This window comes from Corylus avellana, chromosome ca4, assembly GCF_901000735.1.
Source record: "Corylus avellana chromosome ca4, CavTom2PMs-1.0".
Taxonomy (NCBI): domain Eukaryota; kingdom Viridiplantae; phylum Streptophyta; class Magnoliopsida; order Fagales; family Betulaceae; genus Corylus; species Corylus avellana.
In genome coordinates, this window is record NC_081544.1 from 23,937,126 (window position 1) to 24,075,980 (window position 138,855).

General features: G+C 36.2%; 13 protein-coding genes across 19 annotated transcripts; 7 read left to right on the top strand and 6 right to left on the bottom strand.

Moving 5' to 3' along the window:
• Positions 1–2,999: 2,999 nt before the first annotated feature.
• LOC132178877 (U-box domain-containing protein 44-like) lies at positions 3,000–9,395 on the bottom strand. 2 transcript variants are annotated; one of them, XM_059591452.1, is made up of 4 exons: positions 9,075–9,395; positions 6,745–8,138; positions 5,600–5,918; positions 3,000–4,724 (listed from the first exon to the last, which is right to left on the bottom strand). In XM_059591452.1, exons 2-4 carry the CDS (start codon positions 7,975–7,977, stop codon positions 3,232–3,234), a joined length of 3,045 nt encoding a protein of 1,014 aa, XP_059447435.1. In that variant the 5' UTR covers positions 7,978–8,138; positions 9,075–9,395; the 3' UTR covers positions 3,000–3,231. The 2 variants fall into 2 exon arrangements, with proteins under 2 accessions (XP_059447435.1, XP_059447434.1); XM_059591451.1 differs by having other exon boundaries at positions 6,745–8,146.
• A 1,820-nt stretch (positions 9,396–11,215) lies between these two features.
• LOC132178961 (uncharacterized) lies at positions 11,216–12,466 on the bottom strand. Its single transcript, XM_059591548.1, has 2 exons — positions 12,212–12,466; positions 11,216–11,495 (listed from the first exon to the last, which is right to left on the bottom strand). Exons 1-2 carry the CDS (start codon positions 12,338–12,340, stop codon positions 11,391–11,393), a joined length of 234 nt encoding a protein of 77 aa, XP_059447531.1. The 5' UTR covers positions 12,341–12,466; the 3' UTR covers positions 11,216–11,390.
• A 6,727-nt stretch (positions 12,467–19,193) lies between these two features.
• On the top strand, positions 19,194–20,723 carry LOC132178790 (CBL-interacting serine/threonine-protein kinase 7-like). Its single transcript, XM_059591344.1, has one exon. It carries the CDS (start codon positions 19,255–19,257, stop codon positions 20,581–20,583), a length of 1,329 nt encoding a protein of 442 aa, XP_059447327.1. The 5' UTR covers positions 19,194–19,254; the 3' UTR covers positions 20,584–20,723.
• Positions 20,724–21,423: 700 nt separating this feature from the next.
• Positions 21,424–24,674, bottom strand: LOC132176903 (pentatricopeptide repeat-containing protein At3g23020). Its single transcript, XM_059589065.1, has one exon. The coding sequence runs from the start codon at positions 24,460–24,462 to the stop codon at positions 21,865–21,867; it is 2,598 nt and encodes an 865-aa protein (XP_059445048.1). The 5' UTR covers positions 24,463–24,674; the 3' UTR covers positions 21,424–21,864.
• A 4,601-nt stretch (positions 24,675–29,275) lies between these two features.
• Positions 29,276–42,491, bottom strand: LOC132177648 (acylamino-acid-releasing enzyme). 2 transcript variants are annotated; one of them, XM_059590050.1, is made up of 18 exons: positions 42,332–42,491; positions 40,522–40,691; positions 40,091–40,400; positions 39,614–39,835; positions 39,312–39,530; positions 39,101–39,175; positions 38,106–38,244; positions 37,352–37,503; positions 37,170–37,252; positions 36,955–37,076; positions 36,774–36,852; positions 33,726–33,903; positions 31,122–31,182; positions 30,849–30,971; positions 30,357–30,554; positions 29,797–29,865; positions 29,572–29,648; positions 29,276–29,456 (listed from the first exon to the last, which is right to left on the bottom strand). In XM_059590050.1, the coding sequence occupies exons 1-18, from the start codon at positions 42,463–42,465 to the stop codon at positions 29,393–29,395; spliced, it is 2,475 nt and encodes an 824-aa protein (XP_059446033.1). In that variant the 5' UTR covers positions 42,466–42,491; the 3' UTR covers positions 29,276–29,392. The 2 variants fall into 2 exon arrangements, with proteins under 2 accessions (XP_059446033.1, XP_059446032.1); XM_059590049.1 differs by having other exon boundaries at positions 40,522–40,694.
• A 698-nt stretch (positions 42,492–43,189) lies between these two features.
• On the top strand, positions 43,190–47,400 carry LOC132179760 (photosynthetic NDH subunit of subcomplex B 5, chloroplastic). Of its 2 annotated transcripts, XR_009439963.1 has the most exons (6): positions 43,190–43,503; positions 43,592–43,652; positions 44,757–44,819; positions 44,904–44,962; positions 45,088–45,369; positions 47,020–47,400. XR_009439963.1 is itself a non-coding variant. In XM_059592531.1 (5 exons), the coding sequence occupies exons 1-5, from the start codon at positions 43,255–43,257 to the stop codon at positions 45,316–45,318; spliced, it is 663 nt and encodes a 220-aa protein (XP_059448514.1). In that variant the 5' UTR covers positions 43,190–43,254; the 3' UTR covers positions 45,319–47,400. The 2 variants fall into 2 exon arrangements, 1 of the variants encoding a protein (XP_059448514.1); XM_059592531.1 differs by having other exon boundaries at positions 45,088–47,400.
• A 1,235-nt stretch (positions 47,401–48,635) lies between these two features.
• LOC132178716 (serine/threonine receptor-like kinase NFP) lies at positions 48,636–53,093 on the top strand. Its single transcript, XM_059591234.1, has 2 exons — positions 48,636–49,992; positions 52,172–53,093. The coding sequence occupies exons 1-2, from the start codon at positions 48,832–48,834 to the stop codon at positions 52,904–52,906; spliced, it is 1,896 nt and encodes a 631-aa protein (XP_059447217.1). The 5' UTR covers positions 48,636–48,831; the 3' UTR covers positions 52,907–53,093.
• A 5,090-nt stretch (positions 53,094–58,183) lies between these two features.
• LOC132177317 (putative ion channel POLLUX-like 2) lies at positions 58,184–75,979 on the top strand. 3 transcript variants are annotated; one of them, XM_059589585.1, is made up of 25 exons: positions 58,184–58,518; positions 59,483–59,559; positions 60,854–60,972; positions 63,151–63,437; positions 64,859–64,930; positions 65,058–65,133; positions 65,257–65,355; positions 65,440–65,594; positions 65,688–65,792; positions 66,579–66,665; positions 67,895–67,979; positions 68,072–68,219; positions 68,921–68,997; positions 69,094–69,174; positions 72,195–72,389; positions 72,475–72,588; positions 73,774–73,866; positions 73,984–74,110; positions 74,173–74,249; positions 74,403–74,450; positions 74,544–74,613; positions 74,703–74,776; positions 75,447–75,557; positions 75,626–75,730; positions 75,842–75,979. In XM_059589585.1, the coding sequence occupies exons 1-24, from the start codon at positions 58,433–58,435 to the stop codon at positions 75,725–75,727; spliced, it is 2,565 nt and encodes an 854-aa protein (XP_059445568.1). In that variant the 5' UTR covers positions 58,184–58,432; the 3' UTR covers positions 75,728–75,730; positions 75,842–75,979. The 3 variants fall into 3 exon arrangements, with proteins under 3 accessions (XP_059445568.1, XP_059445569.1, XP_059445567.1); XM_059589586.1 differs by having other exon boundaries at positions 75,845–75,979; XM_059589584.1 differs by having other exon boundaries at positions 58,185–58,518; positions 75,626–75,723.
• Positions 75,980–80,740: 4,761 nt separating this feature from the next.
• LOC132178726 (rRNA-processing protein EFG1) lies at positions 80,741–88,039 on the top strand. 2 transcript variants are annotated; one of them, XM_059591244.1, is made up of 8 exons: positions 80,741–80,993; positions 83,987–84,116; positions 84,231–84,358; positions 84,708–84,846; positions 85,843–85,954; positions 86,357–86,420; positions 86,517–86,804; positions 87,736–88,039. In XM_059591244.1, the coding sequence occupies exons 1-8, from the start codon at positions 80,847–80,849 to the stop codon at positions 87,739–87,741; spliced, it is 1,014 nt and encodes a 337-aa protein (XP_059447227.1). In that variant the 5' UTR covers positions 80,741–80,846; the 3' UTR covers positions 87,742–88,039. The 2 variants fall into 2 exon arrangements, with proteins under 2 accessions (XP_059447227.1, XP_059447228.1); XM_059591245.1 differs by having other exon boundaries at positions 86,523–86,804.
• Positions 88,040–89,043: 1,004 nt separating this feature from the next.
• Positions 89,044–110,431, top strand: LOC132178520 (alpha-mannosidase I MNS4). The gene is made up of 17 exons (XM_059590953.1): positions 89,044–89,229; positions 90,226–90,345; positions 90,431–90,523; positions 91,828–91,914; positions 92,516–92,606; positions 93,342–93,397; positions 93,738–93,810; positions 95,226–95,335; positions 98,680–98,730; positions 105,244–105,332; positions 105,481–105,562; positions 105,666–105,779; positions 106,387–106,466; positions 107,398–107,533; positions 108,240–108,310; positions 108,427–108,673; positions 109,388–110,431. The coding sequence occupies exons 1-17, from the start codon at positions 89,098–89,100 to the stop codon at positions 109,628–109,630; spliced, it is 1,875 nt and encodes a 624-aa protein (XP_059446936.1). The 5' UTR covers positions 89,044–89,097; the 3' UTR covers positions 109,631–110,431.
• A 4,011-nt stretch (positions 110,432–114,442) lies between these two features.
• On the bottom strand, positions 114,443–116,173 carry LOC132177660 (auxin-responsive protein IAA1). Its single transcript, XM_059590077.1, has 4 exons — positions 115,796–116,173; positions 115,500–115,702; positions 115,266–115,365; positions 114,443–114,964 (listed from the first exon to the last, which is right to left on the bottom strand). Exons 1-4 carry the CDS (start codon positions 116,014–116,016, stop codon positions 114,889–114,891), a joined length of 600 nt encoding a protein of 199 aa, XP_059446060.1. The 5' UTR covers positions 116,017–116,173; the 3' UTR covers positions 114,443–114,888.
• Positions 116,174–128,111: 11,938 nt separating this feature from the next.
• Positions 128,112–130,268, top strand: LOC132178617 (auxin-responsive protein IAA14-like). Its single transcript, XM_059591080.1, has 5 exons — positions 128,112–128,494; positions 128,787–129,010; positions 129,447–129,582; positions 129,816–129,877; positions 129,983–130,268. The coding sequence occupies exons 1-5, from the start codon at positions 128,220–128,222 to the stop codon at positions 130,018–130,020; spliced, it is 735 nt and encodes a 244-aa protein (XP_059447063.1). The 5' UTR covers positions 128,112–128,219; the 3' UTR covers positions 130,021–130,268.
• Positions 130,269–132,130: 1,862 nt separating this feature from the next.
• LOC132178252 (uncharacterized) lies at positions 132,131–133,981 on the bottom strand. The gene is made up of 2 exons (XM_059590702.1): positions 133,114–133,981; positions 132,131–132,510 (listed from the first exon to the last, which is right to left on the bottom strand). Exons 1-2 carry the CDS (start codon positions 133,979–133,981, stop codon positions 132,131–132,133), a joined length of 1,248 nt encoding a protein of 415 aa, XP_059446685.1.
• Positions 133,982–138,855: the final 4,874 nt, after the last annotated feature.

A 138,855-nucleotide genomic window follows, 5' to 3' on the forward strand; every position in this document is an offset into this window, starting at 1 on the left:
TAAAACTTGGATGGGTGAAATCCAACCAAGTATCTATGGTATTGTTAGTAAGGAGGTTTCTCTCCCTACTTTGTGATCTTTATAATCTTAAACTTGGATAGTTGGATGGGTGAAATCCAAACAAGTATCTATGGTATTGTTAGAAGGAGGTTTCTCTCCCTACTTTGTGATCTTTATAATCTTTTCACTCTTATCAATGATTATTGAATTTCTTTAAAAATAAAAATAAAAAAAGCTTATTGATTCTATTGAATTGTATTAAGTAATTTTTGATGAATAATATGATTGACATGGATTTGTCGTTCTCTTCCCCCTAAATTTCTCTCTCCCAGAGCGCGCGTCTATCTCTTCCTTTTTCTGGCTTTTCTGCTTCTCTTCTTTCTTCTTCAAGCTCTCTTCTTAACACTTGTTGTCCAGCATCACAATAATGTTCCCCTTAAGCTATCAACAAATTGACAATATCCCAAGGATAAAAATGACCCTAAATATTTTTCAATAACACAAAAATACTTCTCCAAAAAATATATATATAATAATTAATTAATTAATTTTTCTTTAATAAAAAAAAAAAAATTCCACTCCCTAGTTTTTTTTTTTTTTTTAAATCCACTTTGGAAAATAAATTCCAAATATGCTTTAAAACATCAGCTCTATTTCAACCGCCAACCCTTTTTAACCCCAGCCCTCCTTCATCCTCAGGGACACTTTTGCAGGACCCTCAAAACCCCGCCCCACAAAAATCTATTAAACTTTTGCACCAAGGATCTAATGACTTTCTTTGAAAGAATAAAGACATTAGACCAATAGATCTGAATCAATATTCTACTTTTAGAATCATGTACACTTGTATATAATTCCTTTGGCATCTCTTTGTAATGCATCAATGTAATTTTTTTTACTGGAAATACATATTATTTATGGTATCAGAGCCGGCCAATTCAAGGCTAACACCATCTATTCAAATGTTTTCTTCTCCTGCTCTTTCTTTACCAAGCATTACACACTTTAAATCCCTCAAATTGAATGAATTGGTTTTCCCAATTCCTTCCTCTTCTTAATTAAGAGCCACGAGCTCAATGGGCATTATTGACGGCACTGTGCCATGCCCTGAGAAACAGGTATATAACTTTGCATTGTATACTTGTAAACCCTAGAACACTGGTTCTAATTTCAACAAAAACGAAACAGCAACCATTTTGTCAACGTTCAAAAGGTAACTCTTTTCTCCAAAAATACTTCATCTGGTGATTCTAACCATCCAATATTATTGCAAGATCTTCGTGTTAGATTTGAAGGAAATAAGGACATCTAGCTCTTGACTATTTTCAGATGATGAATTTCTCATACCAGATGTCAATGCAGGCGGTTAAAAACCGTCCATCAACCGCTAACCGCCTAACCGCTATAACCGCCTAGCGGTTAGCGGTTATTGGGTTTACTAACCGTAACCGCCTTTTTATATAATATATTTTTATAATTATAATTATAAAAATATTTATACATATAACATAATCACTTGATCCTTAAATCACAACTTTTTAAAAAAATAATTAAATCACAATTTGAGTATTAATATATTATCACTATAATTTATATGATTATATCATATAATCACTTGATCCTTAAATCACAATTTTTTTTTTAAATAATTAAATCACAATTTGAGTATTAATATATTATTACTATAATTTATATGATTATATCACATGATCAATTGATTATTAAATCATTTGATTATATAATAACAAATTATACATATATAATATGACATAACTCATAAGTATACCAATTCATACTAATACAACAATTAAATATCTAGAGACTTATTTTCAATGTATGTTATAAACTTATAAGTCTATATATGTTATAAGTCTATATAAGTCTACATATGCATATGAATAATATAAATGTATAATATCAATACTTAATCATATGATTCAATGACAATTCAAATACTTTATTCAAAACTTCAAGTGAATCATATTATTAATGTACAATGATGATATGATTCGTATAATATCAAATTTAGTAATTGACATTGGATTAAACAATGACCAATGTGTTACTTATAAGCACAATTTAAGTATTAATGTATTATCATTATATGTTGTGACAGTTGTCTGAATTATGAACTTTTTTTTATATATTGTGTTGAATTTTTTTTAAAAAAAAAGTTAACCGATTATGATTTAATATTTAAGGAAATTTTTTTAAAGTATAAGTAAATGTAAATTTTGGGTCAAATATTTTTGATTTTTCAATATGGGCTCTTTTTATAGCAATTGGGCCCAATAAGACACTAAAAATACCCCAAAAAAAAAAAAGGTAAAAAAAAAGGCCCAAAAACGCCCCCCCAAAAAAAAAAAAAAGCCCAATTTTGAAAAAGCGGTTAGCGGGTGGTTATCTATTTCACTAACCGCTAACCGGCGGTTAACCATTAACCGTTACCCACTAGGCGGTTAGCGGTTGCGATTAGTGAAGTCTACTAACCGCTAAGGCGGTTACTGTTAGCGGTTATTGCCAATAACCGCTAACCGTAACCGCCTTGACACCCTTAGACGACACCCTCCTACTCAGCTGGCTGCTATGGTAGCCAAAACAAACTCTCAAATCTAGAATTCTGAATTCCCAAGAGCAACCATGATATGTTGACAATGGTGCCAACAACCACATCACAGCTGCTCTCGGAAATAAGGACACAATTATCATGTTGGTTATATATTTACAAATCTCAATCCTTGTAATGAGTTTGTTATTATATCCAGAAAACATGTACAAATTACATTCGATCTACCTTAGTCTAGTAGTGGTTTGTTAGGTTAGAATAAAATTGTAATCGTATGTTTTTCCCTGCACTTTAGTTTGTTATTTGATGTTAAATTTTATCACAAAATGACCAAATGAGAAGATTGTTAGGTTTTAGAAATTGAAGCTATTGACTGTTCAAACATTTTGTTACTAAATATTTGAGGACAAATTAAGAGCACGAGGACCCATAATTGAACCAAAAGAAAGCAAGTAATATGAGCCATAATGATTTCGGAAAGAGAAATGTTACACATACTCTTAAGTGTTGAATGCAGCAATAAAAATCATCATTAAATACTACATGTACTTTCATTTTTTATTTCATCCAATGATGATTTTCACAGCCACATCAAACGGTGAGGACTTGAGAGCTCCAAAGCCATGGCAGTCATAATTGAAGCAAGCTCCCAATAGCCAAAATTTTCAGCCATGTAGTCCTGGAAGAAGAGATGTCGAGGATCTTGAATAGCGTTCAAGGAGGGCCAAGACTTTGGCAGCCTTCCTCCCAACATGGCCATTCTCATGAACAGCCCTGCCAGTCAGACCAACAAGAAGTAATCTGGCCGCTGATCCATAGTGCTCAACCATTTCTTTTGACACAAAAACTTTCTCCAAGAGTCCCAAAGCCTCCTCCTTCAACGAATCTGTTCCCCACGTCAAAGTCTCTAATATTGGTTTTATGGCATCAGCCTCATGCAAGACATTGGCCCCTCTCTGAGGAGACCCTACCAAAAGAGTGGAAAGTGTCTGAATTGCTTCATAAGCAGTAGCATGAACCTCTCCATGTAAGAGCTTTACCAAGTCAGGCAAAGCATTTGCCTCCAATAGACAGAATGTAGAAGCCACGCTACAGATACCACCGTGTGCTAAGCATAAAGGAGCACGTGACGGCCGGAAGCACCAGCAACTAACCGATTTGGAGACAACAGTGAGCTTCAGGCTGCTCGTTGAAAGATTACCAATGAGTGCTGCTGCTCTCGCCTTTGCTGGTACTGAACCAATCCTGAGAAAGTTTACAAGTAAAGGGTACGCTCCTCCTTCAACCAAAATACGCTGCGACTCGAGATTTGTGGGATCTGAGAACCTGAAGAGTGCACTTAGAGCATTTTCTTTTGCTTCCATGGTCCCATTTCGTAAAATGTTTAAAATTGCATCAATTCCATTCAGTTCAGTCAACTTCATGGTGAGTGCTCTCTCTGATTTTGGTAGGTTGGCTAATAAACCAGCAGCAGCCATCTGTACATCACCCTTTTCATCATTCTCAAGAAACCCCACCAAGGCCTCCAGCCTTCTTGGCTTGAGAAGGTACTCCACAACCCCTTGTGGCTCATGCTGCGAGAATAGGAAGAGCAAACTGATAGCAATCTCCCTGATTTCGGAGTCAGAATCATCAAGAAGCGGAAGCACTAGCGATACACCATTAGCAGTGAGAACCGCCTTCTTAACCAACCATGCTTCAAACCTGCAAAGACCAAGAAGTGCATGCAAGGCAGGCCTCCGGACATTATGGCCTGAGTTAGGTTTCTGTTGCAAAGCTAACAAATTGGTGATGATCGGTTCTAACTCTAGTTGGGCCCCTTCTTCGTCAACAAAGAATTTAATTCCATAATCTTCAGAAGAAAGTTTCTCAAGGATTTCAGAGCATTTCGCAACAGTAAATGAGTGCACTTGGGGAGAGAACATTAGTTTCAGAACAAGTGGAACTCCACCAGCAGCAGCAATGAGCTCTTTATTGGCATGGCAACCTGATAATTTAACCAGAGCTGATAAGGATAAGTCTCTGGAATCAACATTCCCAGATACCATCTCAAGCAAAGGAGGTATAACCCCTTCCTCGCCAAGGAGCTTCAAGTTCAAATCAACTAACTCCATATTAACAATTGTTCTCACCATTGATATCCTTGAAGACTCTGGCCCTGAAAAAATTAAAATCATCAAATTAGATGACTAACCTTGCATTCAAAGGATTACAGTCAATCAGGCAAAGCAGCTTTATTGTGAAGACTGCTGAATAGAACACAGAAAATCTCGTATAGAGAATGACACAATGGTCAAACCATTTATCTATAGATACAAAGAATAAGACAAGAAGTGGCATATCCGGATGTTTCATGATAATGAAATCAATCAACAGTGTCAGGCGTAGGATTTCAAACCAGACATTTTCTATATCATAATTGTGCAGTGCCTTCTTACTCGTATACCAGGACATGGAATGGTGCTTGATGCTATGGGAGTTATGAAACAATGTTGTGAGGATTGATTACCACTAAATGCATTGAGAACGATGAATAATATTGCAAGGATTATGTGGTAATCTGCTGATTCTAATGACACATTCTCTGTTATTTCTTTACACAACTAATTGAATTGTCACAAGAAAGAATCACAAACCCTTTTTTTTTATAGTCAACAACGAATAACTTGACATTACAAAGCTCTTTCTCTTTGATAAAGTAACAAAATGTTAAAATATTAATTATATGATGAAATTTATCAATTCCTATTAGCTTTAGCTTTTGAGATAAGTGGTGACATAACATAGTATCGGAATAAAAGTCTTGAGTTTGAACTTTGTCTTCAAAATTCACTTTCCATTGCAATTAAATATTTCACGTGAGCCCTCACTTATTGAGGGGGAGTTTGAACCCACACGTGAGGATGAGTGTTAGAATATTAATTAAATGATAAATTTACATTTTCCTATTAGTTTAAACTTTTGGGATAAGTAGCGATTTAACACAAACAATGAAATGTTATCTCTAAGCCTAAAGGAAATAGATCCTCTTACCTTGGATTATGCGATCAATAAGTGGTTTATACCAACCAGACTTAGCAGCACGAGAAATGTTCTCCTCATCTATCTCAAATAGCTTCATCATGATTCTTTCTGCAGTCTCAGCTGACTCCATCAGAGGACCCTTTAACAGGGTAACAAGGAAAAGAATTGCACTGCATTGCTGAGAGAGTTTCCTGCAAACAGACACGTTCCAACCAGATCTCTCTTGCAACAACTCATATAGCAATTCAACTGCAGCCTTTGAAGTGCTTGAGTCACGTCCCAAGCAACGGATAATGTGATCCCATCCCTCAGATTCGATCACTCTTTCCTATGAATTTGATCCAATTGTTCAATTTAGAATGAGTTGAAGTATTTTTGTAATTCGCTTTTTCCGTGTCTTGTTTTTAAAATTAAGCAGTATTTCATGACAAGGGTAAAATAACAACAAATTTGACTTGCACAGGATCAAAAATCTATGCAGTACCACATCTGATTTAGTCCAGTTGGTACGAAATTCAAATTTTTTTCACTTGACATATGTAACACAGAATGAGAGTTAATAAAACTCAAAAAGAAGTATATCATAGATCCAAAGCTAGCAAATTCACATTAATATTCATTAACCAAACACTAAGAGTTGTCGGAAATATACTATTAACAGTGCATACAAGCTGTAAAGAAAACTTTACTCACATATAGAGATTCTATCCATAAATGTTGTACAAATTTTTTGCTACGTGAATTAATAGAAGGCATTGGATATAGAACTCATCTAGATTTTTTTTTTTTTAACATGTCTGCACAAGGGAGGAAAAGAGGGGAGCGGAATTCAAACTAATGACTTCTGCTACATGAGGCGTGGTCTCCAGCCAATTGAGCTACTCATTGGGGACATAACTCATCTAGATTTGGAAAACTAGACTGCATGCTCTACTCAATAACAAAAAAATAAAAAAGACAATAAAAAATGAAAGTAATCAAGAGCACTCTTTTCTATTGCCCTAGATGATTGATTGGTCGAACATTGGAAAATTTGAATCTTAACAGTGATTTTTTTTTAAAACCTCTTCTTACCTCTTTGTGCACTATGAAATACTTATTTCCCTTTTTTGTTTGTATGTTTCCTTTTCAATTCACTAGATTTATGAAAGTACCTTATTTCTTGCATGCCCTTCTACAATATCCTTCAATGTAATTAAAATCTTTCTCTTCACATCTTTGTTGCGTGAACGCTCTAGGATAGAGATAATCATATCAGTGAGCCCTCCAATGGAAATCCAGTCCTTGTTAATAGAATTATCTCTCATGAGACCCTGCATTTGGCTCAGGGCCTCTTCCACAGAAGAGTCCACACCTGACAACAACTTTGCATTGGAAGATCGTATATTGAGGCAGTAATTAAGTTCTCGCCACTCCTCTATTGATTGTCTCAGTGGAAGGTTAGACCTTAGAGAAGTATCTTCAAGAACCTCACCTGTTTCAGGGTCAGTTCTGGCCCCACTGTCCAACCAAGCTTCAATGGCAGCTCGCTCACATGTAGTACCAGTGCAAAGGCTGACAGGATCAACCATCACATTTCCGCAGATACGACAAAGAAAAGAATTAAGTGGTTGGATATACTCTTCCTTCTCATCATATCGCTCTATGACCTGAACCCTTTGGAGATATTGCTTCTTGACTTCTTCGTAATCCCTTGCAGCATCAGCTCGAGAGAGCAGCTCAATAATCTGCTCCAAGAAGAGAACTTCAGCCCTTTCTTTCCGGTTGGCAGCTTCTTCTTTTTCCCTTCTGAAGCTCGCTAGCTCTTTGCTTATCTCAGAGGGCTCAACAGGCACCCCAACTGCCCTCGCTATTTCTTCGAGCATGTCATTTGCAAAACCCTGGTCATGTTTCTGGTCCCTAAGACCTTGGTTTAACTTGTCAACAATTTGGAGCCGAGAATTGGAAGCCTCAAATTCCACTCTTTGCATCTCATTATGTAACCTACTCACCTGATCAGATATCCTAGATAGAACTTCTGTATTTGCAAGGGATAATGCAGCCAAAGACCTTCCAATATCCCTTGTGACGTCTTGTACCTCCTTGACAATGTAGCGGCACTTGACCAGCAAGTAGAAGCGGGCTCGGTTTTTATACTTATCAACCAAATTATTAGCCTTTTTAACATCTGCTTCAAGAGATTCCAGAGCAAGCCTCGCAGCTTGAGAATCATTTAATTCTTGAAGCTGCAATTCCTTTAGGACTGGTTCAATGTCAAACAAGTGCTTTGACAGGACCTTGAAACTCTCCTTCTCAATGAGAACATCCTTTGCCGCATGAGCTGTTTTGATGACCTGGTTTGTTAGTACGGCTAAGATGGTGCCTACAGGTATAAGCTCCATAGCCATATTGTAAGTCTATGCCAGATCCTCCATCAAAACTGAAGAATGTAACTTGCGTCCATGGCCTCAAAGTTGAAGATCAGTTCCCACGGTACATATCCTTCCCCTTCAAGTAACTTCCTCCATCTCGTCCCTCCTCCTGAGCATCAGAACTATTCCTTGTTTACCTATTCAACTATAAAAAATAAATAAATAAAAAGACCTAGAAGAAGCCTTGACTCAGAAAAGGGGGAAAGAAATTAAAGGAAAAAGAAGAAGGAAAGAACGAAAACGAATATCAATTTAACAACACCAATAGAGCTAGATGCCATTCTTTGAAAACCAAAATACATAAATTATGTGCAACTTATGAACTGAGAACATTGTCAATCGGTAAGAAAAGTTCCAGTAGTGTTCTCACATATTGGGGCAAAATTCAGGAGGAAATGATGATAGTTTCCAGAAAACCCAATTTTTTTTTAAAAAAAAAAATCAAATTCATGCACCCAGCAAGCTGGACATAAACCTCCACAAACCTATTTCCCTGGAAACTTTAGGGGAAGAGAGTTACCATCAACCCCTTTATAATATTCGCATAACAAGTTACAATAACAAAATTTAAAATTTAAAAACCACACAACTCAAGGAAGGGCTAAGTGAAAAATTAAAAGAAAAAACCCAATGGCCAAATAAAGCACACTGTATTCCCTCCTTTCAAATTAAATATGTACAAAAAAGAACATAGCGAGTCAACTAGATGACATAACTAGACCTTTCAGATTTCAAATAAAACGTAACTATAGGAAAATCATAATGCTCCGTTTGGTTCATGAGAAAGGGTCTAATAGAATTCAGAAGAAATTAAAGTGTTATAAAGTCCATAATCAATCCAACCATTTTGGCTTTTGAACCTTCCATTTCCAAGAAACAAAAACAACACGAGAACTGGATTTTCAATTCTTTCCCTCAGGTTTCTCGGCTGGCAAACAGAGCGTAATCTTCACCAATATTACTTAAAAGAAAAACCCAACAAAGTCCACACTTAACTATCTTCAATTCCTTCCTAGAAAGGAACATGAGAAAGCGAAAAAAAAAAAAGTCAAAACGTGGGTGAGAAAATTTACCTCTTCAAGGCGTTTCAAATCCTCGTTTCTTTGTATCTCTGCCACTTTGGAATTGAAACCATGGCTCCAGAGGTAGCTGCCGACCTTAGTATAATATGGATGTTGTGTTGTGTACGGAGGGAGACGACTTGATCAAGTCAAGGCTCTAACGGGAAACCCCCAGACGAATATATATACATAGAAGAGCCTGTAATTGTGCCTACTATTTTTACGCACGCGGTGTGGAAAAAGAAAATGAGAAGAGTGTGTAGGGATGTTTCTGAGAAATTGTCATGCAGAGGGCCAGCCTATCAGAAAATTCTTCTTTTTTTTTTTCATTCTCAGGTCTTCTCCGGCAAAATGTTTTGCTGGCAGAGACAGTTGATTTGACCGTTAGCTTTTCTCTGTTTCAAGTTTATTTTGGTTTTTTTTTTTTTTTTTTTTTTTTTTCTCGGCTACTGTAAAGCTAGGATTACGGGATCGAAATTACGTAAGCACAGAACAGAAGGATATATATTTATTTCACTCCTTTTTAAATACTCCTTCATTCGTTGTAAAATATTTTGGAGTTCTGTTTTTCATTTTGTCAAATTTAATATCCGAATTTATGAAGGTTTTGAATATAAGACTTCATTTTATTTCTTTCTCGAATAAATAACAAAACTGATATAAAAATATTATTATATCTTTCCCTTTAAACAAATTTATTAAAGGGTAAAGTCCACTTAACTCCTTCAAACTATCACCACAATGACAATCTATCCTCAAATTATCAATTACAACAATTTACTCTTCAAACTACTAAAACAATGACAATATACCCTCAATGCTAGCAAAATGATGAAATTACCCCTATAAAATTTTCAATAAGACAAAAATACCCTTAAAATTTTGAAAAAATAAAAATTTAGTATTTTTATTTTTATTTTAGTAAAGGTAATTTCATCATTTTTTTAAAATTGGGGTCTGGGGGTACATTGTCATTGTTTTAGTAGTTCGAAGGGTAAGTCCCGAAGAGATAACTCAATCGGCTAGGACCACGCCTAATGAAGTGGAGGTTACTAGTTCGAATCCCTCTCATCCCTCTTAATTGATAGTTTGAGGGTAGATTATCATTAGGATGGTAATTTGAGAAGATTAAGTAGACTTTACCCTTTATTTTTCTTTATTAAAAAGAAAAATGTGAAGAGGGTGGGTCGCAATTTGCAACAAGCAATCGCTATCGGGGTGGCTCATAACCACCTGTATGTATTTTCTTTGTTTTGTATTTTTCTTTTTCTTTTTTTCTTTTTTCTTTTTTTCTTTTTTTTTTTGAAGAAAATGGCATAATAATATTTTTATGTCATTTTAGTTATTTATTTGAAGGAAAATTGAGGGAAAAAAAGGGCAAAAGTCTTTAAATTAAAATCTTCATAAATTCGGGTCTTAAATTTGTCAAATTGAGAAGTCGGGTCTAACATTTAAAAATACACACACACAATTTCTGAAATATTTTTCCTGTAAACATAATCCAGCTAGGTGTTTTGTTTGAAACTGGGCAGATACCACTCTCAACAAACAAAATAAAAACAGGCATCGTATTGACCTTTTGTAACATTGAGATTCTTATGGAGTCGCTTCCAATAATTGGGATTTTATCAGCATTTTATTAGGCTTAAGACACTTTAATAGTTACTGTGTCAAATCATAGCATAAAGAGTGATAAATCAAAAAAAGAATACATTAAAGGTGGGATAAAGGATTAGGCTAAATCCACTTGGAGGGTCACCATGTTTCCGAGCTTTAGAAGGGCTAATGATCAATCACAAAGAAAACCAAAAAAAAAATAGTAATTGTATTTTACAGATTGATATAAGATTGTCATACAATTTGATGATATAACGTAAAAATCAGCCTTTAAATCAGCATTTATTGATTCTCACTGTCATATCATCAAAAAACAGTGCTTTATTTTACGTGCACATTTTGGACCAGTAGGTTCCAAACAGGGTATTGTTTAGTTTAGTTTATGCTTCTTCAATATGATGTAACTTTGATAGAAATTCTTCGGAGTGGAACTGTATATAAATATCAGCAAACATCATTGCATTATTGAAGAAGCATTCAACCAACTCCATTAGCTTTACTAATTAAATAGATATGCATCTCCCAAGCCAAAAACAGGACAGAAAACAGATGTATATACATTAGTAAAACCAACCAAGTTATTTGATTTTGGAAATCAATTTGGAGATGTTCACATTCTGCATAATAGATAATACACATCACTTGATTTCTCACAGGCACTGGTAAGTTCAACTGCAAAGCTACAACATTCACTTACAATCCAAAAGAACATCACCGGCTGCTGTTCTTCTTGCGGGCTAGTTCCCGAGCCATCTCCCTCATTTCTTCGGGTGATGGAGGCCTTGGCGCCTCTGGAGGATACACTACATAAGAACGCTTCACACCAAAAGAAAAGGCAACAACGATTCAGAACTTTTGACCTTAGATCAAGACAATGATCCCACCACACCCAAAAGACAAGGTAAAAGCAAAACTCTATAACATAGTAATTTAGCACAAAAAGATTTGCAGCCATACTCACAAGGATCAGATAATGTATTAGGCATAACGAAGAGAAATGGTTCCAAACAACTCCAACACATGAGCCAGCATCTTAAGGGGCAGCTGAGGTACTGCAATATTCTCTACCACCCCAAGATGTTGAAAATTGGTATTCTTTGCAAAGCATAAACAAAAGCTTAGGTGGGGAATTAAAGTAATAGGCTCATTAGCTCAATGAGTATAAGTACCCTATAACCTCTTTCTGAAATGTCACGAAAAGCTATCTTTTTTTTTTTCTAGTAATACTAATCATGAACAAACTCCACAAACTGCAAATAACACAAAATCACAAAAGATGTGCATTACATGGCACTTTGAATCAAATTCTTGCAAAACCCAAAAAAAAAAAAATTGTTAATTTGGAAAACTAAACAGTTCCATCTACCATCAATGCCCTAATAATGTTCCAAATCTAAGACAACATCAATTTCCAAACGCGTGAAAAAATCCCAACAAAATTAAACAAATTCTGATCCATATATCGGAAAAGGGGACTTCCAAAAGCAAACCCATATGCAAAAATGAACACAGAGAGAGAGAGGGGGGGTTACGTTTCCCATGAATCTCTGGAGATTCTTCGTATTGTTAGCGAAGGCGTACATGAGAACGATGGGAACGCTCACATAGAGCCCGAACTTCGCGATCTCCAAGACTCCTTTAGATGTTCCCACAGACGACATTCTTCCTTCCCCAACTCAAATTTTATTATTTCGAAAATTACCCAAAAAAATGTCCTCGAGAGAAAGAGAGAGACCTGCGGGTTTTTGTGGCTCTGAGGATGGAGACGATACCCTTGAAACGTGGGAGCTTCGGATTGTTACGAGTGTAATTATGAAACTGGGCAGCTGAGAAGGCCCAACCAAAGATCTGCCTAGGCTTCAAAATTTGTGGGCTGACTTTTAGGTGGGCTTGCTTAAGAACTCGACCATTCCAAATTTATATTTATTCCCCAAAATTTTAAAATTTAATAGAATATCTTACTTGAAATAACCATAAATTTGTAGAGGTAAGTTCGAACTCAAGATATTTTGTTCTTGGTCTGATCCATGTTCGTGTACCATGTAGTAAACCCCCTTGGGGGCAAGCTTTTTCTAATCATTAAACCGGCTCATACGACCTTAAGCCTTGCCCACTAGCAATAAAGATTACAAGTCAGCCGAATGCCACGACTATATTAGGCCGACCAAGCTTGAGTTAATGTAGGTTGGCCATACTCTTAACTCAATTAGGTCGACTGGTTCAAAGTTGTGATAAATGAGTTAAGTGCATGAGGCATAAAGAGAAACTGCACAATATTCTCACCCTGACTACTTGGATTACTGACATCTATTACTATCAGAAAATGATAAAAGCGTAAGCTAAGAGAGTGGGAGCCACAAAATCAAATTCTATTAGCCTCAAGCCCCTCGATCAATCTACTCTGCACAGAAAATGCTTTATAAAATGAAAGGGTTTGAATCATATGCTCATTTTCCTTCCCAAACGCTTTTACTCTCCTTGCTTTCTTTCTCAAAATCATTTACCGACTCAAGCATCCAAGTAACCCTCCACTAGACCTCATACAAATCACTTTGATCTTTCTCTTCTCCTTACTTTAAAAGTACAATTGACCCATAACTCAGTGTGCGATCAACCGACATCTGCACATGTTAAATTATTAACCTTTAAAGTTGACCTCCACAGATCCATTGGGCTTGGGAACGCAGGGTCCATTTTGATTTTTAACCAGGGCAGGACAAGTGTACTGTGATTAAAGAGGAGGAACAACAAAACGAAAAAAAAAAAAAAATACAACACAAAAACCCAGCCATAAAAGACATCAGCACCTCAAAGCCCAGAAGGAAATCCAAAGAGGTGACAGTCACGTGGGAATGCAGCTTTTGAAGGCCACCGCCTAATATGATAGATAAAACCATCAAAAATACAAAAACCCTTAAAAACTTAGATCTAATTCGGTACCCAAAGAAACTGAACAGACTAAGAGGTGGCAACTTAAATTTAGCCCGATTTCCATGGAAACCGAACAAACTAAGAAGAAAAAGAATAGTGGAAAGGGGATTTCTTACATAGACAAAGAGTTTGAAACTCAAACAATTCGGGTTGAGTTGTACAAACCACAACACCAACAAACAAAAAAATACAACAAAAAAAAAAAACCCAAAAATCAGCAGCTTCATCTTCTAACAAGGCGGAGGAAGGCGGTGAGCAGAACCTGTCTGACATGTTGGACCCACGCATGAGCGCTGGTGCGTGGCTGTGTTGTGATTTGGAGCACAGATTCACAGCATGCGGCGTGCCATGCACGCCGCGTGCTCTTTTGTTTTACCCTATGATTTGTCATTGAATAAAGGGTCAGTTTATGAGGATCGCAGCTTTTGGTTACACGAAAAGCTATCTTTGTTTCAAAAGGTAACATTAAAAAAGCACCTTTGATTATGGTAGAGCTAGCTTCCCTTTCCCTAAAAATCTAAAAATGTCCCATCAAACCACACATGAATCTTGCTAGCTTTGCAGCAAAAGGTTTTGGCTTCAACCTCCATGTCTATGGCTCACATTAGAATATAAAATTCCCACTTGTATTCATATACTATATATATACTATTTCTGATATTTTTATCATAATAATTAAGTTGTCACAAGGTGAACTATAACTTCCAAAAACATCTCTTTCATCTATCAATAAATTATACTTTAATTTACTTCCTTGATCTAGCTAATTGGGCACTAGTGGAAGTGGAATCATTGTTCAACAATTAATTAGAGTATCTAAGCACTTTGTTATATATATATATATATATATATATATATATATATAGTGAATATATTAAAATTTTAAAATTATATATACCATTAAATATAACAAAAATTATAAAAATAAACTCTCTATTTTCCTTGAAATAGGACATGTTCCAACACCTAAAGAACTTGCCAACCGCTTCAACATAGCTTCACCTTGTCAGATTGTTTATATTACATGGTCTTCATGCTATTCACTGCCGATATATTCTTCCTTTCATGTCAAATTATATATATAGTAAATAGTAATCCCCTTTTAATTACGAAAGACGCCAAAAGGAAAGATTTTTTTAGCCATTTACAACGACGAACCATGCACTATCGTTTGCTCATAGAAAAGAAAAAGAAAAAGAAAAAGAAACAGTATCCTTAATTTGTCAAAGGTAGCAATCATTCACTTGGCTCCTTGAGAAGGTTGGAGTTGATTATTTGTTACATAAACATACTTTATTTTCCAAATCAAAGACAGTGATATGATATCGACGTCAAATCTAATTCCCTCCCCAGTTAGTGGCCTAGTGGCCCGAATGGGTCATAAAAAAGACAAGGCCTCATATTTATGGAGAAGAAGACGATAATTCCGTTAATTAGCTTCAAGATTATTATAAGGTGCATAGATTTTGATTCAACTTCACCATGCATGCACCCTCAAGTACTTGAAGGAGAAAATGTTCCATTATCCTCTTGCATATATATATATATATATATATTCGCACATTGTTACTATCAGTGGCGGAGAGAGGGGGCCGGCGGAGGCCCGGCCCCCCTCTAATACCATTGTAGGAATTTTGAAAGAAATAGAATTAATGCAAGTGATTGGAAGGATATTTCGCTGAGGGTGGAAATCTAAGAAGACAAAGAAAAGGAAACTATTCATAAGAAGATGCATGGTTTTTCTTCGTTAACCTCCATGAAAATTTTTATTTTTTATGGAAATGCTTAATTAGGTGTAAGATTGTCACACTTGTTTTTCTTCATAAAAAAGCAGTGGGAGAGAGACTAACTGTAACTATTCTACATGAACGTGGCCATTGTAAAACCTTCATGTTGGGAGCCGCACATGAAAAGCCTAAACAATAAAAATTTTAGACACTTCCTCAAGTCCAATTAAATTGTAACTTAACCCAACCACATCAGGGCATACGTGGGACATAAGGCAGCTACTACTAATAGATTAATTGAGGGATCCCATTTTGAGAGTCGAACTCTCACTCAGCCTATTACATGTCCAACCACTTTAAATAAATTTTTTTTAGGCCACTAAATCACCACCATATAATTATGTGCACATCCCATACATCATCCATTAATCTTGCTATTTTTTATTTGCCCCCAATATATTTTGAGTTGAAGTTCCTATCTTATACTTTGCAGCAAACGGTTTTAGCAATTCAAGAATCCCTTGCTTTATTTTGCTTGTCTTTCTTGTACAAAATTAGCACATATATTTAATCTCACATGCTGTGAAAGTGATATGCAATATAATTCTCGCTTCCTAGTAGTCCAACGAGGCGCATTTTCATCTAATGGTGCTGTTATTGGTCCAAATTGATAATTACGTCCAATCAATCCAACCAAAACGATGAGTTTTATGACTCAAATAATTATAATATAAAATTCCCGCTTGTATTTTACGATAATCAACTGATTTGAGATATTTTTACAGTAATAACATCATTTTCATTAGGTAAACAATAACTTTCTAAAATATATATATATATATATATATATAAATTAGAGTTTAATTTGCTTTCTTGATCTGACTAGTGGAAGAGAAATCATTGGTAGGCAATTAATTAGTCGGAATATCCAAACACCATGCAGGGTATATGCTTCTATAGAACCCTTAACCCTGCTCACCTTTTTCGGCATAGTCCGTACAAGAGGGAGATTCAAACTAGTGGTCTTCGCTTCATTAGGCGTGGTCCTAGTTGATTGAGTTACCTATTAATGTTATTGGTGCTCATAATATATATATATATTATTTGTTACCTAAACATATCCTTTCTTTTTCCTACTCATCTAAAAAGAAAAAAATATATATAAAATGAGTAATTATGGTTACACTGACAGTAAGCTCTCATGGTATAAAAATGATCTGACAAGTCCTTGTGGTAGCTAAAAATAACAAACACGTTCATGTACCCAACTTTCATATAATTTTTTTTTTTTTTTTTTAAAACGAAAACCGTCAAATGTCATGTTAGCACAAATTATATTATAACACATGGCATCCAAAATAAAAATAAATAAATTATAACTATATATTAAAATAAACACTAGGGTGATTGAACGACCCTTTCGGCCAAAATGGTGAATGGCCGAATTAACAACCGAAATCAAAAACAACAATAATGACATCGATGTCAAATCTAATTCCTTCTTGCTAGTGGAATAAATGGCCCATGTACAATTAGGAGCCAATAATTCCGTTAAATCAAGTTTATACAGTTTAGGATTCAACGGGAGGATATATCTTTTTTTCTTTTTTTTTTTTAAGGAATATTTGGAATATTCATTATCTCAAAAAGATTCGTAGCAAGATCACATAAGTAGGAAGGATTGCTCCTTCCGTACAATATCACCTACACTTGGTGAAGGCATCCAATGAGAGGATATAACTAACACAGTAATGCCAATTAACTGGACTGCTATATAATTGTGATTACGTGAAAGTAAAAATCTTAAAAAAGAAAAGAAGTTGGAAAAGGATTCATCAAGACTTGACGAGTCGATTCTAGATCTTTAATACTCATCAATGGCAAAATCTAAATTAACTGACCCATCATTAAATATGGAGCAAAGATTTTGTTTTGTTTTTTGTTTTTTTTTTTTGCTATTTTTAAATGGTTGTTGCGATTAGCCTTAATTAATGGATCATCTACCTCGTCTAAGAAAATCAAGTGACATCCATCAAAATAGGAGGTTTGTGATATTTAGATTTTTAAAAAAATAAAATTCAGGTGAAACTATTTATCCATATTAATACTAAGCATGTCTATTTATATTTTATACCGACATCAAATGCCTTGTTAATAATTTTGTGAAGTACTCTACATTTGTGGAAAATAAAAGTATTTGCAAAATGAATAATATAATTGTTGACTCTCAATGAACGACAATGTGATTGTGTGACATGATCACTTTTATTTAATAATGTGAGATTTATTGTGAAAAAAATCTATAGCATGTGCATACAATCTTTTATCATGAAAATTATTAATCGATTCTTATAAATAGCGCCAACTAAAGAATCAATTGGTCGCATTTGGGCTTTAGGTCGAGATAAGCAGATGATTGCTGACAAGTTAGCATATAATAATTTCAAATATTTAACTCTACATTATGTTCTTAATTTATTAATTTTGAGAGTAAAGTAAATGATGTAATCACTATTATAAATTAATCAAATAAAAATTCAATATTGACCCTAAATTTTATAATTTTCTCCAATAATACAAATTATATAACAAAAAAAAAAAAAAAAGAAAAGAAAAAAGTAAAACAGTTTTCAACCACAACCTCCGAAGTCCGACCTTCCCAGTTCCCACCACCAAATTATTGGTTTTCATACGCGCATATAGCATGCGCGCTTACTCTTTTAGAGTCCACAGAACCGACTACCACGGTAGACCCGGTCCCTAACAAATTTGTAGCTTGTCCAGGTGGCAACTTCCCTGCCGTTAACTCAGTCCAACTGAGACACAACAACCTCTCCTATACAGCACAAACAGGAACCTTATGTAACGCCTTGGAAGTTGCGAACTCCAACATAGCCACGTTGGCAGCGCAAAATTACGTAGCAACCCTCGCTCGAAATGACTGAAAGCACCATTACATTTACGGCTCGAGATCTTTGATCACGCACCAGAGAAAAAGTGTTTCATAAAAGAGGCTGCTGATTAGCCGGATTTGACTGAATGGTGGGGCCAGGTTGCTGGCTACGTTAGTGATAGCCAGTTAATCGTTGATTAGATGCTTTGCAAATTCCACTCATTAACGAAGAAGATTCGTGTGCCTTTTACTTCCTGGAACAGAAAATAAACTTGGCATTACAGTCTTAATTATTTTTTTATTATGTAAATTATAGTCTTAATTCATTGTTAGTGGCAATCTACCTTTCACCAGTTGTCTTTCTCTTCGCTTTGCTTATGTCAATAAAATTATTTCCTTAGTCCTCTTATTGTTTTCTTGGATATATTTCTTTCATTTTTTATTTGATTTTCAAGTAAAGTGGTCGGCGCAATGTGTACTATTTATTTAAAATTGAAAATTCTTAGTAGAGAAAATTACTAGAGTATAATTAAAAACATAAAAAGATTTAGGTGGGTTATATAAATTTTACTTTCAAATAAAGAAAAAGGTTTTGGTTCATTTGAAATGAAAGATAGATTAATATAAACGTTAACCAAGATCATGTTTAAGTTAATGGAGTTAATCATCTACCTAATCACTAATAGGGGTTGACGCTGACATTATATCTATGCGAGAAGGAGGTTTCTTACCAATTATTGAGAAAAATTGATTAGATTTTCTTTCTTGTAAATTTATTAGAGAGAATATTAAGTGTGAATGTGATTTATAAAAAATAAATAAATAAATAAAAATAATAAAAAAGGAAAAGGGGTAATTTCGGAAGTGGGTTAAAACCATCCCACCTGGACAAAAGCAAATCACAGCCGGGTCCTTCTCCAACGACTTTAATATGCTATAAAACCCAAAATCCCAAGTCTTCAAACCCGCTGCCTCGTGTGTCGTGTGGTCTCTCTTCCTCTCCCCCTCACAACCCTCGAGAGCCATGGAAGCAGGGGTCCCGCCGCCGCCACCACCACCACCACCACCCGCCACCACCATCCTCGGGAAGTACCAATTGGGTCGGCTACTGGGCCGGGGCAGCTTCGCCAAGGTCTACCAGGCCCGGTCCATGGTCGACGACACGGCCGTGGCAGTGAAGATCATCGACAAGTCCAAAACTGTCGATGCGGCAATGGAGCCTCGGATAATCCGAGAGGTCATGGCCATGCGCCGCCTCGAGGACCACCCAAACATCCTCAAAATCCACGAAGTCATGGCCACCAAGACGAAGATCCACCTCGTCGTCGAGCTCGCCACGGGGGGCGAGCTCTTCTCCAAGATCTGCCGCCGCGGCAAGCTTCCCGAGCCCTCCGCGCGCCGCTACTTCCAGCAGCTGGTCTCGGCGCTGCGCTTCTGCCACCAAAATGGCGTCGCGCACCGCGACGTCAAGCCCCAGAACCTGCTCTTGGACAAGGACGGTAACCTCAAGGTCTCGGACTTCGGGCTCTCGGCGCTCCCGGAGCAGCTCGAAAACGGCTTGCTACACACGGCGTGCGGGACGCCGGCTTACACGGCGCCCGAGGTCGTCTGCCGGCGCGGCGGATACGACGGCTCCAAAGCCGACGCCTGGTCCTGCGGGGTCATCCTCTACGTGTTTCTCGCGGGGTACCTCCCGTTCGATGATAGCAATCTCGTAGCCATGTACAAGAAGGTTCACCGCCGAGACTATCAGTTTCCGGCTTGGGTCTCCAAGCCGGCGCGTCACGTGATCTTTCAGCTCCTGGATCCGAACCCCAGTACGAGAATGAGCATCGAGGCGCTGATGCAACACGCGTGGTTCAAGAAGTCTCTGCAAGAAAAAGCCGAGAGCGACAAGAGTTTGTTCCGTTCAGCGACTGATTGCAACAAAAACGACATGTTGAAGAGCATGACCGCGTTCGACATAATATCGTTGTCGTCGGGGCTGGACCTGTCGGGGCTGTTCGAAACGACGGCGTGCGAGAGGAAGGAGAAGCGGTTTACGACGAGGGCTTCGGGGGATAGAGTGATGGAGAGAGTGAGGGAGGTGGGAGGGAAATTGGGGTACAGAGTGGAGGAAGGGAAGGGTGGGAAGAATAGCTTAGTGGGGTTGGGGAAAGGGAAGGTGGTTATGTGGGTCGGCGTTTGGGAGATTGCGCAAGGATTGGTGTTGGTGGAGGTTAGGGTGGTGGAGGGCGGGGTGGAGTTTGAGGAGCTCAATCACTGGGGGGATTTCAAGGATGGCCTTCAGGACATTTTGCTTGCTTGCCACGGCAACGATACGGTTACGGTTAGCAATGGTGGAGACGGTTGATTTCTGGACAGGGGTGGTGCGATTCATTTGCAGTTTGCTCTGTAATCTGTATGACGGGATGGAAAAACACGGGGTTTCATCATTGTACATGAAAATCAGGAGTTAGTTTAATTAGAATAATTACAATAGTGATTTTTCCTTGTTCCTTGGCCCTTTACTTTTGTGTTAATATTGTTGAAGCCTTCTGTTTTTTTGATCAATCAAAGAAACGTAAATCCATATGTATGTGCAGCGGCCATGGCCTACAAAATTGCATAATCTGTTCTTGTAATTCTTACTTGCAATCCATTTGAAAGGGGAATGCAAAGCCAAAGATCCTGTGCACAGCAGAGATTATTACTTCTGCTGCACAATTCAGGCTTTACACGTAAAGATGGAATCTGCAGAATCCAGTTTCATAAAGGAAACAATAGTACAAGTGGAGTAAATGCAGCCCCAAAAGCTACCAGGATTTACATATACTTCTTAAAAGGGGTTATCAAACCCCCCACCGCGGAAGCTACAAAGCACAGCTGATTTAGATAAATTACCAATTCCCATTTCAATGGCATAATTAACAGCTTAGAGTAAATCACTGAAATCGTGTTCATATTAGCTACAAAATAATGGGGGAGAAGATCCTAATTAAAGCTTGAAGATGGGCAAAATAGAGATAAATCCCTATTATATAGTGCAAATGGGTTATCCATTTCCAGGCCATTTTCAGAGAAAGTTGGTGACATTCATACAAACTCAGAGAAACTTCTGCACCAAAAATGCATGCAAGGAGAGACAGGTCAAAATGCCATCACTGGCAAAATGATTAAAAGAGAATATTACAACAGTAGAAGACATCATCACTGGCATTCTTAATTATCCCTGTCACGCAGGCTTCTCATACAAGTGAATTTACAAAATGTTCAATTCAACTCGACAAAACCATATTCTAACTACTCGGGTTTGCTATATTATACATACACTGTTCAGGCAATCAACTCTATACGAGGCCATTTGTTCTACAAGCAAAGGGCCCTGTGTTTTTCCTCACATCCTCAACACATGTTCTTGTCGGACTTCTTTCTGGTCCTTCTAATGCCTTCAGGTAAATCTGCACAATATATGTTGAATACAGGATGATGGACATTTTCAACTTCACATTGATTTTTCAGCTTTACAATTGTGAAGAATTACATTCAAGAAGCTCTCAACCAGGTAAGCATGTGAATTTCATCAATGAACTTTATCTTGTAACCTTAAAACAGATATGTCATAGTAAAAACGCTGGTTGCTAAGATAAAATATTTATAAGTCATCATAATCATCCACTCCAACCACAGATGAGAGAGTTGACATCCATGCCTGCAAACCACTCTGAGCATCCTTCTTCATAGTTGCTTCCAGCTTGCCAACAGCTTGCTTTGGAACCCCACACTTCACCAGAACAACTCCAAGTAATTTGAATGTACAATTGTCAGGATGAATAGCAGCCTTTATCATTTCATTGAAGGTTTCCACTGCCTCCTTGAATCTGCCATCCATTGCATACAACCCAAGCACATTATTATAACTCAACAAATCGGTTAGAACTCCCAGTTCTCTCATCTGTTTTGCAATTTCAATGGCTTCCTCAAACCTCCCAATTCTCTTATACATGCACAACATCATTGAATAAGTAAATTCATTTGCATCCCTCTTTCTCTTCAAGCTGTTAAAAATCTCTTCTGCTTGTTTAACCATAGATCGCTCACTATAAAGATGAATCATACAATTCGAAGAATATATAGCCGGACCCTCCTCTAATGATTGAAGCATTTTGTATGTTTCTTCTGCTTCTTTCAAGTAGCCAACTTTTGTATAAAGCTTGATGAGGGAGTTATATATAACCGTATTTCCAGGCAAACCTGCCCTTTCCATTGCATCAACATAACTGATAGCTTCTTTAGCACTTCCAGCATCGGCAAAAGCATTTATCAGTACCCCATAGACAATTACATCGGGCTGCACATTAAATCTGATCATCTCCTGATATAGTTCCTCTGCAATTTCCAATTGACCTAACTTTACAAAGCCTGATATCACAGAACAATATGGGATGCAATCACTTACCAGTCCTGCCTTCTGCATCCTCCTCAGATAGGGTTTTGCTATGTGTGGCATGTCGCCGCTAGCCAAAATTTGTATTAAAGAATTATAGCTGCATTTGTCTGGAACTAAACCATAGCCACCCATACCATCAAACAATTCACATGCTCTATCATAGCACTTCCCTATCCCATAAGCTTTAATCATCACATTGAACAGAAGGACAGTCAGCTTCTTCTGTTCTTGGCAACAAATGAAAACTTTTTCAGCTTCCAAAATATGGCCACGCTCCCCATATGCATCAATATTAGCAGAATAGCACTCAGAACTCATTCTCCCGGAAAGATGAAACCTCGTGAACCATAACCATGACTTCTCTAGCATTCCAGCTTCTATATACATTCTAGTCAGAGCTGATTGGGTGTACTCATCAATCTCAAGACCCCTTCCATCCATCTCTGATATCAGGTCTTCAGCTTGGTCAACCATATGCCTTATGGAGTATGCATACAAGAGGGTGCGGTAACTCACAAGGTCTGGCTCGAGGCAGGCCTCCTTCATCTTTGCAAAGTAGTTTGCTGCCATGTTTATATTATCATGCCTAGCACAGAGGAAAATGAGAATATTATATGTTCTTGTGTCAGGTGGGCATCGGACCTCCTCCATTTTCTGAATCAGCGAGGCCACCTCATCTAGTTGGCCATGGTTGCCACAAATGTGAATAATTGTATTGAAAGTCACTGTGTTTGGAGCTATACCTTCCTTGAGCATCTGTGCAAAAGTTTCAGATGCTTCTTTAAGTTGCCCAGCCTTCCCAAATGTGTCTATCAATGTATTATACGTATGTGAGCTCAAACTAGCACGAGGTTGCAAAGCACTACCCACTTCAGCAGTAGTTGTAGCACTAGCATTCTCATGCCTCAAAGATTCACTAAATGACCACTTCTTGAAAAAGTCCTCGGCTTTTCGAAACTCTCCTGCTTTCTTATACAACTGCATAACAGTCCCCATAGTAACCTCATCGGGTTCCATCCCTTGGTTGCTCATTCTCTCAAGCCAAAGAAGTGCTTGTTCCTTGAGCCCGCCTTTGCTATAAACATCAATTAGAGTTCCGTAGGTAGAATTTATTGGTGCAATTCCTTTAACATTCATCTCATCCCACAAACTCTCAACATGGCTCCACTTTCGTGCTTTCCCAAGAATCCGAAGCATAATGTTGTAGTGAATCACATTCAATTCATAACAACCCTTTCTCTTGAACCACTCAAAAATCTCCAAGGCCCTCACCCAACTCAGCTGCTCCTTTAAAATTATGCTCCTTTCCTTGTTACCAATCGTGTCTTCCCATGGCCTCAAAGCCTCATCCAAATCCTCAACCGTATCCAATGCTTTCAATATAGCCGGTATGCATCCACCGTAATTGACCCATTTCGTCAAACATCTAGAATGCACTTTCTCCAATAATCCATTTCCCCCCCCTGACCTGAGCTCAACCTCAAAATTCCTCCTTTTCACGATTCTACCGCTATCCCAAGTGCTCCCTCTCTGTTTTCTATCTGGGTTTCTCACCACACTCAGTTTCTTCACTCCAGGTTCATGAACAACACCAGTTCTTCTATCATGGGACTGTCTGTGAACTCCACCGACCCTTTTGAATTCTCCATTGGGGCATTCAACTACTATCTGTTCTCTGTGTTTCTTGTTATTGAGCTCAACTTGGTCCAGTGGAAAAACTGAGACTCCTGTACTGGGTGAGTTCCTTGAGGAACCCAATATGTGGAAGCAATTAGCATCTAAATGTTGGAACTTAACAAGCATTTCCACAAAAAGAATGCGCCAATTGTTTGAAAAAAAGAAAAAAAGGTTGAGAATTATCAAAACAACAACAGTTTGGGGAACTGCCGATGAGTTTCACCCTCTTGGAATGGTCTCGCGCTCGTTCAGGCAAGTGTCTCGAAGTATATTGGGCAAGTCCACTTAAATTGTTGACGTTCGAGGAGTTAAAAACTTAAAAGGCGGTGTATTTCGACGTGACACTAGGACTGGGTAGCGCCATTACACGAGGCGTTAGCGGATAATGTTTTTATTTTAGGTTCCGATTGTTTCGGTGTTTCCACCAAAAATGTTTTGTTAAAAAATATTTTCAAGAATTTTAGCTGAAAATATTTTTTAAGGTTTGCATCGTATGTTTTAGATTTGACTTTTTTCAGTCGTAACAAACACCGAAAAATAAGAAAAATGTTTTCCATAAAACATTTTACTCACCCCCCTACAAATAGATGAGAGAAACAAAAAGATAGAGAAAGGGAGAGGGTAAGCTTGAGATGAGGAGAAATATAAGAAAATGACCGAATCAAGAGCTCAACAGAAGTAAAAATCCCTTACACTTATATAGAGGTTCGCCCTCAAAAAGGGGTGGGCACTCACAAAAGGAGAGGGTGAATGGAGGCTACCCTTCACAAAGAGGAGTGGCCACTGATAGAGAGGGGTGAACACCCTTGGTGAGGAGACGTTGCCTTACAAGAAAAGAGTCACCACTCTTCATCCGGTGACCGGTGATGGGTGGCCCCTTTCACCAATTAAGGGTGATTGACTATCTTTATGTGTATCTCTATTTTTTTAATATAATAATAATAATAATAATAATTAATTATTATTATTATTATACTAGCTTATAACTTGTACAATGCGCGAAATTTTTTATTACAATTTAATTATAAAATTTAAAAATATTATAATCGTACTTTTCATAAGTATTATGAAATTTATTGTTCATAATTGCAAGAGGAAAACTTGAATTTTGCTTAATCAGAATATTAATATAAAATTTGAAAGAATCTCTAATATTGTTGGTGTAATACTTATTAGATTTCAACACAAATTATGAACATTCGAAAAGTACTTTGGTTGTAAAAAAAAGTATACACAAGATTTTTTGTTATAGTTTAATTTCAAAATGTAAACTCTAACTTTTCATTATAGGTTGTTGAAAAAAAAAAAAAAAAACACAACAACAACAACTATCACGCCTTTTTAAATAAAAAGGCATATTAAAGGTTATACACCAATATATTACTCAACATAATGACACACAATTATAAACAGAACATTACATAAATATATAAGTCGCATAAAATTTTACTATCATAAGGCATTTAACTTTAATTAGTTTAATCCATATAAATTAAAACACGTTAAAATCTATGTTCCCGTATGTATAGTTTAAAATGAAAAATATAAAGAAAAAAAATAGCAAAAAGAAAACTTGGATTATGATTATCAAAGCATTAATAGAAAGTTAGTAAGAATCTTTTTTTTTTTCTTTTTTTTTCTAATCAAATAAGGGAAACGGGTTACAAAAAATCGTACAACAACAAAATGGTGGTCAACCCAACAACAAAGTCCAAATAAAAAATGCAATACAAATACAGTAAAAATAACAGACAGTAGGCAATGATGAGCCTTAAAAAAGTACATAGCAAAATTATAAAACATCTTTCAATCAACAATGTATTCAAATAATCATCCCACATTATATTAAATCTTAATTATCTCTTAGGTGTTTCAAAGTTTATTTTTTGTATAATAATCAAATAAAATTTTGCCTTCTTTTGCTTTCAAAAGCATAAAACGTACTTTAAAAAAAATCTGAAAATCTGGGTAAATCATACAAATAAACAAAAAATCTCATAGGCGAATAGGTTTCGGGCAAATATCAAATAAGAAGCATGTTATATCGAATAATTAACGATTTTATAAACTGATGGACACTAAGCAAAAATAAGCCCCAAGATGACCGTTGTGATTTTACACTTTGGTTTGGACATCGAATATATAATTGCTCGTAAGATGCTAATCGTGTATATATATATATATAAAGATTATTTTTGCTAATGAAATAAAAAATAAATACCTAATCATTATGTTGAGTAAAAATCCGACAATCTATACAATTAATAATTAATATACAATATATATAAAAACCCAAAAATAATGCAATGAAATTTTTGATTAATAATCTTTATGCCTCTTAAAAAACCAGTTTTTTATTATTTTTTATTAAACGACTGAACCCATGCAACTTAAGTTTTTTTTAAACCGGTATTTTATTATTTTTGATTAATAATGCAATGAAATTTTTTTCTATTTTGTTTCTACATCCTATCATTTAGTTCATCTAATTCAACTAGAACATATAATATTATGTTATATACATAGGCTTAAGTGCGGTAGTCCAAAACTATTGCTCACTGCGGTAGCCCAAAACATGGTCATTTTGGGCATTAAAAGACCACGTTTTGGGCTACAAAAGTGAAATAAAAAGAAAAATAATAAAATAATAAAAGTAATAATATAAAATTCATTAAATATTAAAGTATTCAATAATTAAAAAATAAAATATTAAAAAACTAAAACTATTAAAAAAATAAAAGAAAAATAAAAAGAAAAGGGGTTACTCACACCCTTTGCCAAATAAAGTTAGCCATTTTTGGTCAAAGGGTGGCTCCATGGAAGACTGGGGTGGACAAACCAACCACCATGGCCAGGGGTGTCCGCCCACTCCCAAAAATAAAAGAGAAAAGAAAGAAAAAAAAAAAAAAAAGGCCATTGATGACCGCCTCTTGAGCTCGTCGGATCCTTGCCGGAAAACACAGAACCAATCCTCCAAAATCTCCTCCAGGTAAGTCTCTTCAAATTTCCTTCACAAAGCCACACTCCAAAAACCTAAAATCTTCAAAGCTCAAAAACCCCAATCTAAATTGCTAAAACCTTCCCATCCCATTGGTTTTGCAGTGACCCAAACCACACCCACTAAATCAAACTCTTTACTAATATCACCCATCAAAAATTGTTGCTTTCTTTGATATAACTATGTGGGTCTATGCAAAACCTTCAATTTTTAACATTTCTTTGCTTTCTATTCATTAACACCCAAAACCCATTTCTCAGTAGACCCAAGTTTATTGTGGTATCCGTGAGCTACAAGAGTGGATTGATACTATAGAAAATACCCAGAAAATCACGGAAGCCATGAAGCTTGTCGCGGGTGCAAGGATCTGACGAGCTCAAGAGGCGGTCATCAATGGCCATTTTTTTTTCTTTTTTCTTTTGTCCTTTTGGGGGTGGTCCAACCACCCCCTTGGCCATGGGGTGGTTCGTCCACCCCCAATTCGTCCATGGAGCCACCCCTTTAATTTTTCTTTTTCTTTTTCTTTTATTTTTTTAATAGTTTTAGTTTTTTGATATTTTTATTTTTTAATTGTTGAATAGTTTAATATTTAATGAATTTTATATTATTACTTTTATTATTTTATTATTTTCTTTTTATTTCACTTTTGTAGCCCAAAATGTAGTCGTTTAATACCCAAAATGACCACGTTTTGGGCTACCACAGGGTGCGGTAGTTTTGGACTACCGCACCTAACCCTAATCCACATATTAAAGTAATTAAACATAATAATGCATAATAACTTCATTTGCATTATTTGTTTCCCTATTTGATTTTGACATTAATAATACTTAATTTATTAAATAATTTCTATATGAAAATTCTTCAAATATAATTAAACGCAATTAATTGCGCTAATTTAATGACCGATTTTTTAAGTAAAAACCGGTTCACTCTTAAAAAATGAGTTTACAAATTATGTCTTAAAAAACACGTTTAACATTAAAATAAAAAAGGTTCATGCCACATGTCGCAACATTAAGGTACTTCTATGAGTGATTTGGCTTTTATATATATATATATATGATTTGTAATTTAAAGCAACGACGTCAAGTGACATGTGAAAATATGAACGGGACTTGATGTCACATGCCTACACCCAAACAATAAGAGCACCTAGGAAACCTAGTAAATTAGCAAGTTTTGTGTTGTTTGTCAATGTGGGTGCGGCCTGCGTAGGGCTTAAAAGTTAAAATCAAACAGCTAAAATAGTTAACTTTCTTTATAACCCAACCAAATAACACAATACAATGAGATTAGGAAGAAGAATGATAGTAATAAAACTAGAAGAGGAAGTGGATTTTCTGTTAAATCATAATATTGGAGAAAGTCAAAATGACAAAAATAAAAAAGAAAGGACCCACAACCTGGCAATCAGTTTAGCTAAGTTTTTTTTTTAATATAAGGATATAACTATAGTTTTATGAAATTTATGGGAATATAACAGATATTTTACATCATGTGATGCATTAAATGAAAGGGCTTGGTAAATTGGTAAGGTACCTTACAACTTTTTGAAGTATTGGAAGACTTTGCAAATTGAGTTGAAGAGAGTAGGTATAGTTTCCCCTTATTTTTGTAAAAACCATATATGTATAATTTTACCACAAATATGGATCAGTATCCACAATTAGAGCAAGTATAGGCTCAAATGGAGTATTACCAACATTTGATACCTCAAGAGGTCGCTCAGGAAACCGTACAAAGTCCTTTTCAACATCTCTTAATGGAGAAAAAATTGTACTATGAGAGAAAATAGGTGCCCAAGTCAAACAATTTTTGCCAGGTCAACATTTTGGCTTTCATGTAAGGAATCTATCTACAAACTTCCTAAAAACAATAAAAGAATTTCATGAAGCAAACAATGATAGCTTAAGAAACATACCATTTCTGAACCAAAGATCAAGGCAAAGAATTTGATTATAAGTGGATTCCATACCCTTTTAAGTCATTAAAACATTCAATACTTCACATTTGGACATAAAACCCATAGGTACAACACAGTTGGGCAAGGCCTGCTCATTTACAATACTTCCTGAACCAAACCCCAATATTAAGAAAGCTTTCAAAGTCAGATTGTGGCCTGCAATTCAAGGGGAAAAAAAAAACAGGAGAATTAATACATCAGACTGCAAGATATTGTGCAACATCCTTCGTGAGATTTCCTATATTGACTAGAATGTAAGAGTAATGTTTACCTTTCAATTCCATGAGCATCATTGGGAAACACAATGACTTTAACGACACCACCTTTCTCTTTAAGGGCCCGGGCATACTGCATATTTCAAACATGACCCGGAATTAGCAAGAGTAACAGACCCAGAATTGCAGCTTAAGAGAGTGATTTTCGACCACTAGTGTGAAACTGAATTAAAATATCAACAGTCTAGTTCATCGTTTAAAAGAGAAAAGGAATATCTTACTTGCAATCCATTAGAAACTGGAACACGGAGATCCTGAGCACCTAAAAGAAAAAGGATTGGTGTTTTGACCTGCAGATATCACCATCAAAATAAAGTAAATTGTACCACAATTATTTCAAGTAGCAACCTACTAAATATATAAAATTGAGGAAAGTATAGCTATTCCCTAAAAGGAGACTAGGTGCAAGTTTTACAGTTCCTGACTGAAAAATGTAAACTTGATACTACAAGAAGTTCAACAACATACACTACGGCATGTATGCTACTAGAACCCTTCTCACATTGAGTAAACTGTACAATATCAAGGAGCTTCAGATTTCTCGGAATATATTTGTTTAATAACATTATTTAGTTTCAAATAATGACCACAAAAGCAAAGCTTGCAGGAATTTTTTTTTTCACAATTATTTCATTGTGGGTGGACACAAGCCTTATTGTATTGAGTTTTATTTGGCATTAATCCTTGAGAAGGATTTCTTTTCCATTCTAATTGCTTTTATCAAAAGACCTAAATATGCTTTTGAGTACAGTAGCAAAAATCAAGCCTCCATTAAGCATACCTTTGAGAGGTGTGAAATAGGAGACTTGCTGTGAAAGAGAGTCAGTTGTTCAGCTGGAGGGGCTTCAGTAAAGCTATATTTCCCCTTGATTCCAAAGGCCTCCACATAGCACCAATCAGGAATATCTGTTGTACCAACCATCAATGCAATGTTACAGACAGGATTCCTCACAGCTGCAGCAACAAACTTATCTGGCGCCTGCAGCATTAGAAAACAAATATGATACAAGTAAGTGAGTCCTTGTTCACTTGAGCACTGGTCCATACATCAACAAGCAGCCCACTTATTAAGTTTGACTTGCATAAATCTCTCAACTGTCTAATCCCATGATGGAAGAGATCTCCTTGTGGGAAACCGCCAACTGGTGGTAGATAACTTTAACGATCAAATGCAAGATTCAGAATGAATAACAATTGAAAGGCATAAGAGATAAAACAAAATTATAACAGAGAATATATGCAACAAAAACTACAATTTGTGGAATTACTGCACCTGGCCAATCAAGTGGGTTGTCAGAAAGCCACCATGGGAACCACCAAGTACAGTTATTTTTGATGGACTGGCCAGTCCCTTGTCAATTACATGATCTATTGCTGTGAGTACATCATTGACATCCTGTGCATAACATAACTTATAGATTAGGGGGTTTATATGGGATCCCCAAACTAGTTTTTTCGAACAAGCATAGAAAGAATTCAATTACTCTCTAAGGGGGGAAAAAAACTACCTTAGCAGGTGTGACAAAACTAAATAGATAATAAGTACCTGAGACCCAACTTTCCCTGGAAGAGATTGCAATGCTTCTTCACCAAATCCCAATGAACCTCTGAGATAAATTACCATGTTAGAGAATAGAGAAAATAAAATCAACACCCGACATTTGATGATATAATCTGATATTTAAAATAGTCTGTTCAATCATGTGATGATTAAAATCCTAAAGGACCCAAACAAATATGAATTGTCTGTAATATCAGAATGTAGCACACAAAAAGAAATTCGCAAAGCACTTCCAATTACACCATGTATAAGGGAAAGCAAATAACACTAGACAGATAATTTTCATATGGTAAAAAAAAAAAAAAAAAAAACCCTAATCCATATAACACAAGCTGGGCATCTTAAATCAAGATCTTGGGCATAAGACAAAAGCCTAAGGAGGCCAAGGAAACTATTTGGATTTCAGCAAATTACAAAGAAAACATAGTAAACCACCCACAAATTTTATTCAGTTTTACAAACTTTTAGTCCTTTAATCTCAAGTTTAATGATCAAAGACCTTTTATTCTTCCTTTTGAGCTTGTAGAAATCTGTGTGAATGTAATATCTAGGAAAAATAAAAGCTAAAGGAAAATAGAATTTGGATATAATCATGGACAGGGAAAAGATATAACCCTTGTCGGCCCAAAGAAAATGAATATTTCCTAGAAAATGGCAAGCGGTAACTTAAAATTTGGAGGTAAAAATTGTGGATTTTTGGCCCCAAAATGGTGCTCACTGAGCGTCGCTTGGCCGCCATGACATGCACACCGAAAAGAGCTTTCTGAATTGGCGTCATATGCAAAATTCTGACATTTGTAGCAAAAGTTATGACCAAATTATTGTCACGTGTGCAAACTGCAGCATTTCGTTCGAACAAGATGGATTTTGTTTGAACAAAAAATAGTTTTCCAGGTGTTAGAGTGCCGAAATTTCATTTCTTAATGACAACGTGTCAATGAAAATTCGGCGCCGAATTTCTTGGTGATTAAGAAAAGTTGTCCAACAATTGAGCCTTATAGTTGTATCTTTTGAGGAGATGTGGTTTTGGGGAGAAATGGTGCGATTGGATTGCTCATTGTATTTCTATGGTGTGTTTCTCCGTGTTGATTAATGGAACTCCCTCTAGCTTCTTTAGTAGTTCTCGTAGCTTGAGGCAGGGGACCCTTTATCCCCTATGCTTTTCATCGTTGAGTAGAATGTTGCCTGCCATTGTGGATAGGGGTTTGTTATCATGTTTTTCGGTGGGGGTCCAGGAATAATGACAAGCTTCTAGTGTCCCATTAATTATTTGCAGAAGATACCTTTTTTTTGTTTTTGCAAGGCAAACTTGGAACATCTCTGTAGCTTGTGTTGTCTCTTCTTATGCTTTACAGCTATCTTGGGTCTGAAAATTAGTTTGGCTAAGTCAGAGTTAATTCTTGTGGGTGATGTGGATGATGTTGGAGGATTGGCTAGTATTTTGGGATGCAGGGTGTCCTCTCTTCCCATGAAGTACATTGATCTTCCATTGGGGGCTACGTTTAAAGCAAACTCAATTTGGGATGGAATTCTTCAAGAATTGGAACATCTCCTGTTGGGTTGGAAGAGGCTATATCTGTCTAAGGGTGGTAGGCACTTTGATTAAAAGTTCTCTTTCTAACTTGCCTACGTCCTATTTATCCATCTTCCCCATCCCTGTAGGAGTTACAAATTGTATTGAGAAACTTTTGTGGGATTTCTTGTGGAGTGGAGTCGGAGAGGAGTATCAATTCAATCTAGTCAGTTGGTCCAAGTTTGTACCCCAATTTCCTCAAGCAGTTTGGAGGTTCGAAACCTACTCTTGCTTAACTGAGATCTCTTGGGGAAGTGGTTATGGAGCTATTACACAAAGAGGGAGGCTTTGTCGACATCGGTGGTGGAAACTAAATACGGCAACTTGTGGGGTGGGTGGAGCTCCAATGTGGTTGTGAGTTACTTTGGGGTTGGGGTGTGGAAAAAATTAGGATGAGTTGAGGGGGAGTTCTCCAAATTTGTGAGGTTCGAGGTGGGAGATGGGTCTAGGGTTTGGTTTTGGCACGATATATGGTGTGGAGACCATACCATAAAGGAAGCTTTTCTGATGTTGTTTTCAATTGCTTGCTTTAAGGAGGCCTTGGTGGTGGATCTTGTGCAGCTTTCCAACAACTCTCAACAGTGGAATGTCTCTTTTATTAGGGCAGTGGATGACTGGGAGGTAGAGTTGGTCACTTGGCTTTTTAATCTTTTGTATTCTCAGTTTGGGCAGAGGTGGTAAGAATAGAATGTGTTAAATCCCTTCCAAATACAAAGGTTTAAGGTCAAATTGTTCTCCCTAATTGGGTGTCTCTCATGTATATTTCCTGTGTACTTAGGTTGTGCCCTTCTGTGATTTCCTTCTGTGATTTCTAATAAGAGTAAATTACCTTAACAGAAGAAGAGGTTTTATGAGAGAGAGAGAGAGGGGTCCTCGTGATCAATCAGATTCTGTTGGATTAATGCAGAATGTGATAGCTGAACGCAATGTATGTTGAGCATACAAATCTGTACCGACTCTGGAAAGCAATAACACTACCACTATTACGACTACGAATAATAATAACGATGACATACCTATAGTTTACAATCAATAAGTTGTATCCAATTGAAGAAAGAAATGCCAGGGACTTTGAAAAGCTTGATATCAAGACGGAATGCGGGCCTCCATGAAGAATAACGATTAGTGGATTACAAGCATCACTTTCCTTGGAGTTGGAAGATACAAAAATTGCTTCAAAAGGTTTGCTAGCACCTAAGACAAAGTAAACACATACAGGCTATCAAAATCAATGCTCTTTAACGCACTAATATTATGATTAAGACATCACACAGTTCCTAGTAAAGGCCAAGGAAACTATAATATATATTCACTAAAAAAAACCATCGATTGTTTCAGTCTAACATCCAGCTAAAGGACAACAGTTGTATGAGGAAAGCATAGGATTCATAATACCCTGAAATTCTCATATACCCTGCCATCTCGATTTCTTTCATTAAAAATATACTGTTTCCTTAAATATGGTTCATGAATGTTGCAAAGTTTATCATTCACTCCTTCTGGACAATGTGATGCGGCATTAATCTCAAGTTTGTATACAAGTTGCATCAGCTATAGTTTCTTCATTATCATCTTCTTTCTATGTAATAAATGCTAATGATAACCTCATCCAAAATGCAAGTTTGCATCAGCTGTATTACTTCTTAATTATATTGTTTGGATTTATATTGGACAAGAAAAATGGCTTAAAAGAAAGATAACTCTTTATTCTTCCCAATTTTGTTTTTTTCAAAAGTGCTCCTTCCTTTGATCTATGAAAATTATAGTCCCCTGACCAACAATGTTTTTGTCAGCTGGTGGAAAGACGAGATATATTCAGCTGAAAATCACAAATATCTCCACTGAACTATTAATATTGACCAGTATCTAATTCAACAGCAATTGATACTTACACTGGTCCCAAGTACTAACTAAAATAGCTTATGATAGTTGATTTCCCTTCGGGAGCAACCCAAGAGAGAATTAACTCCATCAGGCATAAAATTTTATTTTTTATTTTTACCAGTAATAACTAGTCTTATTAAAAGCATAAGGCGCCCCAAAGTACACAGGGAATATACCAAAGGAATCACCTAACTAGAAAGGAAAAAGCAAACAAGAAAATCATCATAACTAATCGACAACGAGGACACAAATGCTACAATCCAAAGATACAATGTATGAAAACAAGAGGATAAAATGTCCTCTGAGGACCTTTCCAAGTCCTCAAAGCACCTATTGTTCATTTCCTTCCATAAACACCAAAAGAGGCAAGTAGGCACCATCATCCAGATCGCAACACTCCTCCACCTTCTAGAAGACCACTAACATGCAAATAAATCGAAAACCCGTCTAGGCATAACCCAAGACATCTTAAAACGACTAAAGATGGCACTCCACAAAGCAGAAGCTACCTCACAATGAAGAAGAAGATGGTACACCGTCTCTTCACTTCTCTTATACATGCAACATCTATTCATCACAATAACATGCCGCTTTCTGAGATTATCCAAGGTCAGGATTTTACCCAGAGCCGCCGACCACGCAAAAAAACCAACCTTGGAGGAGCCTGCGTCCGCCACACACTCTTCCATGGAAAGTGCCTACCTTCATTACAAACCAAGGAGTAAAAGAAAGACTTGACCTTGAAAAGGCCTCTTTTGGAGAAAATTCACCACAATCTATCTTCACACCCTCGTCTCACTTGGACTGAATGCAACACCAGGAGAAAGGAGGCAAAGACCTCCAACTCTCAGTCATGTGCCTCTCTAGAAAATCTCACATTCCACTGATTGGATCCACCTAACTCCAGATTAGCCGCAACTGAGGCATCCTTCAAACAAGCAATACCAAATAAAACTGGAAAAGCTACCTTAAGAAGCATATCTCCACACCACAAATCATGCCAAAAGCTAATCCTAGACCCATCCCCCACCTCATGTCTAGTAAAGCCTTTGAGAGTCTCCCACCCTTTCCTGATATTATTCTACAACCCCACCCAAAAGCTCCTCCAGGCTCAAGAGAACACCACCCGCCCCATAAGCTGCCAAACTTCGAGTCTACCACAACTCTCCACCAAGCATCTCTCTTAATCTCATAGCACCACAACCATTTCCCTAAAAGAGCACGGTTAAACAACATTAAATTTCTGATACCCAACCCTCCCTCATTAATTGGAATGCAAACCTTCGACCAATTCACCAAGTGGTACTTGAACTCTTTACCTATCCCACCCCATAAAAAATTGGGTTGTAACTTCTCAATATGCTTAGCAACACTCGCTGGGATATGAAAGAAAGACTAGTATGTGGGCAAATTAGCGAGGGTATTGTTGATAACGGTGACCCTACCACCCTTTGACAGATACAACCTTTTCCAACTGGCCAACCGATGTTCTAGCTTCTCGATAACGACATCCCAAATAAGCTTAGCCTTATAGGAAGTTCCCAACGGAAGACCAAGGTACTTCACTGGCAAAGTGGCAACCCCGCACCCTAAGATACTGCCTAACATTCACACTTGATCCACATTCCCCACCAGAATCAGGCATGAAAATTATTAAAAAATACAAAACATTGAGAAGGCAAATGACTTACATGAAATTGTAAGTTCAGCCCTGCTTTTCTTACAAAAAAATTTCCACGTCCTTAGGCTGATACTCAAAAAATAAAAATAAAAAACAAAATCAATGAAAAAACGGCAGGTAAACATGCACAAAATTAAGAATTAAGGGTAGGAGTGGTTGAAGTAGAAGGTCTTTTTCAAAACTTATAAACTTTTGCAACTATCTTTCTTGTCACCCAAAGTGATGCAGCGTAGGCTTGTGATAGGCAAGAAATAACAGCAAGTAGAAGGGATAAATACTCCTAAGATCGTGAGACTATCAACGAATCAAAGAAATCCTGATCTACATCACAAAGCATAGGCATTTTAAGGTCATTATGAATCATCAGTAAATATTATGATAGCCTCAATTAAATTTTAAGCATTACACCAGTGCAATGATGCCCCAGCATGGCAATTAAGCCAGTGTATTCAACAAGGATGTTTAGGTTTGAGAAAGAAATCAAAATAGCATTTAATACCTTTTGTGAGGCCATCAGAAACATCCTTGACTGGTATCTTCATTATACTGAACTGAAGAGATGAGAGCAAAGATTTAACCTGCAGCAAGAAGACACTCATGCAAAAAATTGCAAGCATTTAGGATAATCTCTATATGCAAAAGCGATCCATATAACATCAATAAAAGAAAATTAAGTAAACCTTCTCAGAGGACTTAAATTTGGAACTTGATACGTCTAACCAACTCCATGCAGCAGCCTTATTTGCTTTCTCAACAATGCAACCATACTTGATTTGAGGAACATCTACTGGACTGCTAGACACTTCAAACAATAAAGCACAATGTAAAAATTGTATTCCAAATTTCTACACTATTACAGGCCAGGCATGTTGGTAAAGATCAGCATTTGATTTACCAGCAACAATATTGTTCCCATCCAGTGTAAGAACATCCCATGAAAAATTCGAATCGGCAGGGCTGATACGTAACACTTCCCCACTGTAATTTAACTGAAGATATCATGAGTTCATCATAGAAACAACGCTATAAAAGTCTGCCAACACAAGAAAAAGATATGTAACCAGCCATTTAAGTTACCTCAACACATTCACAGAAAGTATTACTTGACTGCTGCCCCATATGGAAGATATAATCATAGTGCACCCATCAGGAAGCCATGGATCGCTAAGGACACTTGAAAAGTACAGCCCCGGGAAGCAACCATCATCAGCACACATCACAACAGGAATCTTCAAAGATTATATTGAAGGAAATAGTGATGAGTGAAGCTACAAGAAAATTACAGAAAATAGAACTAATACAGCATGTCCTAATTCTATAGTTACAGTCTAAATAAATCTTTTATTGTATGTAATTATTGAAAATAATAGAAGAAAGATGTATGATATATTTTACACAAGTATCATTCAAAAAATTCTTACACTAAAGTATGGACCAGAAAATTTGCACACAATATTCCAGATAGGAGGGGGGAAAGGGGGTTGCTTCAAAAAACCAATCCAAATTAAGTTTTCAAGCATCAACTCAGTCTTAGCTCATTTGGATCTATCAATTAATTCCGCTCACTTGGAACAATCATATGAGTTACCTCAGTCTTAGTAAATATCGTCATTTAGCACTCATGGTGCATGATAGCAACATAAAATGTCAAGTGTCATATAGAATGCTTCTAGTATAGCAATAGAGCAAAATTTTGTCCAGTCAAAATCAGCAGACACAAACAAAATCACAATTTGAGTTGTGTTAATTCCAGAAGTTGGCCATATATAAGTTTGCATCCTTGAGATGCAAGTTCTTATGCACAAGCTCAACAAGGAATTTAAGAACTCACCACATCAACGATTTTGGCAGACGGCCACAGCTTTACATCGGTTGGCCAATCAATTCTGTGAAGCGACTCTGTAGCGCAATGTGCCCCAGAATCCACAGAACTTCTTGCGCTTAAAAACACCAGGAAATTTCCATCTGGGCTGGAAAAAGAAAGATAATGCACTTTCAATGGTTGAGAAAAATAAATGATGGGCTTATATTATTTTTATCCTACACTAATGTTAACTATTTCTAAGAGAAGTACATTTCAAGATAACGATAAATATAACAAACATATACAAACTGAATTACCACCAAACCTAATAAAAACTTTGTTGATAAGTAGATAAAAACAACATAAGGATAAAATCCTCTAAAACTCCCCCTCAAGTTGGAGATTATCATATAATCAAAACTTGGAACATCCGTGACAAATGGCTTTTAGGGAGTAAGAAAATCTACTTGTTGCAAACAATTTGTCACGAACAAAATCAATGAACTGAACAGGTATTGAAAAACCAATGAATCGGTCGAAAAACCAACTGAACCGGCCTAAAACAAATAGAATCAACCGAAAAAATTATGAATCAGCAGAAACAACACCATACCAGCTCAACAAAACACAGCAAAAACAATGGGAACCAGCTGAAACAACAACTAAACTAGCTGAAACTCCACAAAACTTGATCGAAAACAACCAAAATAGGCCAAAATACAACTAGTCCAGTCGAAAAGGCATTGAACTGGCTGAAACTCATGATACTTTGCTGAAAACCTACACAATTTTTTTTTTTTTATAAGTGATCAAGATATCTTTAAAAGCATAAGACGCCCCACATACGCAGGAAGGAAGTATACATGAGAAAATAGCAAGCTAGAAGGAGACAAAAGAATAAGGGAATCATGACAACTAATCACCAAAGGAGAAATAAAAACAGTTGTTCAGAGATATTAATAAATGAGTCTCCTTCTACGATCCCCGGTGATAAAACCTAGTATGTGTGATAAGTAGCATACCTGAACCGTGGAAAGAAGGCACTGCTTATGTGTTGAGTAAGATTAACAATGGGCATATCTTCATTTGAGCCATCTCTAGACCATTACAAGAAATTCATAAGTATTTTATATATTGAAGTAAAGGCACTCCATCTCCAACATGTAATAATTCACATGAAGAAAGGCGTAATGGTGAAATAAAAAGAAAGATTGTTTTACAAAAGCAACCCACTTGAGTTCAAGTCCACTGGCTTCTGACTTAAAAAGCGGTGCCCTAACTGCATATAATGCACAGGGCCTGTTATAGCAGTACTTTATACCAAGCTTTCTTGTATCCGACGACCACCCAACAAAAACCAAATATTGACACGCGCCTTTAGTTGATGGAGCCCACACAACTTGGCCAACACTCAAAGACTTCTCAATTCCTTTAACAGCCTGTACCTCTCCACTGCACAACACAGGTAATTTCATAGTAACATTTTTCCATCAAAAGAAAAGCTCTTATAAACTTATAAACCAATGATACCCAACCTGTTAATATTGATGACAAAAAGCGCAGGCTGCCTTTTTCCTCCATAGGTTTCTCCCCAGTCCTCCTCCCAATCCCCTTGACCTTTCCAGCTGCCGCAATCCTTATCGGTGGAACCACCTTTCTTGTAGCCAAGGTCATTAAACGTGGGCTTGGAGGGGGACGGTTCCTCAGCAACATATGCAATAAGAGTTTCATCAGAATTCCAAGAAACCCCCTCAAACCTACACCAACAAGAGTCTAGGTCAGCGAGGATGGTATATCATAACAATCACTATCTTTGAACAACAAGAATTACTAGCATGACTACTAGTACACTTGCTGCTGCTACTAGTACAGCTATGAGTGGTATTATTACCAAAAAATGGACAGCTTCTAAAACTAAAGCCATATACAAACAAAGTCAATAGTAAACAAAGTGAACATCGAATATTAAATAAATTTACAATCAGAAAAATGAGATTTGTATTATTAGTTACCATCCATCAGTATATACTGGGCCATGAACAGATTGAGGAATGTGAAACTCCTTTTCCAACTGAGATGAACCCCAAATTTCAAATTTCGAAGGAGACTCATTTTCAGGGTTGCGAAGTACAAGAAGCTTTGAACCTGATGGTGATGGAACAATTGTAGAAACTCCTGTCATCTCAACAGGAAATGGGGCCCATTGAAAGCTTACTGTACCCTTAGTTTCTTGAGATATATGAGCAGATATAATACATTTCCTCCTCTTGTTTGCCAAAAGATTTGCTTGGCTAATTGAAAACATTGCCTGAGAACCTATTCCTGCAGCAAAAGTTTTAAGGGCAAATATTATTGCCAGCAATTCCTGTTGGCTGTTTTGGCTTGGAGGAAAGAAGTACCAGACATTGGAGAACAAAAACGCTATAAACATGAGAAGCCATACCACCATCGGACTTGAAAATCCATGCCTTGTCAATGTTGGAGATACTAGAAAACTCTTGAAGTAGCTTAGATTGTGAAGCATATTCTTCCTCCGTTGCAGCATCTAATCCCAGTGGCATTTCCTTTATTGGGCCAGATTTAGAATCATCCATGGCTAAAGAGGCTGAAAGTCTTCTACATCAAATGGCAAAAAAAATTAATAAGCAGGATAAAAGCAAGAATAATGTGGCAGAAAAGGGGGGAAAACAAAAGCACCCAGAACAGGAGAACAACAAGAAGAAACAGAAAACTAGGAAAACTATAAGAACATGGTAAGCTTCTTAATGTCAACAGAAAGTTATCAAGCCTATAAGTTCCAAGGAGCAGTACAAGAAAGAAACAGTAGCTCAGAACTCAAATAATCTGCAGCACTTGACTAAATCAAAAGTACCCATGATGTTGGTACCACTCATACCCTCTTCCCTTCCCACATGAATCAATAATGTAATTCGTATGTATAAAACTAAGAAGTATAAAAAAAAAAAGGTGGGAAATGGAACAAAGTGATGCAGGGTTTTTGTGTTCAAGAATTGGAAACTGAGAATCTTATAGGAATTGAAACATAGAACAACAGCTGAAAATGACAGTTAAGAACTTTATAAGCTTTTTGATTGAAATGAACTCTATCACACTAGGTCTTTGCTTCAATGGAATATAGCACCCTTTTTTTTTTTGGTTAGGTTTGACAAGAATATAGTGCATGTGAATTGGAACAAAATTTAGCACATTACGCCTTTGTTTCCTCAGAATATTCCAAACTAACAAACCAAATATGTCTCAATTGATAACCTAAAAGTGGCATATTAATATACCCAATAAGTTCAGGATGCAAAGGCAGCGAGGGGTTTGAAAGCTATAAATGAACTCAAGTTAAAAGATAACAGATAACATAAGGTAATCATTTTTAATTCCATAAATTGGATTCTAACTTTTTGGAATCTCACTTCGAAGTAATTATCATTATTTTGGTCGATACATAACAGACAAACAATATTGTCACACTAGAATTTCTTTGTTCAGGTTCTTTCCTTGTCAATCCATCACTCTTTTTTCCAGCTATACTTCTATCTATTCACCTCCAATACTAATTCTCTTTGCTTTCAGTACATTGACTTTTATATACTTTTGAGATTCGCAAAATCACAAGGGGCTTACACCATTGGATTTCAACACTCCCAAAGCCAACCTATACTATATCAGCAGGCTCCAGAGTATATATATTTCAATACTTCACATGAACCAACTTCAATTCAACGGGTTCTTTCCATTAAATTTTATTTTTAAATAATCCTAACTAGTGGGATTTCCTAGAGGCTTACAAAAACAACAACAACAACACATACACACTCAGATATACACACTTTTTCTGGCTTGAACATTAGAACTATTACTCCAATACCAACTCCCAACAATCCCTTTCAGATGCTTGTACTGATCATCTAATTCTAACGATGCTACACACCTCTCTACTAATCGACGAGCAAAAAATGACGGAGCAAATAAAAAACGGAAACACCAATTCACAATCTAAGTTCAATCATTCAAATTAACAAGTAACTATAAAATTCATCCAAAAATAAACAACCAAATTAAATCAAACCCATCGAAAAAATAACAAAAGCATTCAGCCAAGGGTCAAAAAACAAAAGATCATAGATACCCAGAACCGAGTATGTGAAATTGTTCAGCAAATTAAAAACGACTAACAGCTTAGCATCAGTGAAAAAACGGATTCTAACACAAAGCCGGGAAAGAGAGAAGAGAGAACTCACCTTGAGAAGAGAGAAGTTGGTCTTAGAAGAGTGAGACGACGAGATGAGATAGGAAGAGGGAATGGAGGGCGAAACAAGTTTGACTTAACGTTCACGCACCAATATGAGGTACTGATGCATTGCAACCTGGCCATGCCGAGATGGATCGGCTTGCATTTTATCCTTCGGCTTAGGATTCGCTCTTTTAAGCCCCACTTTAATTGCCAAAAGGTCCATATGGCCCGGTTTAAATTAATGGGATAATAACTAGTTAATTATAGTGAAAGAGATTTAACTAATTGAATATTATTTCGGTTCAAATAAAATGAAGGTAGAAATTAATCATTAGATCAGCATCTGTAAAAATAATTAAGGTTAATTATTTTTTAGAACTTAAGTTTTCACTTTTTTATTTGTTGCCACCTAAATTTTAAATCATATATATATAGTACTTAACTTATGGGTAAAGACCAATTTAATACATTTGTCACATTCTGTCAGTCCAAATTAACGGATTGTCACGTGCTGTAACATAAACATACCACACGTCCTAATAAAAATAAAAATAATTAAACAATTAAACCCTAAAAAATAAAAAATAAAAAATTATTGGGTGGTTTGAACGCCCCATTTTTGCCAATAACGGTGGCCGGTTAATGAAAACTTTAATTTACTCATTTTATTAAGTAAACTTTGTTCAAGTAATGGAGCGAAGCGCCAACTTACTCGCACCGGACACTCCAAACCCAAAAGCCTAACCGCGGAGTGCCACTTAAGCACCAATGAAGACAAACACTCTTTTTAGCAACACCTGTCACGATTCAACTAGAAATTCTCTTATCCTACAGAGACTGACCGTTACTTGAACATTATCTTACCGTTGCGAAAACAAGGCGCGCATTTAATCACGAAAAAGAAAAGAAAAGAACAGATAACAACAGAAAATGGCGGTGTGTTCTTCACTCTCAGTTCTCTCTGCCAATTCAGCCCCAAGTCTCATTTCCGATCCCTTAGAAACTAGGGTTAGGTTTTTGAACCTCACCAAAACACTAGCACCTATGCCCTCCAAATTGTGCGGAAACCAGTGCAAGAATCGCAGGCTCACGAAGTTAAACCGTGCTGGACTTACTGAGATCGAGCCCGATCTCAACGAAGACCCAGTTGACCGTTGGGCCACCAACAGTGTTTCATCTGTACGGTCTCTCTCTTTGAGCCGCTTACTATGTTAATATCTCTGTGTGTGTGTGTGTGTGACTTTTGTGGTGCACTTTGGTGTTTCAGGACGATTTCAAGTACGGGGAGTATGATGGGCACCACACGTACCACGAAGGCGAAGAAAAAGGTATTTTGTTCGCTTTTATTTGTTTATAGGGGCTTGGAATTTGAATGTTGAAGTGGTAGTGGTGATAGGGTTTTTTGGGTCATGAAATTTTGGCGTTAGACAAAATTTTGAGGATTTATTTTCATGTTGGTATGGAAGTAAAGCTCCAATTTTTCCCTACTATTACGTTTCTTGGGTTATAGGAAATTGCATGACGATGTAGGGTGTTTGTTAAGGTTAAGAAGCCTACTGTAGATGGTAAATATTAGGGGGTCCGGTTTTGGTCTAGAGAAAAACTAAATTGCAAGAAAAGAAAAAAAAAGTTCTCAATGGTTTGAATGACTAGTAATTGTAGGCTCTCTCTTTTACGCGCATCTGCTAAAAAACATTAACTTACTTTCTTTTTTTGCTGCACCTATCTGCATTACTATATGCACCAATTAACTAATACTTAATTAATGCATTTTCACAAATATTATGAATGTGGGAAGTTTTTTTTTTTTTCTTGATCATTTTTTGTTTCAGTGAATTGTTAGGGTTTTGCAATTAGAACATTGGTTTACTGTCTTTCAGTGTTGCTGAAGCTCAGGTCACATTACTTGTTTTCAGAGTGAGTTTAATTTAATTTTACATGTAATTGGGGGAGTGGGGTAGCAGGCAAAGACAGTGTTCAAGCTCGTTAGAGACTTGAACCTAGAAACAACCAATGGACTTTCATCTTGGTTCCAAATAAAACTACTTCATGTAAGTGTTGCCAAACCATCAATTCATTAAAGTCACTCTAAGCTAGAAGGCCCTTTTTAAAGAGAAGTTGTGACCTCTTTGTTAGTGAGACTAGCTCACAATTTCTCTTTTTGAAGATTAAAATCCTTGTTTTCTGATCGTTCTGAGCAGGGGTGGTAGCCCCCTGCCCTAAATGCTCCAACTGGTCACAGAATCTTTTTGTTTTGTTTTTTTTTTTTTTTTTAATTAAAAAAAAAAAACTATACAAATTCTTTTAAAATGGACTTTTTAACCACCTAAAAGTGGTTTTTTAGTTTTTTTCCCCCACACCTAAAATTCTAGTTATGCCCCTGGTTTTGAAGCTATTTATGCTGATTAGCTTTTACCGGAATCTTCACTCAGGAACTTTTTGGGGACTACTAGCAGAAGAGATTGCAGCTGCAGAACCTCCTACGGGATTTCAGGGTATAAATAAGTACCACTGACCTTTGACAATTTACTAACTAAAATTAAAAATACTAAGATCCTCTGGGTTGATTTTCTTGGCAGGGTTTATTTCATGGCTCTTCCTCCCAGCGATTGCTGCTGGGATGTTCTTCCATGTCCCGGTAGTAAAAAGGCCCATATTTAACATATATAAAATATCAGATCATTAAAGTCAATTTACTGTAAGACCAAAATGGTCTTAGTTAGTGATGATTGCGAAGTCATTCTCTCATTGCTTGTCTTTCAGATGGTGTACTTGTTCATAGGAGCAGGCTTGTTTACGACAATATTTACCATAATTGAGCTGGATAAGCCAGATCAACCTCACAACTTCGAACCTCAAATATACAATATGGAGAGGGGAGCTCGTGACAAGTTGATAGCTGACTACAATACCATGAGCATATGGGACTTCAATGAGAAATATGGGGACCTCTGGGATTTCACTGTGGTAAAGAATGACATAACAAAGAGATAGTTTTCTCCTTAGCATATGATGTCATGAGAATATCCAATATGAGTAAGAAAGGTATTTTCCCCAAGTTTTTTCAGTGACTTTTCTTATACTTTGTATAAATTTCACTTTCTTATGTTTATCCAGCAAATGAATCCATCTCAAGTAATCGTTATTCTAGAAGCAAACATTAACATTTAAATGATGTATGATTGCTGCGAATCTAGCCATTCTAGCCTTGATTTGTTTAATTTTCTAGAAATTATGATGAAAGAAAAGAATAGATTGTAAATTCTTTCCTTAGTTGGTACTAGGCTTTGTTGAGTCAAGCTGGTGAAATCTTCTAGAAATTTCAAACAATGAAATATTCAAGTAATGCTGTACTTTTTGGTGAATTTTGCAATTGCATGGCTAATAATCATGTCATATTGCCTCCCTGAATTTGTTGAGAGGACAAACTATAACTATATTGGATGTCTTTTTGAACTGTGAATTGCTCAAGATATCATGGTAACTAATGCAGTATCAGGATCATATGCATCTTCAAATTGGATGCTTTCTAAGTTTAAGAGGATTATGAGTGTTTTTTTTTTTCCTGTTTATAAAATTTTTTATGCTAAACTGCATCTTGCAGTTTGATGAGATTATACATGATTAAAGGTTTTATTTACAATGTGAAACTGTTGGAAGAGCCTGGCTTCCCCAACCCCTCCCAACAAAAAAGGAAAAATAAAAAAGACAGTTTGGAAACAATCAATTTGAGCTCTTTGTCTTCATAAGCATGTATATGAGGCTTTGAGTACTTGATAAACACTCGTGTCTTTAAAACCAGCTAGCATTTTAAAATTCTTCTTTGAGTTGTTTGCTTGAATCATTCAACACATAATTGTTCGTCAAACTTTCCCCACTTGGTTTTCTTATGTATACTTACTATACATCAGAGCATCTTGTGGCATTGGATTGCTGCCTAGGAGGTTGATAGTTCATTAGTCTCAAGGAGTCCTAGTTTTATAGCAATCACAAGTCCTTAGGGACTATCATAGTCTTCTCCTCCACCCCAAAGAAAAAAGATGCAGATGTGTCTTTTGATCTTCATATCTCTCTTGTCCAGATTTGCACTTCTTTCGTACATCATTGTCTCTTGTTGTCACTATATTCTTGTAGTTAGTTATAAATGCCTGAAGTGTGTTGGAGGGCATTTACAATGGGTCCAAAACCTTGTCCTGCTACCACCAACCTGTGAGCTCACAATTAGCATCCCTTCCACAATCTGACCATCACATGGGCTGATCTTGGTTTTCCTCAAGGCAGTGAATGTCTACTACCAAAAAAGGTTCACATTTATTTTAGGGTAGCATAGTCAGCCTGCTCCTCAAAGACTTCTTGAGTGAGTCGTAATTGCCTCTATTAGATGTGACTGCTCGCTCCAATGGGACACCTACTAGCATTAACATGGTAATGCATTAGGTCGTGACACTTAGCTTGTGTAAACTGGCACATTTTTTCCCTAATTAAGGTAGGTTGTTAAAATACAGTATAAATATGGTTTCTTATTCTAATGTTTTTGGGCTAAAGCAATCAATATGGTTGAAACTGCCCTTTTCTGCTTTAATTCTGTCTCTTTATTTTCTTACTATCTGTTTCTGAAATTATGACTATTAGATATGTATTTTTGTGTGTAAATCATGTTTTTGACAATCTTGGTATGATGGCGTGGCTTGAAAGTGGTGTATGCACGATGGTGGTGGAATGGCTATCACAGAGGTGCACTCGGCAGCACTGGTATACTTGGAACTTTTATAGTTACCATTTACAGTTCATTGTGCACCATGGACTGTTACCAGTCAGTTGAATAGCTTTATGAGGAGGGCAAGATTGTTAGATGCTCTGGCTTGATGATTCTCTCCTTACATACTAATATATACCATGTATACTGAATTCTGCTATTTGTCATATTTCAACAATATCTCTTATCGATTTTCATTGTAATTTTCATGGTCTGTGCTGTTTGTTTATTCAAGAGCTTCAGCAGATTATGTGTAGTGTAGGGCCTCTTTGAGTAACAGCATGGTGAAAGAGCAACATTTGTTCTCATGATTGATACTATGGTTGGTTTTACAAAAGATGTTTTTGCCCTGTTTCTGAAGATTTACTTTCATTCCTGGTTTAGAGATTATGGAGTTTGTGTGTCATGATTAAAAAAGGTGCGATATGATTAAAGCTTATTATCTAATTCTGTCACTTTGGAGAAGACAAAGTAAAGGAGAAAGTCAGGAACCACGACCAGTGGAGATATGTTAAAGAATTTGCTGGTGCCAAAAGTCATGGTAGTCGGATAACTAATCTGATTAGAAAATTCACCTTCTCTCATGTCATCAAATGTGAAATTACCTTCCAATCACTACTTGGATTCTAGAAGCTGGACTTTATATATTGCGTGAGTGAATTGTTCGGTAACCAAAGCTTCGTTCTTTAGAATTTCATGGCGATGTCGACTATCAGAGTTGCTTGTCTTACGTGGAGACTAAATGAAATTCCTGGTCACGGTTGTCTTGTAGGGGATTTAGCTTTGGAAAATGTTTATCAGACAACCGTATGGGATGTGGAGTAGAAAATTAGAAATGGACGTGCCATCCGGTGCATTTGTTCAACCTAATGGACAAGCGACTATAGACCGGGTAGCAATTCGTGTTTACGTATCCAAAAGTATTGAGTATAAAACTATACAAGTTAATTCTAACTTAACGTCAGGTTCAAGTTATGAGTATAAGACCATATAGGTCAACTATAATTTGATCTATTTAATTAAATGAGCTAGACCTTTTATCTTTAACCCGTTAATTTTATGTAAAATTTGTATCGGGTTGGTTGTGTTAACAACAAAGAACACCATGAGTCCAGGTCCCATTAGTTTCTACTTTCAACTTTTAATATCAAAGGTCATGGAATTTTATGGTACAAAACTCAAGCAGGCACAAGATTACAACCATTCGTATGATTGGTTCAAAATTTCTAGTCCCGGGATTACCTTGACTGCCACATGCTGCTAGTCTAGATATTTAATTTCTTCAAATTTCATTGCCCTTTGCCCACATACAGGTCTAGTTTTCCCTTGCTGCCGTAAGCTTAAGGTAATGTAAAGTAAACCAATTTCCGTGCCATTTGGGTTGCTTGCTAAATTAAGGGCCAACATTTAATGGGATGTTCAAAAGTTTACAGACTTGGATGAATTACTGACGTCAAAAGGTGACTGGCATGGCCTATTATTTCTTGCTTTTGTGCCCTCATTGAAAAGTCCAATTAGGATAATATATTCATTATAAAATATAATCTGTAAATATCTTATTGGTGGCTACATTTATAATTCAACCACTTCGACCAGAAGCAGTAGGACCAATGTGAAACTGATGGGAGATGAAGGTGAAAAAGCAGGACTGTCTTGACTGGGAACTTCATAAACAGAGTTTCTCTTCTATATTATGGATCTTGCAGAATTTCACTAGCTAACATTTCAGGGGTTGGAAGGAAGAAACCATAATGAAAACTAAAACCCTTTACAGTTCTTCTCTCCTGCTCTTCTTCTTCTTCTTCTACCATCACCTTCTCCAAACATCACATGCGCAGCCAGAACCCAATACAACAGGCATCACCTGCACAAATCAGACAGCCAATCCATGCCAAACCTACGCCTTCTACCAAGCCACAGCTCCCGACTTCCTTGACCTGGCCTCCATAGGTGACCTCTTTTCTGTCAGCCGCCTAATGATATCAAAACCCAGCAACATATCCGCCCCCAACTCCACTCTCGTTGCTAGCCAGCCCCTCTTTGTTCCTCTTACATGCTCCTGCAACTCTGCCAATGTTAGTAACATTTCCACAACCATCTCCTATGCCAATCTCTCGTATACAATCAACTCAGGCGACACTTTCTACCTTGTCTCCACCAATAAATTTCGGAATCTTACAACCTACCAGTCTGTTGAGGTCGTCAACCCCTCTCTCGTCCCTACCAACCTTGCTGTTGGTGCTAATGTCATCTTTCCCATCTTTTGCAAGTGTCCAAACAGGACCCAGTTGCAAAATCAAGTCAATTACCTGGTGTCCTATGTGTTCCAGCCTTCTGATAACTTATCAATAATTGCTTCAACGTTTGGAGTACAGCAACAGTCTATAGTTGATGTTAATGGAGATAATTTCCAGCCTTTCAATACCATATTCATTCCGGTCAATCGGCTTCCAGTACTGTCACAGCCTGCTGTGGCTCCTCCTCCTCCTCCTCCTCCTCCTGCTGCTGCTGCTGAAGAGACTGATAATCGGGAAGGGGTTGTTACAGGATTGGCGATTGGGTTGGGAATTACTGGATTTTTTCTACTTTTGCTTGGTGGGTTGTGGGTTTATAGAGAGGCTGTGTTGAAGAACAGGAAGGGCCTGGAGGAAGATAGGGAGAAGCAGAGGCAGCTGTTGGGTATGGAAGGGAAGGGGTTGAAGAAAATGGAGTCGAATTTGATGGCAGATGTCTCAGATTGCTTGGACAAGTACAGGGTGTTTAAGATTGAAGATTTGAAAGAAGCCACTGATGGGTTCAGTGAGAGTTCTTTGATTCAGGGATCTGTGTACAAAGGTTGCATTGATGGGGAGTTTTATGCCATCAAGAAGATGAAGTGGAATGCCTATGAGGAGCTCAAGATCTTACAGAAGGTAAAAGTCCTCTTTTCACATAATATTGTAGAGTCTTTACTGTTAATTAGGTTACCAATGAAATAAGGTAGATTAGATTAATAAAGGCAGAGGAATTATGTGATTAAATAACAAAGTCTCACTAAGGTTACTTTCTAATGTTTACCATTCACATTGGGCTAGCCAAAAGTGGCTTCTATTTTGGCTAGTCTGTAGTAAATATAGCCCAAAAAATCCTCCCCATCCGGCTAGCCTCTTTGGGTAAAGAATTGGTTAGTTACTACAGTGTTGAGTATAGTTCAACAATGAATAAAAAAATCGATATGATTGTCTCTTCTCTTTGGGAATAGTAAAAATAGATAAAGAAAGAATATTTTAAATGAAATAATGAAAGTCAATAGTTAAAACCTGAGTCAAATTAAGTGCTTTAAAAAAGCGGATAGCTAAACATTTGCTGCGTTGACTCATTGGGTGTGAATGCTCTGCGGTTTCACGAATAAGGTTAATCACTATTAAATTACACAATCAAATGCACTGCCTTTGTATGGTAAAAGAGACAGAACTAAAGCTTCTGTCACAATGCAATGGTAAAATGGCGTTTTAAGCCACTCATCAATTCAAACCACTGATTTTTGCAAAATTTCAGCCGAGGTTCAAAAATCCCATTTTAGCATCCCATTCATCTGTATATATATTGGTTTTAACTTTTGAAAATGTTTCCAAATATATATATGAGAATACATTTAAATTTGTAGAACCAGGCACTTTCCCATTAAATGAATCAGCTGTGATATACTACAATAGAACTTTAATTTAATTATGTTTGGATTTGAAGCTTTCCAACAGATTAGGCTCCATGACATGAGTCGAGGAGCATAATAATATCCTAATTCTTTATTACCAAAGGAATCATAAAATAATGGTTAGGTGATGTGATCTGTCTATAAAAAATGCTAGGGTTTTAGGAAGTATTATGTTAGAGCTATGTCACCATGATGCACTTGTTTGGGTTGAAGGTTGTTCAAAGCAAAGGAATAAACCTTTAGATGCCCATAGAAATGACATTATTCTATCATGTACCATAGTGCTTGATGCATGATACATTCATCTAGAAATACTCATGAAGATTTTATAATATGATGAAGGGAAATCTACAAATTGAACCATCACCAAAAATGAATTAAGAAATTTAAATTATTGTCACTTGTGTCGGAAGATAGTCAGTTCAATAGAAAAGATTATTCCACCAACTCCCAACTGTCCTTCCCCCCCCCAATCTGTATTAATTTAGCCATTATTAATGTTATTGCATTGGTTGGGCCACAAAGCTGACTTGATTCTTTAGCTGGGAATCTTTTCAACCTTTGTCTTATTTTTTAACTTGATCTTAATTACATAATAGTTTATGTGAGCTTTCTTTTTTGTTTGTTTTTGCTCCTCAAAAAAGAAAGAAGAAGAAGATAAGCTGTTTCTTTCCTTTGTTTTTTTCTATGATTTGGAAATTTAAGCGAACAACCGGACAAACAAGAGACAGACGGAAGAAAAGGCCCAGGCCTGATTTCTAAAGAGGCCAAGGAGCCCAAAATGCCTTGCCTAGGAATAACACTAAGCTTGGCCATTATAACCAAGCAAGGCAGAAAGCCATCTATGCTCTTAGGAGATATATGGGCTTTGTGCGCAGAACTGTATAAAATTGGCTAGATAATGACAATTTTTATTTATCTTTTTTTGTTTAATTATCTGTCTCACCGATTTACATGACATATATTAAGTGGCTTTATTTTATTTTATTTCTCTAATAATAGTTGATTCAAGGGTTGATGAACATTGACACATCAACTCAGTGGCATTAGAGAAAGTCTAAATAGCAAACTCTCATCTTATCACCATCCCAATATGCTTATGTAGCATTGTGAATCCACCGTTAGATTTTCTCTCTCTTTTAATTAAGATTGGTTTAAAGATGGATTGACAATATCATGTCAACATAGTGGGATGAGAATATGTTATATAGCATTCATCATTGCATTACTCTTGTTTTTTGAAGTGTTTGATATTGTAAATCTCTCAAAGCACGCAATATCAGCCTATGTGACATGGGTATAAAGAGTAACATTATTAGACGGTATTTATTTTCTCTATTTTTGTTCCCTATAAAATAGCTTTTTCAATGAAAAAACCATGATTTTGTCTTGTGCAGGTAAACCATGGGAATTTGGTGAAGCTAGAGGGCTTCTGCATAGACCCAGAGGATGGGACTTGCTATCTAATCTATGAGTATGTTGAAAACGGATCTCTTCAATTATGGCTGCATGGAAACAAGGATGAAAAATTGAACTGGAAAACAAGGTTACGAATAGCTATTGATGTTGCAAATGGTCTCCAATACATACATGAGCACACCAGGCCAAGGGTTGTGCATAAAGACATCAAAAGTAGCAACATTCTCTTAGACACAAACATGAGAGCCAAAATTGCCAACTTTGGGCTGGCAAAATCCGGATGCAATGCCATAACCATGCACATCGTTGGAACTCAAGGCTATATTGCACCCGAGTATTTAGTTGATGGGGTGGTGTCAACAAAAATGGATGTTTTTTCTTTTGGGGTGGTTTTGCTGGAACTTATTTCTGGGAAGGAGGCCCTTGATGAGGAGGGGAATGTTTTGTGGGCAAAGACTAGTGGAATTTTGGAGGGCAATGAAGAGAGGAAGGCAAATGGGGTGAAGAAATGGATGGATGATGTTCTGAAGGCAGAGTCATGCTCCATGGATGGGGTGGTAAATGTCATGACCATTGCCATTGCTTGCTTGCATAGAGATCCATCAAAGCGGCCAAGTATGGTGGATGTTACTTATGGGCTGTGTAAGAGTGATGATTTGAACTTTGACATCTCAGATGATGGGATGTCATCTCCACTGATATTGGCAAGATAATTCAAACAATGGTACTTATAGTCAACGACCTGTTTGAGTATGCAAGTTGATGGAATTTGTGTAAGAATAATGTGAACATTAGACTAGATATATAGCACTATTAGTTGTATGTATGAGATTTTGAAATGCATTATTATTTTACCTTTTTACCAAGAAAAAAAAGTAGTGACTGAGTCAAGTTTGTGTTTGATTGTTGGTGGTGGCACAAGAAAAAGATAGAAACCAACAAATGGAGTGAATTCCTTGTGCTCACTATCCCATATGGAGAAAACTAGTAATTTTTATTATTACTTCATGTCAAGTAAGTCCAAAACCATTCTAAATCCTAATAAATTTGCCTTTTTTTTCAAATAGAAGAATTAGTGTTCGATTTATAAACCCATTTTTGAATGTCCTTCTTACCAAATCATGAAACAAAGTGGGGAAGAAAAAGACACAGAAGTGTTGCTGCTCTAGTGCTTTAGGTGTTATGAGTGTAAGAATATCTTGGTCTTCTCACCATAATTGCCTTATTTTTTTTTTTGTCGTGTCTTGATTGTCTGCGATTGATATCATGATACTTGCCTTATTTGTATTGTGATTATTTGTCAATGAAACCTACTTAGTTATGAACCTATCATTAAATCTTTTGTTTGTTGGACAACTTTGTGAGCTTTATTGAGAATTATATTTCTCTAATCGAAGTTGTGATGTGCAAGACCCATAGATAGGTCAGCTCTTTGGGATTGATAGTCATACCGGGTGTCTATTTAAGCTCTACTCATTCCATCTTTCTTCCAAAGTGTTTGTTGCTACTCAAACTCGTAGTTTTTCTCCCTCAATTTATTGCACTCTCATGTAGGTCATCCTTCAATCTTTTAAGTTTGTTCTCTAGCTTCTTTTCCTAATGGTTATATTTATTTTAAAAAAAATCTAACAAAGTAACAGTCATATTTTTCAAAATTTATCTTTCTTCCTAGCGGTCATATTTTTCCTAACCGTTAGTAAAGATTTTAAAATTTACTAAAAAAGCTCACATGTACACTGGTTCCATTCTGATCCTAGTAAGTTTTTTCTTTCGTTGCAGTAATGTTAAAAATTATATTTTTATTTTTTATGATTGAATTTCAATGTTTTTTTTTTAATATTTTTTGTGAGTGAACAATATTCTTCTGATTTAGGTGAATATTGTTCATGCTATTCAAATTTTTACCAAATTGAGAAGACGGGTGTAGAGTCGAAAAGAGACATTTTAACATTTTAGCTCACCAAACTAGAGATTTTAATAAAGAGAGATACCCATCTATTTATTTTGCAAATACAATAACAAATTTGCAAATTCATTGTCCGAAAACATAGCGGAATAATTTTTATCATTTTTCTCTACCAAAATAGAGAGCGCAAAATGTGAATAGTTAAAGATTTATTTAATAGCTAGTGATCTGGTCACCCTCTTTATTCTTTATTAGGTGTGTGGCCTAAAAAAAAAAAAGGGTGACAAAAATTGCAGAGTGGAGCAATATTGTCCATGGTATTTTGTGAACAAAATGTGGAGCACCTTATTTAGCTTCAATAGGACACTTTTGGAGCGTGGTCGTGGGGTGGCTTTCATAATCCCTTAAATGGGGTCCCACCCTCTACACTTGACTAGTGGTGGAAGAAAATTTGTTCCCTCATTGAATCATTGAAGGGTGTCAAAGTCGATCGTTCTATGTTCTTCTTGATTCTTCTTCTAGGTGGGGCTTTGTATAATTGTTTGTATTATGATGTTTAATAACAAGAACAACACTCCGACGGCGACCATTGAATATTTTTTTTCTTCTTGTTTTTTCACTCCTTTGCTATGGTACTTTCTCACTTGAGCAAATAAGAAATTAACAAAAAAAAAAAAATTTGATAAATTATAAATAATAATGAATTACCCAGCAAAATAAGTTTCGCCCATCAATGGACTAATCAACAAGTCATTGTCGTGATACATCAAATCCAACCCAGCTGTCACGAATGACTGTTAGTATTCATCAAATTGAGAATAATGTTGTATATTAAATCACAATTAATTAATGTTGTATATAAGAGGTCTATATATACAAGCTAGTAATACCGACACAACATATCTCTAACCCATGTAGCAGTAGGACAATACTACATATAATATTCTAACACATCATTAATTTAGAGTTTTCCTCCATAAAATTGTCTTGTGTCTTCTAAATATGTGAAAATCACATATGTTTTTAATAGTTTTATAAAAAAAAATCTATGTTTTTTTAATAACATTTAAAATATAGAGGTAACTTCATTGAAGACCCTAAACTTTTACTCGATTTGATAAACTCCCCTTCAAACTTCAAAATCTCTCAATTTAGTCCTCTAAACTTTCAATTGCAATCAATTTGGACCCTTCTATCAATTTCAATAGTTAAAATCCTTAAAAAAGTGCAAAATTACCCTTCAATTTTCTTTTTATTAAAAAAGAAAAAAATTGAAAAAAAAAGGGTCACAAGGTGGCCCAACTATTGGTCACCTTGTGATTTTTATTTTTTATAATATATATTTTTTAATTTTTAATTTGAAATTAAGGGTAAATTTGAAATTTTATAAAAAAGTTAGGAGTATAAATGTCATTGTTTAACTAAAATCTGACAGAGGGGTCCAAATTAATTGCAATTGAAAGTTTAAAGGACTAAATTGAGAGATTTTAAAGTTTATGGGAGGCTTGTCAAATCGAGTGAAAGTTCATCGATCTTCGGTGAAGTTACCCCTATATATATATATATATATATATATGGTTTTCAAATAGATTTTTTTTAAAAAAAAATACACTTTTCACATGCTTAAATAATACATAATAATTTTATAATTTAGATTGGAGAAAATTCTATCTAATCTCGGTCTGCTTTTTTATCATAAAAAAAGGAAATAAATAAATAAATATTGTTCATCTTTGTTTAATTCATGTTTAAACTTTAAAGTAGTCCATCTTTTCTTGGACAATTTGCAGCATTGTTGGGTGCAAGAAAATTGCGAGGAAAGGTGGCTGGTAAAGCGAAGCACGTGCTCGACGACCGGCATCAATGAAAGCCACGTGAAGTCTTTTTAAAATATAAAATTTTCTCTGCTAATATGCACCAAGCCAATCAAAACTTAAGAGGAGAATAAAAGATGGGCCAAATTGTGGTTGTCACCTAATGTGAATAATTGGGCATTAAGATAGGAAGAGTAGGAAGAGGAGTTGGTTGTTTTATGTGACACTAAGATATTTCTATTTTTTTATTGCACCGATTTTAAATTGAATCAATATGTGTCTATCATTCGGTTTAGTTTTTTCACATGTTTTTTTAATGTGCTTATATTTTTATATTTTATATTTTTTTTTTCTAATCAAATGCAAAAAAAAAAAAAAACAAGGTTACTACGGAGAATTATTCTCACTTCTTGATTCAAATGGAAAAGAGAACAGAAAATGACAGAATATACTTATATGTCTGCGTATGTGTAAGGAAAGTCATGTTTTTCAATCAATGAATTCAAAATAGTCATAGTTTTAGTGGTCTAATAGGATATACTATATGATCCACTGTAGTTTTTGTAGTTATAATGTCGTCAAACTTTGCAATATAATTGCCAAATTATAGAAAGTTTGTTAGGTTTTTAGTGTTGACAAATTTAGTGTATATATATATATTGAAGAAGAAAAGTTGGCAATCACAACCTCTTTTGAAGCTTGTTTGATCAATATAGTGTTTCAAGTTCTAATGAGAAAACCATAATGTCTTTGATCGAACTTCATTCAAATGCAACCAAATCTAAATGTTTAACAAGTTTCATAGGAAGCCTTGATTGCAATCATTATCAAAGCTCGTTGGGATCAATGTTGAACCATGGTGTTTCACATAATGCCTCGAGTTCAGTCTTGATTGAACTATGTTCAATCGAGATGATCATTAAGCGAGAATCAAGACCCTCGATGGAACCACGTTTAATTGTGTCTATGCAATCTTTATGAAACCCTAGTTAGTGGTCAAACAAGATCCAATCTCGTTCAATCGAGACAATTTTTCCTTGTTTAATTTTTTAATTGACTTATTCATTAAACCCCATATTTCTCTACACCTATATAAGATCAGTGAACCTCAATTTTCATAGGGCGTGTACCGGTGTACGCTATATTCATTGTTCTTAGAGAGGTTCCTAAGTATCTTTAAGCCTAAACAATTTGATTCATTTCCTTGTTCTTCATCAATCAAAATATAGAAAATCCCTCTCGAGTAGATTTATGGATGACAAAAGGTTTGTTCGTGAAGGTGATTATTGGGAAAAAAGACCATAAGTTCTACAGCGAGAGGTGAACGGGCTTTTTTATTGGGGTTGCAAACTAAGTCATGGCTTATGAGTTACAAAAGTTTTGTAAGTACATCACTTTGCAGCATAAAATCATCTATACAGTTGATACCTTAGGGACCTCTAGAGCATATTTCTTAAAAAGAAAAAAAGAAAAAAAAAAACTATGCATTATATTAAAAAAAAAAAAATTGCCTAATATTTTCTTTTTATCAAAACTCAAGCTTCTGCCTTGAGTTTAATGAGATGTTAGAACATATAAGATAATTTTTCAGATATATTTTTCTCTATAGGTATTTACCTTGTTTCATTGTAACCAATTCTTTAGGATTTGATTATATTTTCTAACCTACACTACATACCATTTTTCTTTTCTATAAATAGACCACATACCAATTGTATAATCAAGTTATACAATAAAGAGTTAGTCCTATTAGGTATTTATAGTGATGAACATAGATTTTTAAAGTTAAACCACTCCAAATTTATGCGTTCTCTTTCCATTTTCGTAATTCACATTTAATTTCAATTAAATATTTAACGTGTTGATCTTATTTTTAAGCCTATAACGAAGAAAGTTTGAATTCACACGTGACAAAGAATGTTAAAATATTATTAAATAATTAAATTATTATTTTCTCATAGCTTATGTTTATGAGACAATTGACTATTTAACACGTTCATTCATTTACTTAACAAAAGAAAAATTAATCCTAATAATTTTTTTAGGAATTCCCACAATCTGTGTATAATATATTCATATAATAATATGTGTACCTTGAATTTCTTAAAAATTTTCTGAAGAAAATCTTGGTGAATGTACACATGATATAGCAAACAAAATACTCAAACGTGAAGCAGGCTGTAATGTGCAGTGATGACAGTGGTCCACTGGTTCTGTTTAATTTTATTGTGGACTTTAGAAAGGGACTGCTCAGACTCTTTGACGAGATTGATGATATCGGATGGCCATTAACCCATTTCTCAGTGCACTCGGCTTCAGTGTTTTTTTACTCCTTATCTGTCCCTCCTTCCGTTTTTTAGCAAATTATTTCTGGTATACTTGTTGTTTGGTTTCTTTTTTCCCACCAAGAAAATAAACATTACCGAGGAGTACGCCATGTTCTGTTGTGCTTTGTATCCAATAGTCTGATCCTCTCTCTACAGACAAGAACGCACGCAGAGGGAGAGAGAGAGTGAGAGATGCTTCTAAGTCAACTGCATAGCTTGCAGCCATGGATTTTACCCTCCCGAGTTCCTAGGCTCAACCGGGTTTCTTCTTCCAGGAGGTGAATTCTTCATGTCCAAAGTCTCTTTCTTTTTCCATTATTTTTTCTGGACTTGTCTTTCAATCGATTATTTGAGTTGAAAGATACGGCATTTACATCATATATGTATCTGTGAAGTTAAGGAAAGGGAGTATTCGAATTATCATTTATAGTTAGAACAGAGGATCGTATATAGATGGGTTGACCGCTTGTATGTTGAATCACAGATTATTTTGAAATGAAACGATTCAAAAGACATTCCTTTCTTTTGGGTGGGATATTTGTTATAGGAAAGAAATTGTTTTTTTTTTTTTGTTGTTCTGGGGAGCACTTATGGTTATGAGCTTATATCATTATCAAAGCAGTAGGAAAGGATATGATCACTCTTCTTAGATAGGGCTGAATGGTGAAAAAGGATTCGTGCAGGTGGCTCCAATTAAGGAGAGATTCAGAATGCCAATTTGTCGATCATCTTTCTTACAGTGTTAAAGGTGGCCTAATGTTCTGGTCGATGACCCCACTCAACCTCTCTCACTGTTTTGGCTGTTTCTTCAGGCTTTCTGCCACCTGTTGTTTCTGTAATATTTTCACATTCATCTAGTTACCTCATTCTTTTCTTCAGAAAAGCATTTGTTCTTGGAGAAAATTGTTGAGTGAGGGTTAGTGTATTCCCAAGTATTATAATAGTTGATGAACAGGTATACTGGAATATTACATTTAATTTTTGTATGTAATATTATTTTTTAGTATCAAGATTGAAATTTTGCTCGTTTTACACTGGAAAATATTGTCATATGCCGTATGGCATAATAAACGAAACCATTCTGCTGAATGCATTTTCTGGTGCCTGTTATTGTTGAATGATGACAAATGTTGCTCACATGTAAATTTATAAAAGGTTTTGTTATATGTAAAGAGCTTGTTCTCACAAATTTTATTGTGATCTGGAGCTATAAGAGGCTGACATTGCCCTGATACTTTTCAGGATATCAATGCCAGGCCACTTCTGGTGGATTAAACATTCGGCTATACATGCAAGCAGTTCCATAATACACAATGGAGGTGAGTATAAGCTGTCTGAAAAAAGAAAAAGATATATTTATCCCTGTACATGTCTATATGGAAAGGTAAATTAATCCATTCAATTCCTATAACACATGAAACGATTCTTGTTAAGTTCTTGACTTATATTCGTCCACATCTTAGTTTTCCATCCATTCTCCACATTTGTATATAGTTTCAAACAGGTCATCATGCCATATTGGGGGTACTTCTTTCTGGTTTTCAACTAACTGTCAACTGTTTGGTCAAGGACACATTAGCTTTTTTGTTTTTTATTTTTTTTATGGTGACAATATGATTTGTGCTGGAAGTGATTCACTTCCTGTCTGTTTCTTAAGGAGTACCTACAGGTTTAAGCTTTCTGATTATCTTTGAAAAGTTCTTTTTATCTTAAATTTTTGTGTATTATTTTTGCTATGAGATTGCCTTCAGTTTCATGCCTCAATTCTTTACAAAAGATATTCTATAATGTTGATCTTTTGCACTAATCAGTCTCTCATTGAGCTTCCTTTGGAGTATTGCTTGCATTGTGGTTATTGTTGATGTGATTATTTGCTGTTCTTTTGTTGGGTAACTTCATGTGTTCATGTTGCCTATTTTGCCCGTTGTCAAACTGTTTGTCCTCGCTTTGTTTATCACAGGTTTCCAAAGTCACTTAGATCAATCAAATGTTGATTGGCTGGTGATGTACCACTTGATGTAGTATGCAGTTTGACTATTCATCTAATGCTGTAATGGTGTCATGCCAAGTTGCCAACCACTACCTTTAAGTTGATTTATGTTATTTTTTTCCCTTCAATGTCTTGTCTTGACTAGGAACATTCTGACCCTTAATAACCATAAGGTGGATTCCCAGTTAGAAGCGTTCTTGCAAGGGAATTATAATATCATCAGTTATCCTTATTTGTTTGCCATCATCATCTGGGTGGGATGCCTTTGTTGCTTGATCACTCTAATAAACTCTATTATTTTACTTTCTTTTTAACTTCATGAAGTCTCATGAACATCAATGACTGACTAATCATGTGGTGTATGTTCCCTTTTGGGAACTTTGATAAGTCTTTTGGGATGAGTGATTAGTTGGTGTATGATCCGCCAATTCCATAAGTTCAATTAGGAGGAGAACCTTAGGATCATATGTGTCTAATTCATTTGAAGTGAGAGATGCTTGAGTTTATTTCATTTATGGGATTTCATAAAAATGCTGTGTATTCTCCAATGGTCCATAGCTGGATTTTAACCACATTATTTTTTGGTGCCTAATCACTTTATAATTATGACAATATCTTTACAGGGAAATGGGGGGCCAGTTCTCCAAGTACAGGGGATAGGGTAGACTCCACCATGCACATAAATGTTTCTGATGACTTGAATGCCAAGTTCTTTAGGATGGACTCGAATAATGACTTTCAGGTAAGCATTTAATGAAGGATTTGGAGCACAGATAATTTTTATTGTTTTCTTTTTCTGGATATGTAGAATTTTAGGTAGTGATTTTATGTTCAGAATGTTGAGTTGCATACTAATCTTTCACTTCACTGGACTTAGATATTTGATTTTTTTCCCTTGCCAGTTAGAGTGCTTCTGGTTTGTTCGGTCAAAATCACATGTTAATACAATCTTTCTTGTGATGATATTTATATCTGTTTGTTCACAGTTTCTTGCTTATATCTGATGATATTTATTTATTTATATAGGTCTCATCGAAACACTTTATCAAATCAAAAACACAAAACACTCCCTAAAACAGATTAACAAACATACCCAAAGTGGTGAAGAAAGTTGGGAATCTGCAAGAGAAAAGAAAAAAATAACTTGGTATTCATGCCAAATAAAGGTGGCATAAGAAGCTTCTTTAACCTGTATTAATGTGTCCTAGTGATACAAACCTTAGGTAGAACTCACCCTTGAAAATCGGCTTGCAAGGGAAGGGTGCCCAAGAGCTTATATATACATGGTTAAGATTAGACTTAACCTATGTGGGACACTAGAATTGTAACATGCCACCACACTCCGCAGTCGACATCTACGACGACCCACTCTATTGACACTGACTCTATAGTAGCCTTTTCTCTTTTGGCAGCTCCACTCATCTATCAATATTCAATGACTTAATACTATGCCCATACATAGTACAAAGACATTTTAATCCGGCTTATAGGTCGCCTCCTTTGTGACTTGACCACAAAGCCGCAATTCATTCGATCCCATACTCGACGAACTGCGTCCGATCCTATTCTCGATGTGGTGGTTAGTTCTGATACCAAATGATACAAACCTTAGGTAGAACTCACCCTTGAAAACTAGCTTGCAAGGGAAATGTGCCCAAGAGCTTATATATACATTGTTAAGATTAGACTTAACTCATGTCAGACACTAGGATTGTAAGACCCATACATTCATGTGCAGAAGAAAGCAGTAAAGGATGATATTCAATGCATCTATAGTCATATGTTCTTTAATAGGTATCCAAAATCTATACATGAACAGTTTGCTGTAGAGCATCTGTGGAATTTAAATACAGAGTAAGAGGAGACAACACTAATGTTTATATATTTCAATGTTTAGGGGTGGTGGTAATTATCTCAAAGAAGAAACTGACACAAGAAATGTTGAAAGGAAATTCCTCTAACAAAGAAAAGAAAAAAAAGAAAGCAAAATGAGGATGACGCTGATATAGTCAAGAAAAGCTAACATGAAGAAGATGGCATAATTCTTTTGAGTAATAAAAACAAGTAACATTGGCTTATATCTGGTCTGGAAATTAGTTTCCTCGTTATTTTGGGATTTTCAATGATGGATTATCAATCTAGAAGTGTTAGATCTCATAAGAGAAGAGATATATAGCTACTTCGAGGAGATTCATAAGCTATGATTGGCTTCCAAATCTTTAACTGATCCATGTGTTGAAGAGCTGATGAAACTTTAACAAGTTAACAGGGCCTTGTTATGTACCTGTAATGTTGGGTCAAATGACCAGCTCAACTTTTTTCAAACTCTGTCTTGGTAATTTTTATGCGATATCTTACTGAAATTGACTAATCAAAATTCTATGTACAATCTTGGACTTGCTTCTCTGAAGATTGAACTTATTGGAAGTTCGTAAGGTTGAAGAGAGTGAAAGGCAAAAAAATCTTGAAATAATTCAAGTTTGAGCCATGCATGCCAGACCCCTAATCTTTGCAAGAAAATGCATATCAAATTCCATGATTCATTAATTATTTTATTTTTAAGCTTATGATGATCTGAACTCCCAACTTTCTAATCTATTGACTGGTATGTTACACTGTGTTGGCCATCTATTTTGTTTGACTGCTCTTTTGGATGAGTGGAAGATTGCTGCTAGTTTTATGACCCTTGGAATAGCTCCTCAGATTCTTTATATATTGGCCAAGAAATCATCTAGACACTTGATTTACTTGCTTGTTCTCTGTTAACAATGAGTTTAACTATGACAACTTGTTTGAACTCATTCTGGAATAATTCTCTTGGGCGAGGGAAAACCAATGAGGTTCAACTTATATGTTTGATCCATGCTGTGCTTCTGGTGTTAAAAATGTGGTAAATATCTTCATGCAATGCTCTGTGCAGGATTATCGAACTAAGATCATGATGGGGTCGATGTCATTCTATTTCATACTGAGAATGGCACAGCTAAATTTTGCTAATTCATTGATAGAGATGGTCCAACAAATACTTCCCTCTGTGGTTCAGACTTTTGGGGCAGCAAGCTTGCCTTTTGCTTGTGCATCTAATTCCCTGAATAAACCCAGGCCTCTTCACTTGGATGTGTCCTTGCCTTTGATTAAAGATATTAGATGGAGCTTTGCACGGTTATTGTACTTGCTTGACGTCCAATTTGAGAAAAATGTTGCCACGTAAGTGAAGGATATTCATTGTTCTCGAGCCAGTGAATTTCTTTATCAACTGTTCCATGAGTAAATTTTTGAGTTGTTGAGATGAGTTCATGGCAGTTTTTTTTTTTTTTTTTACAATATTATTCACTTTATTGTCATACCAGACAATAAGATTTAGTGTAGTGTTATCTCAATCAAAATGATGTGGCTTTGGCTTAAATCATACACTTTAGACATGTTTTCTTTATGGTATTATATAGTATGGAATGCACTTCAAATGAATTATTAGCTTCAAGAAGGTAACCTGTCATGCCGTGCGTCATTTGTCCTCAAAAAGAGAGCTTGCAAACGGCCACCAAACACTGGCATAGGGGCTCTCAAAACCCCAAATGAGCCACGTCTGCCACCTCAACCCCTTTCCACCGTGGCACACATTTTGTGTCATTGCTCGCCGCTCTGCTTCTATTTGTTTAGATGTGATCCACGCAGGTTCAAGTGCCCGAAGAGCACATTTACCGAAGCAAATGCAATTACTCTTTAGATACTGCTGCAAGTTCTTCCCCTCTGAATCAGATAGATTCATATCTGAAAAAGGTTTACAATAAGTTATTTCAAAATTTACTATTTGTCCCTTTGTTAGAGGTGTTCTGAAAATGCCTGCAATCGTGTAAATAGCTCTACAAAACACATGAAACAAAGATATGAACAAGGTAAATAGAAATGGCAAAAAGATGTTTCCAATTCATCAAAATCAGAAGCTTTTTGTACATCTATATGATCTACCACCAAAAAACTGATTTAGATGTAGGAGGCCCTGTGTTCGAGATCTCATTCACTGCCTTTTGGCACCCCACACAACCTTTGCTCCCCCAGGGTTAAGATCATTCTCTTTCTTGCAATCAATGCTATATTGATCCTCATTTATTTTATTAAGTTATACTCAATTCCATTGTGCATACTGACCAAAAAAATTCTATGCATTCATCTGTATTTGGAAAATTGTGGAAAACTTGGCAGCTTTAGGAGAATGGCAATGTTGGGGTTATGATCATTGTGTAGGTTTAAAAGGTGAAACTAAATGTCTTGGGGTAGTCTAAAGAATGTCAAAAACCAGAAGTTTACTGTTACTATAGTTATGAAACTAGCTCTATGGGCAAATAATGCACCTTCTTCATGTGGACAGTAAAGAATTTTGTTGAAAAAACTCCATGAATCGAAGAGAGGTTCACCCTGATTTGATATCTGTAATGCCTCTCCTAGAGTCTAAATTTCTGTGATCAGATTAATTTTGTTAATATATGCTTGTCACTGGTTATAGTTACATAGATATTGCCAATATGGTGTTTATATGTCTGCTATACATTCGATGAATGTCTTCACCAATTAACAACTGTCTTTATGTCCTAATTGATGTGCTGGATTGTACTATTGATGTTTCATAGGATCTTTGTAGTGCTCCTCGTAGCTTGCTTCTCATTTGTTGTCATTGGTGGTTTCCTGTTCTTCAAATTCAGGTAACCTACAATCTACCAATTTTGGAAGAAATTTTGATGTATCCTTAGTGGTTGCACTTTTCATTTGGTAGGCGGTCATCTCATTCTTGTTTGCTAACTAAGATATGTCCAATGTTGAATAAAATAGGGGTAACTCGCAATCTCTGGAGGACTGCTGCTGGGAGGCTTGGGCATGTCTGTGTTCATCATCTACTCATTTGAAAGTGTGATAGTCTTGTGAATTTGATCATTTGGTTAACTTGATAATTTGCCACTGCTTCTGTATTGCCTATCTCATCATAGCATTGTACGCACTGTTACTAAAAAAGTATCTTTATGTGTTACAGCAAAGATCACGCATTGAACGTGTTATTGGCTTTAGTCTTGCGATATGGGGCATATTGGTTTACTCTCGTCTGTTGAGCACAATGACAGAACAGTTTAGAGTAAGCTATTGAAACAAGAAACATTTACTGAAGCTTGCTTATACAGTTATACGTACCTGGCATCCTTTTGACTTTTTTCAACAGAACAATATGCAAAGGCTCAGAGAAGGGGCGCAGCTACAAGTAATGGAGTCTGATCATATCATTATATGTGGAGTGAACAGTCATCTGAATTTCATACTAAAGCAGCTAAATAAGTATCATGAATTTGCTGTCCGCTTAGGTACTGCTACAGCTAGGTAATTTGGTCTTATGCTGCCAGTTCGGTTCTATATCAGTATCTTATGATTAAATTTCCATCTCCTGTTTACCTCTTCTGTATGTAATTACAGGAGGCAGAGAATTCTTCTTATGTCTGATCTTCCAAGGAAACAGATGGAGAAACTAGTTGACAATATTGCCAAGGATCTTAATCATATTGATGTCCTTACAAAGAGGTAATTACTGAGTAATTTCCTGTCTTCTAATCATGCCAGTAACTTGAAGAAAGCACCCACTTTTTTCTTCACTGGGAATGTGCGTAGAGTTTCCTCAATTGTTACTTTCTCAGTTAGGAATCCCTTGATGTTTTTTTTTAAAAATTTTTTTTTTTTTTGCCTATCCTAGGAAAAGACAGTTTATTACTATAACGTTCTTGTTTTTTCTTTGTATAATTATTTTACTGTTGTTTTTCCACATTCCATTGAGATATATCCTAAAGTAATAAGTACGATATAATCAAAAAGGAAAATCCCTGTTACTTGTGTAGCCAAATTCTCTCACAAATTTGAAATAACCATTTAATTAACCATGATGGATATATTGCTTTTCCAATGTTGCTTTTGCTGATCTGGTGACTTTAAATTGAATAAAACACCTGCAGACATTTGATATTGCTTTATTTGTAAAACATGTATGGTGCCCACTCTTCAGATTGGATGCTACCTGTACATAATATGTATCAAGTAATTTATAGATTTTGGCTGACAAGGTGAACCAAGTGGTTCTTTATTAGTAAAGGCTTGACTTCTTAATGACTTTTGTCAAATCCTTTCTGTTTCTCTAGCTAGTTTCCTTTGGGAGTAAGGACTTTATCAATCATAGATATCATCACTTATCAGGCTGGTTTCAGGTTTTAAGATTTTAAATAATTTGATGATATGAAATGTAAATGGATTAGTTATATAATTTTCCAAAATTGAATTGCTTCCAATCTCTTACCTTTTGAGGTTCCACTTTCACAGTTGCAGCCTTAGCTTAACAAAATCGTTTGAAAGAGCTGCAGCCAATAAAGCTCGTACAATAATTATACTGCCAACAAAGGGAGATAGGTAAGAACCTGATAACTTAAAAGAGCTGATTGGGCTTTTGACATTTAATCTGAAGTTTGATTAAAAGCTGCTTGCCTTCTGTATCAATTGACTGTCCAAGGATACGCCAAACTTGCTTTTCCATTAATGGAGTATATTTTATATTGATAAGAGTTTTGGGGAATGCTAAATTCTAAGCATTAGCTTGTTACATCATTATCCATATTTGAATGAAAGAATAATAACATCAACTTACATGTAACATGAAGTATACTACCTTGATAATGAAGATCATCATGAGAGCAAATTTGTTTTGGATTGGTTTAGGCAAAGACATATAATGGTGGTTTTCAGTCTCAATATGGAGTGGATTTTACTTTGTGACGTTGCATTTTTATGTTGTTTTTGAAAGCAGATATAATTATTAATGGACACTCCTTGGTGTTATATTGAAGCTTTGTTTTTAGTATTTTAGACATCTCAACATATAACTCTGGTTCATTAATTAAGCAACTAAGATCACTTGCAAAGAATGTATAATCTTGTTAAGATTATTGACACTGACTATTTTCTTGAAAATCTCAGATTGAATTTATATAGCGCCTGTAAAAATTGTTCTAATTAATACACCTTAAGTTAATTTGTATCTCAAATTCTACAAGTTATGCTATTTGGATCTCATTACAACATGAGAACCATATCTTTTGGCAAAGTGGATTATTTAAATTATTTCCATTGTCTTGCCCTGTGTCATTTTTAGCACTCCTCTTTTCTTTAACTGCTTGATTTTGCTGTCATTTATTTCCATATATCTGGATGATTTGTCCTAACTATTTCACCATCTCATCCCTTCTCAAAAGATTAGGTTAAGTTGATCTATTAGGATAATAATGATAGAACTAAATCTGAATTCATTGGTGAATGATGAGTTGGTTTTAATAAACTAGTAGGACGAGATAAATTGGTTAAGAAGGTTGGCTTGTCAATGATTAGCAGCAAATTATTTAGCTCTGATTGAAGGGTCTCAAAATTAGAGGGGGGAGGCTGTAAAGGATGTTGGTTGTGGTTAAGAATTGGCATGATCGCATCTGATTTAAGACACAATTGGAAGCACTGATTAGCCCCCCCCACTCATCTGTATCTGTAGCTGTTTGGATTATTTCGTGCATAGCAACAACATTTTTACTTTATTGAAGTTTCTTAAAATTTCACTATTGAATTTTAATGACTTCAGAGCCTCGATTGATTAGGTATGACGTTGATACTGATGCATTTCTATCTGTACTGGCCCTTCAACCAATTCAGAAGATGGAGTTTGTCCCCACTATTGTTGAGGTAGATTAATTATTGGTAGCCTCTAATTGAGACTATATTCTAAGATTTACTGTGTTTTTCTGGGTTGAATATATCCTCTTTAATGAATGCAGGTGTCAAGTCCCAGTACATGTGAGCTCTTAAGATCAATAACAGGATTGAAAGTAGAGCCTGTAGAAAATGTTGCATCCAAGTTATTTGTTCAGTGCTCTCGACAGAAGGGGCTCATAAAGATCTACAGGCACTTGCTTAATTATCGAAGTACAGTACAAATTCTCTAAGGATTTATAATACTCAGCATGTCTCCAGGAGAGAGAGAGAGAGAGAGAGAGAGCAAAATAGAAGTTTCTGACAAAAAAATTGGTGGCCTATCTATTCAATACTCTATCATTGAATGCTCTACTTATAATGTTCTCCATCAGAATTTTTTAGACTTATTAGAGAGAGAGAGAGAGAGAGAGAGAGAGCAAAATAGAAGTTTCTAACAAAAAAATTGGTGGCCTATCTATTCAATACTCTATCATTGAATGCTCTACTTATAATGTTCTCCATCAGAATTTTTTTAGACTTATTATTGGGTGAAATGCTCGTACTCAATTTATTTGGGATGGCCCCACCAAATGATATGTTGGCTTTCTTCAGATTTATAAACAAAACTAGTAACAAACTATCACTTCAACACCCTATTTCAATCTCATTTGGGTTGCTTTGAATTGAAATGGTTGTTTCCATATCAGGTTAGTTTGGATTTTGGGTTGATGGAATCATCTCCCGTTTCAGTTCTGGGTGGTTACATGAGTTCCATCTTGATTGAACCCAAACGAAGTTGCGCCTTTATCATATAGTATTTATGATGCAGCTGTCAAGAGCGATCATTGTTTTTCAAATGTGATTACTCTTCCATCTACAATTGTTGTAGTTTGTACTCAAACACTAATTAGTATTATGTCTACTCATTGCAGAAAATGTATTTAATCTTTGCAGCTTTCCTGATCTAGCTGGAACAAACTATAGGCAGATAAGGCGTGGGTTTCGAGAGGTAATACTAGCTTCCAATTGTAAATTTTTTTTGCCTGTAAAGAGCTTATATAGGTCTGCTTGTTTTGACTCTTTCTCTAAATGGATTTTGTTTCAGGCAGTTGTTTGTGGTCTTTATCGGAGTGGAAAGATATATTTCCACCCAAATGATGATGAAGTTCTGCAGCAAACTGATAAAGTAGGTGGATACTATGGATTTCTAAACTTAGTATTATGTTCCTCTTTGTTGTAAATAAAATTAGCATCATGGTTTGGAGATTTCCCATGACAGATCTTCCTCTTTCAGATGTTTGACTCGTTGAGTGGTTCTATTTATATGTTTAGACCAAGGTTGGATTAAAAAATAAAAAATAAAAGCATCGAAACTCCTCATTTCACTAATTTCCCAAAGTATTCATTTAGGAGGTTAGAGTATGCATTCCTAAGTGTACTTATAGTTTAAGTGGTTCTATTTATATGTTTTTTTTGGATGAATAAGTCATTCCATTTAACCAATGAAGTTCAGTAAATAGCAAACAACTTCTCACTCTTAGAATTTCTAACTCACTACTAACCACTCATTCAAAAATTTACAGCACACAACTCACTTGCTCAAAACAGAAAGGGGAATTCCCACACAAAACAAAGAGATTCAACAAAGATTTCTTAAAACCCTTCTTCGAAAACACTCTATTTTTTAATCCCATAAAATGGCCTTCATTATGCTTTCTTCAGACTTTACTTGCCCTCAAAAATTATGCAGTTCTTTTGCAACCAAATATAGTATACACTTGCCCCTAGTAGCAGCTTGCATATTCTGCCCTTAACCTTTTTTCCTTTTAGCTTCCATCGCAAATCCATAATTCTTTCCCAATCCGTTACAGGAGCACCCCTCATACATTTTCTCATTACTTCCCTCCACAATCTTTTAGTAAATCCACATTCAAAGAAGAGGTGATCTCTACTCTGAGTACTCTCAATACAGTTCCTGCAGAACACACATTTAGAGTCCCCTGTATATCCTCATTTCAGAAGCCTATCTCAGGTATCAAGTCTATTTTTGATTATCAACCAAAGTATAAAAGCATGTTTTGGGATTGCACATGAGAACCAAACAGTTTTCCATGGTAATTTGAATCTAATTTGGCAGACTGCACCCAGAAGGTGCCTAAGCCCTTGATTTTATATAAGTGCAAAAACAAGGATAAGAGGGAGTCAAAGTTGGATGTGGGTCTTCTTGCGGGAGAGGTTTGCGCTGGTGTTGGTTTTCTCAGGCGGGGTTTCCTCAAGTCGATTTTGTCCCTGTCTTCTCTGGCAGCTCACGGTGGTCTGTCACATTCTTCTTTGGTGCTGGACAGCGTTCTCGGGGAAGGGATGGATGAAGATTCGGGTAGCTTTCTCCCTTCTCTCCTTTGGAATGGTCTTTGCTTTGCTCTAAGGTGGGGTTCGGGACCAAGGGGCAAGAGGAAAAGATTGTGGCCTTCCTTTCTACCATTGATGAGGAGCATTATCGGGAGGATAAGACTTTGGGTTTCGAGTCTTAGGGGTCTAGGGTTTTGGTGTTCTATGGTGTTTTTGTTTGGGTTGGGTCGGTGTTTAGTTGCGCTCTTCTTATATACTGCGTGTGGTCACAGGGGCGCCTTATGCTGTTTCTAATATAATTCACTTATTAAAAAAAAAAAAAAAAGGTTTCAGATGTATTAAACTTACCTTATTAAGAGGGGATCTAAGAAGGTTTGTCAAAATCACCAATCTGGATAGAGGGGAAGAAATGTATCGACACTAAATCTTCTGATATTGCAGGCCTCCAAATCCATTGTTTATCAACCAAAACGCTAAAGAGTACTCCTAGGGGATGCCGCCAATCATGCCAAAGAGAATTGTTTTTCCCATTCCCTACTGCATAATGCAAAAAAGATCTTGCAATCTTCTTGAGCTTCAAAATTTTATTCCAACCCCAAGAACTATTTGAAGATTCTGTAGTAGTATAGAATGATCTTCCCTTCAAAATATTTTCTTTAACCCAAGCAACCCACATCGAACCTGCCTGATCAAAAATATTCCATTTGTGCTTCAAAATGGCTGCTTTACTCCAATCCTCTATTCTCTCTAAACCCAAATCACCTTCTTTTTTAGGAACACAAATTGATTGCCAAGACACCTTTGCTCCTGTAGACTGATAGGAACCATATGGTTCTATTTATATGCTTTGACCAAGGTTGGGTAAAAACTATAGAATGTTTTGCATTTTTGTACTTATGGTTTAACAATTCCGAAGTGTGGTCATACTTTTTTGACACAGACAGACATGCAAGCCCACAAAGTCCTAATATATCCCCATACTGAGCACTACTTGAGTCCATTTGAATGATCTAGATCTGTGAAGGCAACCATTATAGCATTCAATTTTGTTGTATATTAAGATGTTTCATGACTGGTGCTAGGCTTGACTAAGAATGGCCACGTGTGTGCAGGCCCTCACTCCTTTTAAATGACTGAATTGATTCTTGTTTCAATGCAGTATTTTCTGTCATTTCATAGTTGACAACCGGATGGTTAATACTTTAGTGAGAAATCTGTTTGATGGATAGAACTTTGTCTAGTGCTGAGACTTCTCTGTGAATGGCTATTTAAAAGAGGAATAATGGCTTTTAGTTGAAGAATATCCAATTTGGCTGTCAAGTACTAGAAAAATGGCTCTCTTTGGAAGCCAGTGCTTGATCTGCTTGGAAAGGATCAGTTAGTGGAAGGAGGATATTTGTTTATTTAATGTCACATGGTTAAATAGTCTGTATATTACATGGTTAAGTGAATGAGTTGAATTATTATACCCCTAGACTTTAGGAAGGTTTCCACTTAGGTTCTGTCTCTTCCTTTCAAGGGAAAACTTTGATCCATAATGTGTTGCCATTTGCCCCTGGTGGATGAGCTGTACGGTGAACAGTGTTACGCTTGCATGTCTGCTAATTTGTTTTAAAAAAATGCTATGACGATGATGAGACTATAGTCTGCATCAAATTTTAGTCATTACACTGTTGTGTTTCTGAACTGTTCATGATTGATTGTCTAATTCAAATTTAAATACTTTTTCTTGTTACAAGGAAAGATTAGTTTGCCAAGAAATTGTTTAATGTTTATTTTTGATGACTGAGTTCCTGACATTCCATCCCTGGATCTTATTTTCTATACTCTAAAACTTATTTTACTTTGCTGTTTTAGATTTTGTTTATTTCACCTGTTAATGAGACGAGGAAACTGCTGGTTACATATGTAAACGATGTCAAACAAGGAAGTAGTTCTTTTGAAAATCAAGTGGTTCTAGAAAATAATGGTGAGTATGCAAATCATGCGTCTGAAGTGAAAAAAAGAAGACTGGAAAATGTTGTGAAACGTCCCAACAAATCAGGTTCCAAAGTAAGTATTCCCTACACAGATGCTTTGAAGAGATTTGGATGTCACTTTGATGTCCGTATGGGTAATGTTTTATACATGAATGCAGGCATCAGACTGGAGTCTTGGACCAAGAGAATACATACTTTTGCTTGGGTGGCGCCCAGATGTTATACAGATGATAGAAGAATATGATAATTATCTTGGACCTGGCAGTGTTGTGGTATCCTCGTATATTCCATTTGGAACTGTCACTCCATGTTTACTATTTGCTATGAACTTGTACATTTATTAGACACTGGTCTTGGAGTTTGAGGAAGTAAAAATTAGGCTAGTAAGGGCATGTTTGGGATTGTGTTAGAGAGTTTAAAAAGTACTTTTAGTACCTAAAAAGTTGTGCAAAACAAAAACTGACATGTTTGGTAAAAAATTCCAGAAGTACTATTTTGACTTTTTTACTCTAAAAATGGCCAAAACGCAGTATTGGCAAAAGCTTAAAAGCAAAAAACTTTTTTTAATTTAAAAGCTCTATTTTTCAAATACAATCCCAATCTCGCTCTAACATGCACTGCGGAGAGGTATTTGTTATCATAGTGGTGTAGCCTGTGATACACCCTACAAGATAATTTCTGTAAAAATTTGGTGGTTAGTGATTTGGGTTATATTCTTGATAGTTCAATTGAGTTGTGGTCTCTCATTGTTTGATTGATCTATATGAGACGATGAAGAATATATATATATATATATATATATATATATACACCAACTTTTAACTATTGCAGGTCCTTCTGTAAAGCTCTCTGTCTCAATTTAAATGTTTTGTTTTCTAATTTCAGATGTCCCAATATACATGTCTATTTCTAAAATTGGAAAGTTTGTCTTCCTCAATTTCCTATATACCCTTATCTTTTTTTAAGAACCGAGCAATAGTTTTAGGAAAATTACGATCTTTTTATCTTTTATTAATAATCTTGTAATTTCCCATCAAAAGAATATAAATCGGGTTGGAGGTATCATTAATACACATCCCTCTAGTCCATATCAAAGATACTATAGTGCTTCACTTAAAATATTCAATCCTTGAATTTTCCCACCAGAAACTTGACAGCCAATATGCATCACTTACTGAGGATGGCCAGATTGGTGACCTACTTTTTTTGCTGTCAATCAGTTAAAAAGAACTCTCTAAGATGCACTTTGCCACTAAATCATTGCTATCTTCAGAAAATATATGTTTGACAAACAACAGGGATATTACTTTGGGAACTACAAAAGAATTAACATCATTGTTAATTATTGAGGCTTGATGGAACATGGTATTAAGAAGTCATATGCATTCAGGTTCTAGATCATACATGAATTGATCTATGGTTCATAGCTCATTATCTGTACCTATATATGTATGCAGGAGATATTGTCAGATACATCATTAGATGACAGGGACAGGGCAAGAAAGAATGCTAGTCAAGGCAAACTAAAAAACGTCCGGGTTTCTCATAGGGTACCATCTCATTAAGTCAACCCATAGGGTTGAACCATTGTCTCCCAATTTCTTTGGTTTTTTTTTTTTCCCCTTTTCCTTATTTCTTTCTAATCCTTGTTTTTTTTTCTGCTGCAGATTGGAAACCCCATGAACTATGATACCTTGAAGGAAACCATAGTAAACATTCAAAATTCAGTCAACAATGGCAAAGATTTTCCCGTGTCAATTGTTGTCATATCTGATAGAGAGTGGCTACTTGGAGGTAATGATGCATGATATTTTAGTTCGCTGAAGATTGCCTTTCATTAACTATTCTGTCTTCAGATCCGACCAGGGTAGACAAACATTCCGCATATTCTCTTCTCCTTGCTGAAAGTATCTGCAACAAGCTTGGAGTGAAGGTGAAAATAGATCACTTGCATTAACTTTTATCTTATTGATCCCAATTTCTAATTTCCAAATATTAATTTCTGGGATTTATTAGTATGAGAGTAGTAGTAACCATGAATTTTTGTGAGACAAGAGAAGTAAGATGATGAATGATTGTATTGCAGGTACAAAATCTGGTCGCAGAGATTGTTGACTCGAAATTGGGCAAACAAGTAATACTTCTTCTGCAGATACAGTTTTTCTTGTGTGAAACTTTGTAAGCTTTTATGGTATTTGTATGTACTGAACTCTTGTGGGTCCTACAGATTACCAAAATCAAGCCATCCTTGACTTACATTGCAGCAGAGGAAATAATGAGCCTTGTTACGGCTCAAGGTCTTGAACCTTCTACTCTACCTGCTGTCACATTTTTTATAAAGTTCTACTTTTATATTAGATAGTAATTATATGTTCCTGCATAGCAGTGGCGGAGAATAATGAGCTGAATGAGGTGTGGAAAGACATCCTGAATGCAGAGGGTGATGAAATATATATGAAGGTAATTGTGTTTTTTTTTTTTTTTTGGGTCTTGCTGTAGTACATTGATTTTTCTGAATCAATGATAATGAGGTGATTAAGGATTAGAAGATCTTTGGTGCATTTACCAGTAGAGGGTGCTGCCTTGGTTACAGTATAGAATTAGATTGTAGAATAAAAGGGTGAAAAAAGATCATCACGTCACTTAACTCGGCAGACTGCTGATGTTATTTGACATAATATGTGGGCTTTGGTGATTATTAAATTGTTTGTTGTATCATTGAATTGATGGGATAACTTCTCCGGGTCTGATCTGTCATATTGCGTTCATGATAGGTGAGTGGACAAAAGGTAACTTCAACTAGATACCTTAAGGGACTACTAACGTTCTAAATCATCTCACTTAAGTTTAGAGATGCTCACAAATAGATCAAATGGTTTTCATCTCTACTATTTGCTCCTTAAACATATTGGGAAATCTCTAGTCTATGACCAGTGATGGTGTCAACCATTGTGCATTGCTATCTTTATCCAAGAGATTGGAACAAAATGCAGCTGTTAGTTAAAAGCAAGATGATGGTGTTAATATTCTGCTATAACCAGAGATCTTCCATGATAACAATCTATGTGACAACCGATGCATTTATCCATAGTAGCGGCATATTTTACTTGCCTCTCTTTTTTCCTGATAGGATATTGGCCTCTACATGAAAGAAGGCGAGAACCCCTCATTCTCTGAGCTCACTGAAAGAGCGTATTTACGGCGAGAAGTTGCCATAGGTTACGTGAAAAACAACAAGAAGGTACAAATCTTAATTTGGTTTTGAATAAAAAGTGTTTAGGAATCATATTCAACCTTATGTTATTGCAGGTAATTAACCCAATTCCCAAGTCGGAACCCCTCTCCCTTGAATTGACAGACTCATTAATAGTTATATCTGAGCTTGAGGGAGAACAACCGATCATTGTGTAAGATGTATAGTTCAGTCTACATGTTCCCTATTTATTTTTCAATTGTTGCAGGGGCATCAATGTCACCATCTTGTATGAATTTGAGCTGAAACTATCACGTGAATTTTCTTCTCAGCAGATCAAACAGCAAAAGATTCAAAGCAAAGGAAGTTTTGACTGTGAAGTAGTGTTCTGTAAATTTTTACCATTTTTATTGTGAATTTTAGCTGATTACTCATTTTCCAGTCTTCTAAAAGATTTCCCATTCAAATAATTGTTTTACATAGGTTCATTATTTGAGGTGGTGCACTCTCAAAATTGATGAATTTGAAAGGTTGTATATCCTTTAAAACAGGATTGAGTTTTAGGTACAATGAAAGGGAAAAAGAATAAGAGGGGGAAGGGAAGGGAAGATGGTACATTAGAATTCAGGATGCATGAACCAATATGAGTAATGCTGTTATTCAGTAGACTACTATACAATTCCCATATAACTAGAATGACGTGGCAGAAAATTAACCCTTGTTTTTTCTTTTACAAGTATTGATCAAATAGTTAATTTTTGTTGCTACATCATTAAATTGTATGACAGTCGTATAATAGTCTACTAAATAGAATTACTCATCCACTATTTGAGAGGCAATTGTTTTTAATCATATGTAATAGCACGTGTAGCATTTTCTTTGCCATATCCCTTCCCTTGGCCTAAACTGACTTCCCCCTAACAGAAGGAATCAAGGAGTGTCCCAATTTCCTTCTTACGGCCAGTGGTTGGATCACATTATAACATTGCCAAGTGCAACATGCACTCTACTTCAAGCTATGGTTTCTGCATAACTTGGAAACTAGTGTCAGTGGTATGATGGTCTGGTTTAGTCACACTGCTTGAAAAACACAATTCTGATGATTTTGTTTTCTCCCAAATATTTGGTCTTCTAGAGGTTCATACAAATCAAATCAAGGTCATGAACCAACCATGTATAACAATTTCTCAATTTTTTATCATTATTATTTGATGTGAGACTTTATATGCTCAAACATGCATTCTAATAATCATGATATGTTTTGATCTTACAAAACTAAACATAAAATCAATGTAATGAGTTGATAATGTTAGTTTTTGTAGCCATTATTTTCTATAAAATCAGTCAACTAATGGCATGAAATGGGTATGTGTTTTCCAATAAATAGAAGAATCTGCACTTTAGGGAGCCATCCCAAAAATTCACTTTTTGATAGGAAAATTAACTTGAGCAACGACTCTTACGAACTGTATCACAAATATGGCCAACTAAAATCAAATGTAAAAGCAAGAGAGATTAGATTGCATGCCTGCGTATCAATGAAACCATGGTAAGAAAGATTAGCTATTTATTTTGAGTACTTATTCTTTTGTTTGGTTATATTTTATTATTTTTGTTAGGTTTTTAATGTGTTGGCAAATTTAGTGTCAAAGCATGGTATCCGGGTTGTAATGTTTAGTTTTGACTTCAGTCGGTGTAGAGGTCGGCCAAACACATGAAAAATTCAAGTTTGGTAATGTAATCTAGCAAAGACCGGTCGGAGTAAAATGGTCATATCTTTTAATTCCAATATCAGGTGAAAGCAAGTTTAGTGGTATTGGAAATTTAATTCAAAGTGCTATGATTTTGTATTTCACCCAAAAAAAAAAAAAAAAATCAATTTCAATGTTTACTAGGTTAAAAAGGGTTATCAATTGAGGTTTAAAAATATGGTACAAAAACTTCAATTGCAGTTCGATCAATCGAACTAGTGCAAATATAAAAAAATCCCAAGAGGTTTGATTACAGCTCCATCGATTGAACTTGCGACAGACTTTTTTTATTTAGTCTACTTATATTATTAAACCTGGGTTTTATCCTACTTATATATACGCTTATTAAGGCACGGTTTTCAAAAAGAATGAGACAACGTTTTCATAATACGTTGGAGAGAGATCCTAAACACTTAAGAGCATAAATTGAAACCCTTTTTATTGTTCTGTTTCTTTCAATTAACCATACAAAACCCTTTAGCCACTAGAGTTTAGGGTTGTAGGGGACAAATTTGTTCATTAAGGCTATTCCTGTAGAAGAAGACCAAAGGTTAGCAAGTCAATGCAGTAGAAGGCAAATAGGTTGTTTGTTGGCGCTGCAAGCATGTGTCTAGATTATAGATGTTTTGTAAATAGTATGGCTTTAACATAAGTCCTCTATTGTGGAATTGCTTTGGGGTTGGCTTGCCACTATAATGGTTTTTCTTTTAAAGAGTTATTCCAAAGTTTTTCATTTCATTACCAATATCTTTGTGTGGATTTGTTCTATGCTTGCTTGGATTTTGGTATTGATAATTGTGGAATTTGGCTTAATTGTTATACAAATTGCTAATTGGTATTGTGTCATAAAATTAAGATATTCTCGCGAGGTTAATAGGCAAATTAATGACCAAAAAGGGATAAAAGCTTTTGATTAAATTTTTTAATAAATTCTGGTCATGCGGTTGCATGTGAACGTGATTCAATCGCGTTCAAACGTGCTAAGTGTATTGTTCAAACAAGATGACATCTTCACGTATCATCGTGTGCGAGAGTGGTAGGTAAAGATCAACGATCCATATCTTTCACACCTGTGAGTTAGGTGGGATTTGACACGCATTTAATGTAACAACCAAAAGAAAAGTGTGAATATAAACTAGATTCCAAAATACACCTAGATTGGGGTGAATAGGTGTTTAATAAAAATTAATGCAGAATTAAAAATAAGAAGCATGCAACAATCAAACAATCAATAAAACATGTAAAGCCATTTCAAAAAAAAAAAAAAACATGTAAAGCAATAAATCACATAGACACAGATATTTTGGTGACGAAGATGAAACCTTTTAAAAATCTCTCAAAATGTAAAACCTCTTCGGAGTAGTCAAACCTAGGAAATCATTAAAAGAAAATCCAGATTACAAACACAATGATACTTACAACCCTTTACAAATCCTAGTTTCCTAGTTCGACAATCTTCTTAAAGTGATTTTCCTTTATCGAATCCTCTGATAGACTTCTTATCCTTGATAAACAAATTTGCTTCTCAAACACAACAGCACTCAAAGAGAAAATAGCTTCGAAGCTCTGAATACTAATAAACTTCTCTTAGCATAATATAAAATTTTGCCTCTCAATTGCTTAGAAAAATCATGCTCCATAGAGTAATCTATATAGGCACTAAGAATTAGGTTTCCTTGCCAAAACAGAAAACCTTATTATGGAAAATCCGCAGTAGCGTTCGAACAGCTGACAATCATATGGTTTTATAGAAGTCCAAGCTGAAGTTGGAAAACCTTGATGCAGCAACTGCATGCTTCCATTCAGGTGGAATTGATACCTGTTCAAATGTGGCTAAGTTAAACTTCTTTTTCTGACACCTCTCATCCGAACACTCAGTGAACGGCTTATGAACAAAGCTCTCTGGATTCACTAGGTGCAACTACCGTTCGGACGACTATGTGAACGAAGCTCTCTAGTTTTACTATGGATCACATCACATCTTGACAGTCTAGCGAACGGAGCTCTCGGATTTCACTATGTGATGCAAGCCGTTCGGACTCCAACATACACTTTTGCAAACGGAGCTTCAAACAAGAATAGATGACACTTTTGGACACCAAATTAGCCAACCTAAAAACCTAACAAAATGCGTTAGTCACATCTGCACTATCACCCCAAAAGGACTAGTCAATTTGAAGCTTCCCTATAATCACTTATAAAAGCTAAGTTTCACCTAGTAAGTAAGTAGTGTGAGACTTATAGTGTCTTTATAAACTACATACTCTATGTTGAAACCATGATGTATAAACTACCCCTTAAACTCTTGACGTTCTTGTCAGATCTACGTTATGCAGTGCTGATAATACCACATGGCATTAGTAGGTGTCTCTGAAATTATTTGTAATAACTTAAAGAAAAGTGCTGACTACATATGTTCTATCATCTCAAAAGGTTTAATTAATTTGAAGTTTTCTTATAATCACTTATAAAGTATAATTTCACTTAGTAAGTAAGCATTATAAAACTTAGCACTCTTGAGTATCTTCATAAACCACACTCTATGTTGAACCGGGGTGTTACGTTTAATGCGGATTGATGCATCGCGTTCAAATGTGGTAAAATTGCGTTCGAACAAGACTCACCTTTTATTGCGTGTTGCGTGTATTCAAAGTTAAAATGAGAAAACAAAGGGGAGAGAGAGAGAGATATCTTAAAGTGAGGGGAAAAAAAAAAAGAAAAGAAAGAAGATCGAAGGAAATTTGAGGAGTAAAGCTTTGAAGAGGTAAGTTTTTATTCCTTTTTTCCCATTGATTTTTGAGTTTTGGGTCATCAATTGTTTGATTTTGATTGTACGGTGATTGTTGGTGTTTTTTTTTTTTTTTTGTAAGTGATTGTTGGTGTTTTGGATAAGTCTTGTGCGATTGTTTTTGTGTTTTGAAGTTTTTGTTTGTAGTTTTGAAGTGAAGGGATAGAATATTGTTGTGTTGTGGTACTTAAAGTTTGGGTGTTCGATAAATAGGAATTTGACCGCATGGAGTAATTTTGTTATTTTTTTTTTTTTTGACATGTCCACACAAGAGGGGGGAGGGGGATTCGAACTAGTGACCATCGCTTCATTAGGCGTGGTCCTAGCCGATTGAACTACCTCTTGGGGACAGTAATTTTGTTATTTATGCATATTGGATGGATTTTAGAACATTTTGAAACTATATTGAGCTTTATCACAAATAAGATAAAGTAAATGGACTGATTTTATATATTTTCAAAAAAAGAAAAAAAAAATAATTCAGGACTGATTTTGTATATTTAAAAAAAAAAAAGAAAAAAAAAAATTCAGGACTGATTTTATATATTTAAAAAAAGAAAAAGAAAATTCAGTCCAACTATCCAGCCTCTGACGTGGCAAAATAAATTGAATTGAATTAAACTATTTTCCGCTGACATGGCAAACAAGAGCACATAACGCTACCGTTTTCGGAGTCCCAGAGGCCCTTTTAGAAGGGCAAACAAAAAAACGCATAAAAATCTTGCATTTGGCTCAAAAGCCGCCCTAGTCCGTACACCAAAGAAATCGCAGTGTGTCTCGGCGATTTCAGCGCACGGCATGGCGCACGGTGGCTACGGCAAGCGCAGGGTCAATCCCGCGGGTCGACGATCGAAGGGTCTGGGCGTGGAGAAGAAGCCCAAGCCCAAGCCCAAGTCCGTTTCGCTCAAGAACCAGATTCGATCCATCGAGCGCATGCTCAGGAAGGTAGCTACTTCTTTGCTTCTACTCCAACTCTTGGTTGGTCATTTTTTCGTCTGAATTTGCTTGTAGAAGTTTCTGTTAGATTGTCTGGGGTTAGGGTTTGCGTGTCTATGTGTGGTTGTGTATTTTGTGGGATTTTGTGAACTGTGTTAAATAACCGATTGTCCCTAAAGTTTAAGTTGAGAAGAAATAATAAATTTAAGGGTAAATAACATTCCTCCTCCCACAAGCTCCATTAAGTTTAACTGGGTGCAAGTCGAACTTATTCAGTGATAGTTTGCCCTCTGTCAAGATTAGAAGGTAAGTTGGATGGAAAAATATCTAAGATGACTAAACTATCATTTATGCGAAAAGAGAGTCGTTTCTCACGGTAATGGCAATTTAGTCATTTCACTTATGAAAAAACTTGACAGTTGATTTGGATGGAGGGGAAAACAAACTAACAGTAAAACTTTAAAGTAGTGTGTGAGTTGCATTGAGTTAGAGTTTGTAGAGATGGGTGATATAAAGGTGGTATATTATGGGAACTGATATTTACCATAAATTTAATCATTTATTTATATTCTAGAAGTGTGGGCTCAACTCTTTCTCTAGAGCTCAACACATGAAATATTTAACTTGGAGTGAAGGTTTGAACTCAAGACAAACAAATTGGTGGAAAGTTAATTTTGGTTCTAATTTTGAATGTTGGAAGGGATTTTACTACAAGATTTAAGTACTTCCTTTCCATACCATGTGATTAGTTGCTTTATGCTGCCAGATGAACTGAGCTATAAACTTTAACTGATTGTAGTTCTAGTTGTTTGGATGTTTACTTAGAATATTGTACTAGCAGTGATGGGTTATTTGGGCTTTTTTTTTTCTTTTTTTTTTTTTTTTAAAATGTCGACACCAAGTCATTTGAGATTTTGTTAGAAGTTGGGAACGGTGGAGTTCGTTTCGCCAAGAGGAGTAGAGGTGTATACTGAGCGGTGATTTTGGGCAAGCTGAGTGTGATTTGGTTTATGAAAACGGTGGAGGAACTGATCAAAGGAGAGAATTTGAGAGAGTTTTGTAGAACTCAACGAGATGGTAGCATAGTGTATGTTGCGCAATGAAGAGAGGATAACCATGGAAGATTCTTGGAGCTTTTGGAATACAGTGGAGGAAGGCGGTGTAGCTTTATTATCATCCCAAAGGGTTGAGAAGGAAGTGGGTGGGGAAATTGTGTTTCACGGACAAGAAAGGTGGTGAAGTTTTTTGAGCAGAAAGGTGGTGTTGAGAGTCAAAATAATGAGGGATTTGGTGCTAATCATGCGACGTCCTGGACGGTGGAGCAAGGTTGGCAGTTCTATATGGAGGCTCTGGTTGGGAAGGGTAATTTTCAGAAAATAGAGATAAGGAGCAGGGGTGTAATGGGTAATTCAGGGAAACAACCGTTGAAGGGTTTGGAAAGTATTAGAAGGATAGAGGGGCAAACAATGCCCGGAAATCACGAAGCTGGCAAGGCAAGTGTGAAGAAGACTATAGCTGTTTTGGAGGGAGTTTCAAATTTTCAGACGTTAAGGAATATATTGATTGCTTTTAAAGAGAAAGTAGATCAATATTTGGTGAGATTAGACGTGGGCCTAGATTTAGTGGGGGTTGGGAATATTGAAGGCCTGGTGAAGGGCCTAGCTAAGGATCCGTTAGATAAGGTTGTGGGTAATTTAAAGGACGGTGAAGGTAATATCAATGCGGGCCAGGGGGTTCTTGGCCTTGGGCCAGAGTTAAATGAAATAGGCCCTAGTATTCATCTTGGAGGGCCTGATGTGTTGAAATCCAACACTCAAGAAGATTTGGAGGTCCATTCAGTTAAGTTCGGTGACATATTGTATGGTATGAGTAAGGTGTTGTATGCTTTTAGAGTGAGACAAGGTGGTGGGGATAGTATTTGGTGGATGCCATCCAAGAGGCAGAAGTTTGAAGGTTGTTTTATCAAGTGTTATCCATTCCAGCTAGTTCACATTTCCTTAGAAGAGTATTTGGAGAATCAAGGTTCCATTGAGAGGGAGTTTCTTTGTGTGGACAGCGGCTCCTGGGAGGATTCTGACTTTGGATAACCTTAGGAAGAAGAAAGTCATAGTGGTAGACTGGTGTTGTATGTGTTAAAAGAGCGGGGAATACATAGATCATATTCTTTTTCAATGTGAAGTGGCGAGACAATTATGGACTTCGATTTTTTGCCTTTTCGAAGTAGAATAGGTCATACCTAGAAGGGTGATATGGCTTATTGGAAAGGTTAGTTGGGAAGTTGTTCCGTTTTAAATGCTTGGAGGATGGCCCCTTTGTGCTTAATGTGGTGCGTATGGAGAGAGCAGAATATAAGGTGTTTTGAAGATTGACAGATTTCGGTTGGCAAGCTAAAGAATATCTTGGTTAAATCGCTTTTTGAATTTGTGGATTTTTGTTTTGTTTTGTTTTTTGCTTTCCTCATTAAATGGGTTTTTCTCTTGTATACTTCCTGTGTACTAGGGTTGCACCCTTCTGCACTTTTAATGAAATGCAGTACTTCTAAAAGAATTGTTGGCATCCTATTGTGTGGGACGGGACCTACTCAATTAGGTTGTCTAGGTTGAATACCACTTGGGCTAAGTCTTTGAATCTCGAAATGCATATATACATTGTGGATGCATTTATGTTTGTTTTTGTTTCAGAATGGTTTTCTACCATATAATGCTGACAATCTGAAATGGGAAATTGGTAGAAGAGGTGTACGTAGCTGCAATTTTAGGACTGAGCTTTTTTTTTAAAAAAAAAAAATATCACAGCTATTAGTATAGTTAAGATTTCATGATGTAGAGTTGCTTCTGTGTAACGAGTGCTTAGGTGTTGCTCAACTTTATATTGCTAAGAAAATGTTTTATTTTTCATTTGTCGAATTAATGTGTGCCTCTTTTTTATTTGTTTTGTTTTGGGTAGTTTTGTGGGGATTGGGTTGTGGAATGCATCCTAACTAGCCAATTTTTTCCCCCAAGGATTTACCTTCTGAGATCCAGGAAAAGAAGTTGAAAGAACTAGAGCAACTCAAGAAACAGCAGGAGATCCATTCTCGTCTTGCTGTTGAACGCAAAATATTCTTGCGAGACAGGAAGATAAAATTTTTTGGTGAGTATCTTTGAAGTTAGTTTGTGGCTGACTTTCTTGCTTGATGTGCAACTTACTTGCATCAATAATGAATGTTTTGCTTAACTTATCCAAGTAAATATTTGTCTTGTTCAGAGAGAAGAAAGGTAGAAAGAAGAATAAGACGTCTAGAGAAATTGCAACGTGCTTCATCTGGTCAGGCACAAGATGCAGAGATTGCCGAACAGCTTTCTAAATTAAAAGAAGATCTTGAATATGTTAGGGTGAGCTATATATTGAATACTTTCTATATCTGTTGTTTTAATAATTCATGCAATATGGCATTTGTAGATATGAGATGAACAGATAAGTTTTGCTGTCATGAAATTTTTTGAGCTTTTATTATGTGTTTTAACCTAACCAAATTAATATTTCTTACATAATGATGTGGTGGTTCTCTGCCTTCTTTAGGACAATGCTAAACATCTGTTTGATTGAACTTATGTCCTATTGAAGAAGAGCTGGAAACTCAGCTTTGCCTTGATCACAGCCTTGTGGTCTGTTTTTTTCAATTACACACTTGCTAGTAATGCTTCTGTGGTGGCTAAAAGATCATGTTTAATTGAATTGCAGTTCTTTCCCAAGACTGAGAAATATGTATCTTTATTTACTGGAGGTGATGATTCAGACATAGTTGATAGGAGAAATAAATTGCGCAAGCAGATCAAAGCCAACTTAGTTGCTGCTGCTGCTAGTGGGAAGGATTTGGAAGGTACTTACTTTGCTCAAGTTTCATTTGCACGTTGCCACATTTTGGAGATTGACTTATTTTTCCTATATTACTGGGCCCAATCATGGTCTTAGGACTCAATACTAATTCAAATTGCTGGATAGTGGATACAATTCCTCCCTAAAACATAGTTGCAAAGGTAGTTGGAAATATGTTTGGTTGTGAATGTGCTTCATTGAACATGAATGTATTGTAGGCATTTTTGTTTGGGTTATGTCCATGTGGAAATAGTTTTCTTGATAAAATTAAGCTGAAATATGCTGCTAATAATCCAATACTCATTTTTTGTGGAGCAGAAAAAAAAAAAAATTAGATAAAATGATTTTCTGTAGCTTTGATATTTTATACGCATGCAATGGATCATAACCGGATGGTGTGACTTGATCACTTATCTAAATGTTAACATAACAAAATTATTATTATTATTTTTTTGATAAGTAATAAGAAGTTTTATTAAAAAGCGTAAAGGCGCCCCAAGGCTCTTTTCTTATATAAGAGCCTTCAAGAGCCTTCATAACAAAATTATTTTTAGAAGGCTCTTATATAAGGACTGGACAAATCGTTGAAGCTCCATGGTCTGGCATGTGAAGCTATTGATATTAGTAATTAGGGATATTAAAATAAAAGAAGAATTGTTTTGAAAATGTAAAAAAATTATTAAGATCTAATTGAAGGTGAATAAGTGGGTTGGATTTGGATAGACAAGCCTAGCTATCAAACTTGTAATCATTAAACTCAAGTGTGTTTGAGGAGCTTGGTGAATCCAGGCCAGGTGTCCAGCTCTGCGTGTAAGTTTGATGTTCAGCCTTTTCCCTTTTGGTTATCTGCTCCTGCTCAACCACCCTTAAACACCCCCCTCCCCCGCACAAAAATAAATAAATAAATAAAAGCTCCTGGGTTGGCTTTCATTTGATCTTAACTTCTTGGGTTTTGTTATGCACATAAGGATCATGTATTTACTTCAACTTTTCTCAACAGAGACAGGGAGTGAGGATGATGGGCTTATGGATCTAAGTGAAGATGATTTCTTCCTTGGTAGTTCAAGTGATGAAGCCGATGCAGATGATGAGTGGACAGATAAGAGTACAAGGTACTTATTGCATCTGAGAGGAATGCTAATTTTTAGAATTTATGTTCTTATTTTGAGAGGAAATGCTATCCTCTATGGATTTAAGGAGTAAGAATGGCATATGTATTCCTTTTTTGATTTCATTGGTTACATTCAAAAATAAGTTAAGGATTGAGATGGAAGCACATATAAAAGTGTGAATAAGTTTTTATACAGATGATTGACAACATTGTAATTGCTTGAAGAGTCAATTCCAATACTGATTTAATTGAACCCTTTCATGCAAGCTCTTATTTGGTACATTAGCAGCGGAAATTACTACCCATATGATCTTGCATTTATGTTTATTTTGTATCTTATATTAAGAAGTTGGTTTTGGGTTGAGTAAATGTTCATCTAAAGCATTTGTGATCGATTTTTCAGGGAGCAGGCTTCTAGTGCTTCTGGTAAAGCTGCATCTGGCATGTCCAGTGATGAAAGAAATCAGGTTTGTTGTCTAGTTTTAGTAATGCATTGTTATAAGAAACTAATTGACTCTTTTGGCCTATTCTCTTCTTTTCCTCACTTCAATATATCTATGTAGAGGCAGATTTCTGCTAGAGCTTTAATGCCTCCACCCCGCCCAGCCACCATTACAGCCTCAAGTTCAAGTCGTTCTCAATCAAGATTTGGGCCTTCATCAAGCAAAAATAAATCAACACTGAGGGCTGAAATGTCAACATCCAGCAATACATCAAATGGCAGAAGTGGTTCTGCCTTCAAATCAAGGGGTTCCTCAAAGTCAAAGTCAGGTCACAGTAGCAATCTAAGTTCCAACTCGGACGCTCATAAACCCCGAAGAAAAAGAAGGCCAAAGAAGAAAAAGCAGCAGGTGTTTACTTTTGTCCTATTTATATATACATTGGCATTTAACTATTACCATTTGCCTTGCTAACAATTGATAGAACATTAACCTAGCCTATCATTTATACTTTTTACTGACCTCTTAAACTCTCTAAGATAGTTTGTCTTAATATTATTAAATAGAGCCTTGGAAGAACTAGAAAGCCAGCAAGAGAGAACTCACTAGCAACTCAGATATGAATTCCAAAGTTCAAAAGTCCATCCTTCAAAATTGTTGATGCTTAGTCAAAGGCTACCTGAATGTTGCTCTCCTGCAATGTCTCATCACCTCTAAGGGTGGTTGAGTAACATTGATCAAGAGCAAGCTGTCCAACCTTCCCATCTATTTCCTCTCCCTCTTCCCTATTCCGATTGGTGTTGCTAATCGATTAGAAAAATTATAGTTGTATGAAAACAATGGATGAGCTTGGGTGATATAGCTTTTATTGTCAGTGTTTTATGAGCATCAAAGCGTCTTGATGCTCTAAATTTTCCTTTTATGATTAGATATGCGATTATAGATTCTGCCTCAGTCATGTTTACAGGTTCTCTAGGGGTTTTTTTGCTTGATGTACTTAAGTATGCATTTTGTATGACTTTTTGTGTTCGTAGCAGGAGGTGGCATAGTTCGTGTTATTTGTCTCACTATGCAATTTCTTCAATAGTCTAGTGTCTACATGCAAAAACTATATGCGTCACCCAATGTCGGTGCTAGATGTCATCACACTTATTGTCAACGGGCTTTACTGAGTTTGAGCTATGTGAATGTCTTTGAAATGAAAGTAGTTTATTGTTTATCTTATGTTCCAAATAATTTATGTTAGTCTCGGATCGCAGTATTACAGGATTCATGGTAAATTTTTTAGTTTACATGATTTTCATTCCTTGAATATGTAGTGACTTCTCTTCTTTTGTTGCAGGCATGAATTGGATGAACTTGTTGGTAACCAATTGAACCAGTTTGTGAGATGTCAAAGCAACTCTTACATCCCGGAGTTTTAACTGTTTCTTTTCTTCTTTCATAGATAGGTTATACTATTCTCTGTAATAACTAGTTTGACTCTTAGTTGAAGCTTAAGGTTAATTGAGAATTAAATTTCAGTAATGGTAGACGAAGTCACAAAGCGCTACAAAGCGAAAACTGGGAAGGGTCAATGTTGTGTTAGTATGAAATTTTTGTTGCTCATTATTCTAAAATATTATCAGTCAGCTTTGTCTTTTTTTGGAAGGCTTGTAATTCTCTTATTATGATGCATATCTATCTTTCATGATATCACTGTCAAGTGTCGAGTTTATGTTACGCTAGCCCTTCATTTTTTTGTTTTGTTTTGTTTTTGTTTTAAACATGTATGCCCGGTGGTAGATTGTTTTTTCTACTTTTTTTGGTGAAGAGAATAGGTGGATACAAAACTAGTAGTAGATTGAAAACTACAATGTTTATTTTTTTGAATGATAAGAATGTTAAGACACTTGAATTGCTTGGGAAGCAGTCTATTAGTTGGACTGCGCCTCATCGTGGTGTTGAGGTTTGAGTTCTAATCATGGTAAGAGGAATGATGCAAAAACTGTCATATCCGGACCTGGGCAATCACTTTATTATTATTTAAGAGGTTTAGTATTTCACTTGATATGTGCAACAAATGGGCTCTGTTTGGTAAAAGCATTTGGTAGTAAAAATTGATTGATGTAGAAAAAATGATGAATGTTTTATATGGAAAAATGAAAATTTTTGTTTTATAGTAATTTTTTTATTTGAATAATAATAAAAAGTAATTGATAAGACGTAAAAAATAGAAATGTTTGAGGGATTTATTTTTTGGATGAATAATAAATGGCAATTCAACAAGTAAAAACTCGTATTTTTGCAATTATTGAAACTTGGAACAAAATTTGACAATAGCCGTTCACTTTTTTTTTTTTTTTAACACCAAGAATTATGATGGGGAAGTAGTAAAATTTGACACTTGCTTAACATGATATTATATCAATTAAGTCTTTAAGAGTTAACTCAATCGACTGGAGACCATGCCTTATAAAACGGAGGTCTCTAATTCAAATTTCTCTCATTTCTCTTGTGTGGAACATGTAAAAAAAAAAAAAAAAAAAAAAGATATTACATCAATTAATCCAATATATTACTCAGATTTTAAAGATTACGAATATGAATAAGTTGTGTGTAATGGAAAAACTTTGTAGTACGCGCTAGGTAAGGCAGATATGATATACCCGAAACTCAAAAGTAGATGTTAAAGACCGAGTGACAGAAAGAAAGAGTGCACACAATGGAAGCTCCGAAGCCATTGTCTCAAATCCTCTTGCTCTTCTTGTTGCTCTCAGCTTATCCTAACGCTTTCATACTCACAGCTCTTGCAGAGGGCGTCACTCCCGAGGAAGCCAGACAGCTCCGAGACGAGGTAACCCCCTGTCGAATCCTATCCCGAAACGAAATTTGGGTTTTTTTTTTCGAGCAATGACCATTGCCTTTATCGTAATACCATCAATGCTTTGCTGTTTCTCTGGTGAATGTTCGAACAGTTGGGATGCAGAGTTCCTGTTAGGTAGTGAAACATAAAAAAAACAGAGGTCTATTCAAAAAACCCATTTTGGAATTTTAAATGAAGGGCTAATGGGGTCTTAAGCTGGTGATTCTTATGGGGCATGTGTTTGAATGAGAAATCAATTATGTCTTTTCATTTAAAAGCAATTGCAAATATATACGCGGTTAGGGCTGAAGAAAAGAAAAGAAAAGAACTAGAGGAAATGATATTCTTTGTAGTGCTTGGGGTATAGATGGGATGTTGGTTTAATTTTTGTGGAGATTTTATTTGCTTGTTTAGGTATTTTCAGCTTTAGCTCAGTGCTTTAGCTTTTCTTTGTATAGTGTTTTGTTAATGAAAGTTACTCATTCATCAAATATATATATACGCGGTTACGTTCACATTTCAATTCCCCTGGTGTGTTTGCAAATTAAGAAACTGTGGTTTCATAGTTAAAAGATATTTGTATGAGTGTCTTATAAAACGCTTGATCGTTTTCTTATCTGGCCTTTGAATTTTCTTTCGTAAAATTCATAAATATTGCATAACATTAAGAAATGGTTTTGTTGATGATCTTGTATTGTGTCAGGATATGATCTTTCTGTGTTTATGAAAACATTGAATTCTAAAGATGGAAATAGCTCTGAATTTCTTGTCCCAGGTTGTTTTCCTTGTAAATTGTCTTCCATGCATATCAGGAGTTTTGATTTAATGTTAATTGGAAATAGTGTTGGATTTAATTCTTCTGAGAGATCCGACTGCTTACATTGTTGGCAGGTTGCCCTTTTATTAGCGTTTGAGTTGTGATGTTATGAATGTTCTGTTTGATCTTTTAATTAAAGTAGGAGAGATGGATTTCTATATGCAATTCAGGTGCATGGAATGTTCTATCATGCTTTTGATTCATATATGAAGCATGCCTTTCCACTTGATGAATTAAGGCCTCTATCGTGTGGAGGGGAAGATACGCTCGGTGGTTATGCCTTAACTTTGGTACGATAGTTTCTTCTTTTCAAATTTGATCTATATCTAAGTTCTTGCATCTCTTACCTGGCGTTGCCATCACACCATTCCACAGATTGACTCCTTAGACACACTGGCTTTACTTGGTGACCGTGAACGCTTTGCTGCCTCTGTTGAATGGATTGGTAAAAACCTTCGATTCGATATAGTGAGTAATGCTCTTTTTTTTTTTTTTTTTTTTTTGCATTCATGTTTAAAGTTAGTTGGGATTGGTTTTTGGGTTAATTTGACACCATCAAATAATCATTTACAAAAGTAAAGTAGGCATTTGTGAAAGCCAATTTTGTCTTGGCAAAGATACTTAATTAGTGTAGTTGTTATTTCATGTTTAACTTGATAAACTGACTGGTTCACTCTGAGGCTACCACAACAAGCAAGTTTGTGGTGACCTGTGAACTTGATTATACAAATTTTGAAACATTTTTTTTTGGAAACATTTTAAACTTACATTTCGTTAAACTAAATTTAACATCCATAAATTTTTTCTCATAATCATTTTTTTAGTCGGGAAATATCGAAAATTATGATTGAAACTTGATGGATTATATTGTATCTTTGTGAGAATGCTCTGTGAATTTCCATGTGCTGTTAATAAATAAATTAATAATCAAAATATGCCTATTCCCATTATACCTCATAGTTGGGGTGCCTTGTAAGTCAATGAGGTGCCAGCATCTAGTATGAGTAATGTAGAAAGAATATATGTGATCTCCAGGGTTCCTCCTCAGATTATATCCATCGTTGGGCTCTCCAAGTTTATCTCTTACTTATAAGTGGTGTAAATTTGCTAAAATTTAGCAAAAAGCCTGTGAAGGGCTAAATTTTAATGCAATGGGGGGGATGATTGATTTTAAATGGCAGAGGAATGTTTTTGTTGTCATTCAAGTTAGTGTTAATTGACAGGTTTTCTTCTACCTAATGATGGATGTTCAAAAGTGATTCTTCTATCTTATCCCTTCCTCTAATTTTATTATGACCTGTCTCTTCTTGATCAGTATCAAAATTTTGAACTTAAGCTTCTATAAAAATCCAAAGATCCTGAACTTCTCTTCTATCATCCTGGTCTTTGCCTTAGTAAGTAAAACTGTCCTAGTTTCTTGCAATCCGACGACAGTAACATTCATGTGCTACATGTATGATCTCGTTGTAAAATGGGGTTGCAAATATTTCTTGTTACATTGGAAAAAATTTTACGTTCTAATACTATATATCTTAATTGCAGATTTTCTTTTTGAATATCTTGGAAGTTTAAAGATTTTAGTTTTGTACTTACATTTGTCTTCATTGCTTTCTGTTGATTTCTTTTCCCCGCTTCTGGCCATATATAGTTTTTATTTTAACGCATATTCTACATTTTTTTGGCTAGAATTGCTCTCAGTCAATGTACATATTCTTTGGTTATAATAAAATGAAGTTGAAAATCTAACTTGGAATTTTTTATATGCTTTGCAGAATAAGACAGTATCTTTGTTTGAGACTACTATTCGCGTTCTTGGAGGTCTACTTTCTGGTCATCTTATTGCGAGTGATTATGCTACGGTATTAGTTGTACATGTACCTCTATGAATCATTTTCCTTACAATTCTGTTATTAAAGAAAAAGCATTGGATTTCTCTTTTAGGCATCAGCATAAATAGTACGGGCAGTTCACTTTCAATGATACATGTGAACGCTATGTCAATGCCTTTTGTTTCTTCAATGGGAGGTTGGGCCCCCTAAGTGGGTGTGTCTCTTTTTATACTCTTTGCATACTAGGGTTGCTCCCCCCTTTGTGCTTTCTAATATGATTTAATTACTTATTAAAAAAAAAGGGAGGTTGGCATTGAGAGAATAGAATCAATGGTGAAGCCTAAAGATATATATAAAACTGGCTTTCTGAGGTTGCTTGGTTGATAAAATATTATACATGGAGTAGTTAGGGACCATATTTTGCTGAGAAGAGGGTGATTGTAACTACAAAAGAATTTTCTACACTCTTGCTTTAGGTTGTAATTATATAGGTGCACCTTTGTAGGTGAAACCTTTTCCAGTCAGCCAAACCTTGATAGTGTTTGTTACCCCTTAATAATTAGTTGTTCTACTGCCCTTTCATAGAATATGGCGTTGCTATAATGTCCTCAAACACTTTTGATTTGTTCAGGGCATGAAAATCCCTTCCTATGACAATCAATTACTTAACTTAGCAGAGGATCTGGCCCGGAGATTGTTACCTGCATTTGACACTCCTACAGGTATTACTACCTGATGATTTTGATTGATCTGTGCAAGTTATTGCAGGTTGAATTTAGCTACTTGTCTTGGATTTTTATGATTTCAATTCTTGGGTGGTTTATTTTATGCCTATCTCCTGACTTTTGGGTACTTGATGGCATCTTATCACCATTTTGCAGAATATTAAATTAAGAATGTTTTTTACTTAACATATAATAATACCACTAATTTTGGAATATGGAATGCTATGTTTGACAAGTGGCACACATACCTCTCTAGTTTTGATGCAAGGCTTAGATTGGCAGAGGTAGGCCATAAATGAACGTTAATATCTCGTTACTTATCAAAAAAAATAAAATAAATGAATGTTAATATCTCGTTTATTATCTCAAGTTAAATGGTTGAGGAGTTTTTACTTGACAATTACCGAAGGGCTGTGCATGACTAGCTTTGTGGCTGTAGCAGTTTGGCTTGATGGAAAGCAACTTTTAGCTTCATAAAGATTTAAATCATTTGTGTAGCTTTGCCTTTAGTGGGACCTTTCTTTGTATACATCCTGTGTACTAGGGTTGCGTCCCTTTTCGATTTTCAATGAATTACTTATTTATTGAAAAAATCATGTGTAGTACTGAACCATGTTTGAACATCAAACACTTTGTTTCCAATTGCTGAAGAAGTAAATATTTTACATACGGGCATTTCAAGTATAAATGTTCTATCATTTTATGATGATGTTCAGGTACTATGTATTGCAGGCATTCCATTTGGATCTGTCAACCTTTTGCATGGAGTTGATGAAGATGAAAGCAAGGCAAAGCCTTTTTGCATTTCTCCTCGTGCAAGTTTGTTTTCTCTTGAGTTTTGCTGTTGCATTCTAGTGTGAAAGCAGCTGATAACATTGTAGGACCACACATTGATTTCCAGTTCACTAATTGCTACTGTATAATGCTTACCTGGATAAATTCTAATAGTCTGCGAGTTTATGATTACCACGTAATTACTGAGGACTAATGAGTGAAGATGCAGAATTGTACCATTGATTTAATACTTACTAACCATCTTCTGTTAATTACTTATCTTTCCTGTGTCTTTAATCTCTGTTTCGTAATATATAGGTAGAGCATTAAAATTCCACTTCTGGTTTTGTTTAGATAACATCAACAGCTGGTGGTGGGACTTTGACTTTGGAATTTGGAGTGCTTAGCCGTTTGACAAATGATCCCAGTAAGTGTTACTACCTTCATTTTGTGGGAAGACATGCTATCAATATTCAATAGTTTAGACAAAATGCTGTCTTGCGGCCTTTAATTGACAATATGTAGGAGAAAGTTGTTGTACAATACCAAGTTTCACTTTTTAAAGGTCTGAATCTTGAAAGGCAGTACATTACTGGCAGCTGGTTTTTTGTTGACTTCTAGTGCCCTTTGTCTCTCCAGATTTTGAAATTTGTGCTCCTATGATGTGTCCTAAATTTCCATAGCTAGGGTCGACTTGGTACTGTAGCACTACTTAGTGATTTTTCTTTTTGATCTCTCTGTCTCTCCCAAAATATGATCAGGCAGGCTATTGGGCTTCCTGCTAGAGGCTAGGCTTGATGAGCAGCCACTAGCTTGGTGGCTTGCCTATATTTTCAAGCAAGTCTTAATCTTGGCAGCCATAACAGTTTACCAATTTTCCTAGGCAGCTGACATGAAAAAGGACTAGATTTTTCTAGCTCATCGGGGGATGCTACCACCTTTCAAAAATTTTAATGCTATAATTTCATTTGACATGGTTATGGAGGCTGAGGTATTATGCCATTGTCTTAAAGATACCTAGAATATCAGATATACTTTTCGTGTACCATGGTGGTTGCATGCCTTTGGTGCTTTCTTTTATTTTTTTTATTTTTTATTTTTAAACTGAATTTAGTTTTCAAAAAAGATATCTAGAATATAACCTTTTCACTTTATCCTTCATGATGCTATCAATATACTACTTTCATATGTATCTAATGAATAATGTTTGGGGTCATTACTCAAACTTCCATTTTTTTTTTGGGTGTTTTTTAAGGGTTCAATTACTCAACGCCCCTCAACTACTGCTCATTTACACACTGCCCCTATGGACTACCAACTATCATACTCAAACCCCTTCAAGTTGTCAAAAAAAGCCCTTCCATTAGCCCAACTCATTAGAATGGATAAAATCTCGATCACGTGCCATGCATGTATTTTTTAGACCTGATTTGCCTCTTGCCCTCGTTATATTGTTATGGACAATGGATCATTTTTTTTTTTCCCTTTAGCTTAAAAACATGAAACATCCTACATTGAAGATGTTATTGTGCTACCATATTAATGATGGTCTATCAAGTGGGTGTTGTGAACATGTGACCTTTCTGGCTATACTTTTTGTAGCATAGGAAGTTATAAAAATACTGGTTTTATCCTCTTATTTTTGGCTTCACAGACTAGAATCTCAAAGTAGGGTCTTGTATATGACTGACCTTCTTACTCCCCTTCTCCTACTTATTACTTTGTTCTTTTCTTTTGCTTTTTCTTTCCCCATTTTCTGTTTCTTTTCTTTTCTGGGGTAAAGGGATGGGACTCACTGCAAAATTCATAGTTGACATATGGCCCAACTTCACTGAAATGCAGTTTTTGAACAAGTTACCAAGAATGCAGTTCGTGGACTTTGGGCACGTCGTTCAAAGCTGAATTTAGTTGGTGCTCATATCAATGTTTTTACAGGTGAATGGACACAAAAGGTAACATTCTACTTAACTTGATTTCATTGCGAGGGCCATGCTAATTGGAGTTATCTGTATCTGTTGTTTAATATCTAATCTTTTCCTTCCTTTTTTTTTTTTTGGGTTAGATGACATCATAATGTTAATACTTTCTTCTTTTGGATAAGTGAACAGAAAGTAAGCTTTACTTCTGCAATGCTTAGTGTCTCAATTCTTTGCACAGCTGTTTGTAGGCCTGGATGAAGGAAGGTTGTAGTAGGTTGGCAGCTAACATCAGCTAACATAAAAACCTGTACTTCCATCTTATGAGGGTCCTTTAGACCAATGAGAATCCTTTTCAACTGTCTTTGCCTTTTTTTTCTTTTCTCTTCTTTCATTCAATAGATCTTCTTGAGTTAGTTGTAATACTGTAGTTGAGGTGTAAATAAGATAAGGTAGATAATTACATTTAACTTTATGTCCCCTCTCTCTCTCTCCCTCTCTTCCATGGAAGATGCCTTTGAGATGAGCAATGTTAACTGTTTTGCACACGTCATTTTCACCTAAGGTTGTTGGAATTCTTTGGTTATTTTCTTTTTGATAAATAATTTAATTTCATTAGAAAAGCGCAGAGGGGACCCTAGTAAACAATAACCGTAGTATACAAGAGGAGTAATGATAGACGTCACCCTTGGGTTTTCTTAGTGTCCAGCAAAAATTGATGTGGCTTTTAAAATTACTATTGGATTTGTGATAGATCGTTATTGAATTTCCTCATTTGTCAACCCTAACTTTCTCAACGAAAGAAGAGTCTTCCTTCGGACATGAAGAATTTCCTGAATTCACCGCCACTTTCAAACACCCATTTCCCCACAACCATGACTCTCCTTTACTAATTCCTGACCCATCCTCATATTCGACATTCAAAGAAATCCCCTTAAGCAAATACCCACTTTCCTGTCTTCTTACCCCCTCATTCTCAACACCCTTGCTTCCTTCGGCCTTGTCTATACAAGCCCGAGATGATCCAACAGCTTCTACTGTCTTCCTCTAAGCCGTAACCACCCTTATTAGAGAACCCATACTTTCTTCGACCATGTCTGAACAAGACCCAAGTGTTTCGGTAGCTTCTGCCATCTTTATTTGAGCATTAATCACCCTTGTCGGTGTACCCCTATTTTCTTCTATCTTGGTTGAACAAAGCCTAGTAGTATCGGTTAATTCTGCTCTTGTCGTCTGCATAGTTATCATCGTAACTCCATCATTTCATCCCTCCTGAACTCTTGAGCTCACCTCAACTTGTCATGGTTCAGCTGGAGTAGCTTCCTTCTTACCAGACTTACTCGACTCAGCGATCGGACTGCATCTTCCTTCACTCTCTAAATAACGTTTTCTGTTGGTTTGACCCCCTTTTATAAATTGCCTCCCTTTTCCTAATTGGCCCTTAACCTTTCTTTGACAAACTCTGGTCTTCCTTGCAGATATTGGTGTTGGATTCACCCTTTTTCAGCCCAATATTAATTTTCCCTTTCCCATTGATTTTTTTCCCCTTTGGCCCATCAGACTTATTAAAGCATAATCCATTTCAGCCCCTGATTTTCATGAGCCCACATCCATAGCCCCCCCTCCATTGTTCGTAATATCTTGCAGCTTGGGCTTAATCTTTAGTGCGTCAGGCCCAGGCTCAATTGGAATCTGACCCACTTCCAGTTTACTTATCCATCTGTCCACTTCCCTTTTTATGGATTATCACCATATCTTTGACAGAGCTGAAATTAAGGAATTTCTCCTTAGCCTTCGAAGTGAAAATCACATTATCACTGCCAGCTTGACCTCTTTGTAACAACAAAATTTCTTTCTTACCAAAACTATCCATCTTCTTTAACATTTGAATCTCCAAATTACCCAATCTGTCCCTGCTCAAATTTTCTATTCCTGATCATGCCCCTTCCCTACTAGAGCCTCCGCAAACGTCCATTGACTATTCCCCACCAATCATGACACCAGCGGAATACCACCATAGGTTTTCCTTTTTCATGCTCCCTGCATTACCATGAGGCTTGAGAAATCTGACCACCTTGCTCATCTATGCAACACAACCCTCCCATCCTCTTCCTTCTCTGCCCTCCGGAATGACAATGACGCTTCTCTGGCCACCTATTTCATACTTTGATATCTCTAACCCTCAATGGCTATTTGTAATTTCATATGCCTCTGGGCAATATATATTATACTCCCAGACCTAAATGATCTGTAAAACTCTCTCAACTCTGTACACCTAACCAATTTCTCCACCGTTGGCCTCAACCACATCACACTTGGCTTGCCCAATATCACTGCTTGGTAAGTTCCTTTGCTCCTCTCGGCAAAACGAATGCCTCCAATTCCCTCTTCAGATCGAAGCTCAAAAGCTTTTGGTTCGACTTAGAAAAATTCCAAATCGCCCATCGTAAACAACTCTGCAAAATCGAGAAAAACTGAATACTTCCTTGTTTGAACATGTCCTAACCAATTTCTTCAACTTGCTCACATGCAAATGCGCTGCCTACTTTCTCATCTGTACATGTCCTCATGGACTCATGCCATCATTTTTTTTCTTCTCTTTGGTTACTTTGTACGCTGTTTCTGAATTCTTCTTCTTTGGCTCCTATATCACTGTATTGAATATGGAATGGAAAACTCCATACAATGGGACCTGTGGCTACATTTGGAATTTTATGATCTAAGATTACTATCAAAGATTCATTCATCCTTTCTTCCAGCAAAATTGTAGCATTCTCACTTTGGTGTGCAAACATTGTATTGCCTAGAAAATTTCCCAGCCAGTTTCATCTTGAAATGCTTCTGGTAATGTCCAGATGTAAAAAATAGTTGATTTAGCTGGATTATGAGAATCTCAGCCTAATGATACCAGATAATTGATGTTTTGCTTGAATTGGAGGCTTATGGTGAAGTGTCAAAAATGTTGCATCTAACAATGGAAGACAACATTACTGCACTATTTCTTTGATTGCATTTCCCAAAAGAGCTATTTCGCTACATTTGTACTGGCTGAGTGACTAATGTTTTTATCAAAGTAAATAAAATTTTCAATTTGAAGTTTTCTTGAATAGAACATACTTCGCTATGGTTTATAAACTTAAACCTCTATGTGATTGTCTATGTACTTAGATATGCAGTGAAGTGAGATGCATTGGTAGGATCCATAATAGTTGATAGTTTTTACTGTCTGAGGTCTGTTTGAATAGTTCTTATAATATCATCAACCAGCCTGCCAACTTGTTTTCCCCCTAAATTAAATTCCATGTTCTTTGGGAAGACCAATTTTCTCCTTCCACTTTTATGTCACTATGTAAAATTATGTTTCTTTGCTGCCTTTTCAGGATGCTGGAATAGGAACTAGTATCGACTCTTTCTATGAGTATCTCCTAAAGGTTAGTAAACATGAATTGGAATGTTGAAACCTCCTTCAGCTCTATAATATGAATTTTGATAATTTGAAATGACATGAGGCAAAATCATAGAAATATAAATCTGTGAGGTAAGAGTGCTAGATACAATATACTTATGAACTAACTTATAATTATAACCCATGGTAAATATCTTTTTTGGAATGTTCTTGTGCTTTGGAGGTTAAGAGGGGAGACTGCAGATATGTTTATTGTTGTTCCAAGTTTGCATGGAAAGAAAATAGTGAAAGAGGAGGCTTACCTTCCTGCCTTGCCTCTCTCGTCTCATAATCTTTATATATTGTAATATTCAATGCAATGACTAAAATACCCCTGTTACAAAACCTTGTCACCAACTTATTCTTTTATCCCTAACAGACTTCTAACAATCCCCTTCAATCTGGAGCATATATATCATAAAGTCCAGCTTGAAACCAATAAACTCTAACCACTTCTGCCAAAGGACCTTGGTAGTAGATTGAGATCTGGGGAGCCAGGGGTCATTTGCAAAATGGATTTGGAAAAAGCCTACGATCATGTGAATTGGGGTTTCCTGATGTATTTGCTAAGAAGGTGCGGTTTTGGAGGGGTTTGGTGTTCTTGGATTCAATATTGCATTTCCTCGGTGCGGTTCTCAATTATGGTAAATGGGTCTCCTAAAGGATTTTTTAGTAGCTCCAGGGGGTTGAGACAAGGGGATCCACTCTCTCCTTTGCTTTTTGTGTTTGTGATGGAGGTTCTGAATAGGATGATTTCAGCGGCGGTTCATAGGGGGTTGTTAGAAGGTTTCAAAATCGGTAACACTATAGTCTCTCATCTTTTATTTGCCGACGACACCTTGATTTTCTGCAATGCTAGACCTGCCCAAATACGCTACTTGCGGAGTTTGTTCTTGTTGTTTGAAGCTGCTTCCGGGTTGAACGTTAATTTGGCTAAATCTATGATTATTCCGGTGGGGAATGTGGAGCAAGTGGCTTCGCTAGCCGGTATTTTAGGGTGTGAGGCAGTTCCTTTGCCAGTGAAGTACCTTGGTCTCCCTTTGGGAGGCTCTTATAAGTCCAAGCATATTTGGGATGGAGTGATTGAGAAGATTGAATATCGGTTGGCCAGCTGGAAAAGGTTGTATTTGTCGAAAGGGGGTAGGGTCACCCTTATTAAGAGCACTCTTGCTAACATGCCCACTTATTACTTGTCTCTTTTTCCTATTCCGGTGAGTGTTGCTAAGCGTATTGAAAAGCTTCAACGCAATTTTCTTTGGGGAGGGATAGGCGAAGAGTTCAAATACCACTTGGTGAAGTGGTCGCAGGTTTGCACTCCGATTAAGGAAGGAGGGTTGGGGATTAGGAACTTATTGGTCTTCAATCGCGCTCTTTTGGGGAAATGGTTGTGGCGCTATGGGGTGGAAAGAGAAGCTTGGTGGAGAGTTGTGATAGATGCGAAGTTTGGAAGCTTATGGGGTGGGTGGTGTTCGGTTGAGCCTGGAGGAGCTTCTGGGGTAGGGTTATGGAAGAATATTAGGAAAGGGTGGGAAACTTTCAAAGGCTTTACGAGATATGCAGGGGGGATGGGTCCAGGATTAGCTTTTGGCATGATTGGTGGTGTGGAGACTCAGCTCTCAAGATAGCTTTCCCGATCCTTTATAGCATTGCTTGTGCGAAGGAAGCCTCAGTTGCGGATAATGTGGAGATGCTAGGGGGGTCCAATCAGTGGAACGTGAGCTTCTCGAGGGAGGCTCATGATTGGGAGGTGGAGGCCTTTGCCTCATTTTTCCAGGTGTTACATTCTACAGGAGTGAGAAGAGGGTTGGAAGATAGATTATGGTGGAACCCCTCCAAAAGAGGTACGTTCAAGGTCAAGTCTCTCTTTCTCTCCTTGGCATGCTCGGAAGGGGGGAGGAGGTTCCCCTGGAAGAGTGTGTGGCGGACTCAGGCCCCTCCTAGGGCAGCTTTTTTTGCGTGGTCGGCGGCTTGGGGGAAAATTCTGACCCTAGATAACCTCAGAAAGAGGAATGTGATTGTAGTAAACAGATGTTGGATGTGTAAGAAGAGTGAGGAGACAGTTGATCATCTTCTTATCCATTGTGAGGTGGCGTCTGCTTTGTGGAGTGCCTTTTTTGGCCGTTTTGGGTTATCTTGGGTGATGCCTGGTCGGGTTTTTGAGTTGCTAGCCTGTTGGTGGTCTGCAGGAAGAGGGGGGAGTGCTGCAGTTTGGAAGATGGTGCCTATTTGCTTTTTTTGGTGTCTTTGGATAGAGAGAAATAATAGGTGCTTCGAGGATGTGGAGAGGTCCTTCGAGGACTTTTTATCCTTTTGTTTCCATACTCTGTATCTTTGGACTGTAGCGTTTGTTTTCCCGATTTCGGTTAGCTATGACGACTTCCTTGTACGTTTTTCCCTTTCTAGTTAGGTGTTCCTCCTTGTATACATCCAGTGTACTTAGGGGCGCCTCACGCTTTTAATAAAACCAGCTACTTACTTATCAAAAAAAAAACTTCTGCCAAAGGATTTTGTAAACATGTCAATTAATTGGTCTCCAAACTTCACGAATGGTGTAGATATTTGTTCACTGAGTATCTGTCTCGAATAAAATGATAATCAACCTCAATATGCTTTGTCCTTTTATGAAAAATTGGGTTAGGCGCAATATGTAAAGCAGCTTATTTTATCACAAAACAATGGAATAGGAGTGGGAGCTGAGAATCCAAACTCCTAGAGAAATTCTATAACCACGTCAACTCACGAGCCGTTGCCTTGGATTCTGCTTCGACGCTGGACCGTGCCACTACTCTCTACTTACCTTTTCAAGTGACAAGATTACTGCCTAAGAATGTATAATAAAAAAAAAAAAAAAAAAAAAAATTTATGGATAAAAAAAATGTATAATAATATTTAGTTGTAGATCGTCTATCTGAGGGCCTCAGATAGCCTGCCCAATCTGCATCAGTCAAATTTTCTACCCTGAGATGTTTGTTCGTCTATGCGATAGCCCAAGACCAAGTGTTCTCTTCAAATACCAAATAATACGAATAACAACTTCCCATTGTGAAACCATAGGAGCCTCTAAGAGCTGACTAACAATATTATCTACATATGACATATTTGTCCTGGTAATAGTAAGATAATTCAACTTTTCAACTAGACAACGATACTTACCAGCTCTCTGCTGGCCAAACTTTTTCGTGTGCCTCTCCTTATTGACCCACCGGTAGACTTCTTGGCTATGAAAGATTGTGTATGGTGTGGTTTGAAGGAACAAATTCCAAGAGAGAGAAAGCTATAGGCTTTTTACAAATCCTCACATGGCACAAGGATGATTGAAGTAAGATCATCTCTAGAAAGGTTCAATGGGGTATTCTCAATGTTCTTGCCTAAACCCATAGATGGCATAATTAACAATTTATATCAGATGGTTCTATTTCTCAAATCTTTCTGACTTGCTCCTACAGAACCAAGGTCGAAAAGATTGAGAAAATGGAGGTCAACAAGAAAACAAAAATGCCTTCCACATTGTGCAGTTCGCGTTGTGGCGTCTTGACGGCAGCTAGGGTTTCATCGCTAACTTTCTTACATTTGGCTGGCAATGTCATGACGTCTATTTGATGGCTATTTGGTGTTGTCAAACAATAGCTCTTAGATCTTTTCAACATCAGCACTTGGATCTAATGTTGTCAGACAATAGCTTTCTGGAGCTCCAACGTCATGACGTCTATCTAATGTATATCTAACATTGTCAAACAGTAGCTCTTTGGAGATCCAACTTCATGACTTCAATCTGATAGGCATTTGACGTCAAACAATAGCTCTCTGGACCTCCAATGTCATGACTTCCACTTGACATTAATCTGACTTCCCAAACTGGAGCTCTCTGTGGCTCCAATGTTAGGACTTCTATTTGACGGTCATTTGGCAGCTAAGCACTGGAAGAGCTTTAATAGCTTCAGACAGAGGATGTTAGAATGTCCGTTTGACACTATCTAATGTCGAGAATTGTAACCCATCTTTTTCACACCAAATAGTTACGTGACGAAGGCGATTTAAAAGCAAAGTTTTGAACACAAATGAGACCAATTTCTAAGACCTAACAGGCTGAAAACCCCTGAGACCAGACTTGAACTAGCCGAGAAATAACACAAACCAATCGAAAAACATTGAGAAGTGATCTGAATCGGCCGAGGAACACTGAGAACTAATCTGAACCAGCTGAGAAACAACACAAATCAGTCCCCATCAGAAAACACTAAACACTAGATTGAACCGGCCAATACGGGTTGATCCAGATGAAAACTCGGTTGGCTTGATGTTTTGACCTGGTTTCCATTTGGGTTGAACCTGGCCCAAACTGAACTTGAGCTATCCTTAGACCCAAATTAAACTTGAATAGGGGATAACCTTATCCCGATGGGAACTAGAGAGCACCGGCAAGCAAATGGCAATCCTCATCTCCAACAATTCCCCTGAAACTCATCGGTGGCAGCCATACCTCGTCGGAAAAAACGACGATGCCCACAGACCCAATCGACGACCACAATCAATCTTTTCAACGACAACAACATTGACCATCGAAACACTTGACTGCTGCAATACTCCGTAGCCACCATAGACAGCACCAACCACGTCAAACAACTCCGGCCAACACAAATCGACAACCTAAGCAATTGTTTCTAAACATGGTAGAAAACTCATACCACAATGGCCGCAATACCAGTTATGCCATATACACCAGTGGGGACGTGGTAGAGTGTACAAAACTGATGGTAGAGATGACGACGACATCACACCATTGATGGCAGTGATATCGGTGCCATCTATCCCCAATCACAGGCATGAAGCCCACTCTTAAGAAGTTTGCAATTAGTAGCACATGAAAGAAAGCCAAAAAGAAATAAGAAGAAGAGAGGAGAGCGGAAGCAATTAGAGGATGTGCGTGTGCGATGTAGTCAAACCCTAACGTCTGATACCATGTTATAAGGTTTGCAAGGAAAGAAAGTAGTGAAAGAGGAGGCTTACATACGTGCCTTGCCTCTCTCATCTCATAATCTATATATATTGTAATATTCAATACAGTGACCAAAATGCCCCTGTAACAAAACCATGTCACCAATGTATTCATTTGACCCTAACAGACTCTTCTAACAATTGCTTATGTTGTCGAGGATGGATATGTTTATTTTACAAAAAACCAATTTGTACTCATGAAGGATTGGTGGGAGGTTCAGTGGAGCATTCATAACTAGGTATTCTGCTGAACATCAAGGAGATCAAGTAGTGAGATTTGTTTTCTTGCAGGATGTTTGTTTTAGTACTCTTGAAAAGGGTGTATAGTGAGTCGACATGATGGGAGTTCAAGGAATCATAGTTCCAAGACCTTATTGATATCTTTTTTTAGTATCTTTTTTATTTTTATTATTTTTTTATTTTTATATATAAGTAAAAAGATTTGTTGAGAGTGGGATATGAACAAGTCCTTATTGATATCTAATGTGCTTGTTAGCAGGGAGATTGAGAAACCATTGTTTTATTTTGTTTTTGTGCCTTTTTTTTTTTTTGATAGGTAAGTACTGATATTATTAAAAGCGTAGGGCGCCCCAAAGTACACTGGAAGTATACAACTAGGAACACCTAACTAGAAGGGGAAAAGCGTACAAGGAAATCAACAAAGCTAAGCGGAACCGGAGAAACATAAGCTACAGTCCAGAGATAAAGAGTATGGAAACAATAGGCTAAAGTGTCCTCAATAGACCTCTCCACATCCTCGAAACACCTATTATTTCTCTCTCTCCATATACACCAAAAAAAGCAAATAGGCACCATCTTCCAGACTGCAGCACTCCCCCCCCTTCCTGCAGACCACCAACATGCTAGCAACTCGAAAACCCGTCTAGGCATCACCCATGATAACCCAAAACGGCCAAAAAAGGCACTCCACAGAGCAGACGCCACCTCACAATGAAGAAGAAGATGATCCACCGTCTCTTCACTTTTCTTGCACATCCAACATCTCTTCAAGAGAAGATGTTTTTGTGCCTTTGTTTTGGTCTTTTTGGGAAAACCACTGTTTTCTATTTTTTTTTTCTGCTTTCCTTTCAAGTTCAACCTATGCTCTTCTACTGATGAAAAGATGGAGTTGTACTAACTGTTGTCACATAATTGAGCAGAGAGTAGAAGCCAACGAAGATATTGATCCTTTATAGTTCATCTCTATCTTTTGTTAACTTATATTCTTTTCACCTGCACATAGCATGTATCTTTCTATAGTTGACGCTAGAATGCTTCAAAGGATATACCACGTGATTTGGTGAAATAAAGTCAGTCTTTTTAACTAGTGCCTGCCTTCTTATGAACTGATGTGATTGCTGCATATGATATGTAAACAATGTAGCAGAACACACACACAGATGATGCTAAAAGCTTTTTTTTTGTGGTGAACTGATGTTGCACTTATGAACTGATGTTGCACTTATTTTCAGTTCTTGTTTACCTTTTATCACCGACATTTCAGGCTTATTTGTTATTTGGAGACGAAGAGTATTTGTTCATTTTCCAAGAAGCTTACAGGGCTGCTATGCAATATCTTTACAATGACCCTTGGTAAAAGCTTGTGGCTATTATGTGCCACTATGTAAACATACAATTCCTTGCCCTGGTTTTATCATTTATTTATTTTTTCTTTCTATGTTCTCATTGGGATTTAGCTTTATTGAAAGCTTGGTTTTCTAATTTTTGCATGTCTGTGCAGGTATGTGGAAGTTAATATGGATTCTGCTGCTATTGTCTGGCCATTGTTTAATAGTTTGCAGGCATTCTGGCCAGGTCTTCAGGTTTGCAGTCTATTTTTGTTCAGTCTTCCATGAAATATGTAAGTGACCCTTTGGTTATTCGATATTTTTCTGATTGTGTACTTTGTATTACTGTTATTGGAAGGTTTTAGCTGGGGACATTGATCCTGCAATTCGAACGCATGGTGCCTTCTTTAGTGTCTGGAAAAGATATGGTTTCACTCCTGAGGGTTTTAATCTTGCTACACTCAGTGTTCAGGTATCTTAATTATCATTATCTGAACAGCAAGACAATTGTTATTCAAACTTGCGTTACATTTAGGGCAGTTTACTAGAAGTGTGCTGGTCTCATAATTAAGGATTTGATATATGTACCTAATATAAACCCAAATGCCGTTTCTTGTGCTAAATTTGTATTCTTGGATCTGTGCATTTCCAGTATGCTTGATTAAATTTTGGACTTTTAAGGGTAGCACTTAGACCTCTGAACATCTAGGTTTTGTTTGAAGCGTTTAGCAGGTTAGAATAATGTTTAAGTGCACCTTCCCTTCCACCAGCCAAATGGTTTGTCAGGTAGCACCAACTTGAATGTGTTCGAGCATCTTGCCTTGTAGCCATTCTGTGGAATGTTTTAGATTTCAGGGCTGTTTATAGAAACCATTAGGCTGATGACTTTAAAAATCAACAGTTATATTTTGCTGCTTTTCTCTGTTTCATATTTTGTTTTTGTTTTTTTCTTCTTCTTTTTAGATTTTTTGAATGTGGTTTTCTTCGTCTGTAGATGATATATTTGCTTATACTACTAGATTGATGGTATTATAAGACTAGTGTTTGTGTAATGTTTTATTTCTACATTTGTTTTTCAGCATGGGCAAAATAGTTACCCACTGCGTCCAGAGTTAATAGAGAGCACGTATTGGCTTTACAAAGCTACCAGAGATCCCAGGTTTGCTCTGACCCACATAAATTTTCTGGTGACTTTTTAATCTTCTCAACTCAACCCAACTTAATTGAGCATTAATCCCAATTAAATTAGAGTTGACTTTATGGAGGCTTCCTTTTTCACCGTTCTTGGTGCCTATTTTTTTCACGTCTTTTTATTTTTTATTTTTTCACCAACTAAATAGAGGGGTGGTTTTGTGATATCTCTTTCTTTTGTTTGTGTCTGTATGCATGTGTGTTTCCCTTGTGCTAAATAACCTGGACAATTTTTAAAAGCTAAAGAGAAAAGAATATCAAATTGAAGAAGAATTATTTTACATCTTGAATTGGTTACAAGATGATATCATAAAAAATAAGAGTACAACTTTGCCTTGATTAATTGATGGGCAAGAGGATGAAGAAGCCATTACCGTATTTCCGTTGCTGGAAAAGGTTGAACAATTGAACTTCTGGAACTGCAAATCAGTTTTCAGACCCTTAATTTTAGAAGCAATTTGAGTGTTAAATATTGTTACATTGTGGTAGAACCCTTTTTTTTTTTTTTTTTTTTGTGGGTAGAACTCTTGATCTGTGATGGGCCTCTGCGCCGCTTCCATGTATTTATGCCAAAAGCATCCTGTATATTGCTATCTGTGATGGGCCTATGTGGCGTTGTCATGTATTTGTGCCAAAAGCATACTGTATATTGCTAAAATCTTGTTTAATATTTTGTACATCTTCCCTTGTATAAATGAAAACCATGTCAGACGAATCTCTTTTGAGTTGATTAATATAGTGTTCAAAATCATTATCTTGAATGTTATGAGAGATAAATTCCGAAACATAGATTGCAGGGAAATTAGTGTTCCTGGTAATTGGGGTTCAATAATTCTGCTCTTGTTGATGCACTTTCACTTCTTTGCTACTGAAATATTGTTTATGGTGTTCCTTTGTAGATATCTTGATGTTGGCCGGGACATGGTTGTCAGCTTGCAGAATGGGGCCCGATGCCCTTGTGGATACTGTCATATATCTGATGTAGAGTTTCACACACAGGAAGATCACATGGAGAGCTTTTTCCTAGCTGAGACTGTAAGGGCCAATTTTACATGAGTTCTCTTTTGGTCTTCTATCTTCAGAAGATCATAATTGTCAAGTGGATCTGGAAACAGTTTCTCCTCTATATGTGGTGCTCATGACTCGGGTGCTTTTGATGGGAGTTCAAAGAACTATCCAAAGTGTCTTGGTTGGTAGATCTACTAGACTTAATTGCCTTGTCGATGCAATTGTCACTGACTATTGGTGAAAAATTAGATTTGGGGCGCACAGAATATAAAGTGGAGCTAGATCAAATATATGTGGAATATGAAGATGCTTTGATAGGATTCTATATCAATGAGTGGTTTTGACCCCTCTTTATGGCCTTAATGGATGGCCACTTAGACTAGGGTTGCGACAGTCCGTTCAGGTTGTGTTGGTGGGTCCTAACCCAACCCAGTCCTTGAAGCTAAGCACCTCATTTATACCATCCTTGAGTCCTAATCTGGCTTGCCTGTGCCAAAACCTAAGTGCTAATTTCTCTACCTTCATGTCGAATCTTTCATTTTGAACTTAAATGGTGGTCTTTGTTTTGTTTATAAATCTTACGTGGCCAGGGATAGTTGGGGAACAATTTATTCACTGTACTTCCAAATATTCCATGTTTTGCTAGCTTTTGACTTCTACTCCGTGCGTTTAAATTTTTCTATCATTTCTTTCTTTTTCATTGCATGTAATTAATAACTTGTAACATTATTAGGTTAAGTACTTGTGGCTTCTTTTCGATTTGGCCGTTGGTCCAGATAACCTTGTTGAAAGTGGGCCATACAAGTAAGTGCTTTCTGCTTTCTAAATATTATCTTTAAGTGCTGGAACTTATGAAAGTGATATTCCTTCATTATTTTTATCTCTTCCTTATGCCTCCTGAAAATTTCTCCATTTTCCAGGTACATCTTTAGTACTGAAGGCCACTTATTGCCTGCAACCCCTCAGATATCCTTAGTGCTGGAACATTGTTCATATGTCGGTGCTTTTTGTAAGAGTGCAGGCTATAAACAGGAATCTCATGCATCAGACATTGCAACCGATCTTCAAGAAGCTAATGTTAGTAGATCTGATGGAGGTCGGGTTCATACTGGATTTCCTTTATACTCCTCTTCTTTTGAGTCAACCTCCACAGCAGGGTTGATTAAGGTCAGTGGCTTTTGTTTTTGTTTTTTTTAGACCCTTTTAGAATACCTTGCTGGGTTTTACTTCATTTCTAAATTGCCTGCACTATTTCCTCTGTTCTTTCTTCTTGATTGAAGTACTAATAATCTTGATTGGTAAAAAGGTCCAGAAATGCAATCTTAATTAGTTAAAAGATTAGGAAATTATATTTGTCATAATAAAATTATGTTCTCCATGCAACTTACTGGAAAAAAAAATAAAAAATCAGGAATCATTGTAGTACCTTTTTCACAGATCTTGAGAACAGTTGTTGTCTCACTAATTTTACTAGAACTAAGAATGGGGATAATTTTTCACCATATCAGGTGGATGAGGGGTGAATGTGCTTGTACTCCTTGCTCAATATTTGGGTTCAAGTGGATGTGTTATTTTAAGGGGTGCCAACACCCCCCTCCTGTCTTGTGAAGAAGAAAGATTGGGGTAATTTAGAAAACAGTCTAATGCTTTAACATCATCAAACTACCTAAACAGAGAATGAAACTGAAGTAAATGAATTAATGTATGAAAGAAAATGCAGTGTTATAAGGCAGATGATGTGCGGGGGCTCAGAGAGAGTATAAGTGCTTTCCTTCACGAAAGATATCAGCATGCATAAGCTGAATGCAAAAAGCCTTTTAATTTCACATGTATAATTTTATGTTCTGCAGGGATTTTACTTATAAAAAAAATGTTCTGCAGGGATTTTGCCCAGGACTATCTCATGGGCAAAAGTTAGGGATATCATACGTGGCTTCAATTGATGCAACTCACCAGTATGAGTCTGCAAACAAAAGGGAACCAACTGTTTTGCAGAGCCATTCAATGGTGGTTGTCCCAAACCCAAGTTCTGATAACTCACCGTCTGACAATGACAATAACCATGACAACTTTCAGGAATCCAGTGAGGGAGGATCAGAGAGTGAGTCACTTCATCTGTCGTAAGTATGATGAAGGCCTTTTAGGGTGGGAATAGAACTCTTGGAAATCAAGGTAATTGGTTGGAACACAATCCCGAATCATCAGGATCTTAGCCTTCTACATCCTCCCGTGAGATGGACTGAATTTTTAAAATGGATCTGACTTGTTAAAGTTTTATCGGGCTACTCAGAAGACGAGCAATTGCAGTTCTCTTTGGACTGTTTGTACATTGTGATCATATGTTTGAGCAATTTGGCATTATTGATAGAGTGATTGAGGATAGAAATTTATACTGGAAGAACAACTAGGTCTGTCTGATATCCATATTGCTGGTTTTGCTGCCTTGGGATGGATACTTTAACAGTGGCACTTGGTCAACATTTTGGCTCCTGTAACTTTGCACAGTGGAACTGAATTTTGTACATTCCTTTTCATTATAGTTGATTTTGGTGGAAGGCGCATCAGCCCAGGCTTGGGTGGTGTAATGGCATATTTGGAAGAACGCAGTTCAAAATTTGCTAGAAGGGGACAATTTTAACCATTGATTTCGTTTATCTATACAGCCATTGATGGGCTGGTGGGTGGGAAGCTTGACATCTGCTCTTGCGTCTCCAGCTATTCATCCCTGTCTAGGAAAGGTATATCTTCATTTGAAAATTGTTACAAACTTGAAATTATTTGATGAGAATGACATGGTTGATCTGATTTTATTAAGTATTTATGTTAGATTTTTCATGGAGTGTACTAAAGGCCCTAGTTGGATGATGATTGAGAATTTGCGGTGTTTCAAATACAATTGAAGATTAATTCCTTTCCCCAACTCCATTATCTTTGTCTCTCTTTGTCCAACTCCATGTTTGTGCACTTTTTTAAAAAAATAAAAAAATAAATTTGTAACTGTCATAAAACAAAATGAAAGAGACCAAACTGATCTATCATCCACTTGATGAAGAAATAAGGAAAAATCTGGTTTTTTGGGCTTTTGCTAGAGTAATATGAAGAACAACTCGGGTGCAGAGTTTTTAAGGGTAAACCCATCCCGGCTCAGCCCCAATCTTTTCTTCCCCTGGAAAAACACTCTCGTCAGCCTGTTGTTCCTCGGAAGCAAACACTTCATAATTTTCAAATTTCAGACGTCTTGCCGACCGTTAGATTCCCTCTGTTTAGGAAACTTGTCGGTATTTACTGGTGATTTGGAGCCGTTAATGATCACAAATTGTTTGATGAAATTACTCAACCAATTGCAGATATTGTCATAATGCCTACTTTATGAACATTACATTCATTGTGCACAAATGACCATTATAGGTGAGTTTTTATTTTTATTTTTATTTTTATTCAAAGTGGGAAAGAGGAGAAAGGGGGTAAGAGGGAGCTTTATAGGTGAGATGTGGTCTAGAAGATGCCTTGCACCCTCGGATGTTTACATATATATCTTGGGCTATTCCTTAAATGATGAGAAAGTTCTCCTCAAAGCATCCCACTTGTTAGGATTTGAAGGCTTTGTTGACCGGTAAAATCTTACGCGTTTACTCACAGTAAGCAATACCTACACCAAGTATGTTCACATGTGAAAGAAAGCAACGAGCTAATACATTGACTATATATTATGGTAAGAGAAATGCTACATGAACTTTCTCTTTTACATTTTTAAGTGTTTATTTCTTAACGCAGCAGTTGCTACATCAGCTTTTTCACTACAACATTTTTTAATCTCATCTGCTTACTTTCTTTTTGTAACTGCCACGTTATAGAGTATGCACTTGAGAATGTAAAAGAGGAGTTCATGTAGCATTGTCTCTTATATAATCAGGCACTTATTTTTGTTATCTTTTAGCTCTTCTGCCTGCTAGGTGTTTTTTTTTTTTTTTTCTGATAATCAATTGATCATTGATAATAAATTATCATCTATCATCTTTTAGACTAGTCTTCATTGTTTAGATGCCCTGCAAGGACAGGCCCTTGCAGCCTTGCTGACTACTCAGCTGGCAGTTTCTTTGGGCTATAGCTTTCTCTCCTTGGAAGGAGACGCTCTTCTAGTGGTTCTAGCCATCAACAACCCTACCTTATTTTCCTCATGGAACTTTGCTAATTGTATTTGCTGATGTTAGTTTAGTTTAATTTATCTTCTTTTCAAAGTTGAAATGCTTTGAAAGTGTATCGTAGTGCCAATTTTCGTGAGCATGCTTTAACCAAATGGGTCGCTTTCCATCTTGTTTTTAAAAGTATTCCTACAAGATCTTCCCTATTCTCTCTTCCATCCGGATTAGAAAAGGGAAAGATCTCCCCTATAGTCATTTTCCCTCATTCAATTAGTGTTTGGCAACTGTTCTTATTAGATCTTCCTACATTATTTGATAAAGCCGATCCCGGCCACTATTATTCATGTTCTTTGATAAGGACCATTTTGGTGTACATTCAGAGTTCTTAAATCCAGTCATAAATTAATATACAGGCTTCCTAACAACTGCCTGGCCCCAATATTGTGTGTTGTTCATGCATTGCTTAGTCAATGCCCGACTACCCATCAACTTCGAAAGAATTAAATTAGCAATATATATTGTTTGGCCTCATAACTAATAACATGTTAACGGATAAGGATAGAAATTCTTTATGATAAATGATGATTTGATTAAGGGATTTAGTTACTTTGATTTTGATTTAAGGAATTGGCCGGTTTGTAAATGAAATTATTCAAATCTCCTGTAAAGCTCTATAAATACTTAAATAAACTTAGAATATTTAAGAGTCAAGCTGTCAAAATTTGTTTCTCCATCACCATCAATATATATAGATTATTTTGTTAGCAGAGAGAAGATACTGTTGGTGTTTAATGATAAAACAGATTTCGCAAAACCTGCAATGAGACTGGTTGAATGGTTTTGCACTAATTAATTAGATGCATATGCCATCTTGTAAACCTCACCTACCTAATGTTTAATAACTGAAATCTAATGAACCTTTACCATTTTTAATCTCATCGAAAACTATCACTAAAAATATTTTCAAAGATGGTTGGGGGGTGGGGAGAAACTTAATTGTAAGCTAATTTATTATGAGACTAAAAGAAAATACTATGAAAGAGGGAAGCTTTGCCATTTGTTAGGCTATTAGATCAAATGTGTAAACTCAATTAGAAATCATTGGTTTTTAACATATACTTTAACTTTAGTTTATTAGACTTAGAAAATGTTTCCAAAATGATCGATCAAGTGAACTGAACCTAAGAAACCTATTAGAATATGCATGTATATAAAGGTAAGAGAGCAAGTTTCACATATATAGGATATATAGTAATCTTAAGTGTAAATGACTAATAAATTAAGCATAATCCAAACCCATACATTTTAAGAAAACATATATATATATATACATCATGTGTCATGTACAGTTTTTCTATATGCAATTCCTTGACATGACTTTCAACTTGAACACATGCATCATTTGTCATTCTTGACATGACTTTAACATTTACTTGCACATAATTAAGCATAATTTGTCATGACATTTGGCATCACTACCCTTGTCGCATGCTCGAGCCTTCTCCTTGATTGATCGGGATTTACACAAAAACTTGAAACTTCAAGTTTCAACACCAATCTTCGGTCTTCTTTTAGCTGTCTCTTACGATTATGTCAAAATATATAATTATTGTTGGCAGGGGCGGAAGTAGACATTTAAGGGTGGGGGGACAAAATTTTAAGAAGTAACAATTTAGGGGTAAAAATTTAGTTTTGGGAGGACATTTCATAAAAAAATTATAAATTTTAGGTGTAAAATTTAAAATTTTAAGGGTAATTTTAAAATTTTGGGGGGACTCTACACAGGTCTGCCCCTAATTGTTGGTCAATATAAGTATATTTTAATTAAACATAGTTTTAGGTTGATGTTTTTAGCTGTTTTATATATATTAAAAGGATTTCAATTTCATATTGAGCTCTAAATATATATACACTAGGAGGAATTGAAGAAACCAATAAAGGAACTTGTGGAATAGGGATAATCACGAGGTCCCCTTTTCTCACATAAAAGCAAACATCCAACAGAGAAAGGCACGAGAGAATTCTATGACTTTGCAGAGGCCTGTGTTTTTAAGAAACAATCGCCTGGACCTAGTCATTGCGACCTCATTTGTGAGAAGGCATCACTTCTTTTGAAATTATGAGGAACCCTAGTGACTAGTAATGTTCTCCAGGATATCATCTTTTGGGGCCGAGACGAGTGGTACCCTAGAGACTGTCCCTGTAGAAAGTTGGACAAACTGATCTGATTGACGGCGAAGACTGGCGATTGTTCAACTCTTTGACAACATGAAAAAACCAAAATATTTTTATGTTGTAAATAAATGTAGATATTTATAGGTTAATATAATAATATGGATTGAATGAATATATAAGAAATATTTGTTGATTGTTTATCGTATAAGTTAAAAGTCAAAAAAAAAAAAAAAAAAAAAAAGAAGAAGTTTTACGTGGATGATTTTTTAACCTGTCACATCTATCAAACTTAATTACCATCTCCTATATCATACTCTTACTGAATGCGTCAAATTTATAGACTGCCCTTTCTTATAAGCAAAAAATTTGGATCTTATTTCATTTGAAGTCCACAAGCACTAGGGGCAAATATAAGGTATTATATATATATATAGATTTGATAATGAAGGATTATTGTAAAGATTCTGTCTTAATTAAGACTTTAGATCTGGACAAATTAAGGTGGCCGGCTCTAAGAAAGCTTTACAACCCTTTGAAGAGTTTGCTAAATCCGTGATCAAGCTGAACAAAAATTATGATCGATTGTTTTCCCAATTTGAACAATTTAGTATTGGAAAAAGGAACAAAATCAGATGGAAAATACATTAATTGTATAAACATATAATTTGGTATATATATATAGCTTTATATGATTATGTCCATATTAACAATACAAAAACCAAACTGAAGTAATTAAACACATGTCATTTCGCTTATACATTTTCTTTCGAAGCAAATATTTCTGTGCAATGCAGTTCGATCGGGCTTGATAGAATCAGTAGAAGCAATAGATTAGCATCAAAAACACAAGCTCAAACCACCACGTACGTACAGATGTTTCTGCCAAATCCCAGGAAATAAACTGTAACTGCACTATTGATCTTTCTGCCCAACACCAGAGACTGTGAATCTAATTGAGACCAAAATCAAATCCAAATTTCTTCCTCGAGAACCCAAGCTGAGAGATAATTTGCTCTAATTGAGAGTGATGAATCCTTTTTGGGTTGCTGTGGCTTGTGACTTCTCTCAAACACCACCTCCCAAGCCTCTTGCTTCTGATCCTTTCATGATTCTCAGCCTTTTGCAGGACGTCATGAACATACTGCAACAAGATCGTAGGTAGATTTGTAAGTAGTGAGACATATAAAGTCTGTACTTATTTTAAAAGCTTAAGCCGATGATAAAAGTGAATGAATTTAATGGTTTTAATTTATATTTTAACGCTCTTCTTTGCATGTGGACTCAATTTCTCTCTTACTAGGTGAAATGCAACACATAAAATATTTAATTGAAATGAGAGATGAAAATGAAAACATTGTTCAAACTCAAGATCTCTTCTATGATACCATGTTAAATTATTTTAATTTATATCCTAACAAGTTGGAGAGTGAGAGACAACTTACTCCCATGGAACATCTCCAACCAGCATCCAGTCACCATCTTTGTCTTCGTAAGTTGGTGCATATTCGGAACCCTTGTAGCCATCCCTCTCTGAATACTCACCTGGAAAAAGGCAAAAACCATGGTTATCAGTTTCACCCTCAGAAAACACCACCAAATTCGCAAGAAACAACTAACAACATCAAAACATTTAGACAACAAAAGCAACAAGAACAACCGATGTTGTTGTTAATTACCTATGGTGAATTTGAATATGTTCTCCAAAGCCTTGAGGAGTTCCGGATAGCCTTTGTAAATCCTCAGGTCAATCTTTCTCAGGTAAGGGGCTCCATCCATGCTTACTTTCACGTAAATCCCAGATGCCTCAGCCTCACTCTTCTTTGGCTGCAAGTTGTTTTTCCTGTAGGATCTGACCGGCGGCCACCCAACTATTTGCGTCCTGTCATGTCAAATAAGATGAATTTAATTATTTAATTTATATTTTAACATACATAAATTTAATTATTTAATTTATATTCTAACGTGAACTTACTTGGCGGGAGGGGGAGTTTCATGATCATCAGCATGTTGAGCATCAGAAGCACTACCCTTTGATCCACATTCCTTGCTTGTGTCGGACAACTGCCGCTTGTTGTTGTTTCTTGCACCAAAAAGTGATGCTTCTTGAGAATCATGTGTCCCCGGCAACCCCAATCTAAGCTCGGTTGCCTTGAGGTTGAGCTCAATATTCTCATATGCCACCTTGCTTTCCATTTTGCGTATAATCTTGGACCAAAATTGTGATTGTTGAAAGAAGATGAAGGAAATGTGTAATGGGTTTTGGGAAGGTGGGAAATGGAAGGTTGAGTTTTATAGGATATTAATAATTATAAAGAAGGTAGTGAATGGGGGAGGGGGGGCTTTGTTACTCTCGCAATATATGCATGAATTATGGACAAAGGCAAGCTAAGCTGTCGGTAGCAAATAGAACCAACTTTTAGGCGACAAGGGTGGGACAAGCTCAGCCGCCCATATGGAAGACTGTGGATTAAGTGGGACGGTCAAGATGCGTTTTGGGGGGTTGTGTGAGGGAAATCAGGAGCGTCGGTTTGAAGGAAAGGAGGGGGACATGCCCATGTGAACGGGGGTCCACATGGGTGTTTGGTATGGGCAAGCCATGGCCATGTGGGACTCTATTTTGGCAGAGTTTTCAATTGGTTTATGGATTATGGGGTACATCACATGTGAAATGCCATGTGTATATGGTCCGCCCAGCTGACATTCATTTCTATATATATATATTTTTTTTCCTTTTTATTTCTAACCTAAGAATTTACTATTTGGATCCAGGCCTTTTATAATTAATTGGGCAAATACTATTTGTCATTCCCCTCACCATCTCCTCTCTCTTGTTTTTATTTTATTATTATTATTTTTTTTTTGAAAAAATCAAAATGTTGAAAGAGAGAAGATGGTGGGGAGATGGTGAGGAGAATGTATTCTAGCATCCCTCAAATTAATTGAGATGATCGAAATTCAAAATAGATGTGCACTCAAATATCTGCATGTATTGGACCGTACCAAATTATTCCTTTTTTTTTTTTTTGGACATATTTCTTATTTGTTGTTCTTATATATATATATATTCTTCCTTATGGAGCTTATTTTGGTTTAACAATAACTTATAGGGTAAAGTTCACTTAACCCTCTCAAACCATCACCTCAATGACAATTTACCTCTCCTAAACTATCAATTGCGATAATTTACCCATAAAACTACAAAAACAATGACAATATACTCCCAATTTTTAAAAAATGACAAAACTACTCTTACTAAAATAAAAACAAAGTACTAACATTTTTTTTTTCAAACTTTTTAAGGGCATTTTTGTCTTATTAAAAATTTTATAGCGGTAATTTCGTCATTTTGTTATCATTGGGTGATACATTGTCATTGTTTTAGTAATTTGGGAGATAAATTGTCGTAATTGATAGTTTGGGAGATAGATTATCATTGAGGTGATAGTTTGAGACAGTTGAATGGACTTTATCCTAATTTATATTTGTTGAATTCTTATTTTTGCTGTCCACTTCCTTATGTATTTTTTTTTTCTTCCTTATGCAGCTTATATTTGTTGTTCTTTTTTTTCATTCCCGGCCATTGCCAATTTAAAGCTTGAACAACTTTAGTTTTAAGGAAAGAGAAATAAACTATACACACTTTCACACTCTCAAGTACACATTTTTAGATGTAGCACTAAAAACCACAACTTTAAAGAAGACATAACTTGAGAGTGTGAGAATAAGAGTGTGTGTAGCGGGTCTCTTTCTCCTATATATCCGTCTCTATCCACCATCCATATATATTTCTTTTAAATTCACCATTAGAACTGTTTAGGGTGTAATCAATTTTTTTCTAAAAAAAACATAAAAAATGGACGATTAAAAAATAGGAGATCTCATGCATGCATATTCTCAAATGTGTAAGGTACCATGCATTAATTGTTGGTTGCATTATTAATTGGTTTGAGTAATGTAGGGATAGCAACATTGATGAAATCCAGAAAGTAAAGTACTGAAGTTTGTGGTATATATCTGATGAACATGGCAGAGGGAAGCTGTAAGGGTAAATTGCAGTACGTACTTGTGGTAGCAGTCTAGCAGACCTAAGAGCCTAGCACTTGCTCACTCCAAAACTGTTGGAAAGAAAGCGATCGATGCACAACCAATTGAATCATATCTACCTCTACCATTAATTTGCAGATTTTGATCCACAAGAATTGCCAGGTTGGATATGATATGACGCATCAATAGCGTTGATAATACCGCGTTGGCATTGCAGTGAGGGCACCAAAGCTTTGACCAACTACTTGTGATACTCTCTGATTTGTGTTTGGAATCCTAGAAAGAAAACGTGTGGTTGACATTGAATTCTTCTTCCCATCTTTCCTGCTTCAACTATCTATCTTGAATTCTTGTGGTATGTTCAATGTTGCAATTGCCACCTAAAAATTAGGTGAAAAGGTGGGCGGTTGATAACCAATCGCTAACTGCTAACTATTTTTGAAAGCGATTAAAAAAATTATTTACCGCCGAGTAGTTAAGTTAGTTGTTTTAAGTTTTTTCAAAATTGCTAACCGCTAACCGTTAACTGCCTATACTAGAAATAATGTTATATGTAGTATGATATTATTTTATTACCATAGAAACGACATCGTTTTGATTTTTTTTTTTTAAACAATTTTTAAAATTTTTTCTTTTAAAAAGCTGTTAACGGTTATTAAAGTTACTAACCACTAACCACCGGTTAAGCGCCTAGCGGTTAGTGAATTTTACTAATCGCCTAGAAGGTTACGGTTAGCGATTTTAGCCAATAACCGCCAACTGTAACCACCTTTTCACCCTTATTAAAAATATTGGACATCTATTCTTTCGGTGTTTGGACCGCCTCGAAAGTCTCTAGATGTATCAACTCTCGGGCACACTCGATTGTAAAATAGGCCGCTTCTCACTTAATATTTGAAAGCATTCTTGATAATTTTTCTTTCATTTATGCTTTGAAAATTAAGAGTGGCAAATACCCTCTCTTGTAATTGTTTTGTTGTTTGTTTTTCCTTCCCCTTTTTTCCCACACTTGAATTAAAAAAAAAAAAAAAAAAAGAAGAAGAAGAAGTTGCCTGGAAAGCACAAAATGAAATAAATCATGTATTAACCTCAATGTGATTGATAAGCTTTAGAGTTCTAGGCACTCAATTGAAATGTTCATTTTTCAACCAAAAACAAAACCACACACACAAATGATGAGAGATCCAAACTTAGGACTTTTAGCTCTGATATTATTTTTCAACATGATTGTAGGTATATATTCCACAATATGGTACAGTGGTTCTATAATTAACATGTAAAAACAAGAGGCAGTTCTAATGAAATAATTTATATTCTTGACAACTATAGTTAATTATGAATTAAGTATATGCTCTTGTTACTAATTATGAAGTTTAAGTGGAAATACTTTAAGAAAATGGAAAATTTTGTTGGGTGTCCCATGGGATGGGCCTAACTCCTTAAACATTCTCAACAGCTTCCTCGTTATTTTCTTTACATTTAAGGATTCAAACTACTTTTTGCTTTCCTATATCAAAATACACATCAATAGCTTTCATTAATCATTCTCTATATCATTAAAATATTTTTTTTTTTTTAATTATATTATATATATGAGATGAGAGATGAGAGAGAATTGTAAGACATGAGAGGAGAGGAGAAAGAATCATTTTTTATTTATCTTAATAATCATAAGGATTACAATAATAGAACTAAAAATATTGAGTTCTATTGTAGCAATTATAATGATGAGAGTTTATTTAGAGAGTCTCTTATAAGATAAGATATTTTTTGTGTTTTTTTAAACATTTTTTTTTAAAACTTAAAAAACATATTTTATTATAAAAAATCTACTGAGAATGCTATTAGACAAGATGACAAATATCCATCAACGACTTTAGCTGGGAGTGGCAGTACCTTTGAGGCACCCACAAACAAGCTAGGAGCACTGGACAAAATTAGGGTGTCAGAATTTTTATTTATTTATTGATTTTTCTTGCATTAAATCCGTGGGTGTCCTATCCTCTTGCTAGGTTCCATTTTCTGGATCTTATCTGGCTAAGAACAATCAAATCATCCAGTGAGTAGTGAGCAGCTAGCTAGCTAGCTCCCCATTTTCTGTATAATATCTGGCTAGGACCACTTTTGCAAATACCTTGCAATTATATATTGGACCAAGATCACCTGTTTCAAAAGAATCGTATCCACCACCCTCTCGTGGTATACAAAATGTCTCCATAATGTTGGTGTGTAATACTATCATTAAATGATCACTTTGGATCATATGGGATTTGAAGGGCTGGTGGGTCTTTCACCGTGTAATCTTTGGATCCTGATTAGTTGTCTTGATTTCTACTGAAATCTTGATAGAACAACCAAAATTAAAAGAATGCATGCGGTTTTTACTGTTTTATGTTATTTTTGTACGATTCCAAGCAAGCAAGTGCTACCATTATCATGATCAGATAAAATAATCGTTATGATTGCATATTAGGAAAAAAAAACAAAAAAAAGTGGCCTCTCCATTGAGGGGAAAGAAAAGTCTAAATATTAATTAAAAAAAAAGATAATAAACTCATCCAAAGTGTTGTATTTAGTGGATCTAGAAATCTTGATGAAGCAAACTATATTTGGGGGTGAGCTTTGTTGTGTTATCCGGGAACAATATTTGTCAACCTATTCAAAGCTACGACAACTACATATACCAAAATTCCTCTCCAACTATAAATACAAAAGGCTTTGTAGTTGTATCTAATTTCCTAGTGATAATCAACTTGGAGATAAAGATTTGGTTAACTATTTTGAAAATACTTTTCTGATTTTAAAAAATTATTAATTCAAATGTCAGCAGTAAAGCCCACAAAAAAAAAAAAAAAAAACTTCAGTTTGGCCCCTTGAACTTTCAACTGATTTTATAAACCTCCCTTCAATTTTCAAATCTCCCACTTTAGACCTCTAAACTTTGAATTGCTCACTTATGACCTATTTGTTAGTTTTTATTAAATCTTCACACAGTCCACTTCAAATTTCGAAAACACCCAAAATTATAGCATTCACCTTAATCCAAAACAACATCGTTTTGGCCGGGCATCTTTTTTTTTTTAAAAAAAAAAAATAGAAAAAAAAGGCAAAATAAGTTTACGTATCAAATTTTCAAGTCTTATTGTGAAAAATTCTCATCCCTAAATAAAAAGTCAGTCTATAAATTTGGTCAAACCTGAGATGTGGTTCTGGTTCGGAGGATCCTACTCCAACCTGTAGTGGACCAGAAGAAGCGTGTGATGGAAGCGCGTGAAAAGGACGTTCCAGACAGGAAGATTTTAATGAGTTTGTGGGTCCCAACTCCCCGAGACACACGAGAGGTACAGTTGGGCCCCATCCTATGTTGTCCCGAAGCAGAAGCCGTGTTGTCCTAATAATTTCCTACCCATTTGTTGTTGGTCCAAAACTCTAAAGCCACGTCTATCCACCAAGGACCATTCGTGGGCATCACTGTTGATGTGGGAGTGGGTCCCCGAGGAACCTGCGAAGATGGAACACCATCAATGATCATGGGACCCAGGTGTTTTTGTCCAGGTCAATTTTTGAGTTGCACTCGATCTTTTACCTGCTTCACAATCACACCTACTTTCATTTTTAACTCCATTTGCATGGCCATCATCCAAACAATTTTGTCTTTAAGAGGAATTCAATTGCCTATTAGTTTGAATTTTTTTATATCAAAAAAAAAAAAAAAAAGAAAGAAAAAAAAGATCCCGACCATTTTACCGTAAAATGGTTAGTTTTTTTCAATGGAGTTTACTTATTTGAACAGATTTTGGGTAATTCGTCTTTTTGTTCGATATGTGAACGGTAAACCCTTAAAGACTCGCTCACATTTACTGTTTAGTAAATATTAGAATTTGAAGAAAGAAAAAAATTATTTTTCACAAGGGGCGGCCGGGATTTTGCTTTTCTTTCAATGGAGAAAATTAGCATCTATGTTAAAAAGGCATGTTCTTTGAAATCCAAGAACAATCCAGACATAACAAAAGAGAGCTCTTATAAGTATTAATTATGAGAAAGAAACCCATCAAGTTTTCAAACGAAAAAAGGAAAAAGAATGGAGTGTTTAAACAAGAACTTGTAAGTTGTTATCCAGCATTATCATTATTAATTAACTTATACAATGAGAGAACAAGGAAAAGGCTTTCTATGGTGCTTTTTCAAAGGAATAGTCAGTCATCTTTTGACTCTGAATTTTTTGTTATTTTGTGAATTTAAATTTTTAAACCAAAAAACGTGAATCTTGGCATGTTATGTTATCAGTTGGATTGTGAAAGGCCCGACAACGAACCAGTGAATTGGACATGGACCAAAAAGGCCTGTTTGAGCCTTAAGAAAAACATATATGTGAGCTTGGAAAACTCCTTCCCAACTTGGCCCAAATGCAGGATGGGCTGTCAATATATCTATATACCTTAATTAATTTGTTAATTTGTGATATATATATAGAGAGAGAAAGAGAGATCAAGACAAAATGGTATGTCAACTATGAATTCAAAGATAATACCTTGATAACTTGTGACAATCATCTAAGTAACCAAATCAAGAAGATTCTTCTCTTTGATGGGAAATGAAAGGTGTCATGGATGACAATTTAATGCAACATACTATATTCCTATCCTACTTTATTCTTGTCACAGTTCATTCTATTGGGTTAATGTGGCAACTCTCAAATTAATCTTTATAAAAATAATAATAATAAATTGAAGGATTGATGGCGCTGCCGCACCGCCTATTGAGATAGAAGTATAGTATATGTAGCATTATTCTTTAACATAAAGCTTGATTTCACTTCTTCTTCCCCCCCCTCCTTTTTTTTTTTTTTTTTTTTTTTGAGTTGCAAACAATGTGTTCTGAGTTTTAGGCCAACCAACTAATAATAAGAAAAATGCAAAATCAGCCTCTAAAGTTTCATAGATTTACAAATAACTCGTTGTATAAAAAGTTACTAAAAACTTCCGGTGGAAAGCAAAATTAACAAATAAGTCATTACACCCAACTTTCATCCAAAATTTTGATAGATCGAATTGTATCACCAAATATATTGTGACACGTGTTTCCTACAATAAAAAAAAAATCATAAAAAGAAAAAAGTATAAATAAAAATAAAAATTGGGGGGTTGGATAATTTTGGGGTCGACCATCCCAAATTTCTCTTTCTTTTTCTTTTTTAATTTAATTAATAATTAATATTTTCTTTTTTTTTTTTATAATTTTTTAGTGCAAGGGGCACATGACACAATATGATTGGTGTTGACATAGCACTCTGAGAGTTTTCATCAAAAGTTTGGACAGAAGTTGGGAACGGAAACCTATTTGTTAATTTTGTTTAATTACTTAGTTACTGTTTACATCACAGGGTGTTACTTGCTCCATAGACTGATTTTTATTTATTTTTTTCCTAATGATAATACATGATCATGAGATCCTGATCGATGCATGAACATGAAAAAAATAGTGAGTCAATTTCTTCTAAAGTTTCCCACTTTTTTCAATTTCTTCCTTGTACCATCGCCATATATATATGGCTCTCAAAATTTCTTTCTTCTGCACCTCTTAGGTTTGTTTACCAAATGGTCCCCTGGGTGGCCTTCCCCATGATTATATTGTCCACCTAACTTGATGCCATAGAGGGGATAGAAAAAAGAAATTTTTTGGACTTGTAATTTAATTGATTCCTCTAATCTCTTTCTAAAAAGCATGGTGATTCTTTTCCCACCCACTAAGCCGCTAAAGGATTTGGTATCCTCTTCGAGTTCATAATTAGTTCAACAATCTTATATTTCTATAATCTGCCCCGGCCACATTATATATATATATATATGAATCTTCATCATGGGTGACTTCAGCTCAGAAAACAGAAGATTAATTAATATAATTAAGGATTAATACAAAACCGCGTAAATTAATTAGAAGAATTAATGATATAGGAGCAAGAGGTATATTTTTAACTAGACATTCCAAGCAAAGAGTGCCCTGGTCAGCCCCCACCATGGTATCCAATGTCCCAAGTTCTACCAACATTTGGAATATTATTATTGTGGGGAGATTCTCATATATTTCTTTTGTAGGGCCAACATAATAAACTAGATGTGAGTGATGATAATTGTTAATTAACTAATGCCTCATTGTTATTCATATGTCTCCTTTGCAAAAGTCTCATATGGGATCAAATCTGGATCTACCCCATTGAGATCATCATAGAGCAATTCTAAGCACCTGAATATTGAGATTGAGAGTATCACCAAAACACCTACTCACATTTATGGTAAATAACTCTATGCTATCTACCTGTATTTGAAACTTGCAGGGAAAAAAGAAGAAGAAAGGGACGTAGTTTAATGTGTTGCACCCACTAGGTGTTGAGTGACACCACGCAGAAGAATACAGTCTGTTTTGAATAATGCTAGAATCCACACTCTTATCTCATTCCTATCTCACTTGACTAATATGTCAATACCATTAGTAATGATTTCTTTTATTTATAACACGAGCTGATCCAATGGGATGAACAATATGACGTCAGCCAAGTGAAATGAGAATTGATTATGTGAATTATAGCATGAAATGTGGTGATCAAAAAATGTACAGAGGGCCACTTGGATTGACCTGATATTTTGACCCTATCTTATCTTAGTAGCTAGAGGCTAGAGTATTAGGACCACCTAAAAAACCCTTAGAACTCATGAAGTGACTGCATTGTAAAAGTTATATGGGAAGGTGGGGGGAGTCACTTTCTTTACTAGATTAGAGATATGATGTTGGGCAATTTCAAAGCGGATCAAGAATGGTTTCTTGTATTCTTATATGATTTTGACTCCTCCAAGTTTGAAAGATGAGAAGGGTATGTTCCTATATCCATTGGTCACTGTTCTAAAAAGGAATATGTGGCTGGGACTGGAGGAGGATGTTGAACCATTGGATAATTATCATAGAGGTAGGTTAGAAAGAAACAAGCCAGAATGGGGTTGGGGGGATGTTGACAGGGCAAGGGCACAGCTAGGGTTTGGGATGTTTCCTTCTCTTGGGATGTGACCTGTCTTTTAGTCTGATCCATGCCCTAAAAGTACTGCTATTGCTTGATGTCTATGTGTCCTGCAGGGGGATATATATGCTTATCTTAATTAAACTATATAACACCTATTGCTTTAATTCAAACAATATATATACATATGTACACCACCAGAGACGGTGGTTCGACGGTCTCAGAGGCATTTCCATTGGGTTTAGATAATGTAAGGGCCTGGGTTCGACTCTCGAATATGGAAATCCTCATATTTATATGTATTATTCTCTTGAGTCCCATTGATGCACTGGCGAGGAGAGCGTTTAAGTTATGGCGAGGCTGGTCTTGAGGGTGCGCCTGCAATTTTCACCATTTAGGTCCTTCTTGAGCAGTCTCCCGCGAGTTTGTGTTAATTACTATGGTCACGCTCAATTATAATAACCATTATTGTTCTCCCTCTCCTACCTAGCTAGATCAAAGTTCTTAAAAATTAAAGAGGAGGCAGAATATAGTTAGGGGTTGAATTTTCAACAATTCAACTTCCACAAGAGAGTTGTTAATTAATTGCTTAATGACATTAATCATTTTATAGGCTTATTTACAAATTATTCATCCATGTGCTTATATGCATAAATGGAAGCTTCCTAATTAACTAGGAGAATCTTACCATAAACTATATTGTACATTGTTAATATATATATATATATATATATATATATATATATATATATATATATAGAGAGAGAGAGAGAGAGAGAGAGAGAGAGTAAAATAATAAATGGGGAATTAGTCGTCCTTGGTACTATATGCTCTCTCCTCCCAACACCCAACGCCCCTAATAAATTGAAGGAAAAGGAAAGGAGGCGGCGAAAGGAACGTGGTGGTGCACGAAATTCGTTTATGCGATTTGCTAAGTGTGTGTGGTACCTCTAAGGTTGATAAGATATTAATTTTTTAAAAAAGGACTTTTGAAACTGATGGATGGGAGAATGATGCTCATGACTCCTCCTTTTGCAGGCATAGTAAAATGGAACATTTTCCGGGATTCGTGACCTACAACATTGCTCACGTACATACACTAGCTAGCTCATAGCTAGGCCTTGCAGCTGCCATGTTCAAAGATTCAACCAGATTTGGAACAATATTTTATCTTTTTCTCATAAAATTTTCCCCACTTGAAACCCTACTGAGCAGGTTAGCTATAGACAAATTGTTGCCGCCCTTAGTGGGATGGCATGTGTGAGAGTGAGACACACATGAAAATATGAGAGATAAGCTAGCAAGCAATGGCAAACCTAGATTTACCATGGATTGGATTCATTTGAGCCGAATGAGCGATACAATCATATATATATATATATATATATATATATATATATATATATATATGGAGTCACCAAATATGAGTATGGTTGAAAATCAATTAGACAAGAGTATTAAGTCACATGAATATGTGTGGGCATTTTAAAAGGTTCTTTGATGAAAATAGAATCAAACGACAGTTAATGATGATACTAAGTACACCACATCAAAATGGCGTGGCAAAAAGGAGAAATCAAACCCTGTTAGAGATAATTAGGTCAATGATGGCATGAGCAAATTGGCATATTGGCATGATGCACTTTTAACTATTTTCTACATTTTTAATAGAGTTCCCTATGAGTTATGGACCGACATAAACCCAATTTGAATTACTTGAGGCCATGGGGCTCAACGGGTTTAATTTGTTCACGATACTTCTCATAAACATCGTTCAAAGGCTAGGGTTATCTCAACATACCTATATTAGAAAGATTCGACTTTAACGCTTTTGGATGCATATATGATTGATAGTACTCCTAATATTGCTAAAGGTGAGAATTTGTGCTACGAAATGTGTCCTAAAAGTCAAGATGAGATAGAAAAGATGGCCCATGTTCCGTACACTAGCGTAGTAGGTAACTTGATGCATGCTATGATGTGTACTCGGCCAAAGGCAGTTGGCTTGGTTAATAGATTCCAGTCTAATTAACGCCGAATTGCAATACCTTAGAGGAATTGCAAACTACGTACGTATTCTGCATAACCCTTGGCACGTGGACTAATGCTCAGGCGTACGTTACTCGATCTAAGTCTCATCCTCCCCCATCAATGGGGTCCCCCCCTCCCCAATTTAATGGGTTGAGACATTGAGAAAGTCGGCATTGAAAATTCTTCTGAGTCTTAGTGTAGTTAATTTTTGTTTTCTTATATATGGTACTATGAGTTATTGTGGGTACGTATTACTCTTATAGTGTACGTACTCCACTGTCGGGAGGAAGAAAACACTGGAGAATCAGATGAAACAACCTTAGAAAAATTAACTCGATTTCAGTGCAAGGGATCAGGTATTGATGTTATTCCGCTATGTACTTTATTTTTCAAAGATTTTTTTTTTTTTTTTTTTTTTTTAAAAAAAGAAAAAAGAAAAGAAGAAGAAGAGAGATCGAGAGAGTAGAGATCAATATATGGAACCAACAATTTGGATTTTATGAGATGTGAATCCCAACTGTTATATTATATATCATTTAAAGTTTATATATGATGTTGAAATATAATCACATATATAAATAACTTCTTAATTAATGAATTAGGATCATTTCTAATTCATTTAGACGGGAGAATATCTACTTAATTATAATAGAAGATTATTTTTGTCCATAAAAAAGTAACAAAAATATACTTTCACTATAACTAACTGGATATTCTCCGGTTCAAATGAACCGGAGAGGACCCTATTCCTGAATTAAGCCACTAGCTGCAAGTCATCATTGCACATGATCATGTCACGAAATGGCATTAATCTTGAATATTTCGTGGTAAGCTTCAACTGTTCAGACACATAAAATATCGTTAATTAGTTTATCATCCCACATAATTTGGAGCAAAAAGATTATCACTCTCCAACTTTTCCCCGAGAGAGATGCATGTGACAGTTGACTGAATCACTGTATTAGGGCACAGTAGCAGTTGATCCACAGCCACTACCTCCAAATCCTATCACGTCGGCAAAATCATGTGTATCATGTAAATCATTAGCTCTCCGAGATCAACGTCCCTAGTACACCCCACGTGTCAACACACCATATGCCAGAAGCTCGACATGACGTACACATGCTGCCACACGCACAAACTTCTACGCTGTTATATTATTGGGGGGGTGGGGGTCTCTCTCTAGCTAAGCAACATAATAATAGAAGAAGAAGCAAGGAAAGCAAGTCTCACCAACAAAACCGGATATAGAGGAGCGCAAATACATTGAAAGTTTCTGAATTTATATTCTTCGTCTGAGCCAGAATTTCTCATGGAAGTTAGCCGGAAAATAACCAACATGCTGGGCGCCACCGGTACCGATCAGCGTGATTTGAACTTCAAGGAGACTGAGCTGTGTCTGGGATTGCCCGGTGGCGGTACTGGAAGTGAGCCTGAGACTGCGAAAGCCACCGGAAAGAGAGGCTTCTCCGAGACCGTTGATCTGAAACTTAATTTTCAGTCCAAGGAAGATAACATCAAGAATGCTTCAAAGGAAAAGAACCAGCTCCTTCCTTGCACCAAGGATCCCGCTAAACCACCAGCCAAGTGAGTCAGTTTATTATAAGATTTTTCTTTTTTATTTATTTATTTATTTATTTTTAAGAAATCTAGTTTTTTTATTTTTTTATTTATATATATATATATATATATATATATATATATGTTCAGTATTATTCTGATTCTTATATATCATGATTGTGCACATCACCATTAGTTTTGCTGTTTCCATTGAATAAATATGCTTTTTTTTTTTTGGGTAATTAGTAGTAGCAAAAGATCTAGTTAATTACTATTAGGGTTTGATTTATAGTTTTGTTAAACATGGGATTAATTTCAGGGCACAAGTTGTGGGATGGCCGCCGGTGAGATCATACCGGAAGAACATGATGGCTCAGAAGAACACAGGTGAGGAGGGAGAGAAGGGAAGTAGTGGTACTGCAGCCTTCGTTAAAGTTTGCATGGACGGTGCGCCATATCTTCGTAAAGTGGACTTGAAAATGTACAAGAGCTACCAAGAACTATCTGATGCCTTGGCCAAGATGTTCAGTTCCTTCACCATGGGTAAGTAATTAAATCTATAATATATAGTTGCATTTATGTGTAAATTATGGACTAATATTATTGACAAGAAATTAAATTCTTCAAGCCCATGCCCACCCTAAAGAAACACAACGTAACCAAAAAAGTTGGGGCATGCAATTTAGAATAAGAGAGTAACAAGATCATATTCATGGTGGGTAGGAAAAAAAAAAGAACACATAGAAATGCAAATAATGTTATAAATAAATGTATAGGTTGTAATTAAGTTGCAAGTTCAATATTTTGTTGTATTATTTCCGCCTTGTGTAGATCTTGAACAATCATGTCAGTGCAAGAGGAACTTAATTATATTGATTAATTTCATATTACAACCTAGTTTTTATATATAGATTTCACTTTATTGCTGGTGTTTTATCTTATATATATATAAGTATTTTTTTATGGTTGTTAATTGAAGGAAATTATGGGGCCCAAGGAATGATTGACTTCATGAACGAGAGTAAATTAATGGATCTTCTGAACAGTTCCGAGTATGTGCCAACCTATGAAGATAAGGATGGTGACTGGATGCTCGTTGGTGATGTTCCATGGGAGTAAGTACTTGATCCTTGTAAAAACATTAAACAAAATAATTTTTTTTTAAAATTTTAAAAAACCCTAATTAAATTACACAGATAATAATCAAATAAGCTTGCAAGAACAATGTATGGTTGGCCTTATAAGATATATTATAACAAATTATTGTTTCAGAATCCCTAGAATAGTAAAAAAAATCAAGTGAAAATTAACACCAGCTAGCCCTAATGTGATCGTTTCATACATGCAGGATGTTTGTTGATTCATGCAAGCGCCTTCGCATAATGAAAGGATCAGAAGCTATTGGACTTGGTATTTAATTCGAAATGGCATTAATTAGTCGATTAAATATATATATAATTTCTCATAATTAAATTATGTAATTATTAATGTAAGTTTGGTTTAATTAACTTTCAGCCCCAAGAGCCATGGAGAAGTGCAAGAACCGAAGCTGAAGAGGCTTATAAATTATCCATCATGAGGCAAGACAAAACGATAAGGCACTTGCTGCAGGGTGTTGTTAATTTGATTGTGTCTGTATTTTATTTAATCGTATATAGATATGAAAATTAGAATCTGGACATTTGTAATAGACAAGAAGCAATAAACATAGCCCTATTGTCTGCCTTGTTTATTGCTAATGGCTTGTTTAATAATCACCTATTTAGACATTGTTTGTTGCTGGTCCTGCTGTCATAGTTGTTGTGTGTTTTATTCCTTCAATTTTAATATTAATGTTACTCTTTTTTTCCTCTCAAGATTCTTGATATCACTTATTTCCTTTTTTTCATTCATTAATTTATTCCAAGTTATTATTGTTTTTAGGTGAGGAAGGTATTAAAACCCGTAGCCCAAGTGAGGGTAGGGAACAAGAGCATGTGCATGTTGATGGGGCTTTCATTCATGGCCATTAGTTTATGGAATTTGTTGGGACATTCGTATTAATTTTTGAATGTAGACTTGTGCTTGAAATGTTGGTGGCATTCTTTGGGCCGGGTTGGGTGGTAGTTAGTAGCACTTGGACTCAGATCCTCGATCCATTTTAAAGGAAATGGAGAGGAGCTGATCCCTTATTTTATAAGGTAGAATGGTCATTTCACTATTGTAGAATGATGAAAGGAGGACCGGCTCCTCTCCATTTCCTTTGAAATGGAGAGGATCCTTCTCCATAACACTTGCATGTTGTAATTGCAATTATTAATTTTGGGTCACAAATGAATTTAGTGGGATCACTATACACAAGAGAGTGGCACCCATTCTTTTCAAATTAATACCTTGGGGTACTATATATATATAGTTTTTACTATAAGTTCTATTACAAATTAACGGACATGGTAAAATTAAAATAATTCTTAATTTGTACAATGATTAAGCAAAAAATCTTGTTTGTCAATTTAATTAATTAGTTAGTGGTTGATTTGTCGATCATATACGCACGTTAAATCATTTTATCAATTATAAATTGTTATATCAGTTTGTAAAGTAAAAGTTGTAGTATCCTAAGCATTTTTCTTTCCTATCTAACTTCATTTGCATTATTAATTTTTAGAATGTTGGTAGTGATACTACAATTTCTCTTACAAATTAACATGACAATTCGTAATTAGTGAAATTACTAAACAAAGAATATGACTAATTAATTTAATTAGTTAGTGGCCGACTAGTAAACAATTGGCTATTAATCATTTTACCAATTTCGAGATGTAATGCCAGTTTGTAAGGGATTTGTATTAAAAGAAACAATATTCCAATCAACAGTCCCAAGAATCCAGGAAGAACCGCCCGGTTGGCTATATTGCAAACGTACCATATAGGGAGCGACAAAGTTTTCCTCCAAACTGGGTTGAAAAATTTTCTTTCACCCTAATTTATAAAAATGACATGTGTCCACTTTTTTAATAACATGTGAGGCGCACATGTGTTTTTAATTAAATTTATTTCAACTTTGTCTCTGCTATAAAAAAAAGCATGTGCATCTCACATGTTTAAGGGCCACATGTCACTTTTATAGATTAGATTAAAGAAAATTTCACAAACCTAGTTTGGAGAGCAAAATCCTGCAAATTACTGCAATCCAACAAAAAGGAATATTTTATCACCAATTTTCTTTTTTATGATCTTTCTCAGTCAAAATCTCCTTTATTTCATAATCAAGAATTAATGTAACATTCATTGTAGAGTAGATCCTTCTCTTTGAGTTGTTTATTTTCATTTTGACTTGTAATATAAAACCATTGCTGCATTGTAAGAACGAGAACATTTGAATGAAGAAGCAAATTCATAATTTTTTTTTTTTTTTTTTGGTACCAAACTTTGCATTAGAAACAAAAGAGCATACAACCCTCAAGGGGGAAAGAAAACAGAAGGTGGTGCTACACCACTACAAATAACAGGAGGGAGAGGAGAAATGGGAAAAGTGGGAATGTAGCCTGAGTGAACTGTTGTCGCGGCCCAATAAGCCACATGATGGGCGTAGAAGTTAGCACTTCTGTTAATCTTCTTTGCCTCCCACTTAGGAGAAGGAGGAAGAAGAGCTAATATATCTACTATAACCTTTTCTATGTGCTAGTCTTGTATGATTGATGGATGTTGAAGATCAATAATGACAATGAGAGAGTCTCCTTCGATGGTAAAATTTTTGAGCTTCAAGGACACTGCTAAAGAGGCAGCCAACAGAGTTGCCAGTGCTTTCCTAATGTTAGGAGTGCAAGAAGGGCTAATCAGGGAGATAACTTTGATAATTTTTCCTTTGTGGTTTTTACAAACGGCTGCTTGAGTTGATAAATGCTCTCTAATGACTGTATTAAAGTTGATCATGTGATAACCTTCCTGAGGAGGGGACCAGACTTCGATTCCTCTAGGGGAAGATGATTTCCAAGCTGCAGCATGAGATAAAGTGGACTTTTTGATGGAAGAAGCTAAAGTGGCAGTGTCTGGAATGACACCTTCATTTGAGCTTTATTCTTGCTAAACCATAACAGATCACAAAAGACGACAGCGTAAATTTGGAAAAGGTGAACCTCAGAATTTGGAATGCCAAATGTAATATAGGGATTGATGAATCCAACTAGATAGGCTCATAGAGGACCAGGCTGTAAAGTCCAAAGGCCAGAAGGAATTTCTCCAGGCTATTCAAGCGAAACAGCATCTGAAGAACAAATGGGGAAGAGAGTTTTCTTTTGATTTGTGAAGGGGCAGAGGGAATCTGAAGAAGGATTTGGGAAAATAGACTTAAGTTTGGCCTTAGAGGGGATTATATCCCTAGCAATTTTCCACATAAATAGTTTGAGTCTGGCATTTGGATTGAAGAGGTACGAGACTAGATGAGGAGGGGAGGAAATAGAAACTGGAGAAAGAGGAGAAGGGTAGAAAGAAGGGATAGAAGGGATCCAGGGGGAATTCCAAATAGAAAAGCTGGACAGAGAATGAACTCTATGGCAGGCTCCTTTGGAAATGATAGGTTGCAAAAAGAGGATGCCTTGCCATAGCCAAGAGGGGGAAGAAAGTGGAGGGAGGGGAGAGAAAAGAACCAGAAAGAAGATACTTACCTTCGAGTTGATTCACCCACATGGAGTCTGAGTTGGTTTGGAGCTTCAAACCTAGCTTAGAAATGAGAGCTAGATTAACTTCTTTCATTTTCCTGAATCCCAAACCTCTAGCATCTCTTGGCATACAGAGAGAGTCCCATGATTTAAGGGAGAGATTTATAGCTTTTGTTGGAGGGAAACCCCACAAGAAATTCTTGAACATTTGATCTAGCTTTTTACAAATGCTAGTAGGCAACAAAAAAGTACCCATAGCATACGAGGGGATAGCTGCAGTCACTGCTTTAATGAGCACCAACCTACCAGCTTGGGAGAGGGTCTTGGCTCTCCAACCTTCAATTCTATTCCGAACCTTGTCTAAGATGCTTTGGCAGGCTGCACTTTTGGATCTACCAATAAGAATTGGGAGCCCAAGATAAATGGAGCAGGAAGGGTTAGAATTGTAGGGAAGGATATTTAGGATGGAGGAGGAGGTGGAGGAATTGGTGGATTGACCAGGCCAAGAACAGTATTTGTCTAAACAGGATTTGATACTATTTGCTTCAAGTAAGGAAGCCTTTCCAAAAATAAGCAGATCATCTGCAAACAGCAGATGATGGATGGCTGGGGATCTTCTGGCAATCTTCATGCCTCTTATGTTGCCAATGCTTTCTTCTCTAAACAATAATCTTGACAAAACTTCTGAGTCCAAAATGAAAAGGAAATGGGAAAGGGGATCACCTTGTCTCAACCCTCTTTCAGGATAAAACTTGCCAAATAGGCTTCCATTAATAAAAATGGAGAAAGAGGAGGAGGAGATGCATGTTTCAATCCAACTAATCCAAGTAGCATTAATCCCAACTTCTTCATGATTGCCAGAATCAAGGACCATTCCATTTTATCAAAAGCCTTTTCCATATCCATTTTGAGGAACATAAATCCACCTTTCCCTTTCTTATTCTTGAAAGAATGCAGGAGCTCATAAGCTAAGATGGAGTTGTCTTGAATGTTTCTGCCAAGACCAATGGCTGATTGTAGAGGGGAGATAATCTTGGGGAGCAAACACTTCAACCGATTTGCTAGGATTTTGGAGATAATCTTGTAAACAATGTTATAGAGGCTTATGGGCCTGAATTGATTCACTGTGTGAGAACCATTTTGCTTAGGCACCAGAGTAATGTAGGTATGGTTCTGCTCTCTGATCAGCTGCTTGTTTTGGAAGAAGTTCCAAACATAATCCAGCACCTCTCTTCTAACAGTAGGCTAGTATTTCTTATAAAAGGGGGCTGTGAAACCATCTGTACCAGGGGCTTTAGTAGAGCCAAGACTTGAGAGGGCTTGAATCACCTCTGCTTCTGGGGGATAGAGCAAAGAGAAAGGTTTTCATCTACAGATATGGTTGGGCTGAAAAGGTCCAGAAGTTCTGCTTCAATAGGGGGAAAGGAGGAGGAGAACAAGTTGGAGAAATGGGAAACAAAATTTCCTCAAATTTCTGCTCTATCAGAAACCCAACCACCATTGCTGGTTTTAAGGAAAATTACTGCATTGGATCTTCTTCTGATGATAGTGGAAGTGTGGAAGAATTTAGTGTTAAGGTCAGTGCAGGTAAGCCAAATTTCTCTGGACTTTGATTTCCAGAGAATCTCCTCTTAGATGAGAAGTTCATCAAGTTCAATCTTCAGGTTAGCTTCTATGGAGAAGGAGCTAGGACTAGGGGAAAGCTGTTGGACTTGGTCAATCTTAGCCTTTGTGGCTTTAATCTTGGACTGGATGTTTCCAAAGTGGAGAGAGTTCCATCTTTTGAGAAAGGCTTTAGTGTGAGTCAATTTCTTGCTCAGGTAGAAGCTAGGAGAACTAGAAACAGGCTGATTCCAAGCTTCATTGATAACAAAACCACACGAGGGATCTCTTGTCCAAAATTCTTCAAATCTGAAAGGCCTAGGCAGCAGGGTAGAATGGTAGGAAGTATTGAGAGAAAAGGGATGATGGTCAGAGTTTGAGGCAGGGAGGTGAATAAGAGAATATTCAGGGTGAAGGTGTATCCAGTTGAGGGATGCTAAACCTCTATCTAGCCTTTCTTTGATAGAGGCATTACCTTGCCTATTGTTACACCAAGTGAAGGGATTTCCAGTAAAACCAAGGCCAACAAGGCCAAATTGATCAATAAATTGTTTGAAAGGACAATTAGAGGAGCTAGCTACAGGCCTTCCTCCTTGTTTCTTCGACTGATCAAGAACAAAATTGAGGTCACCAATACAAAGCTAAGGACTAACAAAACCTTCACCAATAGAGGTGAAGAAGTCCCAAAAAGTTGTTTTGTCTTTCTTAGTGGGAGGGCCATATATACAAGAAAGGATCCAAGGGGAATGGAGAGGATCAGAATAACACCAGGCAAAGATGTTATTCTTGTTTGTGATGAAACATTCTAAATCAATTCCAGGGCGCCAAGCAAGCACAAGACCACCACTAGAACTGACAGGGGCAACTTGAGACATTAAGAAAAAACTAAGAAGGTTGAGAGAAGCTGAGACAAGAGAGGGGGGGATTTTGTTTCAGAGAGGAAGAGAATGTCAGGATTGTTTTCACGGATAAGCATTTGCAGAGAACGAACTACAGGTGACCTAGAAAGCCCTCTGCAGTTCCAAGAGAGAATCTTCATATGCTCTTTGGGGACAAACCATTGTCCCCTGAAAATGAGAAGTTTTTGAGGGTAGAAGGTGAAGAAGAAACCACCTGTTTGTTTTTGCGGGTGGCTTGGATAATTGGGCGAAGATGAAGAGGAATGGTTGGGCTAGAGGGGGTGACAGAGATGTCCGTTTGATATGTTGTGTCCATTTCATCAGATAACAACACTTCATGGTGAGAGTTATCAGAAATTTTTTTGAGAGGGGCAGTAGTTCCAGTGATACGCTTTCTTTTTCTGGTGATGTGAGAAGATAGAGAGATGGGGTTAGTGTTTGGGGGTTCTTGATTAGTAAGGAATGGTCTTATTGGTTTGAGATGTCAAGAGGGGTAAGGGGAGGACCTGTTTTGAGCTATTTTTTTGAAAGAGTTTTTGGCGGGGGGGTCTGATATGTTTGGAAAAGCAGTTGATGATGTGGGGGTTGTTGGGCTTTTTGGAGAGGGATAAGGGTTTTTGGGGTGGACAAAATGGGAATGGTTATGGGCTTTTTCTGCTGCTGTTTCGTTAGGCCTAGGATGAAAAGGTTGGAGTTCAATGGAGATGGAACTAGAAGCTAAATTGGTTGGAGAGTCAGGGGTAAGGCTGTTTGCTTTAGTAGGGATTTGCATGATGGGGTGATTGATAAGAGAGTGTTCATTTAAAGAGGTAAGGTCACTTCTATCGATAGTGGGTGGCTTTCTATAATCTGCATTTAATGAGGTGAGGGGTGGACAAGGGTTACTTTTTTGAGTAAGGAGAGTGGTGGAGGGTTTAGTGGGCTGCACGTTCAAATTTTTGATGGGATTATGAAGGGAAGGGGTTAGGTGAGTGAGTTTGACAGGGTTGTGTGGATTGGGAATATGACCATTTGTCTGAGATGACTCAGCAACTAGGTTATGGGCGGTGGATGGTTGCACTACAACTGGTTCTCCGTCCGAGTAGCCCCAAGTGCCGGAAGGCAAGGGAAGCAGATTAGAGAATAAATTGACTTTAAGAGAGATGGAGTACTTATCAGGGAGGCTTTCTTCTAGAGAGGCACAATAGTTTTGATCTTTGTGTCCAATTCTTCCACATTTGACACAGTAAATATCCAACCTTTCATACTTCAGGGATATCCAGGTGGGCTCACCATTTCCTCTTTGAAGAAGAAACCTAGGGTTCAGAGGCACAAAAACATCTATCTCGACCAGCAGCCTAAGATAGCTCCTGAAGGTCAGATTTTCACCACTGTTATCTTCAACCTTGATGAGATTGCCCAAGCCCTTCCCAATAGCTATGGCATTTTTAAGAGACATGTTAACCAGAGGCAAACCATGCACCTGAATCCAGAAAGGGAAATTTTTATTCGTCAACTCCCCCAACGTTGCATAAGGATACCAATGTTGAAGAATGAGAAGGGAGCCGTTCACATTCCATGTGACTTGCCTATTAATCCTGTCAATATGTTCCTGTTTATTGAACTTGAACAAAAACTTGTTTGGTCCCAGAGCTGCAAAAGAGATGGGACATGCAAAATCCCAAGCTCTGTGGAGGGCAGCATTCACGGAGTGGTTGTTGTGGGTTTTTTGGGAAATGATATGCCCTACTAAAGGTAAGATTTTGAAGTTGTGTGTTCTTTGAGTTTTTTTTATTATAAGTAGATGCAGCTTATGTTTGTGTCCTTTCATTAGGAGTGTAAAAAAAAAACCAAGTGCCAACCAGGAAATCGAGTACCAACTGGTAACCGGAAAACCGGTTGGAAAAAACGGGTAATCAAGTACTTGGCTCAGGTTCCGATTTGTGGCACCTGATTATAACCTGGTATATATATAAAATAATATTTTTTTATTTTAATTTTTAAAATTTTAAGGCATTTTTAAACATTGAATTTTTATGGAATCTGTAAACATTGGATTTTAAGGGCATTTTTAAACAATGAAGTTTTAGGACATTTTTAAACATTGGATTTTTATTTGTTTAGGCCCAAAGGTTGAAAACAATGATTTTTTAGGATTTTTTGGGATTTTTTAGGTTTTTTTTTTTAATTTTTTTTTTTTTAACAATCACAACAAAATCCAACTTATTGGGACAAAAATGCTAATTGTGTTTTTTTTTTTTTATAAAAAAAAGGGCAAAAAATTGTTAAATTCAGCACAAAAATTAGACTAAATACCTCAAATAAGCTAAAAAATTAGGCCAAATACCTAAAATAAACTCAAAATAAATTATTTTAAAAAAATCGGTTACCCGGTCCGTATAACCGGGTACCAACAGGAACCGGCCGGTTTTTATATAACTTAGTAACCAGGTACCCGGTTCCAGTTCTGATTTTTCAAAATTAAAAAATTGGGTATCCCAATTCTAATTCTCAGTTTTGGCCAATAACTAAGGCCGGGACGGAGTTGAAACCTTTGCCTTTCATTCTTGCTTTTTCTTTTAAGCATTACAAATTTCTCGGATCTGGCATTAGCAATGCCACTCTCACGTGCGGTGGCTTTTAGTGCAAAAAATAATAATTGTTTTTGAGAAGCCGAACTCTCGCGGAAGGCAACAAAATTTCTCTTCAATAACATTCCTCGAATTTGACAATTGGCATTAACTATTAACTAATCCATAAGAAGAACAATTTTTTATTTTTTATTTTTTTGGTCTGAGCAAGTGAGAGTTTAAATAGAAAGGAATTCTTTTTTTTTTTCTTTTTTTTTTTTTTGAATAAATACAACAATTAAAGCACAAGGAAAACTGAGTTCAAAAAGTCTAAGATCACTCAGGCCTTTGGTTGTATTTCCGTTTTTTTTTTTTTTTTTTTTTTCCTGTAATTGTTTGTTTCCTTTCTGTTTTATTTTCCCGTTCGTTTTTATTTTCCTGTTGTTTGTTTGTAATAAGGTTTTGTCATCTCTCTCTTTCTCTCAATCTGCCACTTTTAGGTTATTAACTTTGGTCTAGACTTTTGGGTTATGGATATAAACGTTATCTTGGTTTTCAGGTTGAGGATGATGAGTTTCGGCATGGGAGTTTCCTGCTCTCGCAGAAGAATAAGAACTACCTATGCATTTGTATGAGTCTGTCTGATGTCTATTATTTAAACTGATGTCTAGTCATGGGTTAGCGGATTGTTAGATTTT

What these genes read in the sequence shown, in the direction of transcription:
- LOC132178716 (XM_059591234.1), top strand. Translation starts at nt 48,832, where the DNA reads ATGAAAACTAAAACCCTTTACAGTTCTTCTCTCCTGCTCTTCTTCTTC. An exon ending in AGCTCAAGATCTTACAGAAG is followed by an intron (nt 49,993 to 52,171) that starts GTAAAAGTCCTC and finishes TGTCTTGTGCAG; the next exon opens with GTAAACCATGGGAATTTGGT.
- LOC132178520 (XM_059590953.1), top strand. Translation starts at nt 89,098, where the DNA reads ATGGAAGCTCCGAAGCCATTGTCTCAAATCCTCTTGCTCTTCTTGTTG. An exon ending in TTGATGAAGATGAAAGCAAG is followed by an intron (nt 93,398 to 93,737) that starts GCAAAGCCTTTT and finishes GGTTTTGTTTAG; the next exon opens with ATAACATCAACAGCTGGTGG. An exon ending in TCTATGAGTATCTCCTAAAG is followed by an intron (nt 98,731 to 105,243) that starts GTTAGTAAACAT and finishes CCGACATTTCAG; the next exon opens with GCTTATTTGTTATTTGGAGA.
- LOC132178252 (XM_059590702.1), bottom strand. Translation starts at nt 133,981, where the DNA reads ATGGTCCTTGATTCTGGCAATCATGAAGAAGTTGGGATTAATGCTACT. An exon ending in GTGGGTGAATCAACTCGAAG is followed by an intron (nt 132,511 to 133,113) that starts GTAAGTATCTTC and finishes GCTCAAATGAAG; the next exon opens with GTGTCATTCCAGACACTGCC.
- LOC132177317 (XM_059589584.1), top strand. Translation starts at nt 58,433, where the DNA reads ATGCTTCTAAGTCAACTGCATAGCTTGCAGCCATGGATTTTACCCTCC. An exon ending in TTTGAGAAAAATGTTGCCAC is followed by an intron (nt 63,438 to 64,858) that starts GTAAGTGAAGGA and finishes GATGTTTCATAG; the next exon opens with GATCTTTGTAGTGCTCCTCG. An exon ending in GAGCCTTGTTACGGCTCAAG is followed by an intron (nt 74,614 to 74,702) that starts GTCTTGAACCTT and finishes CCTGCATAGCAG; the next exon opens with TGGCGGAGAATAATGAGCTG.
- LOC132178790 (XM_059591344.1), top strand. Translation starts at nt 19,255, where the DNA reads ATGGAAGCAGGGGTCCCGCCGCCGCCACCACCACCACCACCACCCGCC.
- LOC132177660 (XM_059590077.1), bottom strand. Translation starts at nt 116,016, where the DNA reads ATGGAAAGCAAGGTGGCATATGAGAATATTGAGCTCAACCTCAAGGCA. An exon ending in CATATTCAAATTCACCATAG is followed by an intron (nt 115,366 to 115,499) that starts GTAATTAACAAC and finishes GCCTTTTTCCAG; the next exon opens with GTGAGTATTCAGAGAGGGAT. An exon ending in GTTGGAGATGTTCCATGGGA is followed by an intron (nt 114,965 to 115,265) that starts GTAAGTTGTCTC and finishes ATCTTGTTGCAG; the next exon opens with TATGTTCATGACGTCCTGCA.
- LOC132178961 (XM_059591548.1), bottom strand. Translation starts at nt 12,340, where the DNA reads ATGTCGTCTGTGGGAACATCTAAAGGAGTCTTGGAGATCGCGAAGTTC. An exon ending in TCCAGAGATTCATGGGAAAC is followed by an intron (nt 11,496 to 12,211) that starts GTAACCCCCCCT and finishes TTTGGTGTGAAG; the next exon opens with CGTTCTTATGTAGTGTATCC.
- LOC132178617 (XM_059591080.1), top strand. Translation starts at nt 128,220, where the DNA reads ATGGAAGTTAGCCGGAAAATAACCAACATGCTGGGCGCCACCGGTACC. An exon ending in CCCGCTAAACCACCAGCCAA is followed by an intron (nt 128,495 to 128,786) that starts GTGAGTCAGTTT and finishes GATTAATTTCAG; the next exon opens with GGCACAAGTTGTGGGATGGC. An exon ending in GTTGGTGATGTTCCATGGGA is followed by an intron (nt 129,583 to 129,815) that starts GTAAGTACTTGA and finishes TCATACATGCAG; the next exon opens with GATGTTTGTTGATTCATGCA.
- LOC132178877 (XM_059591452.1), bottom strand. Translation starts at nt 7,977, where the DNA reads ATGGCTATGGAGCTTATACCTGTAGGCACCATCTTAGCCGTACTAACA. An exon ending in AAGGGCATGCAAGAAATAAG is followed by an intron (nt 5,919 to 6,744) that starts GTACTTTCATAA and finishes TCAAATTCATAG; the next exon opens with GAAAGAGTGATCGAATCTGA. An exon ending in TATTGATCGCATAATCCAAG is followed by an intron (nt 4,725 to 5,599) that starts GTAAGAGGATCT and finishes TAATTTTTTCAG; the next exon opens with GGCCAGAGTCTTCAAGGATA.
- LOC132178726 (XM_059591244.1), top strand. Translation starts at nt 80,847, where the DNA reads ATGGCGCACGGTGGCTACGGCAAGCGCAGGGTCAATCCCGCGGGTCGA. An exon ending in CAGGAAGATAAAATTTTTTG is followed by an intron (nt 84,117 to 84,230) that starts GTGAGTATCTTT and finishes TGTCTTGTTCAG; the next exon opens with AGAGAAGAAAGGTAGAAAGA. An exon ending in CCAGTGATGAAAGAAATCAG is followed by an intron (nt 86,421 to 86,516) that starts GTTTGTTGTCTA and finishes ATATCTATGTAG; the next exon opens with AGGCAGATTTCTGCTAGAGC.
- LOC132177648 (XM_059590049.1), bottom strand. Translation starts at nt 42,465, where the DNA reads ATGGCCAGGTTGCAATGCATCAGTACCTCATATTGGTGCGTGAACGTT. An exon ending in CAGGGAAAGTTGGGTCTCAG is followed by an intron (nt 30,972 to 31,121) that starts GTACTTATTATC and finishes TGTTATGCACAG; the next exon opens with GATGTCAATGATGTACTCAC. An exon ending in CAGTTTCTAATGGATTGCAA is followed by an intron (nt 29,649 to 29,796) that starts GTAAGATATTCC and finishes TGAAATATGCAG; the next exon opens with TATGCCCGGGCCCTTAAAGA.
- LOC132179760 (XM_059592531.1), top strand. Translation starts at nt 43,255, where the DNA reads ATGGCGGTGTGTTCTTCACTCTCAGTTCTCTCTGCCAATTCAGCCCCA. An exon ending in CCACCAACAGTGTTTCATCT is followed by an intron (nt 43,504 to 43,591) that starts GTACGGTCTCTC and finishes TTGGTGTTTCAG; the next exon opens with GACGATTTCAAGTACGGGGA. An exon ending in CCACGAAGGCGAAGAAAAAG is followed by an intron (nt 43,653 to 44,756) that starts GTATTTTGTTCG and finishes ATCTTCACTCAG; the next exon opens with GAACTTTTTGGGGACTACTA.
- LOC132176903 (XM_059589065.1), bottom strand. Translation starts at nt 24,462, where the DNA reads ATGCTTGTTAAGTTCCAACATTTAGATGCTAATTGCTTCCACATATTG.